General features: G+C 46.6%; 4 protein-coding genes across 12 annotated transcripts; 1 reads left to right on the top strand and 3 right to left on the bottom strand.

Annotated features, from left to right (window-relative positions):
* Positions 1-23,871: 23,871 nt before the first annotated feature.
* On the bottom strand, positions 23,872-37,913 carry FAM177B (family with sequence similarity 177 member B). Its single transcript, XM_055144750.1, has 6 exons — positions 37,024-37,913; positions 32,544-32,787; positions 30,928-30,994; positions 26,745-26,842; positions 26,330-26,481; positions 23,872-24,031 (listed from the first exon to the last, which is right to left on the bottom strand). Exons 2-6 carry the CDS (start codon positions 32,712-32,714, stop codon positions 23,872-23,874), a joined length of 648 nt encoding a protein of 215 aa, XP_055000725.1. The 5' UTR covers positions 32,715-32,787; positions 37,024-37,913.
* Positions 37,914-41,668: 3,755 nt separating this feature from the next.
* Positions 41,669-60,460, bottom strand: BROX (BRO1 domain and CAAX motif containing). Of its 6 annotated transcripts, none has more exons than XM_055144572.1 (14): positions 60,057-60,460; positions 57,631-57,735; positions 57,088-57,204; positions 54,633-54,739; positions 54,090-54,186; positions 50,515-50,610; positions 49,431-49,503; positions 48,424-48,529; positions 47,514-47,603; positions 45,575-45,660; positions 44,491-44,572; positions 44,080-44,230; positions 42,920-43,079; positions 41,669-41,820 (listed from the first exon to the last, which is right to left on the bottom strand). In XM_055144572.1, exons 3-14 carry the CDS (start codon positions 57,186-57,188, stop codon positions 41,734-41,736), a joined length of 1,236 nt encoding a protein of 411 aa, XP_055000547.1. In that variant the 5' UTR covers positions 57,189-57,204; positions 57,631-57,735; positions 60,057-60,460; the 3' UTR covers positions 41,669-41,733. The 6 variants fall into 6 exon arrangements, with proteins under 6 accessions (XP_055000547.1, XP_055000548.1, XP_004613082.2 ...); XM_055144573.1 differs by lacking the exon at positions 60,057-60,460 and adding an exon at positions 59,177-59,350; XM_004613025.2 differs by lacking the exon at positions 57,631-57,735.
* Positions 60,461-60,489: 29 nt separating this feature from the next.
* Positions 60,490-92,820, top strand: AIDA (axin interactor, dorsalization associated). The gene is made up of 10 exons (XM_055144577.1): positions 60,490-60,765; positions 67,597-67,666; positions 74,111-74,164; positions 74,734-74,788; positions 81,656-81,719; positions 81,945-82,051; positions 85,570-85,692; positions 87,891-88,013; positions 90,272-90,389; positions 90,491-92,820. Exons 1-10 carry the CDS (start codon positions 60,656-60,658, stop codon positions 90,585-90,587), a joined length of 921 nt encoding a protein of 306 aa, XP_055000552.1. The 5' UTR covers positions 60,490-60,655; the 3' UTR covers positions 90,588-92,820.
* A 1,332-nt stretch (positions 92,821-94,152) lies between these two features.
* Positions 94,153-136,432, bottom strand: MIA3 (MIA SH3 domain ER export factor 3). 4 transcript variants are annotated; one of them, XM_055144567.1, is made up of 28 exons: positions 136,172-136,432; positions 132,402-132,535; positions 125,052-125,138; positions 119,381-121,946; positions 118,797-118,970; positions 116,696-116,841; positions 110,389-110,514; positions 107,759-107,780; positions 106,363-106,451; positions 106,080-106,157; positions 105,889-105,999; positions 105,181-105,252; positions 104,903-105,007; positions 104,265-104,387; positions 104,043-104,154; positions 102,575-102,630; positions 102,398-102,488; positions 102,087-102,225; positions 100,861-100,962; positions 99,981-100,041; positions 99,493-99,528; positions 99,252-99,319; positions 99,044-99,144; positions 98,775-98,924; positions 97,797-97,873; positions 97,588-97,659; positions 95,723-95,882; positions 94,153-95,195 (listed from the first exon to the last, which is right to left on the bottom strand). In XM_055144567.1, exons 1-28 carry the CDS (start codon positions 136,362-136,364, stop codon positions 94,825-94,827), a joined length of 5,622 nt encoding a protein of 1,873 aa, XP_055000542.1. In that variant the 5' UTR covers positions 136,365-136,432; the 3' UTR covers positions 94,153-94,824. The 4 variants fall into 4 exon arrangements, with proteins under 4 accessions (XP_055000542.1, XP_055000543.1, XP_055000544.1 ...); XM_055144568.1 differs by lacking the exon at positions 97,588-97,659; XM_055144569.1 differs by lacking the exons at positions 116,696-116,841; positions 118,797-118,970; positions 119,381-121,946; ... (1 more) ...; positions 132,402-132,535; positions 136,172-136,432 and adding an exon at positions 110,847-111,109.
* Positions 136,433-142,139: the final 5,707 nt, after the last annotated feature.

Below are 142,139 nucleotides of genomic sequence, written 5' to 3'. Positions count from 1 at the left end.
CAACTAGCTGCTACCAACTCCTACTTTTATTACCTTGCTTTCTAGCTGAGCACCCCTCTCCTGAGTGAATGTCATTCCAAATCAAGGGCATGCTAACCCTCTAATGAGTTCTTATAGATCTTGTAGGAAAACTTTACACAACAGGGGAATGTTCACAAATAGATGGTATTTCAAAACATTGAAAGTTGCAACTCCTATTTTAAATAATTAGAATATAGGACCAAAGAGTATAGAATTTTAACCTGCTTATCATTTGTAAATCAATTTAAATATGATGATCTCTATTCAGAAAAAGATGAGTTCTGGGAAGTGTAATTCAACTGTACTGCTAGATAAACTGAACAAATGTCATGTAATTTGGTACTAATTTCCAGAGAAATTAAAGTACATGCCTGCCTGTATTGTACTGCAAAGAGAATTCTAGGTGATTTATGTAGACTATTTCATGTAAGTATAACAAAATCCCCAAAGGAAAAAAACTTCAGATATAAAGCCTAGGCATTACTCCACGCTTTAGCTTTTAGAGTACTTTTTACTAACTGAACTAATGAACAATAAAAATAGGTGTTATTTATGGAGAATTCTGACTGAGGTTTTTACTAGTCTTCCTAGTAAAGTTCCAGAGAAATCATTGTTATTTTGGATGTGAAGAAATCAAGACACAGAAAAAAAAAAAAAAAAGCTGACAAATAGCCTTCCATGTTCCCTCCAGGACATCTAGCACTTTCTGAATCCCGCCTTTCCTCTTGACCCTCCCCAGCACTTTGGATCTCTTACTGGTCTCTGCAGGTCCACATGAGAGTGGAGAACTAAAGAAACACCCTGAATATTTCCAAATGAAGATAAAATGAAATCATTTTATGCAGTATGTGAGAACATTAAGTGACAGAAATTATTATGATCTCTGGCATCCTAGTGAAATCAAGAAGATTGTTAAAGAGCATTCATTCATAACTTCCCTCAACTACCAGTTGTTGCCCAAATAAAATTCAAAAATGGCAAGAAGCCCCCAGTGAAAATAAGAAAAAATGCCTTTAAAATTTCCTGCTTCAGCAACAGCAATTCAATCACGGAAGCTAAGTTTACTTTCACTTCTTTTGCAAAAATCACTTGACCAGCTCCTTTCTTACTTCTGCCTTTCTAAATCATAAGCAGCACATGAACTGTTTCCGAGGTGGAGAGCAGTAAACCACTGACCAGTACACCATTATCTCAGAAAATTCTAATGTTGTAACCAGTCACTGGGAAGAATAAACAGACCCCTCCTCCTCGCTGCAGGAACTGATTGAAACTGCAGACTTGTGAGATCCTTCCACATTTGCAAGAAGCTTTCTGATTTAGGAACTGTCTTTCTGGTGTGTGCATGATAAACTTTTACCAAGTCCAGCCTCAGTCATTCACATGTTTTACTTCTCTTACTTCCGAATGGTCCACGCAACCTCTCAGTGCTTATATTTAATATGCATGTAACTCTTTAACAAAAAAAAAAAAAAACACCAAACATCTTAACCATCTTTTCTCCAAACATTTGTAGATAGCCAACCCTTTCAGAGAAATTACATCAAGGTGAGTAGATGATAGATGCTGTTAGCTTGATTCTACTCTACATATGTATAGCAAAGTTTTTAATATAAAGGGTTTTCTCTCATAAAACAGCAACAAAATTCTGTTGGAGTAAGCTGGGTCACTTCTTGAGTATTGAGCTAGCATGAATTAAATAGCGTGGCATTTTAAAATAAATGTCTTCTGTGAGTAAAAGTTTTCCTTGAGATAAAACTCAGTGAAAAATAAGCTTTTTGATTTAACATTATGGGAAACGATTGTCTGATTATATTGGATCTCCACTCTGAGGCCTGTAAAAAGTGTCTCTTTGTAAACACTGGCCTTACTAATAAATTTCCTACTTAGAACTTGAATTAACTATGGAAAGGTAATATGCTCCTGCTGAAAAATAATTTCCTAATGAGAGACTAAGTTATACAACCTATTTAACAGAGTTATTATAGTTATTACTAATAAAATTGACCTCCCATTTACATGTAGAGGAGCTGCATCGGTTCCAATACCAATTATACATTATCCCTAAATTACATATTGAAACTTGGGGGAATTATGCCAAGATGTAATCAGAAGAAATCATGAGGTGAGCAATTTTCAGAGCTCAATTTAATTCGACATCTTTTTAACTGTATCTTCCAAGATTATAATTACATTGAGCAATTGGTTTGATTGAAGGGGGGTGGGCGCATCATCAGCTTCATTGACCACCGTTTTACGTTCTTGTTTGAATGGCATTGCACATGAGATGATTTGTAGTAAGTCCAATTATAAGGAGAACAGTAACGGGGTTTTTTTAATACTAGTGGAAATGATGTAAGCCAAAGGGCTTTCTTTCTAGGACTTGATGTCAGGGCAAATATATTTCTCCCACTTTTTTTTTTTTGGTCATTAATGTACTGGTGGATCAAAAGATTATGAGCCATTCGGCAGAACAAAGGACTGAAATACTAAGTTTGTCCCTTCCAATCTGTGGCATTAGTTAAAATTCTTAACTGAAGCTGCTTCTCTACATCCAAAACAAGAATGATGAGCTCTCTTTGGAGAATTATTGGGAGAAGGCAATATACATCATACATGTAGAGAGCAAATGTACCCAGTAGACGTGATTGATATACACTGAAGGGAAACCGTTCCTTGTGGGTCTGTCGCATTTTTACACACCTGTGACAGCTTTTATTCCAGACTATCTTTTACATTTTTTTTTTCTGGAGAGCAGTTTTGAGAAATAGATAGCATTTCCCTCTGGGAGAGGGGGCAGGTCTGTCTCCTGATGAGTACAGGAAAGAGGCCAGCCCCACTCGGGGGCACAGGAAGGCTGGTGTGGCTGGCAGCCCCTGCTCAGCCTGGGATTCACCTGAGCTCCATGTTATTACGACACAAACCATCTGTGTGTGACATCCACCGGGGGCAGCTCAACATCAGCCCTTTCCGTGGAACTGCAGGGCAAGGGGGATGCAAGGGAACGCGATGCTCATTGCCCAACACTCCTCCGGCTGCTTGCTGTGGCAGGAGTAATAAATTCTCTTGTCTCTGACCCTGCAGTCTTGTGCTTTCTGCCCGCCTGATGGGAAGCAGCGGTAGGCCAGCTTGTCAGACTGCAAGAAGAGTCACATTTCAGCCTCTCCATGGTTGTTGACACCTAGCATGCCTGTGGGCTCTTGGTACAGAAAGGCCTTATTCATGCCATTTTTAATTATGTGCTTCTTTAAATACTGTCATGCAAAAAGATATGAAATCTCAATCTAATGTGGAAACTGCATCGCTTCAGGGAAGCATTTTTAAAACAACTGCCAACTGCATATGCCTAACTAAATGCTGCCCAACCTGACTGATTTTTTTCTTTTTTTTTCTTTTTTTTTTAAATTTTGGAGCCACCACCTGCAATTCTCAGGAGTCACTCCCCACTTGAGCCCGCAGAGCTGTCTCCCAGCTCTCACCTCCCACTGTTGCTTCCTCTGTCTTTCCTTTCTTTCATTTCCAAAAATATCGACAGCAGGAAAAATTGTTGAAACCTCCAGTCAATGACTTTAACTAGAAATCTGGGTCATTTCCTATTTACACATGAAAATTCAGGGGTTAAAACACAGTCACCACAAGATCTGAAGGTTAAAAGTAGGTAAAAGGATATTCTTGATAAGCTTTCAGCATCAAAATTGCAAACTACAATGCTCAAAAGGAAGGAGAGAGAAAGACAGAGACAGAGAGACAGAGAGAGAAAAGAAAATCACCTGCCATAGAGGCAGGCAGGAGGTGGGGGTGGGGGTGATGGGAGGGAACCTGGGGACACTGGTGTTGGGAAATGTACACTGATGGAGGGATGGGTGTTGGAATACTGTATGACTGAAATCTAGTAGTGAACAGCTTTGTAAGGGTCTACCTCACAGTGATTCAATAAAAAAAGCAAAATAGTAATAATAAAAATAAAAACTGAAAAAAAAAAGACGTGCAGTCACCGCTCAAGGATAAGCTTGCAAAAATATGCAGGTCTCCCGTTAGTCATGATGGCAGTCACTTTGTCTTTAAAGAGATTCCAGACAGGAACTCCCATGAACAAAAAGTCTGGAAAATAATTGATAAAATAGTTGACCTGGATCTTCCTTTCAGTAATTTATGTGCTTGTGCATAGAACCTTTTATTTCATGATGAAATTATATTGACAAATATTTCCACTGCAACTTCAAAATGAATTCAAAGAAAAGCATACCCCATAAATAATTCCCCACATCATTCTCCTTTTTCTTTGGGGGAGGTCTTTTTCTCTTTTTTATCTAAAAACAACAAATAGCAGACTGCCCCTCTTCTACTCCTCCAGGGGACTGAAGAACCTCTATCTGTTTCACAGCTAGGAGTAGAGAATCACATCAGAGCGCAGTAATTCTTTCATTAAAGTGTAAGCTATGCTCTCCCTCTTCCATTAAGTGATGCCTTTGGCATGAAATAGAGCAGGATTTGGCTCTCTTGGAGCAAGGTATTACAGGAGCAGCAAGTCAGCCCTGCTACTTGTCACTCTCTCCCAGAAATATAAAGCTACCTTTTCAGCACTCTTTCCCAAGAGCACTGTGGAAAGTAATTACAAAGCCAAGCACTGAGCATGAATAAATTGGGGGTCAGGGGGTAATGTTTTGAAATTCAATGAAAAAATACGATCCAAAATATATCCAACAACTGTCCAAAACTTTCACCACATTAAAACTGAGGGTGCTCAAAATTAAATGCTTTTAAAAGTCAGGCACACTACAGAGCTGGAGGGAGGTCCCAGGTACAGTTCCTGCCTTACCTGTGTGAGACTGAGTTGAATTCCGGGGCCCACCTCCCCACCACTACGTCACCTGGCCTCGCTGTGTGATCACCAGTGCGGCATGTGTGTGCCTGATATCATGCACCCCCAACATGATATCAGTGTGCAAGCTCTGACTTCACGACAACACCCCCATAGAAGGAAGCCAAGGGGGAAATTAGAAATAAAGACCGAGTGAACCAGCTTCACAAGTATAGTACCTTCGTTCCTTCTGGCCTCTTGACTAGAGTGTACAAGTCCTCTGTGTGCGTGTTCATTGTAGACTGTGTGACAATCATCTGCCTTGATCTTCCAAAATGGTCTTTGTCTTCATTGGAATGAAGGGTAACTTGGTGAGGAAGAACTTGCAAATTCTAACCCGAAAGGAGGCTGCTCTGGAAAGGAGCAAAGTAAGAGCAAGCAAGACTGACTCCTCAGCACTGCCTTTCCAAATGATTCATCTGAAAGTCCTGGGAATCTTGGTCTTGTTTTTCCTTCTTTCCACTGCTAATGGGTTTGGGAAATGGTATTTTGTCCAATTAAAGTGAGAAGGTATCTTTAAAGGGTCTTCCGGGAATGGATTCCTTGGTCTCAAGTGAGAAAGTAGGTAGATACTGAGAAGGACTCTATTTTTCTGACTGTCCTCAGGTCTGTGTGCTCTGCTGTGCCCAGATAACACATTTAAGATCATAAAGAGCCCATCAAAGAGTAAAATCCACAAATAGAGGACAGGAAAGATGACAAAGAAGAAAAATCTGGGCCCTTCAGGTATTAAATCAACCCAACTGCCTGGCCAACAGACTTTTCCTAACGTGATATATGTTTTGGTTTAACCTAGTTTGAATCTTCCAGCTAAAAGTATCATTGACAATGTGCCACGCAGGACCCTCTTGATGTCCAGTTGTGCAGACTCAGCTGTACTGCAGATTATCAATAGGGTTAGAGAGTAGACTGAGATGGAAGCTGATTAGCTAATTTAGATGTATTATAGGCTAGGCACCCCACAGATGCTTCACAAAGTCAGAATTTTGTCTCAAATACGGAGCCTTTATAAGCTGGCCAGCGACTTCTCCCTCAAACCCAGCCTGGGTGAGAGAGGCAGCCCTGTGGGTAGAGAGTAATCGGTTTTTGTAAAGGCCTAAACCACTTTCTTGGAACTTCACTAAGCACACAAGCAAATTTACAGAAGCCAAAAGGCAGTTAACTAAATAATCCATGGAAGTCAAAACTAGTCAAACAAGAACTAAAATGCAAGATGTTAAACAGAGTGAAGTGGTTGAGTGGTTAATAAAGAGTTTAGTGGTTAAGTAATTAAGCAAAGAGTTAAGTAGTTAGACAAGGAATGTGATAGTTAAACAGCAATAAGATACTCAAACAACAAATTTATTGATGCCAGAAAAAAGGGAAAGAAAATGGTTAGCTATATTCTTTAACATGCTTAGCTATGTTTATTCTTCAACAGTCTTTATTGCTTCACAGTTTCGCCTTTTGTCTTTCTGTTAAGTGAGAAATTCTGGATGCAGAGGCTAGGTCACAAAATGTTGTCCTTAATTCTAAGATTCTCTTTTTACCCTACGCATATTAGTTTAATTGTATGTGTATCATAGTATTCCATGTTAGCAGCATTTATGATTCCCGGTGCTAGAACTAACTATATGAGCTCTGGTGACTTTGCTACTAAGTGTGTGTAAGCTCCACCACTAAAGTGCATGAGCACCAGAGCTAAGCACAACAATCAAGTGTGTGCAACTGTCAATCACAGCAACAACAACCAAAGCATAGAAGGGAAGGGAAATACAAGACAAAAGGAATTCAACCAACTTTCTCAAAATCACATAACTAAATATATGGCAGAGGTAAGAGTTGATCTTTAATTTTTTTGCTTCTAATGATTTTTAAATTTTTTTTTTTTTTTTGGTATCTGGAAATCTGGATCGTGGTGGCGATTGGGTAGTGGAGGTCGGCTGCCAGGCCTGGTCCCTTGGGACGGGGAGGGCTCTCACCTCTCTCCCCTCTGGGGTACCCCTCGTGCAGAGTCGGGTGGCATGGTTATGGGGGCCTCATTTTATGCTCCCTTCCAGGAGAAGCAGCCATGAGTTCCGGAGGGTGACCATTGAGATTATCTGGTGCCAGCCCGAGGTAGCTTATGGGTGTAACCACTGAGTCACCAGAGATTTGGGGAGCTGGCAGAGGATCTCTGCTCCCAGGTCCCATTGAGCCCAGAGTTCAAGATCACAAAGTTCCGTATTATCTGGGTTCCATGGGACTTCACTCATGCGTGAGGCTCGGCTTGAGCTCGACCCAAGGCTTGGCAGCCAACCTCCACTACCCCACTGCTGTCACACTCCAGGCTGCTTTCCGTACACTTGGGCCGAGCCTCACACATGAGTGAACATATTCCTGGACCACGTGTCTGCAAGCGGCTGTGCAACACATCCTCATAAAGGGAAACATATATATATATATATATATATATATATGCCTCTCGGAGAGCCCGGCAAGCTACCCAGAGTATCCCACCTGCATGGGAGAGGCTGGCAAGCTCCCCAAGGCATATCCAATATGCCAAATACAGTAACAATAACAGCGTCATTCCCCTGACCCCGAAAAGAGCCTCCAATTATTGGTAAAGACAAGTAAAGAGAGGGTGCTAACATCTCAGGACTGGGACAAATAGAGATGTTACTGGAGCCCGCTCAAGTAAATTGGTGAGCAATGGGATGACAGTGACAGTGACAGTGACAGTGACCTAGAAATCTAGATGCATCAAGGAGGGGAGTGAAGTAAGTAATAATTATATAGATAAAAGGTGAACCAGTAATTTGTTCTTTTCATAACTGATTTTGCCTCAGTGGTATTTTCTCTTAACCTGAACACTTATTAAAATGGAATGATAATTTATTTCTAATGTTATATCTCAGTTTATACATAAATTTGAAGCAATAGTTAACACTGCATAACAATTCTAAGCAGAAGTGGAAATAATCAAAACTTAGAAAGTTGAGTTAATTATCCTTGTTATTAATGGGATTAAATGAAGATGTGAGTATTTGATTTAATGGTTTTTGTTCTACACTGGGACAGGGAACCTTGTCAACACACAACACACTGGCTCTACCATTTGCTTTCCAACCTGGGGCTACAGCAGCGGAGCAGAAATGCTGACTGATATTGTCCCTGAAATCATGAGGGAAAGACCAAACACCTGCGAGTCATTGTTGCGTTACGGTACTGCCGTTTTGAGAGAAGCGGGGGAGGACCCTTCGAGCAGAGGGATGAGCATAACTGCTTCTGCCTCTCCCAGAGCCCCCATACTCAGCCTACTCCGAGCCCAAAGCACGACATAATGCCAGAGTGGAGAGATGAAGAATGAAAAAATATATAGAAAAAAATGAACAATGGCATTCAGAGCTGAACTTCGTTATTACTATAACACGCCTGAAGTGGTAATAAATCTAAATATTAGTAAATCTGATGAAGCCTTCTCTGAAAGGTATTTTCCATGTATAATAGGATGTGCTAATTTCTCTGTGGAGCTAGAAAGAAAAATGCTAATAATTTTGTAACTCCAAATTACCTGTAGAAAGAGGTATTTTTAATGTGTTGGTGTAGGTTTCAAGTAAACAATAACAATGTATTAGAAATATTTTGTTTAAACTTGAGGAGAATAGAGGGCTGGAGTGATAGTACAGTGGGTAGGGCATTTGCATTTGCACTCAGCTAACCCGGGTTCGATTCCCAGCATCCTATATGGTCCCTGAGCACCGCTAAGAGTAATTCCTGAGTGCAAAACCAGGAGTAAGCCCTGTGCATAGCCGGGTGTGACCCAAAATGCAAAAAAAAGAAAAAAGAAAAAAAAGAAGAAAATATTCTATAGAGCAAAAGAGGACTACATAGGTATTTGCTTTGTCACTGTGAATGCTATTACATGATGTATTTGACACTTCTTTCCTCTTCCATTACTCAAATATCCCTTTTCCATATTACTATTTTTGGTCATAAAATACAAGGGTAGTCAATGGACTATGTCATTTAGGAAGAAAAATTAAAATTTAGAGAGGATCAGGTAGATAACTCAGTGATGGAACATATGCCTAACATTCCTGTGGAAACAAGGTACCACCAAGTTAAAACTAAACCACAGACCCTTCCTACTGGGCCAACTATCCCTGTGAGTGGGCATTTCAATTTCCGAGGACTGCGGGAGTTATCCCTATCGAAACATTAATAAAATCTTAGAATTTTATTAATTCTAATTTTAATTCTAAGCACATTGGAAATTCAGTGCAGCACTCCACTAAATGTTCTGTAGTAGTTAAGTTTAAAGTTAACGCTAAGCTCATTTGTGGAATATAAAATAACAAAATATGAGACTGACACCCAAGGACACAAGGGCCAGGAATATTGCTCCATAGTTGAAGCCTGTCTCATGAGCAGGGGGAGAAGGCAGCTGGGAGAGAGAAGGGATCACTAAGTCAATGATGGTTAGAGGGATCGTTCGGGATGGGAGATGTGTGCTGAAAGTAGATAAAGGACCAAACATGATAGCTTCTCAGTATCTGTACTGTAAAACCATAATGCCCATAAGTAGGGAGTATGGGGTAAATTCTCTGCCATAGAGGGAGTGGGAGGGTTGGGATGGGGGGGCGGGATACTGGGGACATTGGTGGTGGAAAATGTGCACTGGTAGAGGGATGGGTGTTCAATCATTATATGACTGAAACTCAAACATGAAAGCTTTGTAACTGTATCTCACAGTGATTTGATAAATAAATGAATAAATAAATTAAATAAATAAATAAAGTCAATGCTAAGATCACCACCACCTGCCATTCCCTGCAGGCCCACAGACCCACGCCAGGCAGAGTGCTTTACCTCAGTTTCCAGGCTCACATACACACACCCAGTGCCCATGACTCTATTCAGAACTCCTTGAACACGAACCTCATGCTAAGTAACACAGTTCTGTTATCATGTCTCAAACTGCTCATCTTCATACCTCCTGTCAGTGTGGCGCCTGGCAGGAAAGGAAAAGAGCAACACTCACTGCTCTTGTGAGGGGTTTTTAGTTCTAAAAACGTTTCACCCAGATAACACAGCAGACACCCTGAGGAAAGTCTTGGAAAACACCACTAAGCCGGATGAGTGAAGATAATAACCAGCCTGTGTCCTCTTGGATGACTATAGAGACACTATGATGAGGATGTTCAGTGAGCACAAAGAAACAGTAACTGAGCTTACCTGGGGAAGGTGGGAGGAGTGGGAAGGGATTTTAGGATACTAAGGAGAGAAGTGGGACATTGGTGTTGAGAATGGTGTTGGAACAATATATGAATGGAATTATCATTGACAGAATTGTAAATCATGGTGTCCCAATAAAAATGGAAGAGAGAGTAATGTTAATGCTAGGATTAGGGCTGGTACTCAATGGTGTATCCTTTGATTCACCTGTGTGAGGCCCTGGATTCAATTCCCACACCAGCAAATAAATAAGTAAAGGGAATGCTGCCTATATTTCCCAGAATCCCAAGCTACACAACAAGGTAGTTAGGAAAAAAACGAACACAAAGGATTGAATTGGGGGTCTTTGCTCACATTTCCCCTTATAGGAACATTTTTTAAAAATAAATTCTGAAACGCGTGAACAGAAACAAGAATTATCAATCCATCACCCAGCACGATCAGTTTAGTCCCTACTACATTTTTAGCACTGAGTGAAGACTTAATTAATATACTCCTAATTGATTGATTGTTTCTATCTACAAGCATCAATAACTAATTCTTCCTTTGCCCCAGACCAGCCTTGCTTCTTTTCATTTTTTCCTAAGCAGAAAAAAAAATGAATAATATCTGAGGTTAAAAATTGGTAAAATTTAGTACAGGTATAAAAGATAAAGTGCTGATATTTAAATTAGTTTTCATATTTGAGAAATTTTGTCAGAACCAGTGTGAATAAATTACTGCTGAAGTTCATCTTTTAGGCATGCGAAGCTGCTAATTGATGAGGAAAATACTCTGATAGGATGCTTGCTATGTATCTAGCATGCCAAGAGTGCTTTCGAAGGGTAAAGTTCAATTACATTTGAATCTTTGTACCTCCAAAAATAAGTTTATGAATTCAGTTTAGTAAATAAAATAAGTGCTATTAAATGTGAAGTCATTGACGGCTAATTATGGGGATAGTAGGAGAATCTTTTCTTTTTTCATGACAAGGGCAAACTACTGAACTGATCATTTCAAAGAATATTTTAAAATTCACAAACGGGCGTATTTACATGTTAAAAGCTAGTGACACAGCTCTAGCATCTACTGAAAATAGGAAGAGACTGCAGTGTAGAGACTGCAATGTCTTCCGAACACCTGGACTAACAACCTGCAAGAATAATCTCACAGTCCGGGAAATAGGTGCTAAGATTCTCCCTGGGTGGAAAGGCATCCCCCCGTGAGTCTTACTGTCTTCCAAATGCTCTGCTTTGACAGGGTCTCAGAGCAAAGAAGCATTTTTATTAATTTCTAGGCTCCACACTTTCTCTTCCAAAATGGATTTAGGATCTCTTAAAGCACTGTAGCACTGTCGCACTGTCGTCCCATTTTTCATCAATTTGCTGGAGCGGGCACTCATAAAGTCTCCATTGTGAGACCTGTTGTTACTGTTTTTGGCATATCAAATACGCCACATGTAGCTTGCCAGGCTCTGTCATGCGGGCAGGATACTCTCTGTAGCTTGCCAGGCTCTCCGAGAGGGACAGAGGAATCGAACCCGGGTTGGCTGTGTGCAAGGCAAGCACCCTACCCACTGTGCTCTGAGTAACACACACTTAATCTCATGGCCCCTGAAAACTGCCAGATGTGACCCCACAACTAAAGTCTAGAGAAGGCCAATATTTAGAAATCTTTATGTGCTGAGATATGGAGTAAGAAAAGACAAACATTTGCAGGTTAAATAGTGAAAAGTTCAGAATCATACCCACAAAATACTTCCACTTGATAGGTGGACAAAGATACACTGCGTACACCCATGAAAGGGACGCAGTTGGAACATTGTAAGACTGAAACTTAATCGTGAGCAACTTTGAAACTGTGTATCTCATGGTGGTTCAATAAAAAAGATAAAAAGAATCACTGAACTACTATATATATATTTTTATTTAAGGTATCTTTATTCTAGTCCATTGGTTTATATATATACATATATATATCTTAAAAATAAAAATAAATAGGGCCAGGGAGAGAGCTCACGAGGCTGAAGCACCTGTGCCGCTTGTGGGAGTCCTGGGTTCCATCCCTGGCATGAATGTCCTGCTGAGTGTCACCAGAAATGACCCCACCTTGGAGCAGCACCGGTGGGAATAAAGCAATAAGCTATACTAAAGAGAATATAGAAAGGCTGTGGGAATTTCTCCATGTCAGTCCTCATTCCTCTAATTTGGACTGGTGTGGGACAGGGGTCAGGAAGCAGGGTACACGTCACAAATGTGCCCACCTCATTTTCACAGAGATAGCATTTAAATGTCCACTGCATTATTTTCAAAACGTCTTTCTTTTTCTGAATTACATTGCTAAATAAGCAACTAACTTTGACCTGCCCTCACATGGTAATACTGGATTTTCTGAATGGGTGAACATCTGACTCTAATGAGAAAATATTCAGCATGGAGGGGCAGGGGAAGAGTAACATAACTGAATGTAAATCAAATCACGGTTTATAATACTATTCTGTTGGTCTTTCCTTAAAAATTAGAATGCTTTTAGCACAAAGCTACTAGATGCAAAATCTTAGGTCTTACTTTGTTATGATAGCTTTATTTTAAAGATTCAAACACAGGGGCTAGAGCAAGAATACAGTGGATTAGGCATTTTGCCTTGTGTACAGATGACATGAGTTTGGTCCCTGGCACCTCAAATGGTCCCCTGAGCCCTGCCAGGAGTGATTCCTGAGCATCACTGGGTGTAACCAAATAAATAAATAAATAAATAAATAAATAAATAAATAAATAAATATCAAAAAACCTTTTGACAAGTTTCCCCACTGCCCACAAGCTCTCTGTGGCACTATGTATAAGATGTACAATGTAAAGTTTTGTTTAAAGATATACAAAGCTCACATTTGTTGTGTTCAGGCTCTTGTTCTGCTTAGAAAGCACCTGAGGTATAATATAGCCCTTTCTCTACTTTTTAATAAGAACCCCCAAAATTAACTATAGAGCAAGCCAAAACAAAAGGATCATATGAACTTTATACATTTCTGGAAACCATGATATGAGGCACTTAGTGTGCATACATTTGTTGTCCAACATACTTACAATATACAGTGCAATGCCATGTACTTTTTATGAAAAACTGCCACCTCGTGGACATTTTATGCAAAGAGCTTCTTGCTTAACCAGGATGGATGAGATGCTTACAACATGCTTGATCTTTCATTTACCTGAATATTCTAAGGAACTTGCTAGGATAGAAAGAGACTAAGTTATAGAAGAAAAAAAACTTTCAGGCTTAAAATTTTAATATAAAAGCAGTTCAAGCTGTGAGGCCTTGGAAACCTTACCTAACAACTCTCCAAACTTTGGTTTTCTCATCTGTATAGAAGGGTATCATTGTAGCACTGTCGTCCCATTGTTCATCGATTTGCTCAAGCAGGCACCAGTAATGTCTCCATTGTGAGACTTGTTCCTGTTTTTGGCATATTGAATACACCATGGGTAAATAAAAAAAAAATGCACAAATGATAATAAATCAAATGATGCCTACCACCGATCTTGACAGTCACCATGATAAACTCTTGGTAATCACTGATTTCAAAATGATCTAAAGTTGACTTTTCAATGTTATTGATAGAATTTGCTAAACAATGCAGGGAGCAGTGTGAGTCTATATTAACATCATCCTTCTTCCTGGAATCTTAGTTTGTAATTGTGTTCTGTTTTGCCCCTACAATTGCAACACAGGGCCGTGGTTAAAGTGAGCCCAGAATAATTCCCCATAGCAATAATAAGACTATTAATAGCTAACACACAGTGAGTACTTAGAATTATGCCAGAAACTGTTCTGAATGCTTTACAGATTTCATCTCTTTTAATCCTCACAATGACCCTATTAGCAAATAATAATTTTTCATCATCTTGGCAGGACTCTTCTTGCTTCAAGACTACTGACTCAGGGGCTGGAGTGATAGCACAGCGGGTAGGGCGTTTGCCTTGCACGCGGCCGACCCGGGTTCGAATCCCAGCATCCCATATGGTCCCCTGAGCACCGCCAGGGGTGATTCCTGAGTGCATGAGCCAGGAGTGACCCCTGTGCATCGCCGGGTGTGACCCAAAAAAAAAAAAAAAAGCAAAAAAAAAAAAAAGACTACTGACTCATTGGTATGTACACAAGATTGATCTGTTCATCAAAAGGGAAAACCAGATTGGAATGAAATGTAACACAACTTCTGGGAGTATCTGAAAACACTTTGTCCAAAATAAGTAGATAAGAGACTGTGTGTTCCAACAATCGCCATACCTACATAATCTTCAGCCCATATAGTTCATATATTTCAGTACAAAATTGTGGCAGACAGATGCCTAAAGGCAGAAAGATAAAACCAAGCTCCAGCCCTCAAATCAAGAACAGGTTTTAGAACAGTTATTGTCATCTTTCCCTTACACTCCGCTCTAAACATTCCAACCTCTGCTGTTTCTGTTGACTAGATGCTTGACTTCTCTGTAGATCAAACATTGCCCCTAAGTACTGCTAGAGTCAGAAACCAGAACTATTTATTCTACTTCTTGACAAGTGGCTAAGAAAGCAACTTCCACCAGGTCTTCCATCCATCTGTGAGAAAAGATCCAGTGGGTGTTTAACACATCTTGCAGAGAATGGGAAATTTAGACCCTTGTTGCATATAGATGAACAAATCCAAAGATGAGAATATGCACTTGCTTATCTGTTTTTCCATTTGAGGCACATTCCTGGACTATCAAATAATGTTTTTCTTTCATTTTGTTTTTTGTTTTGGGGTCACACCCAGAGATGCTCAGGGATCATCTCTGGCTGGGCAGGGGAACCATCAGATAAGAGTCGGTCTGTGAAAGGCAGGTACTTTACCCACTGTACTATCTCTCTGACACTCATATAGGTTTTTGTTGTTGTTTTAAATACTATCAAGCACCCAAGAATAGTAGAGATAAGTACCAAGAGGAGTACTCCACAGCTTGGAAGCTGACCTCACATGCTAGGTGAAGAAGCAGCTCTGATAGAGAAGTGATCACCAAGCAAAGGGTGCTAGGCGGGCCCACTAGGGATGGGAGATACGGGCTGAAAATAGACTATAGACTGAACATGATACCTACTTAATACCTCTGTAGCAAACCACAACACCCAAAAAGAGAGAGCAAGCAAATGGTAATGCCCTGCCACAGAGGCAGGGTGGGGTAAAGGGGACAGGGTGGGGTTGGTGGGAGGGATGCTGGGACCATTGATGGTGGACAATGGGCACTGATGGAGGGATGGGTACTCGATCATTGTATGACTGAAACGTAAGCATGAAAACCTGTAAGTCTGTAAAATAAATAAATAAATAAATACTATCTAGGCCACACTGGAGCTATAGCACAGTGGGTAGGGCATTTGCCTTGCATGCAGCCTACTGGGTTCAATTCCTCCGTCCCTCTTGGAGAGCCTGGCAAGCTACCAAGAGCCTGGAAAGTTACCCGTGGTGTATCGATATGCCAACAACAGTAACAACGAGTCTCACAATGGAGACATTACTGGTACCCGCTCAAGCAAATCGACGAGAGCAACGAGATGACAGTGCTACAGTGATATCTGCACGTGCTTAACTGCACTGAGCCAGAAGAATACTGATGTAGCAACTGTGGGCTGTGGGTCCTAGAGTAGTGTAGGCAAAATTAGCAAGCCTCCAAATGCTGGAACTGGAGCCATAGCATAGCACGTAGGGCGCTTGGTTCAGGCACGTGCCTTGCCCATGACTGACCCGATACCTGGAGTCTCACAGGGTTCCCCAATCATGGCCAGGAGTGATCCCTGAGTGCAAAGCCAGGAATAACCTAAGAGTATGGCCAGGTGTGGCCCCCAAATAAAATAACCACAATAAAGAAGAAACATCTCCAAATGTTGATGACATCACAATCATTTGTTTCAGAGTTTAAGTTAGTAACTCCAGGTCCCCTGAGATCCTGTGCACCCAGTCCTGGTCTCATCCCTCAACCATTCTGTCCCTTGATGAACTTGTCCCGTAATGGCAGAGTGCCGTGTTGCTGCCCAGTGCTCTGAGGTCTGCTGGTGTGTCATTGGTGCCCTGTGGTCTGTCCCACACTGTTGGCATCTGAGAACACTGTTCTCTGTCCCTTTGGTTTGTTCCCAGTCCTGTGTGTGAAAACAGCTGTTTTTCCTGCTGTCCGTGCACAGGCGAGGAGGAAACTAGAGGCTGCTAAGAGGTGTGGGCGTGAGTGTGGGTGAGCAAGGACATCACCTGACCTGTGCTCCAGGCCCCATCTTAGCCCCTGGCTGTTTCCATTCCCTCCTTTGGCTGGAGCTCCTGCTGGAGACATGTAGAATGAGCATCTGTGTCGGCCAGGTTACCTGGTGCCTCCCCCGCACTCTCGTCCTGCCATTACAGCTTCCCAGAATGCCTGCACTGTGTTTTAACATAGGAATTACAATCTAGAAAAGGACATCCAAAATCATTATTAGGATTACAAATCCACTATTTTATTGATATGAGAGTCGCCGCCCACAAACGGCTCCTGGTTCCTGAACAGCCATGATCCCAGAGGCACACAAACCAATCTCGGAACCCAGAGGCTTTTGGCAGAAATCCCTCCAGAATTATTACTAAAATATCAGAAATATAAAGTGGCCGCACGACACCATATGCTCTTCATAACCAGCAATAGAAAACAAATTATCTAATGATGCCTTTTTAGCAGGTCTGATTGTTGGGTGGAAATTCCAAATGATAATGGTGGGTCTTTTGTCAAAATAATGAATGTGCTCAAAGTGGAGAGAGAAGTGGAAATAATCTGCCATACAGGCAGCGGGAGGGGTAGATGGGGAGTATACTGGGGCTCTTGGTGGTGGAAAATGTGCACTGGTGAAGGGATGGGCGTTTGATTATTGTATGACTGAGACTTAAACTGGAAAGCTTTGTAACCGTTCTCATAATGATTCAATAAAAATTAAATTAAAGGGCTGGAGAGGTAGCGCAGTGCATAGTAGAGTGTTTGCCTTGCATGCGGCCAACCCGGGTTCGATTCCCAGCATCCCATATGGTCCCTCGGTTAACCCTTATGCATCATCGGGTGTAACCCAAAAAAAAGCAAAAAAAAAAATTAAAGTGGCATTTAAAAAGCTATTGATTAGGGTTAAGTAAACTTTCATAAATTCTACATAAATTATCAAAAAGAACTTCTTCTTGTTAAAAAAAAAAAAAGACCACGTAAAGTAGTTGAAAATGATGCCTTTGCTTCCAACACTAGCTACAGATGGTGCCTGACTTGCAAGGAATGACTTGACTTAAAATGTTTCAACTTTCAGTGGCGAGAAGTGATTGGTGCAGCCGCTAGAAAGCATATTTCAAGTTTTGAGTTTTGATCTTTTCCTGAGCTTGCAATCTGTTATCTACACACTTGGGAGGACTGGAAGAGCTGCTTCCCATCAGGCTGACGCAGGGAGGGAAAGCCCCCAGGAAACAGGCTGTTCTTCCCTTCAGAACAGCAGCCAGTCGACTGCAGGAACGCCACCACACTTCATTACAAAATGGGCTTTGTGTGGACCAATTTTGCCAACTGTATGTGAATGCAAAGGAACACACTTACAGGGGGGCAAGGCTAAGCCTCACATTGGGTAGGTTAATGCATCACCCGCATTTTCGACATCCAATATTGTCAACTCAGAACGGTTTGTGGGGGTGTCACCCTCTCTCATCCGCCTCAGAGCTGCTGTACTTTATGTCAATTGCAAAAGAAATTTAGTTGGAGGAGCAGTTCAAATGTGCAGGTAAATCAATTACTGGACTAGGATGTGATTTGAATATTCCTGGCCAGACAATATAAAATTCAGTTTTGAAAAGCAGCTGTGATATCTGAAACAATGACCACAAAGTTGCCTCTTTAAAAGCCAGCTGGAGACAGGTGTACAGTATTGAATTCAAACGGTTTTGTTTGTTCCTTTTCGGACCACCCTGGGCTATGTCCTCAGGAGTTGCTTCTGGTGTTTTGGGGGGAATTACATAAAGTCAGGAATCAAACTTGCAAAACAGGTGCTCAGTCTTTGCGCTATCTCTCCGACCTTAACTCTGTTTGGTTTGGTTCAGTTTGAGCCCCATGTGGCAGTGCTCAGGGCTCACACTTGGCCCTGTGCTCAGGGATCACTCCTGGCGGTGCTTGGAGGCCATTTGGGTGCCTGAGATTGAATAGTTATTGGCAGCATATAAAATAAATGCCTGAATCCCTATACTATCTATATAATATACTATCTATATATTATACTAGCTATCTATTAGTCCCAAACTAATTTTTTGTTCGGGGGACATACCTGGCGATGCATGGAGGCTTACTCCTGGCTCTGCATTCAGGTATTACTCCTGGCAAAGCTCAGGGGACCATCCGGGATGCTGGGGATCAAACCTGTGTGGGCCGCATGCAAAGCAAGCGCCCTACCGTCTGCCCTATGGATATACATTCATTAATCTCAGCAACCTCTTGCTGTCTTGGTTCAGGAATGAGAGAAAAGAGCCGGAAGGATTACGAATCCCAAGTTCAGATGCCTGCTAAAAGCCAGTAATTTAAGAGACAGAAAAAAGTTTGATGCAAGAAAAAAAAAAATGTTTATAAAGGGGCAAGCATCCTGAGAGTGGCGAACTCTTGTTCCCAGAACCAGTCCGATTCTCAGGTTAAAAGAAATTTCAAAGTCAGAAGAACTGTCTCGGGATCACTCCAGCTGGCTTTGGTGGTTAATGGATCTGTGGAGAAACAAACACATCTGTTCCTGGGACATGGTCCCCCTGGTCCCTCTTTCAGGCTCTGCACGATGACCATGAAGAGTCCTTCCAAAGGGGCGGCTGCTGTTTCTTCTCCCAGGTAGGAGAGAACTTGGGAATGATGAGGCTCCGTGTGTTTTGTAAAGAATCTGCCGTTTTCTTTGTTCACTAACCCCGCCCCACCCCTGCCACCACCCATCACTGGGTCTGGTTCAACATCAAGCATGCAGAGCACAAAAACAATTTCTTTTTTTTTCACTTTTTGGTTTTTGAGCCCAACCCAGCAGTGCAGTGCTCAGGGCTTAGTCCTGGTTCTGCCCTCAGGGATCACACCTGATCAGAGGACTATATGCTCAGAGGACTGGCCTTGCATACAACCCATAGCAACTGATGAAAGAGCAGGGCTTTAAATGTGGTGTTCTTAGTCATAAATCAAGTTCTTAGCCACATATGAGACTCACTGGAAGCAATCCCTCTGCCCCCTCTGCCCAGCACTGTAGCACTGTCGCACTGTCGTCCCGTTGTTCATTGAATTGCTCGAGAGGGCATCAGGAATGTCTCCATTGTGAGACTTGTTACTGCTTTTGGCATATCGAATATGCCACGGGGAACTTGCCAGGCTCTGCCGTGGGGGCAGAATACTCTTGGTAGCTTGCCGGTCTCTCCGAGAGGGATGGAGGAATTGAACCCGGATCAGACGCGTGCAAGGCAAACACCCTACCCGCTACACTATCACTCCAATCCCTTCCCAGCAGAGTTGAGAATAGTCCCAAGCTCCACTGAGTGTGGTCTAACAACAAAAATAAGAAGAAAAAAAAGTAGACTTGAGTTTGTCTATTTTAAACTCACCTATTTCAAACTCAAACTATTTCAAAACAGAGGTTTGTCTAGTTCAAGGTACCATCTCCCACTCCTACGGAAAAGCGATCAAGATACCGATGCGCTTGCAATGCTTCTCAGAGAAGAGACCCTAAGTATATTATATGTCTATTGTCAGACAGGCATGTAGGCCCATTTTCTTGTGAGCAGCATTTCATGTGTCTTTACCTAGAAGGTGTTTGAACTGTAGGAACTTGCCACCTTGGTTCTTCCAATTCTGTTCAAAGAACCTCTGATCTGTGCTGCAGGTTACAATCATCCTCAGAATGGTTTTAAATTAATTGCACCTCCCTTTTTCTGCTCACCATTTGCCTATTTCATCTAATTAGCTTAGATATACTTTCCTATAGTGATAAATGGGAAACAACTTGATGAGATCGTATAGAAAATTGACTTTCTAACCCTAAAATCACACTGTAGAAGCAATCTCACCCCCTTCCTAAGATTTCTGTCAATTGCTCTTCTCAAACTTGACATCCATATGGCAGAAAAATGCCTTTTGTTCCCACAGAATAGTAAAAACCTTCGAGGCTCCCCCACAACGGTAAACCATGAATTTACAAAGTTGTAAGCAACGACTATTAGCTTCTTTGAGGCGTCACACACTTTGAGAGTGATAGAACAGGATGAAAGTTCCCGGGGTTCCAAAGAGAGATGGGAAATGGGCAACGGGATGGAGATGACTAGAACAGAAAGGGAAAAGGCAAATGTCACCTGCTGTCCCCTTCTTCCTAAAGCAAGAAAAATACCATTTCTCACTTGTCAGCTGGATACATACGCGAAGTACCATATGTGGTTAAGGGCTTGAATTATGGCCAAGAACACCTGATTGAAAACCCTGCGTTGCCATCAATCAGGTGTGTGAGTTAGGGCCAGCCCCTTCCCATATTTCAGTTCCCTCATCTGGAAATCAGGTGAAAAGCAGCAGCATTTCCTAGGATGATGAGAGCATCAAGATAAATGGTCAGAGCATTTAAAGAAGTGCCCACTCCATACCAAGTGCTCATTAAGATTAATACTATTGCTCTTATTACTTAGCGATGATAATAACTGAGAGATCATTATTGTATTTCTTTGTAAACATGACTAATGAGGGCCAGAATGATAGTGCAGTGGGTAGGGCATTTCTCTGGCATGCGGCCAACCCAGGTTCAGTCCCTTGCATCCCATAATGTCACCCAAGCAACACCAGAAGTAATTCCTGAGTGCAGAACTAGGAGTAACCCCTTAGTATCACCACATGTCAAAAGCCAAAAAAATCAAAAACAAAAACAAAAAATATGAATAATGAATGAAAAGAAAAACAAATAACACTTCTCTAGATATGTCTTTACAGTCTCATGAAATCACACTGTACTGGTATTAATAGGCACAAAATAGAAAGCTTTTGAGAGCTTTGATTAAATATGCATGGCCCTGGCTGCCAAGGTTACATCAACTAGCCTTAGAGGTTATTTGCTGATCAAAAAAAGATGCTAATCTCATCACAGACTGCTCTGGAGGAAAAAAAAAACAAAAACATTGCTCTCCATCACTAGGCATTTAAAAAGTTATTTAGTAGGATTTACAAATATTGACACATGAGTCATTGAAGACTAGAACTTTTTGCTGTTTTTAGATAAGGGTATTTATAATGTTCTTCCATAATTTAGCTAATGTAAATTATGACTCCACAATTCAATTGTGTGCCGCTTGCATCATTCACTCTGACATTATTGAATGTTAAAATATGAAAATGAATTACTTAAAGAATGAATTCAGAATCATTGGATTTGGGAGCTGAAAGAGACCTTTGAAATCAGATCCACTTCAGCCCAGGGAAGCCAAGTGTCTAGGCCTGGCACACCATCACCAAGAAGAAGAAATTGCAACTTCTTTCAAAAAGACGTATAGCACTGTCATCTTATACACACAGCTTTATATATCTACAAGTTTTCATGACATATTTTCCTGCAGTCTCTGGAGACCAAATCCGCCCCGTGGAATTTTCCTCTAGAGGTTAAATAAGGAGGTATGGAAACAGTGCAGAGATGCTCTGTTGCTACACAGTTCTTACCATCTAAGCTACCCTCTTGACCCAGTTATTTCAACTGGACACTGAGATTACATATCACCTTTCACCCTCTCGAGCAGCAATATTTTCCTTCAAAGCACAATGATGAAATGAAAATATTGTTTGCTGTCAGTATTGTGATTGGAGAATTGTTGGCATTGCTCCCCCGGAATGGAAACCTCAGGAGGGTAAGTCGTCATGTGCCAGTTCATTGGATGTCCTGTATGTTGGGTGGAGAAAATCAGGACCATGAGCCCTTCCATGGCCCACATCTCAGCAGAGATATGTGACTGACCTTCAGTGTTCAGTCCTGAAAGCTGAAAGATCAATCCAGAGAGATAGTTTTTCTCTGGTTCTACAACTAAGAGGAGTGATGTAGACAGAGGCTGCCTGCTGCCTGCTGCCTACCCTTTGCCAACAAGAGTGAGAAGAACTTGAGAAATAAGCTAAGGAAGAAAAGTATCTGAGAAGGAAGGGGAGGCTGGTATTGATTACACAATTCTTGGGAATGGAAGGCCAAGCTTTACACGCCCGCACTCTGAGGTTTTCAGCTGGGCTCTAGCAAAACAAACAAGAAAAAACAGATTAAGAAGAGAAAAACAAGCCGATCGTGAGCTATCACTGCCTAAGCACACATGACATAGAAGAAACCTGTGCCCACAGCAACTGCTATTTTGAAACAGCAGCTTAGAAAAAAATAATAATAATAATAATAACCTCAGCAGCTTAGAATGCCATCTTCATCGAAGAGCACGCTTTCTCCAGGAAGCCCCCAGAGGGCGCTCCTGAGGGCTCCCAGGATGTCAAACTCGGCTTTTGGGGGGCGAAGGGGGGGAGTAGCAGAAGTTTGGTTCCTATTTCCTCTGGGGGTAGGGAGTTCTCTGGGCTGACAAGATTATCTCCCCATAAAAGAGAATTTATATCCTGCCTTTAGGCAGGCAGTAAAGAGAGTCTTCTTCCCAGGTTGTCTGCTTCTGAATCACCACCAGCTCAAACTCTTTTTTGTATCAAAGAAGAATTGTTTGGGATGACATAGTCTGGTTTCCTTCACCAGATGCATTCTCAGTTGCAGAAGTCCTAAAACGCCTCCAGCTGCTCGCTTTCTGTTTTTTGGGGTTTTCTGTTTGTTTGTTTGGTTGGTTGGTTGGTTGTTTGTTTTTGGTTGATTGGTTTGGTATTGATTTTTGGTATTTCATTTGCCTTTTGGGCTATACCAGATGGTGTTGAAGCCTTCCTTCTGATGTTTTGCTCAGGGATCACTCCTGGTAGGGCTTGAAAAACCTTGTATGATGCTAGAGATCAAGTCAATGTTCTGCTGCATACAAGGCAAACACCTTGCTACACCTGGCCCTGCTCAGAGGTTACTCCTGGCTCCTTGCTTCTAGCACACTCTGGGGACCATCTGGGATGCTGAGGATCAAAGCCTGTTTGGAATTGCGAGACAAGACCCCTATGCCCAGTACTCTTGCTCTAGCCTCTCAATCTGTGTTATTACTGTGGTATTTTAGCAGATGGAGTTTCAAGAGTTCTCCTGATTGTCTTCAGGTTTGTAATTACAGAGGAACAAAATCAAAAAAGAAGGAACACTTATTAATCACCAGAATGACTCATTTATTACTGAGACACTGTCTGGAAAAATACATTTATTGCAAATGTGTCTGCAAGGCTTGGAGATTTTCGGGCATTAACAAACACTTCTATAATTCACACAAAGAGAATATGCCTTGTGTTGCCAATAATATATTTTGATAAATCAGGCCCTGACTGTATTGAGTTTGGGGGAAAGTGCAGGTTCAACACTGGCCGCTGTAAGAGTGGCACGGGCAGGCTTGGCAGTGATCACCCCACTGACAGGGAGCAACAGCTCAGAAGTTGCCAGCGCCACACAGGGGTGTGTGTTTGAGATTTTTGGCGGGAACTAGGTCTTTCTGATTAAGGATATGAGGATATTAGACAAGAGCAAGAGAATACCTTGTCAGAAATGAAAAGAGTTCAAATAAATTCATAAAACTTGCCTCTAGTGACCCTGGCCAGGCTGGCATCTAATTGATGTGTGTCCTGCACACTTAGATGTCCAGCACGAAAAGGGCTCCCCACTCTTTGTCATGGGAAAAGACATCAGCCTTCGCCACCCACTCTGGCAGAGCCATCAGCTTCCCTGACTACTTCCTGGAGTAGTCGAAATGGAGCAGACCAGGGCTTGCAATCAGATACAGCCCCAAACCTCTGTTCCTGCCACCTGCCTCTTCCTCTTCCTGTTCCCTCCTCCTGGACTGTCCTAAGGAAGAGGGTTAGAAGAGTCCAATTAGAGAAAGAATGGCCCTGAGGAGAGGAACTACTGGAATGTGAAGATAGAATGGCCGGAGGATGGCCCAAGGGTGTGACCGCTAACCTGTACCAGCCAGGAGGTCATCCTCTGGGCATCTCTCTCTCTCTCTGTGTCTCTCTGTGTCTCTCTGTGTCTCTCTGTCTTTCTCTGTCTCTCTGTCTCTGTCTCTCTGTCTCTCTCTGTCTCTCTCTGTCTCTGTCTCTCTCTGTCTCTCTCTCTCTGTCTCTCTCTCTCTCTCCAGACTGTCTGCAGTGAACCCACTGAAAGGAGCTCACCCATGGTTCCCTAATTAAAAAGACAGGAAAGGTGAAGGATGGGTCCCCACACGAGACCCTCCCCTTACCAGGAAGCTTCCCTGCCTCTTGCCCTCTTATCTAGCCCCTTAAATAAATTCTCTTCTAAACTTGGCTGTTTTGTCTCGACTCCCTTGCTTCCGATTTTGGCTGTTGAGGACAAGGACTAGAGTGCCCTGCTAACCTTGACAGTGCTCCCAGGCCCATGCACCCACCCATTGCACAGAACAGTCCATCAACACTGGAGGGAGCCCCGACTCCAACACTCTCAGAGGAGAAAGCTCACGCGGTGACATTCAAGCCCTGTGTGAACTGCTGCCTGCCAGAGTCCCCGGCTAGCCAGGACTGCCCAGTGACTCCTGCTGATGGGAGAGCACCACTACTCACTGATGGCCTCTTACCAAGGCAGTGGAAAGACCACCATGTAGGGGCAGGCTCGGCAGCCGGGCATTTGCAAACACCTGGTCTCTCCAGGGTCAGTCCCTGGAACTGAAATCAAAGGTTTACATCCTTTGCCTAGAGTTCTGGGCTCAAACCAGCACCAAATAGTCCTTTAAGCACTGCCAGGAATTCCAGAAGGCAAGTTCAACAGGCTACTTCAGTATGTCTATAGCTGTAATGAATTTAAAAGTGACATCTAAAAAGTGACTCAGTTTTTCTTTTTTTTTTACATTTATGACTATTATGTAGTAGTAAGTCTTAAGGAACAATATGAAAAAGCAATGCCACTCTGATTTTGCACTCAGCCATCCAGACACCTAAAATCACCAAACTAATAAATGGCAGCAGTGAGATTTGACTTCTAGTCTCATTATTGCAAATCCAATGATTTTCTGTTAGGTCACAGCTTTTTGCCACCTCAAACTCTCTCCCTTGTGATTTCCATGTTTGATCTTTCTTGATATTTTGGCTTTGCTTTCCCAGGCTACACCTGAGAGTGTTCAGACGCGGCTGTAGGCTCCGTGCTCAGGGATGGAGCCGGGATCAAACTGGGGTTGGCCATATGCAAGGCAAGCAGGCACCTTACCTCCTGTACTAGCCCTCTAGCTTTTCCAAGTTTCCTAAACATGCTCGCAGATGAAGGAGGAGGGAATATTGTGATTTTTCTGGAGTTTAGATTATTTTTTTATTAGGGCAAATGAGTGTGATCAATTCTCAAAGACACTGACATATTGGAACAGGACTGTTTGCAGCAAGTGTTTATTGTAAACATACTCTAAGTATGCTTGGAGAGGGACACACTTGGTACCAAGTGCTGACAAGGTCCTGACTTAGACTTTGCAGTGTCCACCCTTCCTCTGGGGACAGAGCTCTTGTCCTGCACCCTGACCACGTGTCAAAGTGTTCCAGCCCCAAATATACACATCTCTCGCCTCTTTCTCTCCGGGGATGAAGGGCGCGGTGTCCGCCATATTATGACGACCACAGATTGGGTTTTCAAGCCTGCAATGATCCAATATCTGGAAGAAATCTCCCTGGACTTAGTTGTTAAAGTACAGAAATTCAGAACTGCGCGGCTGCAGACCTCATTTGTCTTCACAGTAGGTCTGACTCTAGTGGGGTACTCCTAACAACAATAGTGAGGTTTGTGTTGAAATATTGAATGTAACCAAAGTAAACAGAAAGTAAAATGAAACTTATCAGTTACAAGGCAGGGGGTGGGGGGGCGGGATGGGAGGTGTACTGTGTGGTTTGTTTTTTTTTGGTGGTGGTGGTATATGGGCACTGGTGAAGGGATGGTTGTTTCAGCATTGTATAACTGAGACCTAAGCCTGAAAGCATTGTAATCTTCCACATGGTGATTCAATAAAATAAAATTTTTATTTATTCAAAGAAAAAATTAAGATCAGATCTGACTTGCAGGCCGGGGGCAGGGTCTATTGCTGCCAGGAAAATCCATGGCCCAGGAACCAAGATCCTGAGAATTTGGCACTGCTGTCTATTAGGAATCTACCTCTGGGTTCCCCCAAAACAGGAATTCTCACAGGTGGATGCCCTCTGTAATGTTCCATACTCTCGACTTCCAAGCTCCAGATGACTCTCTTCGTTAGCATCTCTGGCAGGCAGGGCCTGACACCTATTCCTTCCACTTTGCTCATCACTTTTCTGAAATGAAGAGAAAAGGGATAAAGTTCTCATGGTGAATATAACGCCAATTGCGCCCCCTCCTCTGCGATAAAGGTCTTCAGAAGGAGTGTTTTTAAGTCAGCTCAGACTTCAAACTTTGACAGCCCTACTGGTTGGAGGATTAGAAAATAAGTCATTCTGACCAGGGGGGAACTCAGAGATATGGTTGCACATGACTGCAAGGTAGGAAAGTATATAGGAGCAGTGGAAATTCTTCTTTCAGGCTGTCTGACACCACATACCTTCTCCTGGGTTTTATGGTACTCATCCAACACAGACTGATATTTGGGTTGATCGAGGCCCAAGAAGACAGCGATTCTTCCACCAAGGAATTCACATGCTGAAAGAAAGAACAAGCACTTTGAGAAATTGAATTCAGAGATATAAGTGCAGATTGCTGAGGGCTGAAGAGTTTAAATCTGTCTGTGAGTGATCATGTATGCCAGTTCAAGGCTCACCTCCCAAAAATTTCAATGAGCCTGAATTCACAATCAGTTCCAGGGCTCAAAAGGGGACTCATTCAATCTGCTGCCCTCTGTCTTTTTGGATTATACCTGAAAGATCCTCAGCAGATGAAGAGATCAGAAAAGGGTTCCACCTGCCCACTGAGAGGCCCAGCCTGGTTGCCGAGCAGGTCAAAGCCAATGCTTTTGCACGTGAGGAGCAGATCTTCAGCTCCAAATCAGACCCCAAATTCCATTCTGTGTTACCATCCGCAGCATGAAGCTGATTCGAATTTCTGAGTCATTGGGTCCTTGAGTACTAGAAGGAAGATTTGCATCCAAACTCCAGATGTTGATGAAGTTTGAGTTGTGGGGACAGAGCCATAGTCCCCACAGCAGGTGGGGTGCTTGCCTTGCATGTGAGTTAGCCAGATTCAATCCTCTAGCATCTCATATGGTCCTCCAAGTCTTGTAGGAGTAGTTCCTGAGGACAGAGCCAGAAGCAACCCCTGAGCACATTGCTGGATGTTGGCTGAAAAATCATTTGTATCACTTATCGTCCCGTTGATCTTCTATTTCCTCAAGCAGGCGCCATTAACGTCTCTATTCGTTCCTGTTACATGCTAGTGTAGCCTAATGGAATCTGCTTGTTCCAGGAACACGAAGACCCTCAAACCATTCATTCAGAGTTTTGATGAAGAAGTCTGACCATCTAGTTGGTGGGCGGCCATGTGGTCTTTTCCTGTGGAATCCAGTCGGTAACAGTCCAGCAGTCATCTCTAAATCGCATTTGTGTCTGGCCCATCTGATTTTCAATGCCTTGGCAAATGAGACAGTGTCCCTGATTCTTGATTGTCAATGGAGGTCAGAACTCCAGATTCCTTCTCTCACTTGAGTGAAACATGATACTCCAAGCATAGCTCTTTCAATTCCTCTTTAAGATATCCGAATAGTGTTCTCATCCTGTTTGCATAGGGCCCAGGTCTCTGAGGTGTATGTTAATGCAGAAAGAATTCTGGAGTTGAAAAGATGTACCCAGAGCCAGAGCTTCTTCATCCTCTTAACCACTTCTTTGACGCTCTTGAAGGCGTTCCACGCTGCTCCCTGCCTCCTGCACAGTTCTGGCACCGAGTCATTCCTCATGTTAAGTTCTCAATCCAGGTATACATAGCTGCTGCATTTGGAGATGTTCATTCCATTGAGAGCAAATGGAACATCAGAGACTAATTCGTTTTTCATGAACATTGTCTTGGTGAGACAATGTTCAGCTGAAGTCTGACCTTTCCACACCCATGGTCAAAGTCAGCCAGCATTTGTGCCGCTTGGCTAATGTTTGGTGTTATTAGAACAATGTCATCAGTGAAGAGGAGGTGGTGTAGTTGCCAACCATCTATCTTCACTCCCATTCCTTCCCATTCCAGTTGCCACATGATGTTCTTGAGGGCGGCACTGAAGAGTTTCAGTGAAATGGTATCACCCTGCCTAACCCCTCTCTTTACATCAGTGATCACTTCCTTGTAGAATGGTGAGATCCTGGTGGTAAATCCACAATACAGATCGTGGAGGATCTTAATGTACTGAGTTTGAATGCCAAACTCAGTACGGCCGAAAAAACAAAAGCAAAAGTGAAGTCTGAATTATTTATGGAGCTGCTTGAAGGCAGTGGTTTGGGATCCCCAGTGTCCTGTGTCCCTGCCACTGTCTCCTCACAGGCTTCTCGTGCCACTGCATGCTCAGGGTCTGTGTTGATCCCTCACTGTTTACATCCAGCTAGGACAGTGCCAGCTGCATCTCATAGCCAGGGCCAGTGGCATTTTGTTCCCTTGATTTCCCTTCGTGACTCTCCAGCCACATGTGTGGATGAAAAGGGCTGTTTCACAAAAGGAGACAGAAAGAAAAAAAAGTGTCTGCCACAGAGCTGGTGGTTGGGGGAGGTTTGCAGTGTTGGGAGATGGTGGGAGGGTAACAGGGGACACTGGCGGTAGGAAATATACACTGGTGGAGGGATGGATGTTGGATCATTGTATAACTGAAATCTGATCATGAATAACTTTGTAGTGATCTATCTCATGAATATTCAATAAAAAAATTAAACACACACACAGAGCTGTTTCCTGCCCTCTGCTCCACATAGGTGAGGAGTCAGAGAGAAACTATCACCCTGGGGCAAGTGTGGGGTCCAAGAAGAGACCCCCACACATACTTTATACCTTACCGTTTCCACCCCAGCAATTTCCAGTATCTGTTGAAATGACTACCTTGAGATTTCAAAAGACCAGTGAAATAACAGATGACGTGCGCCCCTCCATGTCGGAAACTCTCCCCTGCACAACATCCTCCTTACAGGCAGCCTCAGGCCAAGGTCAGAGTCCAGGATGAAGATTCTGTATGAGCACTTTTCCCCCAAGACATCTGCAGAAAGTCCTTTTTTAAATGATGGGGATGTCAGGTGTTGCACTACTTGAGAATTTGTTCCGCAGGTTTTCTGGACTTTTCTGTAGTAACCCCCTGAGGATAATAAATAAGTCAAAGGAAGGGCTTTGCTTTCCATGCTTTCTAAAGCCAGGCAGCTCCTTTGGCTCCTGTGAGGAGTCAGTGGCGTTCTGGTTTATGATAATATGCTCGGGCCGAGGGAACTGGGAAGTGTGTCGTGTAGATGCAGTTTCCAAGTCTTTCAGGTATTCAAGGGAAGGATCAACTCAGGGAGCATCTACCTGATGAAAGAGGAATCCAAGATGTTGGTGTCTGGTTTTAAAAAAATGCCCCGATGGGGCCCGGAGATCACTGAGAGTCTAAAGTATTCAGCACCCAGCACCCAGCACCAAGTTGCTCATAACTCAGAGTCTAAAGCACCAAGGCCACCAGGTTGATCCCTGGTGCCACTGGCAGCACCAAGCAAAATCCTGGCACCTCTGTTCACTGAGATTCCCTGGCCCTACAAATGAATCCAACCAGTGGGCGGATGACACCACTTGAGGCATTGATACAAAAATGTTGTGCAAGCTGAGAGCCAGGGCCAGCTGATGAATCGGTATATGAGCACCACAAAAATTGTGCAGCTGCTGGCGTGTGCCACAGCAAGCATGTACACAAGTGCTGTTGTGCCTGAGTCTCAGATCCCCAGTTGCAGAGAGACCAAATTCACACACAATAATGCAAAAGCAAAGGAAATTTATTACTAGCCCAAGTCAGCGCTAGCTTGAGCTAGGGTCCAAGTCTCATCCATTGCAGTGGAGTCTTGACAAGGACCCCGACTCCAAATCATATGCAGTTTATATAGGGTTCAGAGTTAAGAAGCAATTTATATACTGATCTATTTTTAGCATTGGCCCTATTACAATGGTGGTCAGCAATTAGGCAATGGTTAGCAACAGTTTCTAAGGAGGGTGCAGTGACCCTTCATGACCAGCCAGACCCAACTGCCCAATTCCTCATCTTGGCAAATTACTCAACTGGGAGTTTACCAGCAACTTCAAGTCCTGCTTTGGGAAAACAGAAACTGAGGCCTAGCTGAGACTAAGTGTTAGTTGCAGCTTCTTGTGGCATCAGTTTCAACCTCACAATGCCACAACTAAAGGGTACACCCTGATCTCCCAACCCCACAGGCTCATTTGCAAGTATGACAGATAGCCCAGGTGAACCCAGCGCTTGATACCAAGTGTGCACTTTGCAATCAGACATGTGATTAGTTGCCCCTCCTACCAAGCACGAGTGCGACCCCCAACTTGGAAACAGAGTCAGCAGAGCAAGTGGATGACAACTGGAATAGGTGTGAAACATCCTAAAGGAAGACAGTCGAAGTCTAAGATATATTTGCTAACAAAAGTTGGGGGAAGATGGATCTGTGAAGTTCAACGCCTTCAGTCCGACTAGAGGTCATCATTTCTCTAGAGTCCCTGAAAAGGATGACACCACTGGAAATTCCACTGGAGAGTCTAGAAATAAATCTCCCTTCAGGACAGAAAAGTCTCAGGGTACTTACTAGAAAAGGAGGCGCTTGTCACTCGCCCTGCCCAGAATTGGAGGTAAGGACCCCATGGGAGCTGAGACTGTTAAAAAAAAAAAGAAAGAAAGAAAACGAAATCAACTTAGAGAAATTAATAGCAGTGTGAGCTGCAGTCTCTCTGGTATGTGAAGTGATCTGGCACAAACTCCCTTCAATACCACCCCACCCTGCCCCAGAGCTACCTAGTTTAGTCCCCTTATCTACAAAGCCTGGTGGGCTAGGAGAGTCCCTGCTGGCTCCATAAGCTGTGCCTGGAAGACTCTAGAAGCCCTGCCTAGTGCTACTGCTCAGTTCCTGGAACAAGCTAGACTGCCATCTCACAGAATCGGCTGAGCACAACCGTCTGGGCACCTGCCACTCACAGTCTCTCACCGGATGAGCTCCAACTACTATAGACATTCCATTCACTTCACATAGTATAGACACAATTGTGTCTTATGGCTCAGGACATCATATAGACACCATTTCCCACAATAGGCTGCATGTGTCCTACCCACCCACATCCCAGAATTAACTCATCCTAGAAAGCACAACCTCCCCACCGAAGCAGCCCAGACACAGACAAAAAGCTTTTCCAAAATTGCTGCCTAGACTTTCTCTGGAGGCCTCGCCAGCAGCGGTCCCAAGAGTGGGCTTCTTTCCCTTTAACAAACTCGCTTTGCTCTCGCCTAAGCCACCTTTACTCTCCTGGTAAATTCTTCTACCACCCCATGGCTCAGACCCAGCACGCTTGGCTTGAAGCTCTTTCCCCATCAGTACAGACTTCATGTAGAATATGTTCCCATTTCTTTCTCTCAGATGAGAAAGCTATGATTTTCAAAATTCAGGATTGAGTATGCATGGATCAAGAGAGCCAACCACAGAGAACAAGGAGTCATATCCGAAGTGCTTTCCATCTTTTCTCCTGGATAAAGATATTATGGTATGTCTACACAATGGAATACTACACAGCCACCAGGCAAACCAAAATCATGAAATTCGCGTATAAATGGATGCATGTGCTCAGTGACATGAGTCAGAAGAGGGACAGACATAGAACGAATTGGACTCATTTGTGGGATATAAAAACATAGAATGAGACTAATATTTAAGGACTGTAGAAACAAGGGCCAGAACGGAAAAAGGTCCATGGTTGGAAGCTTGCCACAAGTGGTAGGGGGAGGGGGCAGCTAGGATAGAGAAGAGACCACCGTGACAAAGATAGTCAGAAATGATCACTGTGCACTGAAAGTAGATAAAGCAATAAACATGATAACCTCTCAGAATCTGTATTGCCTAAAGGGGGGGAAGGAGATAAAGAGAGACAGAGACAGAGACAGAGGAAAAGTGCCTATCATAGAGGTAGGCTGCAGGAAGGGGGCCAGAAAGGAATTGGGGACATTGGTGGTGGGAAATGTACACTGGTGAAGGGACAGATGAAGGAACATTGTATGACTGAAACCCAATCATGAACAACCTTTTAAGTGTGTATCTCACAATCATTCATTAAAAATAAACAAACAAAAGCACTGTTCTCTATCAACCTTGTCTGGCTTCCTCTTGCTCCTATCACTCAGCGGCCACGCGCACTAAGGTCCATGTTCTACACTTACTGGGTCTAGTTCTGGCTTCCTTCTCTCTTCCTCTGTTTCATCCTCTTCCTCCTCTGTGCTGTATTCTTCCAGGACGTCTCCATCAGCAAAGTGGATGATTCTTCTGGGAGTCAGCCTTGGGGGAGGTCCCTGCGCTCCTGATTGCAGCTGTTGGAAACTGTCTCCTTCCATAAGGAGCCAAAGGAACTCACAGACTCAGAAGAGCATCTCAGGGCGATGACCCAGTGTGGCTGTCTCGCTCTCCCTGGCGGATGGACAGACAGACAGCGCTACTCACAGTAGGCAGCTCATCCGCTCTCCAAATTCAAGAGAGGACTGTTCATTCCTGGACCCAAATGAGAAAGATTCAATGAGCAATAAAAATGTGAACTTCAAACACAATAGGAAGTGTGAAAATCTGAGTCTTCAAACACAAATGTCAGAGAGGTTCCCTGACCCTTTGATTCTCACCATGCACAGCTGCCCTGGGGAGAGACTATTGTGGTCAGTGGTCGCAATATATATCACAAGGCAACATAGGACTAGCCAAGTAAAGACCTTGGCACAAGGTGCCGGAGCACTGCATACACTGGGTACACTGGGTACACTGGGTACAGTGGGTAGGGCATTTGCCTTGCCTGGCTGACCCAGGATTGATCCCCAGCATCCCACCCATATGGTCCACAGATCACTTCCAGGAACGATTCCTGAGTGCAGAGCCAGGAGTAACCCCTGACCACCTCCTGGTGTGACCCAGAAAGAAAAAAAATTTGGCACAGAAATGAGGTGACATTGGCTAAGAAAAGGACTTATTTTCAGATAATAAAAAGAACATATAATTATAATTTAATAGATAAAAGATAATCAAAAGAAGGGTAATAGGTTTTAATTTTTTTGTTACTATTCTCAAAGATTTAACAATGCCAAATAAACTAAGAGAAAGACATTCATCAGAAAAATGAAAATTGAAGCCATAACCTTTTTTGGGGTTTGTTTTTGTTTGGGAGCCATGCCCAGCAGTGCTCAGAGCTCACTCCCGACTCTGCACTGAGGGATCACTTCCGGCAAGCCTTGGGGGACCGTATATGGCGCTTGGGATCACACCTAGGGCAGCCACTTGCAAGGCCAGGGGTCCCCTTAGTCCCGCCAGGAGTGATCCCTAAGTGCACAACTAGGAGTAAACCACAAGCACTTCTGGGTGTGGCAAAAAACAATAATTAAAAAAATGTTTTCAAATGAATGAAAATAGGCCCTACTTTTTTTTGGGGGGGCAGGAGTGTTGAGTTTTTGTTCTTGTTTTTCTGGGGTTTGTTGTTCTTGTTGTTTGGGGGCCACAGGCAGTGCTCAGGAACTGCTCTTGGCTGTGTTTGGGGGCTGAATGGGACGCGGGGAGGCCGGGTCAGGTGCGTGCAAGGCAAGCGCCCTACCTGCTGTAGTGTCTCTCCCGCCCGTGCCCTACCAGTTTTATTACAGGTAATATACTGCTCTCCAGACCATCTCTCAGCTCCTGCACCTCCAAAGCAAATAAACCCACCCTCCCCTCACCCCTACCTCCTACAGAAGAACAGTATGTCAGTTCTCTGAAGAAAACACTTATTTCTGTACTTCACCACTGTATTGGCCGTTAACCAGACCTGTCTTTTAGTCAGAGGGTCCTAAGGGAAAGGTGTGGACCAGGCAGAGTTCAGAGTCCCTTTAGTGAGTGCTTTCCTGCCACCTCGTGGACAGTTTGGGACATGCTCTGCAAAAAGCATCCTTGTAATCACAGTAGCCATTCCCTGCTCTATGCTGAACAGGGTTACAAAAAAAAACAAACAACTAAGTATGTCCTCCCACTCAGGTTGAAAGGTGCCTGCCGAAAATAGACTATTGACCGAACATTTTGGCCACTCAACACCTCTATTGCAAACTACAACACCCAAAAGAAGAGAGAACAAAAGAGAATGCCCTGCCCGCAGAGGCAGGGTGAGGTGGTGGGGGTTGGAGTGGGGGTGGTGGGAGGGATACTGGGATCATTGGTGGAGGAGAATGGGCACTGGTGGAGGGATGGGTAAATGATCACTGTATGAGTGAAATGCAAACATGAAAGTTCATAAGTTTGTAATTATACCTCACAGTGATTCATAATAAAAAAATATTTTTAAAGCTGGGTGTTGCAACAATGTTGCAGTTTTACTTGACAGTCCGAAGCATTTCACAGGCAGAAGAAATATACATTTTGGGGGAGGACCACATGACTTTCTCCGGAGGTTTTTGTGTTGTGGCCTGCCTAAGAGCAGCCTGGTCAACCCCCTTTTATTAAGAAGGTTGATGTACTAACGAATGCTATTCAGTCACATAGGCAGAATATGCAAATTAACTTAGTCAAAAGAAACAGCAACAAAGTCAGTTACACACCTGCAAGTATAGTCAGTTAAACAGTAACAGTAACAGCAAATGACCTTTACATCCAGGCCTAGCTAGGCCTGAGATTATGGGATGTTGTATACCAACACTGGGAGAAATGATAACTTCATTCCCAAGTACTTCCACGTGACATGCTCTAAATAATCTTTCGGAGTTCTTTTATTTCTTAAAATCCCAAGGCGAAGCTATCAAGAAGGGTCCTCAAGTAAGTATTGCACGGGAGGCCTTATGATCTCCGACCTTCCAACAGAGCGGCCAGATCTCCGGTTCATTTTCCTCCCATGTGATCCCTGTGACCTTAAATACACTCAAGGGAAGATATTTATTTCCTGAAATCTCAAATTCACAGACCCAATTGCAAAATAGATTTCCTTGGATGTAAAATGACATCTCCAGTCTAAAATCTAAATTTTCACCTTTTATTATTTCTAAAAATATATCTATTTTAGACTGGAGCGATAGCACAGCAAGTAAATCGTTTGCCTTGCATGCGGCTGACCCGGGTTCGATTCCTCCATCCCTCTCAGAGAGCCCAGCAAGCTACCAAGAGTATCCCGCCCGCACGGCAGAGCCTGGCAAGCTACCTGTGGCATATTCGATATGCCAAAAATAATAACATCTCATAATGGAGACATTACTGGTGCCCGCTCAAGCAAATCGATGAACAATGGGACAACAGTGCTTTTTGTATCTATTTTAGCTGTGCTTGGGGCTTACTCTTGTCTCTATGGTCAGGACCCACTCTGGGAGGGAGGAGTGGCGTATGAGGTACTGGGGGTCAAACCCAAGTCAGTCGCATGCAAGCGTCTTAAGCCCTGTCCTAACTCCCCATGCACATACCTTCTTTTAAATGTGTTTTGCTCCTTCCCACACACTTCCTCACACTTACATCTTCATTTTCTCAGACACTCTTCCATTTCATTCACTGACAGCTCTAGTTACTCAGATCAAAGATATTGGGGTTGTTCTTGCTGCCTCTTGAAACACAGCTCACATGCAAGCTTAAGGAAATCCCCCTGGGTATTTCTAGAATCCTAAGACCACTACTCACTGCCACCACTAAGCAATCAGTTCTCACCTAATTCTGTAGGAGCTTCTTGATTGGCCCACTAATGTCAAAACTTGCTCGGGGCGGGGGATGGGGAGAGGGGGAACCCAAAGAAGTGTTCAAGCCTGAATCAGATCCTGTTCCTACTCTGCTTTAAACTCTCCCGTGTTTCTTTCTGGGATAGCAGAGGAGACCCCTTGTGTGGAAGGGCTCTTTACCCAGCCTCAGAAGAGAACCACAGAGAGACTCCGCAATGCTGTGCCCTGACCCCAGTGCTGGGCCAGCTGACAGTTTAACCGGTCGAGAGGGAAGGTGAGGATTATAAAGAGACTATACAAGTGTCGAGAGGGCTGAGTTCTCATAGAACAGCAGCCTTGATCTTTATTTCAGGCAGCCTTTTATACATCTCTATCAGGAACTTGGCAGGTAAAATCATTATTCATAGTTATTCATGATTATTACAAAAGGCACATGTTTGATTATAACAAAGGTGAGGAACATAATATCGTGAAAAACAGCTTGTTCCTAAGTCAATAATACGTAGAAAAACAACTAATTATTTCTGTACTTTCCCATAATTGCAGTAGGTATAATTTCCGCAGAATCAAGATGCATCTATTTCTTATTAGCATCCTCGCAGACTATGAATGGTCAACTATTAACTTCTCTACAGGCTCAGTTTGGCGACACAATGGCCACTCCACCTACTAGGGGTGGCGGGACAGAGAGCTGTGCCAAGTATTCTTGGCCCTCCTTTGAGGCAGCTCCCAGGGCGATGTCCACTTAAGGACCCTGCGTCGTAAGGCAACTCCCCACACCCCAGTTCTTTTCTGACCTCAGGGTCCTCCGACCTCGGCTTCCCTGGACCCACAGGCCTCTCTTGCGGTGGACTTCGTGCCCTCTGGCCTCTGGACTCATCAGCCCTCAGACTCCGTCTGTCATCTCCTCTAGACCTTTCACTCGAATGCTGGGCTCCAAACAACTCTCTTGCAAGGGGTGGGGGACACTTCCCGCCCCCCTCCACCACCGCCGCCGCCGGCCCCTTACCTCCTGTGTGACTTTGCTCAGCACATGTCACTGTTCCATGAACACTAAAGTTCCCCGCCTCCACATCCAGCCTCTGGGAAGGGTTTTACTCAAGGGCTCACTGGCCCAACAGTCAACATCTGACACGTAGCTGAAACCCAGTATTTGTTTAATAAATGAGTCAGACCTGATTTTAACGGGTGGGGGAAAGTGTGTGCAGTAGGTTAGAAAACAAGAACAGACGGCTAATTGTCTATTTCCTGTTGTGGAAAGGCCGGTTGGTCTTAAATTAACTCTTTTCTTTGGAGTCTACTTCACTAGTGTTGGCATCTCTATCACAAAAGTGACACACTAGTTCTGCAACCCTCATTGAAGATGATACGACACCAACATTTTCTAGTCGTTTTTCATTCATCTGAGAAATGTTTTCAAATGCCCCCGGCTAACACCAAGTGCAGGATAGGTACTAGTTTCTCACACTGGCTCCGACCTTTCCCCTTTCCAGAAGGAGCCCAAGGCCCAGCTCAGAGCACCATTTGCCCTGACTTCCTCCTGGTCTCTCCAGCTGAGGAAACTGACCCAAAGCTGGTGTGGGGTCCAAGGGAAACAGGAGAGGAAACATCAGATGCTACGGACACCACCACAGATCTCTCCCTGCTCAAGAAACTCCAACAGGGGTCTGGAGTGATAGGACAGCAGGGAGGGTGTTTGCCTTGCATGTGGCCGACCCGGGTTCAATTCCCAGCATCCCATATGGTCCCCCGAGCACTGCCAAGGGTGATTCCTGAGTGCAGAGCCAGGAGTAACCCCTGAGCATCGCCAGGTGTGACCCAAAAAGAAAAAAGAAAAAAAGAACCTCCAACAGAGACCCCTCACCTAGCGGGGTTTGTCCCTATTTTCAGTATTAAAATATATCCGCACACCCTCCCAACCCCCCCACCCCCGCCATCACTGGGGCTTAGTGACCTGACTTTAATCAATATGCCTGTCCTATCCGACTGTTTCCCTACTCTCTCCACTTTGGGCAAACTATTTGAAATTCCGGAACATTTCAGCCTGTAGCTCTGGCCACCTGATCCCCGAAGGCTGGGATTCATAGCTGGTGGCCCGCTGAATCCAAATCAAGACACAGAACAAGCTGACATTTCCTCAGGGGACCATCCCGGATGACCTTCTGAGCTTATACCTACATTGAGCCTGCTACAGGCAATACACCTTATGAGTTTTATCTGACACTTTGAATAAACCAGATGTTTTTGAGTTCAGAGTACTCGTCAGTTCCAGGGGAATGTCTTGGGTCCCTTTAGTTTGCCAATAAAACATTCTTGAAGATAAAAACTAAATTCTAAGCAAATTGCTATAGTCGGTCTTTAGACAGTTACAGTACACCAAAGATTTTATGTTTAGCTTTATGTACATATTTGAAAGCATAAGAGAAGTATTTTCCAAAGCATGAATGATCTGGAAGCGAATGAAGTATTTTTGAAGTTTTTCCTCCAGTACATTTACATTAACACTGAAAATGCCATCTTAAGTTCCAAAGTACAAAGTTCTCTACAGCACAGAACTGATAAACTGACTTTTCTTTCCACTGTACACAACATGGAATCATTCCAAATAGTACTGTGAATAAGAAATAGAATACTGAAATATTTGACATGAAGAGGTGATGGGCACTAGATAAGTCAAGGAGAATGAATTCATCTCATCAAACGACACGACTGGGCCCATAGCTCGGTGGGAACATCTGACACGTGTGAGGCTCAGTCCCGAAACAGCAGTGCACACGCCGCGTGTGATGCTGGCAATGCTGGCATTGGCGATCCCCATCACCACCCAGTGTGTGGGACCCCTGGTTGCAGGTCACTCCATCACCACAAAAAGGGAAGGAGGAAAAAGAAAAACATTCAAAATAAAGTCCAAATATATCTATCATTTTAAAATGTTAGTGTTGGGCTGGAGCAATGCACAGTGGGTAGGGTGTTTGCCTTGGTCCCATATGGTCCCCTGAGCACCGCCAAGGGTAATTCCTGAGTGCAGAGCCAGGAGTAACCCCTGTGCATTGTCAGATGTGACCCAAAAAGCAAAAAAAAAAAAAAAAAAAGTATTAAGAACTCATTCTTGGTAGTAAATTTGTTACTGGTTTAATGTGCAAAAAACATTGCTGAGAAAAATAATTCCAATTGAAGTTTAAGTAAAATTATTTTTATTGTCATAAATAAAAGATCATCTGTTATACAAACATTTAGCAAAACATGTTAGTTATGACTGGCATAAATTAAGCATGAAACGGACACAACAGATAACACAAATAAGCTACAGCTCCCTATAATCTTCATGCAACTTTACGTTAACTTCCCCCAACTTCTAACACCATTCCAAAATATTGTATAGGAAATGGAGTACTTTTGTTACAAAACAAAGTGTCATCTTTGCCAAGTCAACAGTGTATTATCTGCTTGTCCACAATGCCCATGATTGGTTTAAAAGCAAATACTATATATACTGCATTTTACGGGAGCACTGGGAACATTATAAGTTTTCATTTCTGATAAGGTAGTATGATCCATGAAAATGCCATGGGAAAACTTATTAACTAGCTTAAATAGTATTTATGACAATAGGCCCTGTAGGTAGGGAATAATATGCTAGCATCAAGTACTATTTGAAATTTTGTCAGTAAATGGCACAGAGCAAAATGGATTGTGAAATAGCTATTACTCAAAATACAGTGAAATTAGTGTTTTTACCTTCAGGCAACAAAATAACTGTCTATTCAGTTATCACTTCCCTTATTCTGGAAGCTGCACAAATAGTAAATGTTTTCACCACAGAAAGTAATTAGCATTTCCATGTATTTATAAAAACCCTTGCTGAGGGCTGGAGCGATAGCACAGCGGTTAGAGCATTTGCCTTACACTCAGCCAACCCGGGTTCAATCCCAGCATCCCATACGGTCCCCTGAGCACTGCCAGGAGTCATTCCTGAATGCAGACTAACCCCTGTGCATTGCCAGGTGTGACCCAAAAGGCCAAGAAAAAAAAAACCCTTGCTGATTCTATGTAGCTTTTTTAAGAAGTACAAGCTATGATCAGTTAGCACTTTTATTGAACACAATATTGATGTAGAAAGCATCATCTTCATAATATAATGTTTATTCCTATTTCAATCCTCTTACACAGACTTTTACCTATTTCTAAGAGTTGCTAAGTGAATGTAAAGGTTTATGTAAGCACTCAGTACTGTGCTCAGCACCTGGGGATTCAATACAGTCTTATTTCTCCTAGTGAAAGAACCTATCTGTCATTTACAATAGGAAATGAGCTAACCCCCTAGAAGAAAAATCCAAAAATCCTATAGATGTGTGGCCTCAAAAAAGTATTATGCATCCACTGTCCCCGAGTCTGTGTGCATACTATGCACATCACAAACTATTTTTAAGATCATGCTGCGTCTCACGTCTGCTCTGGCCTTTGGCCTGAAGTAATACAGTTCTGACAATAGTTACACTAGAAGACCGTCACAAAGCTCACGCACTGCCATCAGACAGGAGCATTTTGTGTAAGTGCCGAAAGAATCCGAGTCCTGGCACCTTCAGGGCGACAGAGCTCGTTTCTGCTCCCAGGGTTTTCTCCGCAGCATCCAATGCTAATGGCTGCAGCTGCAAAGCCATTTTCATTGGTTTGGATTTTTGTTTTGTTTCGTTTTGTTTTGGGGGAGGGGGGAGGGGACCCACGCCCTGATGTGCTCAGTGCTTACTCCTGCTTCTGTGCTGAGGAGACACTCCTGGCAAAGCAGAGGGGACGACACGGGATGCCAGGGACTGAACCCAGGTCGGCCACATGCAAAGCAAGCACCTGGAGACTCTTTCTGTACTTTCTCCGAGCCCCCATTTTCATTGTTTTTTCTCCTACAGAAGCACTAAGCTGCCACAACGTTCTGTCCTAAGTTTAAAAGAAAAGAAAAATGTTCTTATAAAATATCTTCTTCAGTATTGAACATGAAGTGAAGAGCATACTATCAAAATAAACGCTCTTCCAGTCTCAGTACACCCACACACTGGGACTACCTTGATTCAAGTACACTGTTGGTGCCCACATGTTCACATATGTAAAGACTGTAGAATGCTAGAATGAAGATTTCCTAATTTTTGCCTTCTTAGAAGTGACTTTCTATCAGAAATGACAACTTGGAACATAACAAGCATATGCCACAGTCAACACCACGGTGAAGCCCATGTGTGCTGGGGATCAGGAAAAGGAAACGATCAGTTAAAAACTGAATCCAGTCATTCTTCTGGCACTCAGTAAAGGAAAGAAACCAAATATCACAAAATGTTTCTGTGAACACAGAAGAAGCCTACATAAAACGCATGATCCTGGCCTACTTTAACCTGAAACTTACTTCTATCTAGAGATTTGGTTTTGGTTTCCTGTTGTTGTTGGGGGTGGGGGGTAAAGGGGGAATCCCCCACCCCCCACCCCCCACCCCACACTTTAGAAGCATAGTTCTTTCCCATGTTGTCTTGAATATAAGCAGTCTGGGAAAAAAAAAACCATAAAACATCACCACTATAGTAAAAAATCCACAAATCAAAGGAAGACAGATTCCCTCTGAATCCACTCTAGTACTCTACAGGTTTCAGAGAAATCATTTCAAGAAAGGAGAAGCTTCATGATTTATTTTCTCTACCAGCAGAAACATTCAGCGTGCACAGTGCATCAAAGTATTTTAAGAGACAGAGCACCCAGTGTCCTTTTGAGGTTTGATATCTGGTTCTTTGACAGGTTTCACCATTTCTTCTGGTTTGGGTTTGGCCTAGGAAGAGAGAGAAAGAGAAAGTCTAAGTATGTAAACAGATCTGGGAAACATTAGGTATTTTCCACTTCAGATTATGCAAAAATACTCTATGACATTACTCAATACTGAGTTTAATAGAGCTGTTCCAGATGCTACGGATCAATCTCATTTAGGACCCACTCAGAAAGCAATGGTCTCAGAACTAAAGAAAGCCCAGATAAGCAGGCAGAAATAATTATCCCAGGGAAGATGAAAACCCAGACGGAGAAATCCAGCTAAGGGTACCTTCGCCTTTCTGAGGGAAAAGAGATTAATAAATTATGCGTGTGAAACACTTAAATTTGGATATGCCAACAAAAATAACAAGCTCTCCTCCAGGGTGAAACAAAAGAGGAGACAATGATATTAAAGAACAATGAATGGTTGGTTTTAGTATGGGTTGGAAATTATACAAAAGCAACCCAATTTCAAGGAAGGAAAGAGAACTGCAAAAAATAGTTTGTTCACATTTTTATAAAACCCCTGCTTTCTAGTAATCAAATCTCAAAGTTTTCACTTAATCACTTGATTTAGTACATCAAGATATACTTAGTTATCAAAAAGAGCAGATTTTTGCTCTTGGACTTTAAAGAATGTAGAAACACATTCAAATCTTCCCCAAACCCTGCCTTATGTTGGGACCAGAGCTGTAGAGTGCTTGCCACTCCTGGTGCCGACTCAGTCTGGATCCTGGTGTCCCCATACCCTGAGCACAACAGGAGTGATTCCTGAGCAGAGCCAGGAGTAACCCCTGAGAACCACCAGGTGTGGCCCCAAAAGACAAACAACAAAAACTGCGCTAGATAAAAACAGCAAATTGCTACAATATAGTCAGTCCTTTTAACAATTTTCTCACACATTCTTCTTAAAGGAGACAGACTTAAACGTAAAGAAACGAGTTGCAAACACCAGTCAAGAAGAAAATCAAAGTCAGCTGTGGCCTAGAGGTCATTTCTGATAACTCTACAACAGGTTATACCAGCATGGCAGGTGGTCACTTAACATTCAGGAAGACATCAAATGGTAGTTCTGAATTCTCTTTTTAAAGGCTTGTAAATGAAGGGGGAAACAAACGTACACTGTCGTCCTTGGGCCTTTTGGTGAGATCAAATGCAGCCAGCGCCTCTGGTGTCCAGTGTGCGCTTGTTGGAGGAAATCCAAAAGGCACAGGTTCTACGAGACCATAATCGGCTTTGAGTTCTAGTTGTGGAGCTTCTGTTGGGATTTTTTGAAAGTAGCTGCCAAAACACAATTCAAACAGCAATTCATTTAGTCCTTATTGGAGAGTCTATTACATTCCAAGTCCCATGTCAGGCATTAAAATGGCAACTCAGTGATGAATAAATACAGCAGAAAATTTTCTCAGCTCATGTAGCTGACTGATGAGGTAAACTCGAGAAACCTGTGTTGGCTAGAATGCAAAGTAAGCTCTAACGGGGGCTGTAGGGTGCTAGGAAGTTACAAAAGGAGGGCAAATAAACCTTACTTGATTGCGGGTTCGTTGAGGTTTGATATCTGGTTTGATATGAGGTTTGATAACTACAGGCAGTGATAAAGTTCAGCAGGTTCAAGAAACAAAACAGCTCAGTAAAACCAGATGCAGAATAAAAGGAGAAGAATGTAATGAAATAAAACGGGACAAAACTGAGTCTATCAACCAACGAAAGTGATGATCAACAGTGCAAACAACACTGATTTAATAATGAAAAACAGGACGTGGCAGGACTGAGCGAAAACTAGTATCTCGACTTCTCAGGTGGTAAAGCCTGAGTGAGATATATGTCCAGGGACGTTGATGTGAAATCAAGTGCAGATGGAGGAAGGACCGGCAGGGAAGCAAAGTTGGAAGAACAGAAGAATAGCAAGAGTGGAAATCTGTTCATATTCATTTTAAAATTTGCTTTTACATCATCATGAAAATAAAATTTTACTCCAAGCAGTAAGCTTGATCACCAATGTGGAGAGAAAACACTGAAGTTCAATACCATTCGGGGGCTGGAGTGATAAGATAGCACAGCGGGTAGGGCGTTTGCCTTGCGCGGCCGACCCAGGTTCGATTCCCAGCATCCCATATGGTCCCCCGAGCACCGCCAGGAGTAATTCCTGAGTGCAGAGCCAGGAGTAACCCCTGTGCATCACTGGGTATGACCCTTCCTCCTCCGACAAAAAGTTCAATACAATTTGACCTGCCCCTCATGCCCCCCACCCCCGTCCAAAAGTCTTCAGAACTGCACTCACATGAATCCGTTCTCCCTCTGACACTTCTCGAGAGTATTCTTCACTAGACTGCCCAGTTTCCTGAAGAACAAGTGTCCAGAAGGTTTGACTGTGGGCCCGGGGCCTTTGGTCTCTCCATACTCTTTGCACAATGCTTCTGCCTTCGCATAATCTTCAAGTAAAAGAAGCAAAGTCACGAGGCTGCAACTACTGGCGTGTCTGCACGGGACAGGCTTCAACTCGGAGCTGGCAGCGCCCTGGCTGCTCCCGGGCCAAGGGCAGCACCAGCAGGAGGGGACAGTGGGGACTTGCTACAGACTCTGGGTTTGGAAATTTTTTTTTTTTTTTGCTTCCACACTCCTCCCCACCCATGAAACCAGACAATAACTCCCTTACTCCTCCCGCAGTTCAGATTCTGGCAGAAACACTTACATTTTTCTGCTTCTTGCAGAGACCTGATTGCTTCACCACACTTATCACTGGACAACAGAGTCTGGCCATGGTAACAGTAAGCCTGAATTAAAAAAAAAAAAAGGTACTCATTCTGTCCCCCAAGAAAGCTCCCCACTACCGTTCTGTGTGTGCAGACTTCGCCCAATGAAATTCCTGCTTTTTTTCTTAAAGCTTTCTGCCATCTCAGGTAAATAGGAGAACTATGTCCTTAGGACCAAATTACCTCTCTAACCAAGAGCAGAGAGCAGAAATGATCCTGCTGAAATCTATTTTTAAAGTTAGGGCATAACAGATAAATGAAGGAAATTACAGCCCTGATAAAGAGGGTGAAAAAAGAAGGCTTTGAGATGGAACAACCAGGTTTTGTGAATAGTAACAATATGAAGTAGGATGTATTCGCCCTTTCAATGTTCACACAATGCACGAATTACACACTGCTCTCACCTAAGAAATAAAAATATCTGGGGCAAGAGAGTCAGCATTGTGAGGCGAGTGCTTGCCTTGTACACAGCCAACCCCAGTTTGATCCCCAAAGCCTCATATGTTCCCCCACAAACCACTAGGAGTGATTCCTGGGTGCAGAGCCAGGAATTAGCCCCAAGCACTGTCAGCTGTTGTCCAAAATAAAGATGAGTTAAAAATTTATTGAGACCTGAATAAGGGTTTTGATGATCTATCACATTATATTCAAATTCACAAAACAAATAAGCTTGCTGGGTGGTAAATGACCAACCTAAACGCTTCCCCAGAAGATGCTCATTACAGCACTTCACCGACTCAGGGATCTCTGCCATTCTGTGGCATCAGATCAGAATTACCAACTCTTTTCTCAATATACAGGAAGAAACAAAAAGTAAAAGGCTGTGTGACTCATTAACTACAATCCTCCAAGTTTCAACTCTCCATCATCAATTCCCACCCACTTGGCCTGATACTCAAGTGGCCACACTGGCCAGTGTGAACATTTCCTGAATGCTAGCCACAACACATGACATGCTCACGGGTCTGCTGAGACAACAGGCCTGGCGCAACAGTGACCATCACCGGGGGAGTGAAAACTCACGTAAGCTGTGTAGAAGCACATCTTCAAGTGCAGGTACTTTCTCCATTTAGCTGAGTACACAGGCTCCAAACTGGATAAAGTATGATCTAAAGTTACATTTTAAAAAGTAAAATATAATTTCACCCTGATTCACTAGAAGACTTTCAGTTTATGTGCTCAGATGCTTACAAGCAGAATGTCATTCAAGTTCAAAACGAGCATTTAGACTTCACAATCTTGCTTTATTGAAAGTGATGTCTTTTCCCGTCAAGAAGCTTTAGTACATAATAAGGCTGGTTAAATACCATGGCACCTTTTCAAATACTAGTTTAAAAATGATCTAAGAAATCAGGTTAAGAGGAACGATATATACTATTAACCAGTCTTAAACTTTAGATAAGAACACTAAACACTAAAATCTCGGTACCTAGGTAACCGAGGACCCCTGGGCTGGAGAAGGCTCCATGGCTGGGCGCAGGGTTTGCGTGCAGAAGGCCTCGGGCTGAGGCCTGGCACTGCGGGAGTCCCCAGCACAAAGCCAGGAACAGGCCGTAAGCACCGTGGGAGCACCCCCACACAAAGAAAAGGGAGCTTGGAGGATCTCTACTGCCCCTCACCACTGAAGCCCACACAGACCACATGTGTTCACCTCTGCGTCTTTTCCCCACTTCCTACTTTACTGTCTTCATCCAGGCCATGGAGAATCAACCTCCTTGACTTTAGCCATTTCTGCCCCTGGAAGCACAAGGACCTTCCTTCAATAAAAACCACATCAGACTTACCACAGTGTCTGACGTTTTGCTGGGGATTGGAGACGCTCCAGGGGGTGCGGGGTGGGGGAAGCTGTACCAGGACTCAGACACACCACGTGTGTGCTCTGCCTCCCAAACCCGCTCTCCCAGCCCGAACCAAGGCCATGTGCTTCTCATGGGGCCTCTCCTGCAGTGCTCAGACCCCAGGGCCTCCTGGAGCTATCTGGCCTGCCAAGAAGAGCTGGACGGTCCACTGCTTATGCCCGGTGGTTCTATGGGCCAGCAGGGCCGCCCCAGCCACGCCGGCTGTTGCCTGAGGGCCAAGCAATGCAAGAGAAGGGCACCCAGAGTGGGCAAGCCCTTCTCTGCTTACTGGATCACTCGGTCACTGGATCCCAAACGTCGACTAAATCAAGATCCTCTTTCCTAGGCTCATAAACCTTCCTGTTTACACATGCATGCACTTCCCAACCCTCTTCTTCCATCATCTGTGTTTCAGCTTATAACATGTCTAGAAGGATCCCCGGATGAGCTGACGTCTATCTCTCTCTCTGTGCCAGTCTCCTCTCTCTGTGCTTGAAATTCCCCTGACAAACTGAGAATGTCTATTTATCTCCCCAAATAAGGCTGACACTCCAGTTCCCTCTAGAGGTTCCTACAGAATGCCCAGAGCCTTTGGGTTTATCTCACTGCTATTGCATCTTATTTCATGCCATAATAAGGCTAAGTATGCTTCCTTCCCTAGACTGCAAATTTATTCTAATCTTTGTATACTGAGCAAAAAAAACAGGAACCTCTCGTTACAGAAGCAGAAGGTTCCTAAGTGACTGAAAAGAGCAACCGGACAATTAGATCTAAGTGATGGTCTCACTTGCTAATAGTTACTTCATTAGTTACATTAACTTTCCCTTTAGTCTCTTATCTAAGATAAGTAACCATAGGTAGTCAGACCAAAAAGTTTCCAATGCAAACCCACTGTATTCTTCATTAGAAAGTATGGCTTCATTCTTTCTGCATACATTATGTTCACATCAACATAGCTACAAATCAGTCTAGTTCTCTAAATAAGAATAAAATAAAGCAGATATGCCAATTCTGCAAATGACAAAATAATCAAGATCTTTGATTAGCCTATTCCCTATTAAGACAAAAGTAAATAAATCTGATAATGTAAAGACTAGAAGCATAGCCACAGAATCTAAGCTTACCAGCTTTTTGATAGAAATTGGCTGTTTCATATGCCAGTGCAGCAATTAGTCCAGGAGCATGTTTCAATTCAATTGCTCGGGCAATTGTTACTGTAACAAAAGTGCAATAATGTAAATGTATGGTTAAGCCCATCTTAATTCACCTTGAGGTGAATTACAATAGCAAAACAGTCTGAGAAAACTATTTGGGATTTTAACATGATTTATCAAGTTTTAACAAAAGCTATAAAATATGCAGACATAGCTCTTAACAATGAGTCTGTTGGTTTCTATAGCACTCCTTTAAATAAATCTCTACCCAATCATCAGCTAATCACAAACATATTGCGATATAAAAGTAAACACATATTTTCAGGGCACTGAAGCTTGGGGAGATTTCCACAAGTTTTTCTCTTTTGTTTTTACTTAGTCGTCTTCTGTTTCCCCCTCCAGCAAAGGTGATTTCAAGGTAAGTTAAATAGTAAAAGAGTAAATGAAATGAGCAAAAGAGGGCATTAGAGAGGAGTTATAGAACTAATGGCATAAAATCAAAACCCTCTTTTTAGAAGCCATTAAAGAAACTGAAGATCTTCCTGGTTAAAATGATGGCAAACGCTAAAAATAAAATTATTGCTCACCATAAAATTTTCAAACTCAGAAACTCAGCTAAATCCTGACCTCATACAAATTAATGCTAATATAAATTTTATTTTATTATTATTTTTTTTACTTTTTTTGGGGGGGTCACACCTGGTGATGCACAGGGGTTACTCCTGGCTCTGCACTCAGGAACCACCTCTGGCAGTGCTCAGGGGACCATATGGGATGCTAGGAATCGAACCCAGATCAGCCGCATACAAGGCAAACGCCCTGCCCGCTGTGCTATCGCTCCAGCCCATAAATTTTAAGAATGTTACAATATGTAGGATACCTTCTTGAGCTTCAGCCTGACACTGGATAATGTAAGCGTCTATGAGTCGGCCCTCCAGATCCCGCCCCTTTTCTGCAGGGGTGATAAGTTTGGGGATATGACTTTCCTGGGAGAGAGGAAAAAACCAACAATAACAAAGTAATCAAATTTAATTTCAATCGAATTGTTAGAAATGAAGGTATGAGAAATGATAAGGCACTGAAGGGAGTAATTTATCAAAAATTTAGGGTGTAAGCAAAAACTGAACAACAAAAGTAAAAGGAAGTTCTATTAAATTTACAAAGAACTAAAGTCTAGCCTAATAGTAACATTTTTAAAGCTCTTTTTAGCTTTGGCAAATTTAAGAGCCAAATTTGGGTTATACAATTGCTTGGCTATGCAACCCATACTTTCATCCTCAAAAAGATATTTAAATGAAACAGCCACCAAGGCACCCTACTGTACGCCAGAATTGTCTGTTCATATTAATAACTGTGGCTACAAAGGATTGCAAGTCTACAGTGAAAAATCACAAGTTCTTAAGAACAAAACACAGGGCGTGCAATCCAGGTTGGAAAATATCAGCTCCTGATTGCCATCACTTCTTCAGGCATGTTAATATAGGTCATACGTGCTGCTGACTCCCCTTGAGTTTCCAGAGACAAAGAGCACAAGCTCAGAAGTTGTTCAGAAGCATGACCGCGGCTGGCCGTGCGACAGAGCAGTGAGAAACGGAGAAAGGCAGAGGCTTCCCCTTGTTACTCCGAAGAGACTTCTCATTACCAGCAACTTGAATTTTCCAAGCATAAAAGTCACTGATTTTCCAACACGCAGGTAGTTAGTGTTTTTTCACTGGCTGCACTCATCAAGATAATTAGTCATGCTTTCTCCACAGCCCCAAAATAAAATCTAAGAGTTGATATATCTATTATAAAGTTGAACAACCTATAAATCCAGGAGTTGATAATGAACTCCTAAATACTGCAAACTATAAAATGTTTACATACTTTTTGTTAGTAATATTTTACCTTTAAATGTTTAAAAATTCCAGCTGCAATTTTTAGACTTCGATGGACATCTTTTGCTTCATCTTCTGTTATGCTTAACAAGAATGATACATCAGTCAGAGGAAAAATCACACTTTTCATATTGAAACCAAACACACAGCATCTTACAACCAAATTAGTAACATTCTCCTAACACCAAATTTTTTACTTTAAAATTCTAATTTGACCTTGAAAAGAAACAAATGCACTGAAAAGATACACAGAGAAAAGATATTATAAATGAAAGAAGGAAGTCCCTTCTCGAGATACAAAGAATCCTGTCTGTCTTTCCACATAATCATCTGCATAGAAAAGCATAAAATCGTACACATTTGATGCAAGCACAATCTACATATTCACTATTCTGCTCTTACTTTCATTGTCTAAATACCTTTAGGTAATTTTACATCAGCAGATATGATCTAATTCTGTTTTTAAGTAGCGCCTACTCTCATGCAAAGATGCATTACAGTGAGTATCTGCCATTTTCCACTCTATGTAAGGTGATGTCCACTTTTACTATAAAATGTCCATTTGTCATTTCTTTTCTTTTTTTTTTTTGCTTTTTGGGTCACACCCGGCGATGCACAGGGGTTGCTCCTGGCTCTGCACTCAGGAATTACCCCTGGCGGTGCTCAGGGGACCATATGGGATACTGGGAATCGAACCCGGGGGGTCGGCCGCATGTAAGGCAAACGCCCTACCCGCTGTGCTATTGCTCCAGCCCCATTTGTCATTTCTAATGAAACTGTATTTCCTTGAAGATTTGAAAAAATATAGATTACATAAATAATATAGTTTTTTTTAACCATTTAATTTTCTGGTGTTTTTATTTAGTTTGAACCAATCAGTCATTTAATTTTCTGGTATTTTTAGGTAGTTAAGATTCAATCTTTTCTTTCCTGGGCTTGGGGTCTTACTTAGAATGATCTTCCTTCAAAGCCACTGGGTTCCATAATTCTGGTGAGATGGTGCTTTTTATCATAAGACCTTTTAGAAATGAAATTCTACACAGCTAAAAAAATACACAAACATGTAACACCCCCCTTTCCCGCATTTAACTTACTTTTCTTTTCCAGCCAATCTCGAAGCATATTTGGTATACCATAAAGCTACATTAAATGCCATGGAAATTAACTCAAAGACAGCATCCTGCTGGGCACTGAAATCATAAACATGGTCATGAGATTTGGTGGCTTATTCAGGTATTTCTACAGAAAACCTCTAGTCCATCCCACCCAGAATCATTTACTGTTGTGAACTGGCACCAGAAGACACAGTCCCTGTGCATCATACAAATGGACAGACAGCCACACAATTAACAACAAATGAAAAAGACATGATCATCCAGTGTGTCATTACAATGAACACAAAAAGTCATAGTTCCCCAAATTTCTTATATGTAGAGTAGCTTTCAAAGTACTGGTTTGTGACTTAATCCCAGAGTCAGAAATCTGGGACGAGGCCCAGAATCTCCATTTTTCACAGTACCAGTTGATTTTTTTTTTTTGGGGGGGTCACACCTGGCGATGCACAGGGGTTACTCCTGGCTCTGCACTCAGGAATCATCCCTGGCGGTGCTCTGGGGACCATATGGGATGCTGGGAATCGAACCCGGGTCGGCCGCGTGCAAGGCAAATGCCCTATCCTCTGTGCTATCACTCCAGCCCCAGTACCAGCTGATTTTAAAACCATGATTCTTGAGAGATGACTCCACAGCCCACACCAGGCTGAATTCATTAGGGATGAATGAACTCAGACAGGGGCGGTGAGCCCAGCATCCACCCAACAGAGCCTGGCAGCAGAAAACCTCCAGAACCCAGTTGCTGCCATGCTCATGGCCAATCTCCACAGGCCCGGGACAAGCCCCCCACACATGAGAATGAATCTGCTGAAAAACTCAGATATTGCCAACTCCAGATGGAATCCCGGGGATCGAGAGCTCCCACAAGCCAGGCCCAGGTATGCAGGTTCCAGGACTAAATCTCCATGCCTCATGGTGGGAGAGGTGCCGGGCTGTCCGCCAGGCTGTCCCTCCCCAGGTCCCCGCCTGCCCATCGACCTGGCGGTCACCCGCACAATGTGCCTCCGGGTGCCATCATAGCACACCAACAGCCCTGGTCCGGAGACGCCCAACTGAATCCCAAAATGGATTAGTGCCATACAAAAAATGTCTCTGGAACCCAACCATTTACAGTCTAGTATTTCAGAAGCGCCTGGCCACAGCACCCAAGATATTCTAAATAAACAATGGACAATAAATGATCTAGCATCTGCCCCTGGCAGGCAGGCTTGAATGGTGGTGGGCAAATTCGAGCAAAACATAATGCCCCAAAGTAGAGAGAGGGAGGATTGGGGAAATTGCCTGCCATGGAGGCAGGGTGAGGACTGGGATGGGGAGGGGGGGCATATACTAATAACCATGATCCTGAGACTCACAAATAAATCTCGGAAGAGAGCAACAAGCTGCAGAGATGCCTCCGGACCCCAAAGTCACCATCCAGTTAAAAATTTAACTCCAGCTATACCACACTATTAAAAATCTTAGATTTCCTGGCGCGTGCAGCCGAAATATCTCATTCTCTCAGCACTGACGTGCCAGGAGCAACACACCACATTTGATGGGTATAAAGTAGAAGGCAACCTACCTCAATAAAAAAAATATATATATATATTACCACACAAGGCTCAATCTGTAACAATATGTTAGTAATCTCTCATACAAGGTCCTTAATAGCTCCAAGGTAAGATATAATTTACATATACTTTCTCTACGGAAAGCTTCTTGGATCATTTTTAGCAGATTGTTCATAAGAAGCAACACAAAGTAAATATTCAGGACCTGCCTTTGGGGCAGACTTGGGCGGTGGTGGGCAGGTATGATGGTGGTGGGATTGGTGTTGGAATATGGAATGTAATAAATTATTGTGAACTTTATAAAATCAGAATCAGAAAAAAAATGAAACGTGATTCTTACACCCCATTTTAAGAGGATGAATTCAGAGCTGACATGAGGTGAGAACCATCAGAAACAGACTCACAGGCAAACACCTCATCTGAACTGAGTCTTAAAAAGGCTGAGGCGGTGGGGAGGCAGGAGGACAACCCAGGGATAGGAGAGAAGCACTAGAGCCTACAGGGCCAGGAAGACGGAGCCAAGAGCTGGGACACACGCAGCCTGCAGGACGTCCAGGTTCCAGGAAGGCAAGGAACAGGCACAACATAGCACCCCCGGGTACAGGCCAAACAAACAGAAACATGAAAGAGTTTGGGTGGTCATGATCCAGTTAGCTCAACTGGACTGCTTATAAAAACAAAATCAGGACATAAAGGAGACCAAAAAAATAGAAGAAAGAAAAAACTAAGCTGAAACTGTAGAAATTACTGAATGAATTTCTAAGTCAACCAGCACTGCAAATAGATCTTTAAAAACCTCATTTTAAAAACCTGTTTCTTTTCTTAAGTAAACAGATTCACAGAGAAGTCAGAGACTTTTTTTTTTCTGGTTGTGCTTTTTTCCTTTGCAGTGCTGGGATTGAATCCACGCATCCAAGGCATACACCTCTGCCACTAACTCAACAAGCCACATCACCAATCTGACACTCTGAAAATACCTGACGTCATCGTAGTTATCTCAAACAGTAAAATAGAATACTTCTACTGCACATGTGTACATCTGGGGATAAATAAGCAGCATGACTGTACTTTCTATTTAACTGCTGCCTCAATCTTAAATGGCACAGACATGGTTTTATCGATTAAAATCCTTTCTGGGGCCAGTCAGAGATCCAAGGGCTGGAGAACACACTTTCTGCAAGGAGGAGGCCCGGTGTGGTCCCAACGTCTTAGGGTACCCCGGGTATCGCCCAAGGCAACCTGCGGATGGAGTTGGAGCAGCTCACAGTACCAAGAGGGAAAGCCCAAGTAAATAAAGACCAAACAAAACACTGGACGAAACACAGTAATTAAAAAACAGCAAGGACTACAGATAATACAGTAGGGATGTCATCTGCCTCACACAGAGCCAACCTGGCTTCAATCCCTGGCATCCCCCATGGCCCCCCAAACCCCACCAGGAGTGAAGGCATCTCTGAGCACAGAAGCAGGGGGGAAGACCTAAGCAAAGCTTAGGTGTGGCCTAAAACACATAAAAAACCTAAAAAAGGAATAAATTTGATGATCACAAAAACTATACTGCTTAATGTTATACCAAAACAAGAGTCATAAACAAAACATTTTAGTAAGATCTTCATATTTTATTAATGTTAATTAAAATCAGCATTAATATTTTAATAATAATTTAAATAAGATTGAAATTCTAAAAGGCAGGAGGATGCCCTAAGCACCTTTGGCTGCGGCCCAAAAGAACAAAAAATTTTAAATGTTAAAAATTTAAAAATAGGGGCTGGAGCGATAGCACAGCGGGTAGGCCGTTTGCCTTGCACTCGGCCAACCCGGGTTCGAATCCCAGCATCCCATATGGTCCCCTGAGCACTGCCAGGGGTAATTCCTGAATGCAGAGCCAGGAGTAACCCCTGTGCATCGCCAGGTGTGACCCAAAAAGAAAAAAGAAAAAAAAAATTAAAAATAAAGAAAATGGTTGTGAGGAGGCTTCAGTTTGGTGCTGTGGGCACCACTTACCTTGGAGCCTGTCCTTGTAAAGTATCTGTCCACTTAAAGTTCTGAATATAACGCAGCTTGCTTTCTTGGGTAGACTCATCTAATGAATTGATGAAGCCTACAAAATGGTATAAGACATTCCAGCTTTAGAAGAAATATCAAGTATCCTATAACATTTTTTGAGATGACTTTTGCAGATAAATGTATGCAACTCCCAGTCCCTCCATTCCTTTCTTCAGTTCAGCCCTGTCTAAGAAATAACATATCTAATTTTCAAAATGGTACAAAGACCCCCTGCCACCCGCCAAGTCTCACATTTACAGACCTCGAACATACAAAAGCACCATGAAAACTATTCAGATCTGAAAAATCGAGCACTGTTAAGATGCCACTGAGTCTTTTTTTAAAAATTCAGCTGTTCCTTTTGGAAGCGCGGGGGCCACAGCTGGCAGTACACAGGGGCTCCTCCCGGCTCAGTGCTCGAATCCAGGGTATCACCAAGACAAGGCATAAACTCGATCAACAAGCCCCACGATGAGCCCTCAGGCGCTCCCTGCCACTGACCTTGCAGGAGGGAGAAGTAGGCATCGGCGGCATTCTTCATCATCTCAGGGTTACAGGTCAGGTCAGTGAACAGCTCCAGGAGCCGCGCCCTGGAGGCTCTCAGCTCGCTGGTGAGACACAAAGAGGCAGTTGCGCTAAACAGCTGGGGTGCGGATGCCTGGGACCCACTTCCGAACTGGGAACACCCCACACGAACGAACAGCAACAAACAGCAGAGCCGGGCAGCCAACAACCCAGCTCAGCCCTGGCACTCGACGGCAGCAGGGAGCAGCAGATCCTGCAGGCCCGGGGGGCTGTTCCCAGAGGGCCCGGAGCCTGCCAGGAGCCAGTGGACAGCACCGAGGCAAGCACCTGGACCCTTGACAACTGTCAGAGATCCCCATGACTTCCTCCTCCCTGGGCTCCACCAATGTGCTTTAAAGGCTCACAGAACTCGGAAAAGCATCATATTCTACTGAGAGGTTTTTCCTAAAGAACAAAACTATCTATTATAAAAAGAGTATCAATTCTGAATGGCCAGGTGGAAAAGATGCATTAGGTGAGGCATGGAGAAAGGGCATAGAGCACCCCACTTCGCCCAACCCCAAAGAACACAAAACACAACCCCCCTACTCAAACACCTCTGGAGTTCCCCCACTTGGAGGTCCCCAGAAACTGTCACTCCAGGTGTCCCTGGAGGACATGCACTTATGAATGACTGGCTCACATCCACTTCCTTCCCCCTCTCCAGAATCGAGGGGCTTGACTGCAAGTCTCAGCCCTCTCATCAGGCAACCCGCCCCCAGTCTGAGAGAAGCCCCAAAGCCTTAGCTCTCACTCCTCATGGAGGGTCTTATGGGCTCCATCCCAGCCCCGGGAATAAAGAGCAAGTGTGTGGTTCTTTATTAAATACCACAGTATTGCTGCATTACAGAATGACGGTTGGTCTGCATGAAGCAGCTTCCAAATTTCCATCATAAAACCTTTAAAGTGCCACACAGAAGGGACGGGTGTTTGAGCATTGTATAACTGAGACTTAATCCTGAAAGCTTTGTAACTTTCCACATGGTGAACTAATAAAAGAAAAAAAAAAAATAAAGTGCCACACAAACCTCTAAGACGCTACTAGCTACATAATGAGAACAACAGAAATAAAAGTTCTATTAACAATTAACTCAAAAATTGTACTAAAAATACACTTTGTAACAATCTGAATCTATTCAAAGAAATTCAAACAGTTAAAAAAAAAAAAAAAAAAACATGGGGCCGGAGCGATAGCACAGCGGGTAGGGCGTTTGCCTTGCATGCGGCCGACCCGGGTTCGATCCCCGGCATCCCATATGGTCCCCCAAGCACTGCCAGGAGTAATTCCTGAGTGCAAAGCCAGGAGTAACCCCTGAGCATTGCTGGGTGTGACCCAAAAAGAAAAAAAAAAAAACATAGCAATTAAAAATAAACATAAGCTGGAGCCAGAGCAGAACAGCGAACAGGAGACTTGCCTGGCAAGCCAAGCCAGGTTCAATCCTAGCACCCCCTGTGGTTCCAAGTCCACCGGGAGTGATCCCTGAGAGCACAGCCAGGTGTGGCCGCCAAAAACAAAATAAATAAACATTTAGAATGGAGAGGGAGAGAATTAAGAACGAATTTGGGGCTGGAGCAATAAGACAAGTAGGACACTTGCCTTGCATGCGGCCAACCTGGGTTCAATCCCTAGCATCCCACATAGTCCCCCAATGTGGGAGTAACTCCTGGATGCAGAGCCAGGAGTAACCCTGAGCACCACTGGATATGTGGCCCCCAAACAACAAATTAGAGTCCGGAGCAACAGAGCAGCAGGCCGGACACTTGTCTTGCATGAAGCTGACAAGGGTTAGAGCCCCAGGACCGCATGTTTCCTCCAGCACCCCCAGGAGTGATCCCTGGGCACAGAGCCAAGAGAAAGCCCTGAGCACAGCTGGTGTGGCCCAAAAACCAAACCAATAAACAAGTATCCAATAAGTTCATAAAAAAAAAAAGTAGTAGTACACGAAAGTTGTTAGCATTTGGGCTGGAGCGATAGCACAACAGGTAGGGCGTTTGCCTTGCATGCGGCCGACCCGGGTTCGATTCCCAGCATCTCATATAGTCCCCCAAGCACCGCCAGGAGTTATTCATGAGTGCAGAGCCAGGAGTTAATCCCTGTGCATCGCCGGGTGTGACCCAAAAAGCAAAAAAAAAAAAAAAAAAAAAAAGTAAATTGTTAGCATTCAAAAAAAAAAGATCAGGTGGAGATACTTGAATTCTACAACCTGGTCACTAGTGAAACTGACGGGTCCAGCCAAACTTAAGATATCTGTGAGTGAACTCTTCACATGGCGTTGATAAATTTATCAGGAGTTTAAAATTAGGGGTGATGTATTTAAAAAAAAAAACCTTAAATAAGCACCTGTAGTCAAGAGAAATTTATTCAGTACCTGTCGGGGTCAACTAAACTTACGTGCAAATTTTCGAAGCACTGGGGCCTGTGACGACACCATAGTAATTAAAGGGGACAGGAGCAGTTGCTTTCAGTGGGTTCCGATGGAACCAATGTGTCATTTTCCCCCGGTGTTTTCTAAAAAACAAGAACAACATACAAAGTTAAAAATAAAACATTTAACAGTGTAAATATAAATACTACTGGTCAAGTTTACTACAGAAAATATATTTCACGTAAAATATGTGTAATACGTATGTTTCATTTGGTGTAAGTCGATTTTAATTGTTCATTGTGTTTAAAGTCAGCCTAGGGGCTGGATCGATAACACAGCGGGTAGCGCATTTGCCTTGCACGCGGCCGGCCCAGGTTCGATTCCCAGCATCCCATATGGTCCCCCGAGCACTGCCAGGAGTAATTACTGAGTGCAGATCCAGGAGTAACCCCTGTGCATCGCTGGGTGTGACCCAAAAAGGGAAAAAAAAAAAGCCTAAGCAAGCTGAGTATCTGGAAATTCCTCAAAGTAACTGCAGTATGAACTACAATGGAGCAGTGAAGCTTCACCTGGAGGGCAGGGGGTAGTAGGGAGCCCTGGAGAGTGGTGTTACAATGCCAGTTCCAATTCAACAGTCCAGCCAGGGAAGAGATGGCAGTCTCCAGACAGTACTTCTGAGAAGCAAAGAACAGTAAATCCTCATTCATCATTGAGGGAAGATGCGGGGGCCTTCACCCGTAAGTGAAAGAACACCACACAAGGGCCTCAAAGAGGTTTGAACAGCTGAGTGTGATGGCACAGACCCAGGGGAAGGTGATTTCCCAAAGACAAGTAAAGGTGACCCTTGTTGAGCCCTGCACACTTGGAAGAATGGTTTAGGTTCAGGGCATCTCCCACGTGCTATATCTGATGCTCCACTGATAAATATACTTTGCACAAAGTAGCTAGTAAGAATCAGTTCTCTTGGAGCCGATACCAGCGCAAGCCCTTCGGTTCCAGAGACTGCTTGCAGATACTCTACAAGTCTATCAACTAAGCCAGAGCCCCACGCCTGCTGATGACGGGAAATAACCATCCTTTTCGGTTTTTTTTTCCCTTGTCAGGCAGCGTGGAGATTACTAAAACAGGCGTGAACTCGGTGGCGCGGGGCAAGGGGGAAAAAGAAAAACTATGTAACAAACAGTGGGACTTAATATCTCTATATTCTTAGCAATGGAGAACTATCAAATGCTTCCTTGGCAATAGGACTGCTTTTCTTTTTTGGGGGAAACCCCAACAACAGTAGTGAGTTGTGTGTTGAAACATGGAATGTAATCGAAATAAGGCGTAAACGAAGTGAAACATATCATGTGCAAGGGTTGGGACTGGGGAGGTGGGAGGGGGCGGCAGGTATACTGGGGGGGTTGGTGATGGAAGATGGGCACTGGTGAAGTGAAGGGTGTTTGAGAACTGTATAACCGACATAATCCTGAGAACTATGTAACCCTCCACATGGTGATTCAATAAAATTAAAAAAAAAAAAAAAAAAAGAATCAGTTCTCTTTAAAAGGTAACTATATTTGGTCAGTAACTTCTAAAAATCAAGGCACTTGAAAAACTACTTGAATGAAATGCCAATTCAAAGATACTAAGTTTCAGTGAAACCGTTCAAAGGCATCTGGATGAATCCTCATGGAATAGGTTAAATGAACTTTGAATTTTAATAACCTCTGAAACCAACAACAAAAAAAGCCCTGCATTTTTCAACTCTAATCAGGTCCCTAGGATACGGCTAGATGAGGAAACTGGTGGGGCAATCGCCAGCTAAAAATTAGTAAGGACTGGAAAATGTATACAAAGAAAAGTCGTTCATTTTTACTCAAAATTATTTACTACCAGATATTATGCAAAGAAAATGACCTCTAGGGGCCGCGAGACAAGACGGGTGGAGGGGGAGTAAGGGGCCCAGTGCCATCCCCAGCACCCATCCACCACCAGGGGTGACCCCTGAGCACCGAGGCAGAAGTGGGATCCGTGAAATTCGTACATCGGAAGCCTAAACACTCTTGATTTACAAAAGCTTATGGTGACAAAGTACCGTAGCCATACCAACTAAAAAATAATAACGTTTTAAACCTGGCGTAAACTGTTCTCAGAGCCCAGAGAACTCGGGCGCAGAGAAATCACGTTCCTAAAGGCAGTGGCAGCCAATGCAGCAGACGTGGCTGAAAACAAATGCCGCAGTGCGATTCCGGGAAGGTGCAAACCGAAAACAGACTGAGTAAGCGAACATTTCCACAGAGGCGGCCTCCCGCACCTCCCGGTCGAGCTCGTCCGGTCAGCACCGTCCGCAGGGGACCGAGAGGCCGAGGTCCAGTCCCCGGCACTCCACGGCCCCTGCGGGGGCTCGGCGCTGGCTCTGCAGGAATTCCGAGTGAGGGGCGGCCGCCCAGAGCCGCACACTCAGCCACAGGCCCGGGGGGGGCCTTCAGAGTATGCCGGTGCGAAGCCCGAATCCAGGCTGCCACCTGACCCCACTTGCACCCCAGGGTCCCCGCTCCGCAGGCCGGGGGTCCCGAAGGTTCTCACCCGAGCTCCGCCCCCGAGCGCCGCGTCCGCTTCCTGTTTACTACCAGCCTCTTCCGGCAACGCGAGGCCACGCGGCGAGTGCGCACGCGCCACGATGGGCGCCCGCCCCTTAGAGCCAAGGCGTCTCTGCGGAGCGCCGATACACCCACCCCGCAGCCAGGACCGAGGAGCGCCGAGCTAAACTACTTAGCTTAGAAAGCGGCCCCCCACAGCCGCCACCACCAGCAACAGAAAGTAGAGGCGCGGGCAAGCGATACCCAGAGTCTAATTATAAATGCAACTGGCTCGTGGTGCCAATGTATCTGCTACAATGCATGAACCTGGGGGTTGAGGAGGGGAGCTTCGATCCGGGAGACTTCTGGACCTAAGGCTTAGTATTTCGGGCAAACAACAGGGTAGAAAAGTCACTCCTCGCTGACATACTCACGGGATTGCTCGGAGGCAGTGCCGTGGTCCTGCAGAGGGAAGAGAGGCGGTGTCCGAGTCAGTCAGCAAGAACGGGAGGAAGTCGCAGCTGGAGGAAGTCGCAGCTCCGGATCGCCAGAGCGCGACTACTGGAAGCAGGGTCGGGAGATGATGAGGGTGGCGGGGTGAGAGTCGGAGTCACATGGTCCCGGTGGCCATGACAGATACCGAGGCGGAAGTGAGCGCCGCGCAAGGATAGAGTGTGATCACATCGTCGCAGCACCTCGGACCCTCGACCCCCGGACCATTTGCCACCTTCTCTGTGGTCTTTCGTCTCGAGCCTTGCTCCAGAGACCGGGTGCAGAAGCAACCGCGCCGCATCGTTTTCGTGCAGCCCAATGCCTCGGCAGCGATGGCGGCGGGCGGGGCGGGGCTTCGGGGGCGGGGCCTCGGGCGCTGCAAAGTTTGGCTGTGGCGGCAAATGGGCTTGGGCGGCTCCTGGGCGGGTGGCGGCGGCGGCCGGCGCGGTGCGTCCCGGCTCTGTTGATGTTGGGGCGCGGCCCGGGGCCGATGGCGCCCTAGAGCGCGGCCTGGCTGTGGGGGTCGGGGCGGGCGCCGGCCATGTCGGAGGGGACCCGAAGTCTGCTGCAGCGCTGGGGCGCCAGTTTTCGCAGAGGCGCCGACTTCGACTCCTGGGGCCAGCTGGTGGAGGCGATCGACGAGTATCAGATGTGAGTGGTCGGGGGGCGCAGGAGACCCCGCCGGGGGTGGGGGGGCCGGGCGCTGCAGCCCACGCTGACGGCTCGGGCGCTGCGCTCGCGGGGGCCCCGGAGAGGCGGCCCCGGGCCCCCCCGCGCGCCCTGCCTCCCCGGGGCCGCGTTCATTCAACAGGTGGAGCCGCGCGGGTCCCTGCCCGCCGCCGCGGCGCCCGCTGCGGCTCCAGCTCCCACCCCCGCAGGGTGCCGCCCCCCACCCACCCCGGCGCTGGCCCGGCTCCCCGCGGGGCGCGGGGGTGTCCCCCGCCCACTCCCGGGATGCGGGGGCGGAGCTGGGGGTCGAGCTGCCTTCCCCGCTCTGCGCCCCGAGTCCGTTTCGCTTTCTGAGCCGTTATTTGCGAGACTCGGTCGCGTCCCACCCACCCGCCCCCTCGCCCGCGGCGCCTTTGGGTGGAGTCCGCGCAGGATGTGAATCGCAGGGAGCGAAATGTGAATTACTGGACGGCGTGCGGGAGCGGCCGCCGCCGCCTCTTCCTGTGTGTGGAGTGTGTGGCCACCGGGTACCTGTGGGGACCAGGGCTCCGGCCGCCCCGGGGCCGCTTCTGCCGCGCGAGGGGCTGCTCTCCGCTTCTCTCCTCCTACCGCCCCCACCCCCAAAACCCCAAAATCTTCACGGCTGTTTCTTAAAATGAAAATATGGGATGTGCGTGTCTGTAGCATCTTGCACGTTTTACACGGAGGATGAGAACTGCCTGCTCAGAAAGCTGTTGTTATCATTTGGATTCTTTTTAGCTCATCACGTAAAACCTATTTTTTTTTTCCAGTGTCTGCTGGGAAGAATGAATGATTGGTATTTGGAGGATGGAAATTCTTTACCCTTTGGCTACGATAGTTGTTAGCTTTTATCCAACCGTTAAGATCACTTAGACGTGCAGAGATGGCCCCATCTGCCCCTAAATTCTCTGTAGTTGCAAAAATTACCCCCAGGACCTCCCTGCCCCTGACCATCTTTGCCAGTTCTCCAACTTGTCCACGCTTTGGCAGATTGACTTTTAAGGCCATTTGCTCTTGCGGGAAGGGATTATTATCCACAGGCAGCTGAAACTCAGGTTATAAAGAGCACCTGGAACGAATCCACTTGAAAGCTGAATATTTTTAGGATTTTCAAATCCTGCCTGCCTTGTAGCCTGTGGACGCTTTCTGTGAGATGTGTGATCAGCGGGTTAGACGGTGTGGAGGTTTCCTTCATTATCGAAGACCGTGTTTTTCACCATGTGTGCCTACATGGACTCACTTGCACGATCACTGAACTAGCGTCCCCGAATTATAAAGCTGGCTCACCCTTGGAGTGGGTGGCACTTAGAGCGCTCCTCCTTAGAGCCAACAGCACGATGAGAGCAGAGAACCCCATATCTAATTGACGTTACAAAAGGAAATAAAGGGTGCTGGCTATTCAGTTGGAACTTCTAGAACAGTGTCAGTGGAGAGACAGACACTGCAGGTGGGGTGTTGAAGCTCACGAGTAACCTCTCTGCTAAATGAATGACGCAAGCTTCTATGGGAAAATGGTCGTATTTGAATAGAAATCCATATGGGGTCCGGAGCGATAGCATAGTGGGTAGAGCGTTTGCCTTGCATGTGGCGGACCTGGGTTCGGTTCCCAGCATCCTATATGGTCCCCTGAGCAGCAACAGGAGTAATTCCTGAGTGCAGAGCCAGGAGTAACCCCGGTCGGCCATGTGCAAGGCAAACGCCCTACCTGCTGTGCTGTCGGTTAGCGTGCAGTACTTATACGGCAGCACATGCAAAATTAAAGTACTGTCCAAAATGCATCCAGTCAGCTAAAATGAATTCCGTTTAGCAAGCCACCTCTTCCAACCACACGGGGGATACATGGTTCCTAGATTTTGTTAGAGTGGTACAAAAACTATTGCTCAGAATCAGATATTTCATGGGACCGGTCCTGTGGGATTGCTTTGCTACATGCGTCCTCAGTAAGTATTTGCAGCGGGTAGGTCCTTGCCTGGCACCCGGTGGACAGGGGTTCAATCTCTGCATCCCATATGGGGGTTCCCCAGAGCCCACCAGCAGTGGTTTCTGAGACAGAGCCTTGAGTAAGCCCTCAGAAGACACAGCCAGGTGTGGCCCAAAAACCAAAGAAACAAAACCAAAAAGAATAGACGAGTTTGAAGACTGGCTGATAGCTGTGGCGAGTGTCTTTGCTACGCCTCAGGTGTCAGTGCTACGTGGTGGTCCAAGATGATTCTGATCTGCGAACTTACTGTCTGCCAGAGACTTCTCCAAAGTGAGGTCTAAGCTTTAAGCACCATCAATCAATTTTACATCTTGGCTGTATTTTTTCTTTTGTGTTTAATTAAATGGTCAGCTTGGCACTACAGTAGATTAGGGAGAAGGGGTTTTATAAGTAGTTTGAGAAGCAGTAACTTCTAACATGGATTCCTACCAGTCACTTGTTTATGTGTTTAAAGGATATTTAAAACTCCCCCTGGAGACGAGTCCTTTCTCACTGGTAGGCACCCTTGTAAAGTGGATTGCTCTCTAGAGAATATTTGACAGATTTCTCATCTTTACTCATAAAAAATCCTATCTTATCTGCCTGTGTGATATTCAGAGCGTATGAATTTACCCTCACTGAAAGACGTTATGTCTCACTTCATTTTTAAATGATAATCATTTATGGATTTTAAAAAAGAACGTGATTTGAGGGTTTTTTTTTTTCTTTTTGGGTCACACCCAGCTATGCTCAGGGGTTCCTCCTGGCTCTGCACTCAGGAATTACTCTTGGCTGTAGTTGAAGGACCATATGGGATGCCCGGGATCGAACCCAGGTTGGCCGCATGCAAGGCAAATGCCCTACCCGCTGTTCTATCATTCCGGCCCCGGTTTGAGGGGTTTTGATTTTTTTTTTTTAACCCAGGTTTTTCCAAACTCTGTTTGAGAGAGTCTTATTTGGGCCGGGAGCTAGCCCAGCTGTTCAGGTGCTGCCCTGTGAGTGGCAGGCCTGGGTGGCCTGTGTACCCGGCACGGTCCCCCCAGCACCACAGGGGTGGCCAGAGCAGCACTTGGGGGGGCCTTTTCGGGGCACCACAGGGCCACTTGGCCAGAAACCACAGCGGGGCCTCTCCCACCTCCTGACCACTGCTTCGAAGCCTGCCCCCAAAAGCAACTTGATTGAGCTGATTAAATAAATTGTGTATTTATTTATTTTGGTTTGGGGGCACACCTGACAGTGCTCAGAGTTAACTCCTGGCTCTGTGTCGAAGAGGACTAATTGCTCTGCTCAGGGGACCGTTCGAGCAGGCACCAGTAACGTCTCTCATTGTGAGACTTATTGTTACTGTTTTTGGCATATCGAGTACGCCACGGGTAGCTTGCCAGGCTCTGCCGTGCAGGCGAGATACTCTCGGTAGCTTGCTGGACTCTCTGAGGAATCGAACACTGGTCAGCTGCGTGAAAAGCGAACGCCCAACCGCTGTGCTATCGCTCCAGCCCCGGGGGCCGTATAGGAATCAAATCCAGGTCAACTGCTTGCAAGGCCAGCACCCTCCCTGCTGTACTATCAGTCCACACCTAAAGCTCCAGTTTTTGATAAATGTATCGAACTGTGTGACCGTGACTTCAGACTTTAGAACATTTTCAGCATCCCTCGAACTGCTTTGGGCCCAAATGCCGGCTTTGCCCAGCTCCGCTGTCCATCCGGGCCGCCTCTGGTCTAGGTTCTCTGAGGGTTTGTCTGCTTGGTGGGAACTTTGGAGTGGGCAGCGGCTCACCTCCTTGTCCGTTTGGAGGGGCAGGAAGCTGCATTCCTGAAGCTAAACAGAGCTGTGGCTGCTGGGACCCAAGCTTGCTTTTTCCGGACATTTTGTGTCCGTTGAGACCGTGTCAAGTAGAATCTCACAGGTTGTGAGCGCGGGTGCTTCCTCTCCTGCCACTCCGTCTCCCCAGGGGGTCCCACATGGCCTGTTTCCAGGGCCTGGGAAACACCGCAGCGGCGCTGTTGCTTCTCTTTGACTCTCCGCAGAGTAATACTGCTATGAAGCATCACAAGAAATATTTTTGCATGCGTGTTTTTATTTTTCTTGTAGTTTTTAAAAATTCTATTTTAGGCACAGTGGCTTACAGGGCTATTAATGGTAGGGCCTCGCGCATAACACCTGACAGTACTACACCCTTCACCTGTGTCTGCCTCCCTCCCCTCGTCATTCCTGAGTGTCACCCCACACACACACCCACACCCATCCAGTCTCCACCCCCATCCCCGCCCCCTCCTGTGGTAGGCTTCCTGCAAGGAGTTTGCAGTTTCTGTTGGCTCTGGGCATTTGTTGTACCCTTTTTTTTTTTTTTTTTTGGTTTTGGGGCCACAGCCAGCAACATTCAGGGGTTGCTCCTGGCTGTGCACTCAAGAATTACTCCTGGCAGTGCTTGAGGGGACCATTCGGGGTGGGGGGGTTGAACCCAGGTTGGCAGTGTGCAAGGAAGTGCCCTACTCACTGTACTGTCGCTCCAGCCCCATGTTTCTTTGGGTTGGTTTGGGGGCACAGCTGGCACTGCTCAAGGGTTACTGCTGGCTCTGCACTCTGGAGTTATTACTGGCGATGCTTGGTGGATCATCTCGGATGCTGGGGACTGAGCTTGGGTCAGGCAGGCTGTGTCCTCCCTGCTGTGCTGTCTCCAGCCCCTCCCCCACGTTTCTCTGCATCCTGCTTATGGAGACATCATTCCGTCTGTCTCTCTCCTGACTGCACCCACCATGACCATTTTTGAAGAAACTGCCCCGCCAAGCTCCTGGCCTTGCCTAGGGCCTTTCTGCGAGCACCTTGAGCTCCCGTCTTCCACACGGCGTTTGTTGACATGTACAGAATCCATATAGTCAGGGGACTGGAGCAGTAGCACAAGGGGTAGGCATTTGCCTTGCATGCAGCCGACCCAGGTTCAATTCCAGAATCCCATATAGTCCCCTGAGCACTGCCAGGAGTAATTCCTGAGTGCAGAGCCAGGAGTAACCCCTGAGCATTGCTGGGTGTGACCCAAAAAGACAAAAAAAAAAAAAAAAAAAAGGCGTACAGTCAAAGCACGAGGTGAAAAGATTACAGCTTGCAATGTCAATTTGTCATGTGATATTTATGTCTATTTTTACAAATTTGTAGGGTGAAGAACCCTAAGAAAGCTTAGAGGCGTCGGTTTTTAATTGAAAGGAAACATTTTTCAGCTACTGAAGAATTTGAAGCTGATTTCCAAGCTTAGAACTCAGACTACCGAGCACCAACTGTGAGATTTTCTGCCAAATTAGTTGCAAAAAAAAACAGCTCACCAGCTTGTCAGGGTAGCTGAACCACGTTACTTCATTTATTTATTTATTTATTTATTTATTTATTTCTTCTTTTTGGGTCACACCCAGTGTTGCACAGGGTTACTCCTGGCTCTGCACTCAGGAATTACTCCTGGCGGTGCTCAGAGGACCATATGGGATGCTGGGAATCGAACTCGGGTCAGCTGCATGCAAGGCAAACGCCCTACCCGCTGTGCTATTGCTCCAGCCCCGAAACCACATTGCTTTAAACAACTAATACTAATTCATTTTCTCCCAAAGCTAGAAACCTGAAGTAGTTTTTTTTTTTTTAATTCCTGCTTCCCTCCTTTGAATAGTTCATTGAGTGAATAGACATTTTATCAATTGATGGACATTTTGGATGTTTCCACTTTTTGGTTAGTGTGAACAGTGCTGCTGCTGAGAATATTCAAGTACAGGGGTTTTTCTTTTTTTTTGGGGGGGGTGATAATATGTTTTTATTATATGATAATAATATGTTCTCTAGGGTGATAATATGTTCTCTAGGGTATACAGTTAGGGCTTTGAAATTGGCAGGTTACATGATAGCTCTTACTTTTGGGGGAACTCCCAAATTGTTGTCCACAATAGCTGTGCCATTCTGTATTCCCACCAATAATGTTTGTGGGTTCCCATTTTCCACATCCTTGCTACAGCTGCACTTTCTTTTTCTCTGTCTTTAAACAAATTATGCATACTCATTTTTGTGGGTATGAAAACTGCCGTCTCTGTAGTTTAGATTTACATTTCCCTACTGAGTAATAGTATTGATATTCGTGTGTTCATTGGCCATTTTTTTTTTCACCCTGAAGAAATGTCTGTTTGGAATCTTCTTCCATGGTTAAAAGCCTTGACTTTCCATTGTTTAGTTAGACTCAGTCATTGGTGTTAGCCTCTTCCTGGATGAATCTGGCTCCTCGCTGGTGAGCTTCAGCGAGTGACCTCAAGCCAGCTCAGAGAACTTGCCCAGGCCTCTGCTCCTTTTCACGTTGGGTGATTGTTGGTCAGTGGCGGCTTCTGTTGTGATTGGTGGAGGGTCTTCCAAGAAAAAAGCAGGCTCCGAAGGGTGGTGTGATAGAATACTCTTATTGCTATAATTTGGATACATCTCACGAGCAAATTAGTGATTAGCTGATAAAGTGTGAAATCATGTGAAAAGTACAGTATCTTATTTTCATAGTCGTGTATAGAGTTTGATACTAAAGATAATGCAGATTCAGCCTTTGAATATATAACAAACTTTTTAATTTTGTTTGGGGGGCTGGGAGGGTCACACCCTTCATGTTAGGTGGCTGCTCCCACCATGGTGGGCATCAAACACTGCCCTTGCACAGTGCACAGCAGGCAGTCCCGCCCATCGCCATCTCACTCTAGGCCAGAACAGAGTATTGTTATATCTCACTCCCTTCTTTCGAAGAGCTAAGTTGTAGCCTTATTGCACTTGGCAGTTTACTCCAATGGCTTGAAGTAAAGAATGCTTTTTGTTCTCCTTACAGATTAGCAAGACATCTACAGAAAGAGGCCCAAGCTCAACACAATAATTCGGAATTCACAGAAGAACAAAAGGTATCATAAGTAATCTTGAGATATATATTACAATGAAAAGGGACCTGTCTTTTGCGCCCATTATGGGCAAACGCTTAGGTATAAAGGAGGATACTGACTGGACTGTGCCAGTATCGAATGGCCATCACTTTCAGAGACCGCTTAATGAATTTCTCTCTCGCATGAATCTCTTCATTCGCCCCTTTAGTCTGGTTGGTTAGTGGGGACCATGTCCACGCAGGCTGGGGAGGGGAGACTCCGAAGACTTGTCTGGTTAGAACAGCAGCCCACCTTGAAACCGAACTTGAACCTTTGTCTTTTGTGCGTGTGGACTGTACCTCGTATGGCCTGGGGTTCACCCTCGTCTCTGCTCGGGACTCACTCCTAGTGGTGCTCACACAGTGCCTCGGATCAAGCCAGGGTTGACCCCTGCAAGGCAGGCGCCTCACCCCTGTTCTTTTTCCAGCCCGTCTGGTCTTTCTTGACTCCTTCACATCCTCCCCAATTGGGAGAAGATTCGCTTTGTTGTGATGGGTCTTAACTTCCTGAAGCTGACATTGTAGTTGATAACACTGTTCATTCTTTCATTTATGACACTTCCTCCTAGCCACCTGGCTTTGCTTTTTTATTCTTTTTTCCCAACCTCCACAGACCCACACAACTTACACTCCAAATGGCCCAGGAGGCAGAAAGCACTCGAGGGAGGAGCCTGAGCGGAGGGTTTGGCTCTCTCTGAGGACCTTAATTTCCTTATGTGTGAAATGAGAACCTAGTTAAGCCTTCTTGATCATGACAGGTGCCTAAGCCGTCCAGTGACCCCTGTCTCGGAAGCATTCTGTGCCCCTCCTTTCCCAAGGCTGACCTCAAAGAGGTCTTTACTCTTAACACCTTCGAGAAGACACGTGACTGCCCTTGTGCCCTCAGAGAAAGCATGTGCCCACCTGTTCCTGGCCTTTACTCTTGGAATTGCCCCAGATCACTCTGTATTACATTCTGTCAGTAGGGCAAGTTTGTCTGCATTTGCAGACTTAGTTTCCTTTGAAATATAGGTGAGGTCCAGAGTGATGGTGCAGTGGGGTGGGGGCTTGCCGGCATGCGGCCGGCCCCGATTTCATCCCCTGCATCCCATATATTCCTGAGCCCACTAGGAGTGGTCCCTGAGCACAGAGCCAGGGGTAAGCACTAAACTGCTGGGTGTTTCCAAAAAAAATTGTGTGTATTGGGGGCCAGAGCAATAGCATAGCGGGTAGGGTGTTTGCCTTGCATGCGGCCGACCCGGGTTCGATCTCCGGCATCCCATATGGTCCCCCAAGCACTGCCAGGAGTAATTCCTGAGTGCAAAGCCAGGAGTAACCCCTGAGCATCGCTGGGTGTGACCCAAAAAGCAAAAAAAAAAAAAGTGTGTGTGTGTGTGGTGTGTGGTGTGTAAAACATATTCAACAGGGAAAATACCTCAGGCTGATACTTAAATGTGTCAGAGGTAATCCCTAAACACTGCTGGGTGTTTCCCAAAAAAGTAAGTGTGTTTGTGTGTGTGTGTGTGTGTGTGTAAAACATACTCAAAAGGGAAAATACCTCATGCTGATACTTAAATGTGCCAAAGAAAAAGACGCTGTAAGTTAGTAAGTGACTAGAAAACAAAGATTTCCCGTGTGTCCTATGGCGGCCGTTAGCACTGACGAATTAACGGATGGCTTTGAACAGGAAAAATTGGTGACTTCTCAACGCATTTAATGTGGCAGTGTAGATGTGAAGCTTTTGAGGAGTTTGGGTCTGGGTAACGTTTTAAATTCACTGTTTTTGGAGATCTCTGCTCCATCTCCAGAATGCCTTGCTGGGTCTCTGGTTACTGAAGCACACGTAACGGCAGGTTGGGGTACCCACTGCAGGCGAGAAGGCTGAAGGAGAGTGACCGGGACTGTTATTCTCCAAAGAGGAAAAGGGGGGACATTCCTTATTCTAGTCAAGCAAAATTGGATTCTGTCTTCTATTTTGAATTTATTTCTATTTCTTGATGCTTTTACCTTTTTTAAAATATTTTTCTACAGTGTTCTGAAACTTTTATTGCCTAGCTTCCAGTAAGTTTTAATAATTACTAAATGCTTTTTCATATCTTAGTTATTGATATTTATTGATGCATGACTATTAAATAATTACATGTTTTCACTGTTTATTTTAAAGTTACAGGACAGTGAAGCAGAACTACAGTCTAAAATTTATTAATTTGTCATAGTGGTCTGCCTATGATTTTCTGTTCATAATAACTTCACAGATTTTTGTTGAATGGCAAAATGAAAAAAATCTTATGATTCTTTTTTGAATCTCTCTGGTGTCTAGTCCAACTTAACTTTAGTTTCAGTTTTGTCATTCTAACAACTGTGTGTCAGGAGCCAAAGATGCTGCCAGCATGTTCCTTCCGCTCACTTCTCCACTCCTGCTCTTGACTGTCCCGGGCAAGTTTCCAGACAGAGGAGCACATCCTGGGCCCAGAGTGATGGTCCGGCCCCCTCAGTGGGCCCGGGTTAGGGTGCCCCGAGCCCCGCTGGCAGTCACCCCAGAGTGCAGAGCCAGGAGTAAGCACTGCTGGGTGTGGCTCTCCCAAAAAAGACTAGAACATCCTGTCTCAAGATGCTTAGAAAGTTTTTCAGTTTTGAATCAGATTTGATAGTAGCAAAAGATCCAGCATTATACACTTGCTTTGTCCCTAATTGTTCCTCTTGACCTCATCACTTTTTTGTAGCCTCACCTTTAAATCCCTGTACCTGTAGCTCTAAAGTAGAATGCTGGCTCTTTTCATCTAAAATTTAAGTCTGGATTGGGAGTGTATATACTGCGTGGAAGGCCGGTGCCCTGACCTCTGTGTTCTCTCTCCGGCCCATCCATCTCCTTCTTTGACTCTTGAATTGCCCATTTCACTGGCAGTGTGACCAAGTAAAATAGCCAGTATTCTGGAAATGAGAAGACTGTCCGTTTCTAGCCATTTATGGCTTTAGCAGTTAATTTGAAGTGCAAATAGTTTAAATTTTTCTCAAATTCAGTTCCACTTGGTCACTTGCCCTCAAGACCAAGTCGCGATGGGCCTGGGTCAGGGGTACTTATATTCTGGCACTTTTACTTTGACCTGTGTTTCTGAATCATATTCTTGAAATATTTGTTTCTTTAAAAAACAGACATTTATAGTAGCATGCTCGTGATTTTGACACCAATTAATGCAACATTTTTAAAGTAATTGTTACAGATGAAAATGGTAGTGTTTTGGCTCCCTTCTCAATACTGATGTTGGGTGTGGCTCCTTAAAATAGTCATGAATAATGCCTGTTGGTATTTTGCCATAGTTCAGTAGTTGTTGTATAAAAGCTGTTGCTTCTGCTTAACTTGAAGAAATATTCAGCTTTAAAGTAGGCTGTTTAAAATAGACCCAGAGTGTTAAATTGCATTTACCATAAATATTAAAAGAATCAAATCAAGTGGATTTTATAACAGGAAAGGAAAAGGAGTTTTAAAATAACTAATATTTTAGAAGGTGTATTGATAATATCTCATTTAATACAGACTTTCCCTTAAAGAGTATTATTTAAAAAGCATACAAAATATGTCTGAGTTATGTGTAAGCAAGTGGATGCCTTTGTTGTATGGAAGGCATTGATGAGTCTGGGACAAGACACTTGCTCTCGCCTGTTTTACTTCTAGGAAATGGTTGTATCTAGCTCAGGGTTATGGTCAGAAGTAAATTAATGGGTCTGACTCACTTAAGTCTGCCAGTTAAAATGCTCAAAATTTGTTAACCATTATTACTACTATATTCTACCTCTGTTTCAAAGTATTCGCTAGTTTTGTCTGAGTTGGGTGGTTAGCCAAAAATTGCTTGGTCAGTTCTAGAGAGAAGACTGTAGTGCCTGCGGAACAGCGGTGGAGGGTAACTGACATCGTGAATATCTTGAAACTGTATTTAAATGCAATCTTAAAATACCATTTTTGTATTTATAAAAATCATGGGATAGAATTGTATAACTGAGACTTAAGCCTGAAAGCTTGTAACTTTCCATATGGTGATTCAATTAAAAATAAATAAATAAAATAAATGAATTCCTGTCTGAGAAAAAAAATCACGGGCTAGAACGATACCACAGTGGGTAGGGCGTTTGCTTTCCACACCGCCGACCTGGGTTCGATTCCTCCGCCCCTCTGGGAGAGCCCAGCAAGCTACCGAGAGTATCTCTCCCGCACAGCAGAGCCTGGCAAGCTACCCGTGGCGTATTCGATATGCCAGAAACAGTAACAACAAGCCTCACAATGGAGACGTTACTGGTGCCCAACTGAGCAAATTGATGAGCAACAGGATGACAGTGATACAGTGATAAAAATCACACATTTTCTCACCTTTTATATTGGGATTTAAATACATTTGTAAAGAATGTGGATGAGGCTGGAGAGAGAGTAGAGTGGATAGGGTACTTGCCTTGCACACAACCAACCCAGGTTTCAATTCCTGTCATCCCATATGGTCCCCTGAGCCCCAGGGAGCACAGAGTCTTGAGCACTGCTGGGTGTAGGCCCCACAACTTATTTTTAGAAGATTGTGAAAGTAGTTAACTGTAGGTACCTGTTTTCTGTCCTAAGAGTTGGAGTTTGCTCAGTAATATTTCATTTTGTGAGTCATTAAAGTATTTAAGGGCTGAAAAGACTGTCCTGGGATTGACAGTTGCCTTTATGCAAATAATTGCAAGCATAAAGCTGGGGAAAGCTCCCTCATACAATCAGGTGTGGCCTCCTAAGAAAAAAAACAAAGAAGTCAATAAAATGGCTATTTAATCTTCAGAATTGCATAGACCTCATGAGCTCAGGTCCTGGGGCCAGGCCAGTGTTTTTGGCAAAGGAGAAAAAATAAAACTCACCAACTCCAGCTTGCTAAATGTTTGCAAGTCATCAGAACACGGGAAAACATCTTTTGGGGTTGGAGAGAGAGTGCAGGAGGTCAGGAGCACCTTGACACGCAGCTGGCCCAGGGTTGGTCCCTGAGGGTCACTTCTGAGCACAGGGCCAGAAGCAGCCCCAGAGCACCACCATATGCATGGCGCTTAAAACCTTTAGCCTCCAAAAGCACCTTTTTTCATTGTATAAAATATTGCATAAATCCTCCACGTTGTGGTCTGGATTTTACCTAATGTAAACTTGGGGAATGTCCCTCAGGAAGACGTAAGCCTTCCCCTGATCATCAGCGCCGGCTGCCCACTCAGACGATTGTCTTCTGTGGCCTCCTTTGCTTTTCTACCTTGGCCCCTTTGTGGCCTGGTCACTGGTGACCTGTGCAGTCGAAATCATCGGACTGATCTTACCTTTGGTCTCTTCCATCTTCCCCTTGAGCTGGTGTTCACTGCTTTCGAAAGCCTCCTTCTCGGGCACCTGTGACTGGCATTCTGAGCAAACCTTCGCGCTCTACTGGTCAAGTAAGGAGAGGCCCTCGCCAAGCCCGCCCGCAGTCACCACTCCCACCTCCTCGTGGCGCTTCCCACTTGTGTCCCCTGCTTCTTCTTGGGACTTGAGGCAGCTGAACCACAACAGATTTCAAAACGCTTTATTTTTAGAAATCCTCCCAGTCTTCATTCCTTGGTTTCTGATAGAGCTTCTTGTCCATTTTTCAAGGCACCTAGTAGTTCTCAGTGCTGAAGCCTGCAGGATTGAGTTTCTCTGGGGTTTGTTGTTTGTTTATAGTGATCCTGTATGTGTCCTATCTCTAATCGAGCATGAGTTGAGTAAAGGCAAGGACTGCCCTCTCACTTATATCCATTTTATAGCTCATAATATATCAAACGGCTGGCTGTAAATTTACCATCATTTATCACAAATATTGATTTTGTTTAATATTGCCTATATACTTAACCGAACATATGTCAAGATCAGGCTTAACATCAAACTAAATCATACTAATGTTTTCTCTTCCAGAATTCGTATTTTTCATCTTTCAGCAGATTTTTGACTTATTGGAGAAAAGAAGGCAAAGCCAGGGAAGAACGGAGGCAGGACTCCTTTCCCTTCCTCTTGTTAGCTGTCAGCTAGGGCATGGGGGCAGAGCTGAAAGGGCTGTGAGTCTGGGGAGCCCTGTGTTAATCCCCAAGGCTTCATGACCTCTTAAGCACCACCAGGAGTGATCCCTGGGCACAGCGCCAAGAGTAGCCCCCACAGACAACCAGATGTGGCCTCCAGCACAAGTAAATAAATAAATGTAAATTATGTGTCATCAAAGCAATTTGAAATTGGTTGTAGCCTCCTAGGTCAGGAGAGGCTGTATATCCACCTTCTCTCCATTATCCAGCCCTCTGCCTCCCAATCCTCAAGTCTGCAAGATGCAAAAAAAGAAATGAAGCTTGCTTACTGAAACTTACAGTTCCTTGTCATTAAAAATTAACTTGAGAACTAAGCCGCTATAATATATTTGGTATTTTGGCTTTTTCTTTTTTTCTACAGAAGACCATAGGCAAAATTGCAACATGCTTGGAATTACGAAGTGCAGCTTTGCAGGTAAATAAATTTCTTTTTTATCTTTCTAGAATGTAAAAAGTTGATATGAACCATTCAGGTAAAGCACTAAACATTTACACCCAGAACAGAATTGTCTCAGAGTTTTATGAGAATGGCTATTGAAGTGCTGAATCCATATTAAAAGGTCTAGTCAATGGGGCTGGAGCAGCAGGACAGCGGGGAGGGCGTTTGCCTTGCACGTGGCCCACCCCAGTTCCATCCTCAGCATCCCACATGGTCCCCTGAGCACTATCAGGAATAATTCCTGAGTGCAGAGCCAGGAGTAGTCCCTGAGTGGGTGTGACCCAAAAGGAAAAAAGAGAAGATCTAGTCAATTTTTTATAAACTGTAAAGATGAAATACATAAACTTATTTTTTCTGTTACTATCCTGAGTGTTTCAAATATATCAAACAAAAAGCAATATGTGAGACTTCACTTTCTACTTTGTAAGCAAGAAATTGGGTTCATTTATTTTATCTACTTTCTGAATGTTTAGTTCACTCTAAAGACATAGGGTTCGGTGAAATATTTATAATAAAACCCTGTAACATGAATATTTTGAATTCAGTCCACACAGTCCCAAGAAGAATTTAAGCTGGAGGACCTAAAGAAGCTAGAGCCAAGTAAGTCAGAGTTTATGTTTTTCAGGGAAACTTCTGTCAGAAAAGTCTTGCATAGAAATAAAGATTGTTTAGCATAAATACTGGCTTCAATTTTATCAGCTGGACCAACTTATGTGATTTTTTTAAAAATTCCTATAATTTTTATAGGAATTTTACCATTATAGAATAGAAAAATTATTTGATTCTAGGTTATCAAATAGGCTGCCTAGCAATATTTGCATTCACCTTCATTTTGTTTTAATCACTTTAATTGGATCACAATTATTCTTGTAATCATTTATAATAGAATCAAGAATATCAAGTGAATAATCATTGATGCCTATTTAGGCTGTGTGTCATCAGAAGTTGTCATCCACATGTTAGAGCTGCTCTATGAAATATTTCTTTGTTCCTATTTTTCTTTCCTTGAAAGTTTATTTGAAGTAAATAATTCATGCAAATGTTTCGTGGTTAGAATACTGCCAAGTAAAGCTCTGCTCCCTGGTTTGAATGAATACTCCTTTAGAGATTGAAATGTTAGCAATACAGGCAGAGACACAAGTATCAGCTGTCCCCCCCGGTCAGTGCTCGGACAGTTTTATCAGCCCCAGAAGAAATCCTGCGCTTTCATATCCATATGATACCTGGTCTTTTGCAATTAGCTGCGTATTACTTTTAAAGAGAAGTACATTGATGGCTTAAAAAAGATTATAACTGTAGTTAGGATGTTCCTGTTAGATAATGGTCCTAAATACAATTATAATGTCCACCTTTTTAAAATGATAGACTAATTAGGGGCTTGCAGTTTTCTGTACACTCTTTTTCTTTAGCGTTTCCCCACAACTTGTTTCCAATTCAAATTTAAGAATTGCACATACCATAGACTGTGAGGCTTGTCAACCACTCATCTTACACATATGTAGGCAACAAAGATCGTAGGACACTGACCTTGATATATATCATAGGACACTTACCTTGATATATCCCTGCCTGTAAACACACTTTAATCTTTATTTATTTTTATTTTTTGGGTTTGGGGACCACATCCAGCAATGCTCAGGAATTACTCCTGGCCTTGAACTCAGGAATGATTCCTGGAAGTGCTTGGAGGACTGTATAGGATGTCGGGGACTGAACCTGTGCCAGCCACATGCAAGGCAAGCGCTCTGCCTACTGTACTATTTCTTCAACCCTTTAATTATTTTTTTTCATTGCCTTGTGGAGTACTTCATTGGTAGCAATGATTGCCTTTTCTAAAGTAGCTGTACGATGAATATTCAGATAAATCGTCTCGATCGCGTTTTGCTAGCTGGCCCTTGCACATTACCTTATAATTTACAGATGCAGAACTGCATGTTGACCAGGTGTGTGCCCTCCAGCACACCCGATTTTAGGCACTAAAAGGTGGCAGCATCAGCGTCAATTCTAAGTACCATCAACCTTTAGTATCAGCCCCCACTTCTTACAGTGGAAGCCTAGTTAAATATTTATATTTTTAATTTTCTTTTTTAAAAGGTTTGTGGTGAAAATGGTAAAAATTACAGAATACTTTCATAAATTTGTTATTACAAATTTATAAAGTTGTCATCCACATGTTAGAGCTGCTCTATGAAATATTTCTTTGTTCCTATTTTTCTTTATTTATAAAGTTGTTCATGATACAGTTGTTTTGGGCATGCAGTGTTCCAACACAGTCCCACCACCAGTGTGACCTTCCTGCCACCAATGTCCCAGGTCTCCCTTCCACCCCAGGCCTGCCTACTTAGCAGACACAAACATATCATATTGCTTGTTACAATAAAATGGCAAAGTAATCATCAGAAAATAGATCAGTGAAAGTCAATTTGTGATAGTTTTTATATCTCACAGTGGTGTCATTACAGTCATTTTCTGAGGGTTTCCTGAGCTGATTGGTGCTTGTCGAGCCTTCCATGTTGCCATTTTAGCTCACTGAGTGTGCCAGGCTTCCACACGATAATCATATTTTCTGTACTCTTACTGGGTTGTGTGCACTGTGAAATTTGGAGGATGTGCTAAGTGGCCCCAGCACTCTAGGGTGGAGAAGGTCGGGCCTGGCGGCTGTTGGGCCAAACTTGAAGGGGAGCCTGCCCGCCCCTATTCCTAGGTCACAGAGTTTTTGCCTGGACATGGATGGACCGGAAAGACTTTGGTGGTTTGTTGACATGTTGTGTAATTCTTTGTCTTTGGACTTCTCCCTTCTTGGACTTGCCCTGTTGGACTCTAATACCATACATGTATGTGTCTCACAGCATGTACTTTTACCAGTTATTGCATCAGAAATAACATTTTCTAGAAATCGATATTTGACTATTCCGGTGAACCGGCCCTGTCTCCCAGTCAGTGGCATTCAGCTCTGGAGCACCCCTGGGGGTCTGTCTCCCGCTCAGTGGCATTCAGCACTGGGCACCCCCCTGGACTGCATGTGGCAGAGCCCTCAGCACAGCCTCCAGTAAGAAAGCATTTGGAGAAAAGTGGAAACTGGAGCCTGGAGTAATAATGAAAGATTAACGAATAAAAAATCACTACTGTAATTCTGTAGATATCAGTTAACATCTGTTTGTTTGGGGGCTGTGCCTGGGCGTGCTCTGGGTCTTCTGCCCACTCAGTACTCAGCAGCAGGTGATACTAGGGATTGAAAAGCATGCGCAGGGCTGGAGCGATAGCACAGCAGATAGGGTGTTTACCTTGCAAGAGGCCAACCCAGGTTCAATTCCCAGCATCCCATATGGTCCCCTGAGCACCGCCATGGGTAATTCCTGAGTGCAGAGCCAGGAGTAACCCCTGTGCATTGCCACATGTGACCCAAAAAGAAAAAAAAAAAAAAAAGGCATGCACTCAGTCCATTGGGCTACTTCTTTGGTCCAATGATCATAATCAGTCAAGCTGCTCTCAGCCTCTTTTAAGACTATGAAAGGAGAGACCAGAGTGATAGTATAGCGGTAGGCCATTGGCCTTGCATCCGGTAAACCTGGGTTTGATCACCCGCACCACCAGGAGTAATTCCTGATTGCTGAGCCAGGAGCAACCCCAGAGCATTTCTGGGTGTGACTCAAAAAGCAAAAAATAAAAAAGACTGTAGGAAAGAAAAATTCATCCAACACTCTTACCTTTCAGCGTGATGGAAACAGTTGATGTATTTTGCTAATACATTCTTTTCAAGGTTTAAATAAGATCTTTAGTAGTTACTTAATCTTCTTACGTTAATCCTTAGTTTTCCTCAAATGTATCTCCCTAATTACCCCCAATAAATTATCCCCTATAAAGTTCTTTCACTATTTAAAGCTCCTGTTTCTATTTTTCTCCAAATACTTGGTCTTCTCTCTCTAGCTGTAAGTAAACTCTACCTTTAGTTTACTGTAAGAATCCGATTACTTACCAACATAGCAGTTGGCCGATACTATTCTCTTTCATCTCTGTCTCTTTCCTCAAGGAGCCTGTCAGTGACCTTTGTGTTTGCCCTACAAAATCTGTCAGTGTTTTTCATACAGTATGGCATTGGGAAAAATCTTAAGTTAAATAGACTTGAGTGTCTTTAGTGATCTCTCTTAATTTAAAAAAATAAATAACCTTTTTGAATGGAAAGCACTTGTTCATTTTCCCAGCCCCTCAAATGAAACAAATCAGGCAGAAAAAGCAGAATGCAGTCTGTCGTGTGTGTGAGTGAGAGTGTGTGTGTATGTGATTGTGTGAGAGTCTGTATCTGTGAGTGTGTGTGTGTGTATGTGTGTGTGTGTGTGTGTGTGTGTGCCTGCATGTGCCTGCCTGCCTGCCTCAGAGGGCAGCAGGCCATGCCCCAGCAGAGAACACAAGGGTGCTGCCGTGTGACTAGAGGAGAGCACCCTCAGGTGTCTCCCCAGCAGCAGGAACTAACTGATCCCAATCCATGAGGGACTTTGTGCTCATCATGTCCAGGAAACTGAGCCCAATTTCGTTCTCCAAATTCTCCTGCGGTTTCCTAGTGTGACTGAGAGGAAAATCCTGGGTAATGTTTAAGCGAAGCCTCACTCTGCAAGGGCATCAGAATCTCCGTCTCCATAGTTCCTTCTGAGATGGAAACCTAGCCTGTAATTACGCAAATAAAAAAAGCTGTTCTTACTGCATCAGAATTATTCACATGATGGGGCTGGAGCGATAGCACAGCGGGTAGGGCGTTTGCCTTGCAGGCGGCAGACCCAGGTTCGATTCCCAGCATCCCACATGCCCCCCCACCCCCCCCAACACCGCCAGGAGTTATTCCTGAGTGCAAAGCCAGGGGTTAACCCCTACACATCGCCGGGTGTGACCCAAAAAGAAAAATAAAAAATTACTCACATGAGTTTAAAAACCAGATGCTATCCTTTGAAGTACAGTACCAAACAGGTGTTTTCTTTTCAAGATAGTAATAGCTAAGAAAATAATATAATGTTAAATTTTCTATTAAAATACAAATATGTGGTACTCCTAGTAGCACAGTTTTCTTGTTCATTGATAGTTTTATATGTATACAAATTGCTGATATTTTTCCCTCCTTTAATTGAAATATCACTGGACCAGAGAAATAACTCAATGGGCTGAGTGCATGCTTTTTCTTCCTAGTTCCACCTGGTTCCCCAGGCACCCCTGGGTATGGCCCCCAAACAAAGAGATACTACTTGATGTCTGCATCATTACACTAGTAAATTTTGATCGTTAATATTTCATTATTGCAGGCTCCAGTTCCCGCTCTTCTCCAAATGCTTCCTGCTAGGGTGATGTGCTGAGCGGCCCATACGCCATCATCCACCAGCTCTGCAAAGAGTTGTTAGAAGTAGCCTTTGCAGGGCTCAGGTGTTGAGGCTCCTGCCTGGCCTCGCGGGGCCAGCGCTCTCTCCACGCACTCCTGGGCCCTGGCATCACCGGAATTGTTTTGTGACTCCCTGTGCTGGGTCCGAGTACCTCACTCTCAAGCCCTTGCTGACAGCCACACATCACCAGGAGAGCCCCAGGCACCCCACAAAGACTGCTGGGGATTGCCCCTGTTACAGTAGGATTGCTTAATAAGGTCTGAAGCAGGAGCTAATTATCTGGGCACCTTGGGAAACTCTGGGCAGAATTACTGCATAATGAGGTAGCCTTCTGTATTTTTTAAATTATTATTATTATTTGTTGTTTATCCCATGCAGTTTCATATGCATTATTTAATTGAATTCCCTCAACTGTTGAGAGAATTAGATTTATATTTTAGAATTGTAAAAACTCAGATTGAGAGACATGTAAATCTCAAGTCATTGGCTGTGGGACCAGATTCGGCTTTCTAAGCTTGCAGCTCCTGTCGGCAGCCACTTCCCTGGGGCTTATCAGGTTGAGCCACAGGGCTCTTTCTGTTCCTAAACAAGCCAGACTCGTTCTGTTTCAGTTGCTCTGTCCTGTTCTCTGGGTACTTGGTTTCTACGCGGAAGGTCCCACTAGCCCCAAGCCAGGTGTCTTCTACCAACTTCCTTTTGGAAGTGCACAGTGCCTGCATGCTGACGTTCTCCCTCCGCGCCACTTACACGCTCGGCCTTACACACTCGAAAGCAGCTTCGAGATCTGCTTTCCCTAAGTAGGGCCTGAGGCTGGTGCCTGCAGTGCCTGGAGCATGGCGTGCTTGCTGAGGAAGAGGAGGCATGAGGGAAAGAGCTGGAGGGAGTGAGGGGTGGATGAGAGACAGACCCAGGTCTTAGTCTTTCTCACGGAGGGACTTGGGATTGAAGCAGGTCATATGTGACCAAATGGGCTCCTATTTGTCGCTGAGAGAATTGCAGCCTCTGCACTTGGGAGACACTCGGCTGCGGCCTGCACCGTGGGACCTGGGACTGGAGTCGCTGCGGAAGCGGAGGGCAGCATCGTAGGCGGCTCTGCCGTTGCCTGGGCAGTGCCATCCCTTCACCGTCGGTGACTGCAGAGTCACTGGGATCCTCCACGGCCAGAGAGGCTGTGACAGCGCCTCTCCAGCTGTAGCCGGGATCGTAGAACCTGCCAGAATGCAGTCACAGAAGTAGAGATTGATTGTGAAGTGCAGGAGCTGTGGTTTGAAGACTTTTCTTAAGGATAAACCCTCCTTTTTGTATAAATGTATATAGATAAGGGTCAGAAGGGGCTGGGGGCAGCTCAAACAGGAGAGCGCTGCCTCGCGAGTGTGCGGCTTGAGTTGGGTCCCCCAGGACCGCCGGGCGCAATGTGAGAGCCCCAGAGTGCCGTCAGGAGTGAGAATCGCTGCCCTGGGCTTCTGGACAGAGTGTCTGGCAGCTCTCGCCTTCCTGCTTCAGAGGCTTCGCTCTGTGGCGTTGGAGGGAAGTCTGCTCAGACATCTGCTCGTGCCCCTCTGTTCCATCCGCTTCGTGCTGAGCTTTTCACCGACATGCTCTAAGGGATACTGTCTTTCTCGTGTACCCCCGGTTTCCGCGTATACAGAAAAACTGTTCGGGTTTGTTACCCGTGAAAGTTTGAGGGTCAGACTTAACCTCCTTGAGGATCTGACAGTATTCCAAAATTACATCTACCTGGGGCATATTGTGGGTATTTTCATTTTCTTAAGACCTTCAGTGGGGAAATACATGTGGCCCTGGACCCTGGTAGGATTGGATTTTTTTTTTTTTTAAGTATTCAAATGCTGAGTGAAGCTGGAGAGATAATACGGTGGCTAGGACACTTGCCTTGCATGTGGCTGACTCAGTTCCGTCCCTGTTACTCCATAGAGTTCCCCAAGTCCTGCGAGGAGCCATCCCTGAGCACAGAGCCAGGAGTACGCACTGGCAGGTGTGGCCCCAATATAGATAAAACGCTTAGTGAAACTGATTCAGAGTGAAAACATGCATGGTAAAATTGGGGCATTTGAAGGACTCACGTTTCTTTCTCTTTTTATTCCAGTCCTAAAGAATATTCTTACATATAATAAGGAATTCCCATTTGATGTTCAGCCTGTCCCCTTAAGGTAAAATAAACCAGCACTAATTTGTCTTCGTTTATCATCTTACGCCGGTGCTTCAGACGTTGCTGCATTTGTGTGATCAGCACTCGACTGTCGCCGTTGTGCTCAGCCGTGTCGCTGACACCCATGCAGCCACGGTCATGCTCAGTGTGACACGGGGAAGGAGCAGCTCTGAGACTCCCTGCGTGTTGGCTTGTACTACTCACTCTTCTGTCCTTTTTCCTATAGAAGAATCTTAGCTCCTGGTGAAGAAGAGAATTTGGAATTTGAAGAAGATGAAGAGGAGGGTGGCGCGGGCGCAGGCTCCCCGGATTCCTTTCCCGCTCGAGTGCCCGGTGGGTGTCGGTCAAACCGCGAGGCGGGTGGTGCGCAGTCCTGAGCCCGAGCCTGATGGGCATGAGGCACGAGGCTGGGTCCCCAGAGCCCAGCTAGAGACATCACTAATGCTCTGTTTCACCCAGAGGCCAGAGGCCTTGGAACTTCCTTGGGTTTTTGCTAGTGGGAAATAAAACCTCTCCGAAGCACATGCTCATCTTTTCCTGTGGATTTTTTTTTCTTGTTTGGGGGCCACACCCAGTGGTGCTCAGGACTTATTCCTGGCTCTGTACTCAGGAGTCATTCCTGGTGGACATTAGGGACCACACGGGAAGCCCAGGATCAAACCCAGGTTGGCCGCGTACAAGGCACGCGCCCTGTCTGTTGTGCTGTGCCAATCCTAAACAGATTTTTAAGACTGTTTGACAAGTGTCTTGTGTGTATTGGGTTCCCCCCAAACCACCTGCAGGCACAGTGCCTGCCTCAGAGTCACGTGACTCTGCACACAGCCACCTACAGCTGTGACGTCAGGAAATGAGCAAAGGAGAGAATGGCGTGGGCCAGGCTGCAGGAGGCCAGGCGCAAGCTTCCCGGCTAGTGTTTCCTTCCTCCGGGAGCCACGCGTGGCAGTGCTCGTGGAATATCACTTCCCTGGGAGGCTCGATAGCCATGAAGGGCTGCGGTTACTCGGGAAGTCTAAACAAACGCTCCTGGAAATAGTAGAGCGCTCCTACAAATCCAAAACCCACACTCGGTCACAGAAATTGCTGAGGTGGAGCTTGAGCAGTGATGCAGCAGGGAGGGCGCCTGCCTTGCACACAGCTGACCCGGGCTCGGTCCCCAGCCCCACATATGGTCCTCCAAGAACAGCCGGGAGGGATCTCTGAGCAGAACCAGGAGTTATTCCTGAGCACATCCCCGTGTGGCCTAAAAACAAAATCAAAAGTAAAACCCAAAAATGACTGCAGTTACCGAACAGGCACATCAGGAAAGAAAATCCAGGCACGCACCCTGGGGAGGTTCTCAGTCACATTAGGTTTTGGCGAAATGCACATTAAAATGGCACCGACTTTCCCTCATACCCATGTGGCTGCAAAGAAGAATCTCGTAGTCCCGAGTGCCGTGAAGGAGACGGAGCAGTGGGAATTGCAAGCAGAAGTGGGGAGTACCAATCCACTCTGGAAATTTGCTCTTACATAGTCACCCTGGTTTCATTGTCCCATGTAACTTGGAAATTCCTCTCAGGGGACTGGGAAGAGCGCTACAGCCTGAGCGCGTACTGTGCCTGCAGGAGGCTCTGGTTGCATCTCTGGCATCAGCTGTGCCCCTGAGTGCTGCTAGGAGCAACCTCTGAGCCCTGGGCTGGGAGTGGGACCCTACGAACACTCCGGATGTGGCCCCAAAATCAATAAATTCCTCTGTGTCGAGAATTTTATACATCCAGAAATGTATGTCTGCGTCTTATCAAAGCATGTGTACCGGGAAGATGTCTAGTAGAAATGTTAACAGTATAAGAAAAGTATTAATGATATCCAGAAAAGCACTCGAATGGCCATCAGCAGAAGAAATGGGTACATTAACTGTGGCACGTTTCTAGAGTATAATACTGCACTGTAAACATGAGGAAGCTGCAGGGGCCACAGACAGCCCAGTCAGGGGTCTGAGCGCTGCTTTGCATGCAGGTTGATCCCGGCACCACACAAACCCCAGAACACCTCTGGGAGAGACCCTCGAGTGCTATTTGGGTATGGCCCCCAAACAGAAAGTTATAAATTACAGTCCTTGGTAATAGCTTGCATACAGTGTGGCTGCAGGCAGAATGTTTTTATGCCTGGGTGCATCATAACATTCTTTAAAAGCCGGGATTGTGTGCTGGGATCAACGACACTGGGTGGGGACAGAGGGGCGGTGTTTTAATTTTTTGACCCAAGAAGTTGTTCTCGTGTGTTTGCTTTCAGGTTTTTCTGTTAACTGTTTATTTGCTCTTTTTTTTTTTTATTTTTATTTTTTTTTAATTTTATCACCATGTGGAAAGTTACACAGTTCTCAGGTTTATGTCTCAGTTATACCGTATTCAAACACCATCCCTTCACCAGTGCCCATATTCCACCACCAAAATCCCCGGTATACCCCCCGCCCCCCACCCCAACTGTATAACTGATGAATTTCACTTCATTTTCTCTTCACCTTGATTACGTTCCATATTTCAACACAAAACTCACTATTGTTGTGGGAGTTATATCCCCAAACAAGATAACCCTAATAAGGAGGCATTTGATAATTAGTTTTCCATTAAAAGATTGTATGTTTTCAGGTTTAAGAAAAGGTCGCGCAGCCGCGTTAGCAGCCACGCGGCTCGGATGTGTCCCAGTCCCGAATCCTGGAGCCATGTTAGTTGCTGCTCAGTGTCGCCAGGGCTCCATCTGGAGAAGGTGTGCTGGCGGCACCTCCTCCTTGCGGCCCCCCGGTGTTGCTGACCCTGATTCGGGTCCGGAGCATTGTCCGGGCTGCGTTGCTCACCAGAATGCCCTATTTGCTCTTTTTGCTATATATGTTAAAGAGTTCACAGAGAGCCAGATAGTGAATACAGTAAAAGACCTTTTTAATACAAAAGAAAACTGAGGGGCTGGAGCAACAGTACAGCAGGTAGGGTATTTTGCCTTGCACACAGCCAGCCCAGGTTCGATCCCTAAGGCCACCAGGAGTGATCCTTTAGCACTTACAGGTGTGGTCCAAAAACAGAACCAAAGAAACCCTTGAAGAATATAAACTGATGCATTTTATAAATACAGGCCCTGTAGTTTGTGGTGCTGTCTGTATATTAATGGAGTGAAACTAAATGTTGGTTGCATGAATATTTGAGGTAAATACTTGCTCCATAAATATTTGAAGTAAATAAATTATTAACAGTTGATTTCTTCCCCCCTCCCCCCCTTTATTTGGCAAGGAATGTTGTGTAGATCTGGGTGGATTTTCTTTTTTAAAAAATGTAACCTATGGCATAGATTTAAAGCATACAATTGCTGTGGTGATTTGTATCACTCAGTGTGACTAATTCTGAGGGGATATGCAAAGTAGAATGAAGAAAGAAAAGGATATGAGACTGAAGGTATTAAATATATGAACATAAAAATGTAAAATCTTCCTCCTTCTTTAGTAACTACAGGTGGATTCTAGCATTTAATTTCTCAAACTTTAAGATGCTATATTACATGTCATTCAACATTGAGATATGAATTAAGTGAGTGCATATGAAGACTGCATGCATGCACATAGGATGTATATTTTAGTGACATGGTCATTGGGCTTCGAGGAGCAAGTTGAATTTTGAACAAACTTGAATTAGTCACTTCTGCCTACGTGTTGAATATGAGGTATGGAAGCGCAGGTGTGATGTGTGATGTTCGGTGGTTTGGATGCCCAAATAGTGCCTGCCTGGAGACTGTTAGGAGCATGACTTTGCTTCTCAATGACCTCAAGATGTTTACTGGCGAATCATTAGTGAGGTTCATCTTTTTCGTTGTTTTTCTACTGCCAGGTACTTTATTGCCTCGGTTGCCCTCAGAACCTGGAATGACATTACTCACCATCAGAATCGAGAAGATCGGCCTGAAGGATGCCGGCCAGTGCATCGATCCGTACATCACCGTCAGCGTGAAGGGTAACCTTCCCTCTTCCCCTGCCGAACTCCCTGATGGTTGCTTCTCATTTGGGACATCTCTCTTTTGGTTGGGGGGCTTTTTGCTTTTGTCTTTGCGGGGGCCTCCTGAGAAGTAATCGGGAGGCCCAGGGCCACACGACGGTTTCTGCACCTCCCAGCTCAGCCCCCAGCTGCAGCTGGTGATGGTCCGGGACCGTGAGATGCTGGGAACTAAAGCTGGGCCGGGTGATGACTCCTAAGCCCTTGCCTTGACCACCACCATCCTGTCTCCTGCTGCCTGCAGGGACATCCGGGAAGAAAGAGGCTGGCACTTCTGAGACGGACTGAAAGCATTTCTTTGCAACTGTCTTTTTGTTCTTAAAATTCTGTCACTGGTGCTGACTAGGCATACACGCTGCCTTTAAAAGAAAACATCCTGCAGGACACAGGCACCAGATGTCAGAGCACATGGGCCGCACTCAGGTGGCTGTGGGGGTGCTGCTCAGCCCCATGTGGCTCCCTGGCATCGTGCCCTGGAGAGGCCCCACTACACGGTCAGGATCTGACCCCTCAAAACAAATAGGAATATCCTCCACTGGGGCCAGAGCGATAGGACAGTGGGCAGGGCGCCTACCTTGCATGCAGCAAACTTGGGTTCAATCTCCGGCATCCCAGATGGTCCCCTAAGCACCATCAGGAGTGATCCCTGAGCACAGAGCCTAGAGTAACCTCTGAGCATCTCCAGGTGTGGCCTCACAACCAATAAAAGTAAATAAATATTCCCCACTTTCAGTGGTATTTGGTTTTCTCAGCAAAGCCCGCACCCCAGCACCCCCACAGCAGGACGTTCCTTCGACTTAGAAAAGGCCTGCAGAGGGGGAGGGAGCCAGGACACTGTCCCAGTCCATCTGAGCTCTACGTCGCACCCCTGCCCCTAACTTTGCCTCCGTGTTGGTCAGCGCGATTATTCTGAGGAGTGAATTTTCCTTCCCGCCAATGTGGCAAATTGTTGAAAGCAATTTTTCAGCCTTTTTAAGAGATCACAGTGACTGAAATTTTTTATTGTATGAAATGCCAAGTAACACTTTATATGTAAGTCACTCAGCAGTCTTTTAAAAAGAATTATTGGGTAATTGGGGATGAAGTTTTTACTATTCAGAAATAACTGTACAGTGAATCCAATCTCCAATTAATCGGCAGTTTTAAGCAATTTAAAGAAACACATGAACTGAAATTGGAGGAAATTTTTGTGAGTAATTAAAATAAATATAACCAACACCACCACCCCTTTTGCCTCGGTTCATTGCCAAAAAAGAATGCCAAATAAGAGAAATTAGAATTTAGCCCCAGAGGAGAATTTTAGAGACAGCATGAGCCACAATATTCTCTTGTCAGTCTTTAACTTTTAGTATCAGGATAATCAAAATGAGTCTATTGGGCAGAACTTAAATCTCATTTTTGTTTAGTGGATCATTCAAAAGTGCACATTATATAACCAGTACATGTTAATATTATGGTAGGTACTATTTCCCCTTTGCAACACACTGAACCTCACACGTGTGTGTGTTAGGGGCTGACGGAAATAATCAAAGAACTCAGTCATCTTAAATCCCCCTAAGATAGGCCTGAGGAGTACACGCGAACTCTGAGTAGACACTAAATGACTGTGTGACTTTGATTCAACTGGCAGATTCCTGGCTCCACGAAATCAAAGCCATACACCAACCGTCTGGTGTTGTGTAAGTCGGGTTGTGTTACGGCAGCTGTAACCAGAACTTGGGTCTGATACAGACACGGTGACTTATGCAACACTTCTGTTGGCAGAGGTGGTGTTGGTTCCCTGTCTGAGTACAAGGGCTGTCCATTGCCTTCCCAAGTCCTGGACTTGATCCCGGCTGGGAAAGAGGGCATGTGGTGGCACTCTGTCGTGTATTATTCTCACCCCAATTTTTTCTTTCATACAAAAACATAGTCTTTCCCTCCAGGCACATCGGAAGTCCCTCTCACTTCTTACCAGTCCCTTGTACCCCATCAGGCACCACTTCTTCCTCCTAGCCTGCCCCTCTGCCCTCAGCACCCAGCACCGCCCTAAAGCTCCTCAGGTACCCACCCACACAGATGCCAGCATCCCCTCTTCGCCTGACCCCTCTGCAGGTGGTTGACAGCGTCTGAGTCTCCGAGTATGAACGAACCTAAGCAGAAATGTCTTTTCTCCTTAGATCTCAATGGCATAGATTTAACCCCTGTGCAAGATACGCCTGTGGCTTCAAGAAAAGAAGATACGTATGTGCATTTTAACGTGGACATTGAACTCCAGAAGCATGTAGAAAAGCTAACCAAAGGTTTGTCGCCGCAAGTAGCTGTAGCTCCCACATGCCTGTGGGCAGAAGTGAATGTCACCTGGTGTTCTGGTTTCAGTGAAATGGAGTCGTGTTTAATTGTTGGAATTAGGGTTCAGAGTATCCAGCTGTACTCTAAGGAAGGCAATACAGTGTTCTTAAACTGGAATGGTTCTGCCTTGAACAGGAAACATGGTGACAGTTTTGCTCACATTTGAGAACAGGAGAAGGCGTGAGTTGCTCCTCGGCACTGGTGCTCACGTCTCTGCCGTTGGAAAGATCTGGAAATACCCAGATATCTCGGGGGTTTGTGCTGATGTCACTGGGAGAGATCCCACATGCAGTTGGTTGGCTGGAGGAGCAGGACAAAGTGGGTCTTTGGAAGGAAGGAATTACGTTTCCACATTGAGCCAGCACTTGGGTCGCATCTCTCCAGGCCTGGGCGCGTCTGTGCCGAGTCCCTTTGCTCCCGAGTCCCTTTCTCCCAAGGCAGAGCTTGAGGTTTGCAAGCTTGTGTGAGATAATAACTGGGACCAGGCTGGGGAAATAACCCGTGTAGTTTGCACGTGCCTGACCTGCATAAAGCCCTGAGTCGGATCCCTGGCACCCGTGGCCTGTCCACACAACCTCCAGCACCACATGTGGCCTCTGTTGGGTTTTTTTGTTTTTGTTTTTTTTAAAAGAAGAAGGGCTGGAGGGATAGTACAGTGGGTAGGGTGTTTGCCTTGCACGTGGCTGACCTGGGTTTGATCTCCAACATCCCATATGGTCCCCCCACCCCAACACTGCCAGGAGTGAATTCCAAGTGCACAGCCAGGGGTGACCCCTGAGCATCACCAACTGTGGCGCCCGAACAAACAAAAGATGCAAATACACCTTGTGAAGAGTGTCCCTGCCTCTGGAATTTTTGATGATCTATGGGGAGGGCCCTTGGCAAGGCTCCCAGCAGGAAGGAGCCGCCAGCCCCAGCCAGACCGAGTCAGGCTTCCCGGCCGGACTGAGGGTGACCACCGGGTGATCCTCCTGAGTCTGCCGGAGAGCTACCGGGAGGATGGTGCGAACATCTGCATATACCGTGGCCCGTGTTCATCGTACCCATGCTTGTTCAGCTTTGAAAAACAGGCCAAGTGGGAGCCGGGGGAGCAGGGGGGGTGGGCAGAGATGGGGTGAGCGCCCAGGCCTGACTTTTCTCCTTCATCCTTCTATGTTCATGACGCCCCTAAAGCAAGACCTGTCTTCAAGGTCCACGATCCAGTGCTCACTTTTCACTCATTCTGTGTCACGGCTGCTGTCAAAGGTGTCTGTGTTAATGACACACTTTGGGTGAATCCTCAACTCCACTGGCATCCCACTGTGTTCTTACCTTGGGCCAGGGAGACCTGGGACACCAGAAACGGGAATTTCTCATGAGACAGGTGCAGATAATGGTCTAAGTTCCTCCAAAGACTGTTTCCAAGTTGCATTTTGTTGTTTCCAAATGTGCGTATTTTCACATGGATTCACATCTCAAATTCTATGAGATGGATCCCCTAGCTGAAAAAAGAAATCTGATTTTTATCTTCAAGTTGAGTTTTTTCAATAGTCCAGTCATTCTGTTGTGGGATAGGAATTCATGGGCCCTAACAGTTCTGAGAAAAGGAAAATGAAAGGATTTGAAAACCCAACGAGCACCAGATTTATGCTCTTTGATCTCTAGTAGACCCCACCCCCCACCCCCCGAGTTGGACTCTGGGAGGTTTCAGTTCAGGTGCAGGGAAATGAGTTGATGAACCCTTTAACCCTGCCTCCCTTTGGGCCAGGGGCCAAATCTGATAGCTCAGGCCTGATTCCTGACTCTGTTCTCAATTTAAGGTGCTGGGGTCAGTCCTGGTCGGCCACATACAGAGCAAGTTCCTTACCCCCGGTTCTCTCTCCCCAGTCCTCAACACATTTCTGTGACTAATGTTAATTCTTAATCACTGCCTTCCTTCAGAGGCATTCCATAGTTTACATTCTCCAGAATCCAACTAATCCTCGAATGTATACTTGGAGACAAGTGTAGTCCAGAAGTTTTGCTGTGCCTTATAGAACCGGTGGTTAGGGAGATGTCACTGCATTTAGGGCTGTTTTAGAGTCAGCCTGTCCCTCACAACCAATGCATTCCACATAATGAAAGGACCCACTTCTCGCTTGGTCTGGGCATGGGGCAATCACTTTCTTGTCCCACTAGAAATGTACTCACCGTCCAAGGCTAATGCTAGGTGTTCATTTTCTCACCTCAGGGGCGGCCATCTTTTTTGAATTCAAACACTACAAACCTAAAAAGAGATTTACCAGCACCAAGTGCTTTGCGTTCATGGAGATGGATGAGATTAAACCTGGACCAATCGTAATAGAACTGTAAGTGGCACGCACATGGACTGGGTACTGGAGACTGGCGTTTCTTCTCGGTATGCGGCCTTGCAGTGAGTCAGCTGACAATGGTTTTCTTGTGGTTACAGGTACAAGAAGCCCACTGACTTTAAAAGAAAGAAATTGCAACTATTGACCAAGAAACCACTTTATCTTCATCTACATCAGACTTTACACAAGGAGTGATCCTGACATGAATAGCCTGGAACTTCTGTGAATCGGACCACTTGGTCAAAACCATCACGACAGCCTATTGGTCGCCGGCAGGCAGGAAGCCAGCTGTGCCGTGCCAGGAGCCTGCAGAGTGCACTGGAATTCTGTGCCACAGGATTCAAATCCCAGCACATCGCTGGCGTCTCAGACCCCTTTGGAAACAGGCTGATTGTAGATGGGAAATGTTTTTACTTTTCTATTCATTGTGCAGTTGAGTCTCTTGTCCGATTTGCCACTACTCCCGCCTTGCACCTGGAACAGCTGTGGTGGGTGGTTCGAGCTCATCTTCAGGCTGACGTCAGCAACAGGAATGTGCTAGAGTTTACACATCTCTTCACTCTGCTCTAATACACTCTTTTGGTTTTCTGAGTTCATGTCCAACTTGGGGTTGAAGTGGGTGGCACCTTTTGAAGCAGCTTGAACAGGAGTTGAACCGGTATCGCTGCTCAGAATGTGGGTGTGGAGACGTGAGGCTGTTCCTCGGAGGCGGCCCCTCCACTCCCCCTCCCCTTGCTTAGCATGTGCCTTGGCCAGATGCATAGCCCCTGTGGGCACGTTCCCAGGTGATGGCTGCAATTTTTCCAGATAACCAGATTGATTTTCAGACATCGAGTATATTTTTAGTCATATCAATTTAGCTGTTCTACTTCACATTATTCCTTCATTATAATCCTATTTAAGTTAATGGTGGCACCATCTCAAAATAATTACAAAGTTTTAGGTGGGCTTATAGTGTCTAAATCATGCGATGTAAGACTGATTTGGGTCAGATGCTAACTAGATATTGCAGGGATATGCTGATTTTCTGACAACTGATTGTGAAACCTTAAACCTGCATACCTCTTCTTGGAGTGACAAGTATGCAAAATCCGAAATACTTTATTTTTTTTATATAGTTAGGCTTACCATTTATTTCCTATTTAGATATACTGGCACTCAAACATATGGAAATATGTGAGTCATTAGCTTGTTATGACATTGCTATTTTAATGGGGCATAAATAAAACTTTTATAGTACACATAACAATGGGTATTCGATAACAGAACATGAGCATTTAGGGTGGGCTTTTTGTGGGTTAGGTAGAAAGCCCACATTACTCGTTCTTATTTAAATGAGCAGTGCTAAGCATGGAGTGTATGAGTCCTTGGCCTAGTGTTGAGTGTAGTAAGCAGCTGGACCATTCCCTGTTGCTTTTTCAAATAAGATAGCACATAAAAGAACTCCACGCCCTTTGCCCTTAAGATCTCAGCTTTATTTCCCTTGTTTGGTCATTTGTCTCTAAAAAACTTTGAGCCTCAATTTTGAGCCAAATCTGGTCATCTTAAATTCCAAAATAATCGTCCAAAGTGGCTCACAGGGATGAAGAATTTACCTTCTTTCCTTACTGATTGAGCTCTAAACTGCTAAGTTGTCAGCCCCAGCCCCTGCAGACTCAGTTCAAGAAGCAGGAACAGATTTTTCCCCCTCACAGGCAGTGCCTGGTAGGAAGAACTCGGTACCCTGTGCAATGATCGGCACCTCTGACCATCTCAGTGCTTCTAAGCCTTCCCCGTGTGGCGACACCACCTGGAAAGTTACCCCTGGGAAACATTCACGTGCAGCAAGTGTCTGACATTCTCTTCTCACAAGCCTAAGACATGTCCAAGCAGTTGTTTTAGAAAGTGTCTGCAGTCGCTCCCCTGTGGCTCCTGTGACGGACGCTCCTGCCGTCGGCATGAGAGGCGCAGATGCGGACGTGGAACTGACAAGCCTTCAGAACCAAGCCTCGGAAATGAGTCTTGAAGCAACACAAACTGCTCCTCTCCTGTTTCAGTTTCGCTCTCAGCTGGGCTCTCGAGCAAGTAACCAAAGCTCCGGCAGACACTGTCCAGGAGGAAATGTTGCTGCCTCACCACCACGGGCCCCAGCAGTTGTCCTGTGCCGAGTGGGCCACTGCCCCGCCCACCGTCACCCCTAGTGCTCCTGGCGCCGCGCAGGAAGTGGTGCTGGGCTGGCCCGGGAAGGCGGCACCACGGCAGGCTCGGGACTGCTCAAACCACTGTCGCTGGCATTCCTCTGATAACTGAGTGTAAGCACACAAACGGCTTCCGAGGCTTTAAAAGACCTCAAGAGCTTTGATTTGAAATTTAGGTTTCATTCACCTTTCCCATTATGTTGGTTTTTTAACTATAAATCTATTAAAAGACTATTGGGGCTGACACGGTAGCACAGCAGGTAGAGCGTTTGCCTAGTACGTGGCCGACCCGGGTTCGATTCCCAGAATCCCATATGGTCCTCTGAGCACCGCCAGGAGTAATTCCTCAGTGCATGAGATAGGTGTGACCCCCCCCAAAAAAGGCAAAAAAAAATTAAGAATCAAGGAACCAGGGAGATAGCACTGGGCTCAGCAGCACGTGCTGTGCACACATAACTCAGTTCAGCCCTAGGACCCAGCACCCCCGTGTAGGGATTACTGGGAGTCCCTAGTAGTTCCCCACCACAGGGCCCCTGCACAGACCCTGCAGAAGTCACAATTTCCTTCATCATGTCATTTTGTACTTTGAGGGGGTTGGCGTTTTCAAGTTACGCTCTGATATCTAAATGCTTCTCACCCTTCCCCTGTGTGTGGCCTTCTGGCCTTCGTTCCTTCCTTTAGCCCCAGTCCTACTCCTGGGCCCCTTAAAGGTTTCTTGCCATTGCCCCCAATTTGGTTTTCACCTGTGGCTTCCTTGGGTTACCCTGATGCCCACTGGGCCCCACGTGGTTCCTGGGTGATGAATGAAGCCTGCCAGTCACAAGTGGGGGCAGATCCGTACAGCGCATGTGTGATCCCCGGGGCTCAATCCCTAGGACAATAGTATTTTAAAATATTGCCTTGGCAATAACTGAAGATGTACTGTGATCATGGGTCTAATATTGTGGAAGGTGCCACCCCAAGTTCTTAGGTTTACTATCTTTAAGAGGCAACAGTTTTGTAGGCTCAAACAACAAAAAGAACTGAGTTTAGCACCAGAGTTCTAAGCAATTCAGGTGTTTTTTGTCACTCCCGACCACCACCAGTCACTCGACTGGATATAGCCCAAAGCAGAAACAAAGCTGACAGCCTGTAACTGTGGCCCTCGGGCATGCCACAAGCCTTACAATCCTAGGTCGTCCTTTCTCCTAGTAGGGTTTTTTGTTATTTTTCAATCCTTGAAAAGTCCGAGGCAATAGGGCTTCTCTTGGCTCTTGAACTCAGGTGGGCCACATGCAAGGTTCAGCATGTTACCACTGTGCATCTCTGGTACTTTTATGGCTTAGACACACGGTTTCCGTTTTTTGTTAGCACCCTTCAAGTGAGAATGATAAAAAGCACAGCGGTGCTACTATCAATGTAATCCAGATCATTCTCAACTCGGCGGTGGTGCCACCAGCACCCCTGGCTTCTCTGAAGCAGGCAAAGCCTGCCACAGGTCGAACCTCCTTAGATCCAAACCAGCATTTGGGTTCTGGTAATTCTAGTCACTTGTTTCCAAAATGGGGCAAATCAATCCACAATGAATCAACACACACTCGGGAAACAGTAATAACCAAAAGTTTTATCAACTATTACTACAAAGGATTTCAGCGAGAGGCGAAGAGAGCCTTTAGTGGTCTTTAGTAAACATTTTAGCGTAACAGTCTTTGCGACCAAATATTCTTTCTTTATTTTTTTTTAAAAAAAAAAAAAGCTTATAAACACCATTACTCTGTATTCAGCTGGTGTACACTAAAAAATAGAATGGAAATACATGTTCTTATAGCATTTCCACAGGAAATGTTCATATTTCTCATGACACTCTAAATCATTTAGCAGTTACATATGCTACATTTAACTAAAACACAGGTATTCTTTATTGCACATTTCAGAGTTGTAAGGAGGCTCTAGCATACAAGATAATTTTTATTAAGAGGAGAAATTGTATTTTTGAATTGTTTGGCTCAAAAAATGCATTCTGCCAGAGCAGCTTATTTTGAAAAACTTTTAAATCACCCTGCAGATTTGTTGGGGGGGGCTGGGGGTTGGGGCCTTACCAGGCAGGCTCGGGGGAATCACATAGTTGGCTGCTTTTAAGGCAAACGCCCTACCTGCTGTAGCTCTCTCTTCAGCCCCACCCCTTTAGATGTTCCAGTCAGTGAACTCTTTACGGTCAAACACATAGCGCCCAGTCGGCTTCCTTGTGGACGGACCAGCTGTCAGAAGTCACAGTTTTAAGGGCTCTGTCTCAGAGCCTGGGAGGCGCTTGGGCTGCCACCCTGAGACGCAGGGGGAGCCTCCTCTCGAGAGCCGGAAGGCATTAAGTTTCTAGCCGCCGATGGAGGCGGATAATCCTGGGGCCCGAGAGGTGGAGGCGGATAATCCTGGGGCCCGTGAGGTGGAGGTGGATAGTCCTGGGGCCCGTGGGGTGGAGGTGGTAATCGGGTACCAGGAATAAAGTACTCTCGGGGCCCCGGAGGGCCTAATGGTCTAAACGGTGCATGTCCAGGTATGAATTCCCGAGGGTCATAGGGCCCGTCCCGTTTTCCAGGCGGAATGCCTGGAGCATATTCTTTCAGGCCCAGTGGTGGGCGCAGGCCAGGACCTAGAAGAGAGAAAGTCCCATAAATACACATGACCTGACTAGGCCCAGGTGTTCAGACACATCACCTTTCTCACCGATGGTTCCCAGTGAGGCCTCAGGAGACCCCCAGGTCAGTCAGAGCCCCGGCGGGGTCAGACCCAGCCCCTCCTGTGTTTTAAGTCCATTTTAGCTGCCCTGGGCAGATGTGAAATAACTGACCCGTAGCCAAGTCTGGGGGCTCCATGTGTGCATGCCGTGGGCCCAGGGCTCCCTCCCTCTTCCTCTCCGTGCCCCTCCCATGCAGAGCCATGTCCTCCCCGAGCTTGGGTGGCAAGTTCTCGCCAGAACGGAGCAGCACACAGCCACAGGTGTCTGAGATACTACAGAAGCCATGTTACGGGCCTGTGCACTCTCCTCGAGTGGCTCTTACGAAGCTAGAGGAAAACGAAGCTATTCAGTAAGAGCCCCGCGGCAGTATTAAAATTTCAGTGAGAAACAGGAAAGACGAAAACTCTTCCCCCAACAGTCATCACTATCAGGCGTCATACCGAATGAGGGCATGTTCGGAGGGATCGGCCGAGGTCCAAAAGGTCTAGCGTGCTGAGGCAGCATTCCGTACCGGACGGGCGGTGGTGGAGGGCCGCCCATGGGGCCCCCCAGGAGAGGCATCCCTGGGAACGGTGGGGGGCCCTTCATGGCCATCGTAACCTGCACAGAAGCAACTGAGGTGCTTGAAATACTTTGTTAGGAGAGCAAAAGCACCAACACCAGAAAAAGGTAAAACCCAGAGAAGCCTCCATCAGGAGCCTGATCCTAAGCAGAGCCAGGCAAGAAACTCCACCGTCCAACTGGGTCTAGGCAGCTGGGCGAGGAAGAGCCAGACAGTGCTGGGCTCTGAATGGAGGTGGCCCTGCTCAACCGAGACCAGCCACAATCAGGTGTGGCCCCAGAATTATTTTTTACGAAGTCACGAGAGGGACTAGTTTCAGCATCCTCGTATTAATAGCATGAGTATTGGCAGGCACAGAGGAGCGCTGTCTGACAGTACCTAAGTGAACGGTGACCTGGCCTCACAAACCTCCCACCACAGATCTATATCCCAGGGGAAAACGCAAACACAGCGACTGCCGTGCACGGAGCACACTACTTGTCCATTCTCTCCATCTCAAGGTGGGGTCAACTGAGGAGCTGAGCTGTGCACTCACACCCACGGGAGAGGCCGAGTGAGAATTCTGCACCAGGTCACCTCAGCCTCACCTCTGACAAAGAAATCCTCCCACTACTTCAAATGAGTCTGGGGTCTCCATGCTGTCCTTAAGTGAAACCAGTCATTCCCAAACTGGGTGGTTCTGCCCAGCAAGTGGGGTGGACGGTGGGCAGCCCAGGAAGCTGAGAGCATCGTCCATGCCAGTGTGTAGGGGGGGAAGGGGGCGGGGAGGGGAGGGGCTGTTTGCTTAAAGAGGGGAAATTTCCATGGGGTTCCATCCATTTGGGTTCTTGTTTTTTTCTGGAAAAGAGGATGGCAAGCAAGTAAGTTTGGGGCACTTTGAATAAGACAATCTCTGGAGAGCTGCATCTGTGTCCAGAGGTAAAACATGGAGGTAAGTCCAGGTTGTCTATACCAGTTTGGCAGGTAGTTTGCAGGGAACTGAACTTGCTGCCATGAGTCGCACCGACAGAGCCTGTCCTATGGGGAACTGGGCCAACCATTCTGATGAGGACTGACGAGCTCTGAGGCCAACCAACACAAAAGCATCCACATGGAGAGTGCTTCAGACAACAGGAGACGCAGCAACAGGTAACACACATTCTCACTTTCAACATTCCTCTAACAGCAACCTGCAATTTCTAATTACTCCAAGTAGCACAGCGAGTAGGGCATTTGCCCTGCACACGGCCAACCTGGGTTCAATTCCTTCATCCCTCTCGGAGAGCCCAGGAAGCTACCGAGAGTATCCCACCCACATAGCTACCCTTGGCATATTCAATATGCCAAAAGCAATAACAACAAGTCTCACAATGGAGATGTTACTGGTGCCCGCTCAAGCAAATCGATGAACAACAGGATGACAGTGTGTCAGGGTTGGCCTAGTGTCCAACTCAAGAATCCTTCACACCCGTCAGACAGAGTAAAGAGCAATATGGAATGAGCTGACCCCCGACTTGCAGCAGTCAATACTGAGCACACAGTACTAAGTCAGAGTGAAGACTTTCCACACAGTCTTCACTGGATACTCTAAGCAAAACGGCAAGGAGGGAGAAGAAGGCCCACACACCAGTGGTTAGTCCAGCAATGCCTCTAGTCACAGACCACAGGCTGGTCGGTGCTGCCATGCAAGTGTCATGCCCTTCATGTCCTCAGAAACACAGCATGGAAAAGCCCAGGTCAGCTCTTAAGCCTCTTAGTACTTACTGCTACTGGGTGCTCAGTCAAAGGTGCACTGCGGGGACCCGAAGGACTGCCAGACTCTTGGGGGACAGTTGGCTTTTCAAAAACAAATGAATGAGACAGTGCAGGTACAGTGGAGCACGCAAACAAGAGACAGGGCAGAGAGGATGTTACCAAAGATCTAAACAGTCGGTAAAGGACCTCGCCGCAATTCCGAATGGCAGAGAATTTACCTTGCCCTCATCCAGCGCCCTGCTGGGGGAAGAGCTTCTGGAGCTGTTCATCACAGGGGCGGCTCCAGGTCCAGCATCTGTAGAAGGTCCGAGGCCACTTTAGACTTCCCACTCCGACATGTCTCAGCGTGGAAAGAACCCAGCATCCCCACCTGCTCTGGGACCTGCAGCCCAGGGCACCAAGGGCCCACAGGCTGCGCTTGGACTGGTGAGAAAACCTGGACCCACCCAGTGATTGTCCCCAGAATAAACCACCTGGGGTGCACTGGGGCTCAAGCCCACCTAACATTATCATGTAAGAAGCGGCAGGGCCTGAATGAAAGGCAGTCAGCCCGCATAAGGCATTTCAAGCTTCAGACTCCGTGCAATCAATGGGCTGATTCCTCCCAGTCTTATGTCATCTGACTTCCACATCTCATGTCCTAAGACATTTATGATTAGAAAAACAGCATTTCATACTGTCACGACAAGAAATGAAAGCAATGTTGCATACATTATAAAGATTTATGGTTAACTTTTATAACATCAGAGGGGAATGCCAGAAATATAGATATGTGTCACAGTACGAAGAAGCCAAAAATTAGTATGTATTTTTGAATCTTATAAATAGCTGCTTCCCATTCAAAAGTAGAGTTTTCAGTAGACTATGCATCCAGTTTACAAAATAAGAGACCTGGGGATCAGGAGACAGTAGTTAGGGCCCATCCCAAGCATGTGCTCAGCCTGGGTTCGATCCCACTCCCGCCTGACAGCACTGAAGGCCCTGCGCTCTGCGGGGGGCTCCTGCAGTCACCAGTGACCCAGGAGGCTAAGGACTACCAATGGGGCCTGGGACCTCCTGAGCACTGCCTTGGGAGCCACCCCCAGAAAGGGATAAAATTTCTTCTCTAATTTGGACAGACCCAACTTGTAAAATGGTTTGTGTTTAAAGGAACTAACTCCCAAGAGTTTACTGCAAGGCGCCAAGCAAGCACTCACCAAATTCACTCCTGGGCGGCTCTCTGCGACTGAGTGCAGTGGCCGAGAGGGGCCTGGCAGGTGGCTCTGTCATTGGCGGCATGGGTGGTGGCGAGCATTCTCCACCGCTCACGGGAGAGGGGCCGAAAGAGCCGTTCTGGCTTAAAGGACCTGCGGGCCACACGCAAAGGGACACGTCAGCACCCTGAGCATTCTCCTCTTCAGCAGCCCCCATGACCTCTCAGGCTGCACACGGACACAGCAGAGGCCCACGCAGGGACAGCCTGTACCTCTGCGGGGAGGGTTGTGCATGCCAGGTCTCCCCGGCAGCGGCTTCACAATCACCGGCTCCTCCTGCAGCATCGCCATCTTCTGGGTAACTTCTAACAGTCTAGAATAAATGATGGAATTAAACATCATACAGAAAATTAACTTCTCATTGGATTCTAGTTATGGAACTTGGAAACACCCTGAAGAACAGGTCTCAAAAGCACGTACTTCTGTCTCAAGCTGGCAGCCTCTCTCTTCTCTTCCGCCATGGCTCTCTCTGCAGCTCGAGCTTTGAGCTGTCGGGGGGGAAAGCTGGCTACAGATATCCATATACACCGGGATACGTGCGCGCGCGAACCCACACACACACACACACACACACACACAACACCCCCCCCCCCCCCCCCGTGAATATCCAACTCAGGCTCCGGTGTGCTAAGCTGTGCCCAAGGGGAAGCAAGAACCTTACCCAGTTTTCGTGTGCTTTCTTCTCGTGTGCAGCAATCTGGAAAAAGCACAGCAAGACATGTTCGTGGGGGCCCTGGGGACCGGCACCTGCCGAGCGCAGTGAGGCCCTGAGCCCCAGCACGGCGCCACCCGTCTGCTGTGCAGTACCCCACTGACACACCGGCCTCCAGTTCACAAAGACAGACGTGCCAGCATTGAGCAGCAGGACTGAGCCTGGGGGAAGGGCCACCTTCGGTCAGGGCCAGCATGCACTCTGCGCGGCCACGAGCCACGACCCCATGCAGCGTGGCTCATCCAAGGTCATCCTGGCAAGCGTGCCTGCGCACCTGGCCACCAGGCGTATGAGCCCCTCACAGCCCAGCGACAGCTGGCACCAGCACAGCTCCCGAGTGAACGCAAGCAGCAGTGAGGGGAAGGGGCCCGAGCAGTGAGAGACAGGAGTTTGATTCAAAAGAAGTCTGGGATGCCGTGAGGCAGCTCAGGCGTTACCTGGTTTTTGAAAGAATACTCCGTCTTCGTTAATTCTTCCTCCATTTCTTCGATTCTCCGTCTAAGAATCACATTTACTTTTGTCAGAGCACAGCCAAGTAAAACTTTATACCGTGTCACTCTGACAACTGTTCGCATACCAGACTTCACTCCTCCCGACAACACAAATTTTATGTCAACATACAAATACAATCCCAAGGTTAGGGAGACAGGTCCAGGGCTGCACACAGGTCTCCACCCTGGAGGTCCAGGTTGGATCCCCAGCACGCTGTGGCCTCCCACTGAGCACCACTGGGAGCAACCCCTGAGCACCAAGCCAGGAGCCTCCCCAAATACCACCAGGTATGACCCAAAAACAATTTTAAGAATCCAACATAATCAAAAGCAATGCTAGGTAATTTCTGTATCACTTAATGCCCAGAGATACAGAACTGACTATTTCCCATTCTTCAATATATTCTCCAATAATCTACCATGAATATCTTCCTCCATGAAGCTTTTTCTTGCTTTAATTATTCTCGAGTAAAAAATTTCCCAGAGCAATGAATTCTGGGTTGATTGAATGGCATAAGCGTGTGAAGACTTTTTATGCATCATCTAACAAGCACCTTCCAAAAGTGAATCCCACACACCGACTCGCCATCAGCAAGAACCAAATATCCTTAGAGTTGTGCCAACGTTAGGTGTAAGAAAAGTGTTATTCTTTTGTCTTTCTTTTGCTAACTTAAAATACTTAAACTCTCATGAATTAAATATATTCAATGTCTCTTGACCATTTATGTCTCTGGACCATTTTGTATGACCCAATGTAAAAATGGATCTGAAAAAAGCTACAGTACTTTTATCAGCCACTGACACTCTCTTTAGAAGCTGAACTCACTTGTAAGTTTTTACTTCCTCTGCAGCCAAATCTGCCTTTTCATCTGCTGCTGACAGTCGCTGTTCTCGTTCCTGCCGTTCGTGTTCTTCTTGACTCAGCTTTCTAAGATAAAAATCAGTTGTCATATGAAAACCTCTTATTCCAGCAGTCTGTCTGTTTCTGCTCAAATGTTATTTTCCCACCTTCTCTAAAACACACAGACTGAAATAAAGCCAGAGGAAGAAATCAAACCTGCCAATCTGGGTTAAAAAACCACTCTGGCAAATCACCTGCATTCATTCTCACATACCTCTACTCAAAACAAATGTGAAGGAATACTGTAAGTTTGGGATAAAGTGAGTTTGGTGTGGAACCTGAGTAGAATGTGAAAAGCCAGGTCTGATCAGCAATTAAGCTTATTAGCATGATGCAGGGGATATCACTTTCCATTCCCATGATAATTACTTCCCTTATTCCTATCACAGAAACTGTCTTTCAATCCAAAACTAGTAAGATGATAAAGATAACCAAAGAGTCTGTTAGAACTGATCTTCTGACAGTGAGTCAACCATGGAACACTGCCACTTTTCAGCTACGCAATTCGTAATTTTTCTGTGGAACAGTGATTAAGAGGAAATATCTTAAAATTGACAATGTTCACTGACTAGATAATCAAACTGTTCTATAAACTGGTAATTATTAACTACCAGAAACTCGTTGTAACCTTTAAATATATAAAACCTACCATAACAAATTACAGTGATATCATTTAATTGTTTTAAAGGGATATTTTCTTTCTATCCTTGTCCTTTGATTCAAGTTTTGTTCCTAAACATATCTAGCTTGAAACTTAATTTTCTATGAATCAGAAACAAAGAGAGGGTTTATAGTAAAAGTAAAAAGGTTAATACCAGCAAAAGAAAAAGATTTATGTATTCTTTTAAAACTGCCCATTCAGTATTTCAGCAAGTATTTTGAGTTGCTATCAAATACTGATTTACAGACAAATCACTGTCCCCGCACCAACAATCAGCTGCCCTACTCAGGGAGATGAGGAAGAATAAAGAGGAGAGAGAATCTGCCTCCAGAGTAACGGAGTCGGCAGGAGAACAGTCAGAAGGCTGGCTACCGGAGCCAGGGGGAGCGCCCAAGGCGACGCGTGTGACCCAGGGGCTGAAGGAGTGCGCTTGGGCAGGCAGCTGCAGGAGAGATCCTGCTGCGGCAGTGCAGTGGCCGCCAAGACTTACTTCTGTAACATCATCTCTTTCTCCTGGTAGAGCTCGTTCAGAATCTCCACTTTCTGCTTCAGAGTCTTGCATTCTTCCTCCAGGCCAGACTTGACCGAGAGCAGCGAGCTCCGCTCACTTTCCAGTGTCTTTATTTGATCTAGCAAGAAGAAAGTACCTCGTGAGCTCCGTGTACACACAAGGCGCAGAACAAACGTGCAGGGCAGGTTTTGTTTGTTGAGATGGGGAAGAAATGGGAAAACTGGATGCCATGCTCTGTGCCCCTAAGCAATTCCACTTACTTCCAAATTTTCTGCTAGGAAACAACCCACCTTCCAGATTACACTTGGTGGACATTGATGCTCGCAGTTTAGACTGTAAAAGCTTCAGGTCCTCTTCAACCACTGCCACTGCAGTCTGGGTCTGCAGGTTGCAAAGGAGGGAAGTTTCTTACAATACTGCCCTGAGAACTCAGGAGCACTGATAGTACTCTAGAGAAAAGCGCGTACCCGAGAAACATCCATCATCTGTTTGATTCGATTTTTCAGCTTCTCAGGCGGGTCACCTAAAAAAGGGGGAAAAAGGGGGGGTTTCCATCGATTTATTCTCTCCCTTTTAAGCCTGTTTTTTCCTAACTGATTTTTTTTGTTTTGTTTTTGGGGGGATCACACCGGCAGGCACTGAGGCCTTACTCCTGGCTCTGTGCTGCGAGTTCAATCCTGCAGTACTTGGGGAACCACAGTGGTGCTGGGTACTGAACTAGAGACAGTCACACACAAGGCAAGCACCTTAACCACCTTAATCTTTGTACTCTCTCTCCAGCCCTCTTCCCCCCAGTTTTCTTAACTATATTTTCCTAAAATAAATCAACTATCACAAGCATTCAAAAAGGAAATCAATTTCGCCTACAGAATGGTAAAGATACTTGACTTCAAGACAACTGATTCAAACAGTGAGTTCCAGGGTTGGGGAGACAGTACAGGGGGCAGGGGCTGGTCTTGTGCACAGCTGACCCAGGTTGGATACCCAGTACCACATAACAGTACTATAAGCCTCTCCTGGAGTGATCCCCAAGTGCAACTGGGTGTGGCCTAAAACAAACCAAGTAAGTGAAATCACAGGAGCAACAGAAATAGAACAGGTGTTAAGACTCATACCTTGATGCCAACCAACCCTAGTTAAATCCCTGAGCATCACCGTTCTTACATAAACTCCCAGAATGGCTGAAAATCTTCTAGAAAGAGCCCCTCCCAAAAAAGGAAGTGAATTTCAAACTTGTAAAATATTATCTATGTCATTCTTAAGCATGCAGGGAGACGCATGAGCATTATCTTCTTGGGCTAGTTACAGTACAGTGGGTAGTACAGCCTTACATGTGGCCAAACCACATTCCATCTCCAGCATCCCATGTGGTGCCCCCCCAAGCACCCCCAGGAGGAATTCCTGAGTGCAGAGCCAGAATAAGACCTGAGCACCACCCAGTGTGACCTGAAAACAAAAACCAAAAGCTCTTTTTACTCTCTCTCAAGTGCCTGATTTGGGGACACCCACTCCTCTGCTCTCCCCAACCTGCTACCAGGGTGCTTCATACAATCACGCCCAACTCGGAAAATGCAGCATAACACACTGTCCTCACAGATGGGCACTAGAGCCTTAATCCCCGGCTTCAAACATCTGAGCGCTCTGGATCTGGCTGTTTCCATAAACCAGAGCTAGAGACGAAAACTGAAATCAAAATGCCGTGACCGTGATGGCGAGAAGTTTCCCCTACTGAACAACTTACACAGCCCCAGCCTCAGTGCAACATACAGTCCTCATGGTCCAGAAAAAGTCCACGTGTGCACCGTGCCTTCCGCTTTACCACAGCCCAGCAGCCCCTCCGCCCCACAATGTCTACAATTCAGTCCACTGAAAAGCAGCTCCAGACCAGGGGGAGAGGAAGACAGTGAGAGATGCAGCCTCTCTGAGACCACCTACCTGCCACTTCTCCATTTGCTAACTCATCTGACTCATTTCCTCCTCTGTTTTGACTCTCGAGTTCAGATTCACAATCCAGCCGATTCAATTGTGTAATACAATTGGTCAACGCCTAGTTGGGGGGTTGGGGGGGGAAATATTAGAAACAACTTCCCAGTAGACTTCACAAGAGTTGTTGAGAATTAGCCATGTACTTGAGAAGGAACTTCCATTAATACTTACACCAATATCATCATCCTGGTGGTTGAGAGTTACTTCCAAGTCTTTTTGAGTCTGTGCAAATGATCTGATTTGCTCGCTCATCTCGGAATGTGATTTAGTCATTTCTTTGATTTCTTGCTGTAACTGATAATTTGAAACAACGACCTTCTTCAGAAAACCAGAGTAAATTCAAACAACTCACAAACAAAAGGGGTACAGGGTAAACCTTACTGTCTCTCAAAATCACAAAGCTCACCTTTTGTCAGTGGGTTATAAACTGTTCAAATAACAGATTACAGACACCTTTTACTTGATGTAAGATACTCAATACCTTGATCTGAGAAAACAAATGCTTCCTTGAAACTATTCAAATGAATGACTGAGGATCTGACAACTAAGCTTTGTACAAGAAACTGTATGTACAAAGAGACAAAAATATCAGATCAAAGGAGATCAAAAAAATACACTTAATATGGACAGCATCGTCTGAATTTGTGAACCTAAGAATAGAATCACACATGCAAATTTGAATATTCAAGTTCATAGCATTTGGTTCCCTTGTTCATATACTCAAAGAAATTTATTTTTTTAATTTTCTCTTTTTAGCATTTTAATTGAGGTACCAAGATATACAATACTAGACATTAAGTTTTCTTTACCTGATCCTTCTTCTTCTTCAGTCTAGCATTTTCTTCTTGAACTCGGTGACATTCAGACTTCACCTTTTCTTCACTAAGTTTAGCCTCATTAAGAGCAATCTGAACCTAAAAACAAAAAAATGCCATTCATAAAATTACAAAGAAAAACAAAAGAATGTTAAACTCTTACAATTACTCATACTTCTTGGCTTATGCATTCTTAGCATATATCAAATGTTTGCTCATTAACAAATATTAGTATAATACTAGTATCTTGTAGAAATTATAGACAGCTTTACCTCTGATAATTCAGAAGCGTTCATCGAAATAACATCCTTTAATTTCTTTATAGATTTTTTGTTTTCCAGTATCTACCACATGGAAGAAAAGAGTATTAGAATTCTAGCAGATGATCAATCTTATCGGGACTATATGGGAAAGGCCGCTCTACCATCTTTGGAACTGTTTGGGGAGGGGGGTAAGGAGACAGGGATCACTTCCAGTGCTCAGGGCTTACTCCCATGTGTTCAGGGATGGTGGTCTCCGAGGATCAAGGATTTAAGGTATCGGGAACTGAACCCAGGTCAGTCGCATGCAAGGCAAATGCCTTAGCTACTTCACACTCTCTCCAGCCCCACTGCAACTTTTATTACAATTCTGCATCTATTCTAAAGTTTAAAGTTAATTTTTAAAAAAGAACCAAGCAAAAGAAATCAAGGTACTGGGAGTATTCTATTGGACTACGATTCTTCAGTTGTTCCACTTGTTACAAAGGGCTGAGTTAAACAATAAGAAAATTATCCAGGGCTAAGAAAGACTTCCTAGGCCCATAAAAAGTTTAACTTGTGACATTATCACTTAAAATTCTACAGTAATGGTCATAAGGAGTTTAATTTCTCTCCCAATTTTACCCAAGTTAAAGCACTTTAGAAAACACAGAGTTCAACTCTATCTACCCCAGAGTTCAAAAGCCAAATTACAGTAACATTTAGCAGCAAAACTCTTACCAAGTCTTTATTCTTGGCATTCTGAGCTCGCTCAGATTCTAACATATCTCGCAGAGTTCTAGCTGTGTTACTCAGAGATTCATTACTTTCTTCAAGCTTCTTGATTTTATCCTACACAAAAAATTAAAACAATAATACACTTCTGTTTTACTCTTTTAGAATGAAATACCCATAAAAGGATTTTTTTTTACCTCATATTTTGCAGCTTTATCAGAAAGAAGGACATTCAGTTTCTTGGTTTCTTGAGTAAGCTTCTTGGATTCCTTAACCTGTATAAAAGCATTCAGAAATCACTATGTTGCCTCTCTAAAGAGGTGAACCCTTGGAGCAGAAAGCAGTGCTTTATGTGTAAGATGACTTGTATAGTAGGATATGATAACAAAAAATACGACTTTAAAACCATTAACGAACTGGAAGACAGGAGCATAGGATTCATCTGGAATCGGAGGTAGAGGATCATAAGAATAATCATACCTTCTGTTCATAATTTGACAATTCTTGAGCAAGTTCTGAATTTTCTTTTTTGAGATTCTCCACCTTCTCAGAAATTTGTTGTTCCGTAACTAAAGGTTGGGGGTGAGAGAAAAGGGGGACAAATCCAGGAGATTCATGACTAAATCAAACTGCCTTTCCCCTTGTACAGGCAGGCATGTGTGGCCAAGTATGACATGGAGATGCCGTCTAAGCATGACTATCATGTCTCCAGCACACCACTAGGGATAGATTCTGAGCACCTCACTATAAACAGCTCCCACAGTACTCTCCAAAAATGTAATTTGTACTTAGTACAATAAGGCATAAAAGAATCATAAAAATGAAGTCTCTGAGGGCCGCAGAGATGGTATAGATAGTATAACAGGTAAAGGCACCTGCCTTGCTCACAGCCAAGATTTAATCCCTGGTATCCCACATGGTCCCCTGAGCGCTACAAGCCAGGAGTAGTCCAAAAACAAGAAAGAAATCACAGAAAGAAAAAATTCTTCTGGGCCTATCCAAGCAGAGCTCAGAGGAGCCAGAGGCCACTGCTTGCATGACTCTGTCCAGCTGTGGCGTCCAACAGCTCAGTGCCCAGACAGGTGCTCCTCAGGCCAAGCAGTTCCAAGCCACACGTGGTGGTACTGGGAGGAGGGGAGGCCCCTGGGGCGGCTGCTCGAAACTGCAAAGCAGAAGCTCCAGCCCTCTGACATCCCCCCGTCCAGAAGGACTAACACTTAGGGGCAATTACTTTGATTTCAACCAGATTCCAATTTATTTACTCACTGACTCTTTAGACCCAGTGGTGCTTGGTCCCAACTCTGTGCACGGGGGACAGTCCCAAAGGCGAGAGGGAGACCCGTGCAGTTCACCCTTCCCACACGCAAAGCGTGAAGTCAGTCTGCTGAGGTCTCTCTGGCCCCAGATCCAATTTCTTTTCAAAGACAAGAAGTATAGGCTACTTTAGGCCAGCATCCTTCCATTAGGAAGCATCTTTCTTCTCAGAAAATGAAATCACTTCAAATTGTCAGTTGAAAGAAGAACAAAAGCAAGCATACTGGTTTGTAATTCTATTCCTGTAGCTATTTACTTACACCCTATACTAATTAAACCATTAGGTTAGGCACCTCACTAACATGTGAAATTTATTTGCATTTGTTTAATGTTCATAGCCAGTCTTCCCAAATTAAACTAATCATGATCACCCTATCATGTTCCACCTCATTCCTCTCGATTTTGAAGCATCACCATTTACTCTAAGATTAGTAAACTTTGAAGAGCTGTTTAAGTCAACCCACTGTATTGATGCCACTGTATTGAGTTCTAGCTTATACACAGTTCATACCAAACACCAATATTAAGGGGTTAGCATAAATAGCAAAGTCTAAATATTTACCTTGATACTTTTTATTCTTTACCTAAAATAAAATTGAAAAAAGTGAAAACATTTTAATAAATTATTATAGTACCTAAATAATTGTCAAACTGTAAACTTTTTTGGTTCAGTAAAATTAATCCACGGGATTAATAAAGTTGACATGCACTACATGTGTAATTTTGGTGGTAATAATTCTATAAATTATCTATAAAACTGAACACAAATGTAGTTTTATAATTAATGCTTATAAACCTGCTATATACACATCAGCTTTATTGAGTGCTTAAAAAATTACTTTCATGTTAAATATACTATGCTTCACAGTATATATAACTTATCTTTCATAGTTTTCTAAGAAAACACTTTTTTGACAATCCTCAAGAAACCAAAATAAGGCCTAGAAACACAGATTTTTCCAAAAGAATCTGCAGAAACAAAATTAAAGATAAAATTTTTAAATTAAAATATGCCTCTTTCTCACCAAAAAGCACCTCAGAAATCATACTCAAAGTTGGATGACTTTACAATTCTTACAAGCTAACAGTAGGTCACCAAGTAAATTTGGAGGATCACAAAACGTCCTTTACATGTCTTCAAATCAGTACCTTTGACTTAACTATGTGTGTTTTACTTGATTTAACTATTTTATGTACCTACTATCCAGCCTCTCATCAAAACTTTTTGGGCAAGGAGCCAACAGGTGGGCAAGTTTAAGCTAAGCCACTTGACGTCTGCAAGTTCCTTAATAAATCTGATAAGAACAAGGGGAAAGATAACACCTAAAACAGTCTTTCCTAAAGTGGATGATAACAGCCCTCCACCAGGGGCACTGGAAAAACGGTGTGTGGGGGGGCGAACAATTGCCTTAGCACTACCTGAGCTCACTTGAAGGTAGATAATGGAGGTGGTGGGGAAGAGGGAGTAATTTTTCGGAAAGAGGGGAGATAGGTTAAGGAACTTTGGGAACCTCAGTCCTAAAGAAAGCACTGATAATGAAATTCAAATATCTCAAATAAAAAAGGAAAAGAAAAGAAAGAGGGGCTGGAGCAATAGTACAGCAGGTAGAGCGTTTGCCTTGCATGCAGCTAACCTGGGTTCGATTCCCAGCATCCCATATGGACCCCTGAGCACCACCAGGGGTGATTCCTGAGTGCAGAGCCAGGAGTAACCCCTGTGCATCACCCGGTGTGACCCATAAGCAAAAAAAAAAAAAAAGAAAGAAAGAAAAATACTATCTCTGTAACCCACAACTTTATTGCCCCCTTTCAGAGAAAGGCTGGATTCTCTGATCAGTGCACAAATCTCTCAATTTTACCTCAGAGCTCCAACTTGACCAAAATAAGAAAAGGAAAGGACTCGCTAATGTCACCACCTTCGAACAAAGGAGCAAGACTCCTTTGCCTTCCCTCCATCCAATTCAAGAGCAAGAGAAAGGAAGAAGCACGCCAAGGTGGAGTCCAGAGACCAAGGTTCTCTCTCTCAGCGAATGAGCTGCAGTGAGGTCACAGAGCCTTCAGGACCTCATCAAAACCGACAGCTGTCAGGGGAAAACTAGAGTGGAAAACAGATGATCTCCTCTCTTTCCCTTTTAGTTTCTTCTTTTTTTCTTCTTTTTTTTTTAGCCCACCCCATCCCCCACACAGCTCAGGGGCCTGACAGTTCCCAGTCTCCCCTCTTTCCTTCTGCAAAGAAGAGTCCCCGAAGGTTACAGAAGTTTTCAGAGGAATACAGAAGACTTTGTGATTTGTTTTCTAATCCCTTGACAAAGTACTCAGTTTTATAAAGCTGTGCATCCAATCTACTGGGCAACTTAAAACTATTAGGTTTCAATTCTTTTACACAATTAATCTTAATGCATAATACAAATACATAATATTACAAAATAAAACATGCGGCTCAGTCACAAGTGCATGTAAGTACACATATATACATAAGCACAAAAGACACATTCTGCACAAAACACACATTCTGCACAGAATAAAATGAGGAATAAGACTAACGGTCTGTCTCTGAAAACTATTAATCCAAATCTGAAAATGGCTTATTTTCTAAGCATAATGTATCTGATCCAATCAAGATCCATAAAATGTATATATAAACATGTAAAGAGAAAACACTATAAAATTATCTAATCCATGTTTTCTTTTTCTAGTCTGTTGTTTTTTTCTTGCATTTCTTTTCCTGTGCATAATGAATGTATTTATGTAATGTACAATTTACTTAACACTTTCAGAGACTGGTTTCTTTTAGATCTGTTTTCCCACTTACCAAATTATGAGCATTTTGGTGCCCAATGTCTTTGAGAGTTTAAAAGCTACCCAATAACCCATTAGATTGGTATCAGTTGTGATGGTACCAAGCTGTTGCTATAAATGCATGATTACCCATTCTAGGATAAATTACTACACATGACAGTATAGTATACAAAAGGTTAAAGACTTCACACTCAACTGCCTTCAGGACCGCTTTAAGCATTCCCACCCCTACCACCAGCAAACTTTAGGTTTTGCCTTAAGGGGTGGGTACCGAACCATTTCACAGGTTTAGCTGGGGACCATAAGCATCCCTCTGTCTTCATGCTGGGAACCGAGGAAGAAACAATACGATGTTCTCACTCTGCGAGTCAAGGTACACGTTGGCTGACGTACCTCCAGGAGCATCCTCCAAAAGAGAACGAAGGAAACGACGCCCAGGAAGGCAGTCGCCAGCACAGGCTGCCAGGCCAGGCCGTAGAGCCCTGGACTCTGCCCGTCGTCAGGTAAGGTGGTCATCAGCTGAGGGAGACAGGAGGAATGCGAGGGCTAAGAAACCCACCCTCGCCACCTGCCCGCGCGGGGTCCCGGGCGGCTCTCGGCCCGGCTCTGCTCCCAGTGCTCCGGCGCCCCCGTGCTGAGCCCGGCTCCCTCCCGTGCGGCCCCGCAACAGGGACCCACACTTTGCCGCCCCCCCGGCTGCTCTTCTCTGAGAGTCACGTCGCGCAGAACCGCGGGGGGCGGGGGGGAGCGCCAAGCCCCCCGCCCCCATTCACCGACCCGGGCAGGGACCCCGGGGGGGGGTCGGGAATCAGCCACACGCCGCCCCGCCCGGCCCCGCCCGCGGGCGTCACCTGCAGCAGCTTGGAGGCCAGCGCGGCGTACAGCACCGACAGCGCGCCCAGCACGCCCGCGTCCCCCGGAGGGGCGCTCCCGGGACCCCCGGGCGCCGGCACCGACTCCATGGCCCGGGCGCCGCCGACCGGAAGTCAGCGATCCTCCGGGGCCGGCCCGGCCACCCGCCACTTTCTCCGTCCTCCCCCACGGTCCGCGTCTGGGCCTCAGGCCGCGGGACGCGCGGGACGTGAACTTCGCCTCCTGGCCCCGCTCGCCTCTGGACGCGCTCCGAGCCCCACGTCACAAAACGCCGTTCCGGGGCGGGGCGTCCGCGCGCGGGGGGCGGGGCCGCGGCGGGGCAGCCAATGGGCGCCCGCAGCGAGGGCGCGGGGCCAATAGGCTCGCGCGGAGGAAAACCGGCGTTCGTTAAGGACGCACCCGCCACGCGCGGAGGGCGCGGGCCAAGGAGGGGCGGGGCCGGGGGCGGGAGAGCGGCGCGCGCCCCGCCCCGCCCCGCCCCGCCCCCAGCCCGTCCCGCACCTGCCCGGCGGCCACCTGCACCCAGCCGCGGCCCATCACAGCCACCGTCTCTCCCTCCCGGCCCCGGGCGAGACCCTCCTCCGTGGCCCTTCCAGCCCCCTGCTCACCTCCAGCTCTCCCATTTGGGCTCTGGCAATTCTCATTCTAGGGCGTCTGGGCACTGATTGCTCCATCGATCCGCGCCCGCGGGGCTGCGGTCAGGGTTTCTGGACCAGGGGTGTGGGAGAGGATCGTACGAGGGACGGGTCTGCGAATCGCCGTCCGAAAGCTGGACTTACGGTGGGGGCGTGGGGAGCGGTGTCGAAATGTGCAGATCTTAAAAGGCACAAAGGCATGCCTCTTCCAAGTGATACTGTCAAATTCACCAGAGAGGAGGACCCAACCGTGAACAGCTCTGTTAACTGTCTCTCGCGTGATTCCATAAAAAATAGATAAAAATAAAGGAGAAAGAAGCTGGGAAGCCCTGAGCCAGAAGAGCAGCGGAGGTGGAGTGGGAGGGAAGGTAGAAGCCAAACTGCAATGAAGGAAGTATGACACTGGCCCAAGAATGCCAACAGGCAAAGGAACAAAAGAAAATCTAGAAAAACCTAATTGCGTTGGAAATTTGGGATACAACACAGTCAGCTGGGGGGGGGGCGGACTAATAAATAATGCAGGGATAATGCTACAATGGGAAATGATACATTTTGAAAATAGTTTTCTCATTCATGAATTCCAAGTCGATCAGAAACTTTAATTTAAAAAAATACTAGAAGCTACCTGGGTAGAAATATATGGGTGTATTAAGAGTGAGCAAAATCTTCCTAGTTATATTTCAAAATCCAAGAGGAAAAAAGTTAACTTGATCACAAAAAATATTTCACCCCACAAAAATAAATTTTAAGAGGAGGCTGACAATGACTGCATAAAAAATAATTGTAATGATATTACAAGAATTACAAGAATTGTTCCTAAAATATAAAGAACTGTCCAGACAGTGATAGCACAGCAGGTGGGCAACAGCCTTTCAGCTGATGTTGGTTCAACCCCTGGCATCTGCACGTGATCCCGAGCCTGCAGGAGTGACCCCTTCCTTGAGAGCAGAGCCAGGAGGAAGCTGTGAGCACCACCAGGTACTGCCCCAAAACCAAAAAATATTAAAATTTTTAACTAAAGTGCATAATTAGATGTTTTGATACTTTAATGTGTCAGTGAAAATATTTTGATAATTTAAAGGTGTTTCAGAACATTTTATCTTCTGATCACTGGCTAAAAGTTAATAAAATTTATTTCACTTTAATAACAGCTTTGGGGGGTAGCAAAGAGATAGTACAGCAGATAGGATGCGTGCCTTGCATGTGGTCAACCCACCAACCTGGCTTTGGTCCCCGGCAACCCATATGGTCCCCAGCCACCTCCAAGAGTAATTCTTAAGGGAAGAGCCAGGAGCAACCTGTGAGCATCGCCAGGTGCGGCCCCAAAAGAAAACTAAAGAATGGGGAAAAGGCTTTGGTTCCTAGAGTTTTTAAGTTTTCCCTGTTTCTGTTTCTCTGATTTATGCTCTTCTCTTGATTTCTATCTACTTCTTTGGGATCAATTTCATACTCTTTTTTCCTAATCGCTCATGGTGACATATCCAAGGTGACAATATCACAAGGCTGCACTGGGGGAACTGAGGCCCACCGGCTGGAGCTCATGCTTTGCATATGGGAGGCCCAGGCTCAACCCCTGGCCCTGCATGGGGTCCCCCAAGCACCTCGAGAAAGGACTCCTGAGTAAGGAGTCAGCTGAAGCCTCCAAACCACTGGGTATGGATCCAAAACAAAGTTTATACTAGTATTGATGGCTTTTATACTAGTATAAAATCCCAAGGAATGCTTTAGTCACATCACAGAGAAGTGGGATGTTTCCAATTTCATTCAACTCACAAGACCCATTTTCCTTTTGATTTCTTCAAGCCATTGCTTATTTGTTTTCCAAATACCTGGGGATTTTCAGACTCAGATCCCCAACACCTGGGGATCTTTTGTTTATTTTCATTGTGGTCAAAAGAATATTTGCTGAGTGATTTAAAACCCTTTCGATTAAATGACACTTGTACTACAGCCCAGAATCTATCTGGGTAGATGTTCCCCAATATACATAAAAAGAGGATGTATTTCTGCTTACCCGGAGAGGAGAGAAGCAATCTAAACATGTCAGTCAGGTCAAGTGAGCCGATCACATCATTCATATCTTCTAGATACTTCTATACTCACAGTTACTGAGAGAGGAGGTGCTAAAACGTCCAATTACAATCCTAGACTTTTTCTTATACTTCTATCAACTTTCCTTATAGTTCTACATTTTTTCATTTGGTTTTGGTTTTGGTTTGGGGGCCACGATAGAAGTTGCTAGAATCACTCCTAGCAGTATTCCAGGATGCCAGGAATCAAACCTAGGACTGCTGCAGAAAGGCAACCATCCAACCTGCTGTATTATCACTCCAGTGCCAGTTCTATCAATTTTTGACTCATGTACTTTGAAGGTTGGCTGTTAAGAATACATTATTTCTAAGAAATCTCACTGTCAACCCTGTCTTAGTGTATCTGTATTGGTAAGACCTTTTTTCTCTGGTGGTTTTATAATGGGATGGCGGGCCTCCCAAAAAGTGCCCAGGGGACAAGGATTGGGAAGTAAGGGAATAATACAACTCCCAGCAATGGCCAGGCAGTGACAGCCTGTTGAGTTCAGAGCTTGAACCCCAGGAATGAGGAGTCACAGCCGGTGGTGCTGGGAGGCAGGAGGCCCCCATGATGCCAGGGTCAAATTCAGCCTCACTGCACCCTCTGTTCTTGCCCTTCGTGAGTGGCATATCCCTGCCAGCCCCATGCCTTATACCAGCTCTGTGTCCCACGAGCCCAGGCCTGATCTAGAGCTCAGTGCCTCTCCTCAAACGAAATGAACAAAGACTTCCTCCCAGAACTAAAGACCGTCCAAATCTTGAAGCGATGGGGATTCCTTTGGATAATGCAGTTCTGGGTTCTGACACTGCTTGAGGATATCATCAGAAATATCAGTATTCGAAATTCTTAAGTCACACGTGGCTTCTCACGCGCAGCTGACACCACCAGGACCACGGCAAGAAAACTGGGCAAGTCTGCCTGTCCTCCGTCTGTCTCTCCTGTCCTAGGGCTCAGGAAAGCTCTCTTCCAGGTAAGACCTGCCTACACCCCCCTTTGACCGTGCAGAAGAGGTGGCGTGGAGTTAGCATTGACAGAAAGAAGCACTCAGATATGGTGCGCACCTGTTTCTGACGACTGCAATCCCTGGTCCCTGCAGCTTTTGTTTTGTTGGTTTTTAGCCCAAATCTGGTGGCGCTTAGGGTTTACTCCTGACTCTGTACTCAGGGAATCACTACTGGAGGGCTTTGGGGTGCCAGAGATCAAACCCAAGTCAGCCAGGAGCAAGGCAAGCTCCCTACCCACGGTACAATTACTCCAGTCCCAATGTCTGTTTTGTTTGTTTGGGGCCACACCCAAAAAGGTGATCTGGGTTAATCCTGCCTATGCATTCGGGAATCACTTCTGGCAGTGCTCAGAGAATCACATGGGATGCTGGGGATCAAACCCGAGTTAGCTGTGTGCAAGGAAAGTGCACACCCCCCGCCCCCGCCCCGTACTGTGGTGTCCCAGAATCTGCCGGTTTTTTTTTTTGTCTTGTTTGTGGGCCATACCCAGTAATGGTCAGTGGTTACTCCTTGCTCTGCACTCAGGAATCCTCCTCATGCTCCAGCCCCCAATATCTACATTTTTAAAGAGGAGGAAGCGGAGGCTTAAGGTTTGTCCAAGCTTCAAAATGAGGAATCTGGTACTGGAAACCAAATTGCCAGGGCTCAAACCCCACATTTTTGATAAAACAACTAAAAGAAATAAACAAAAGAAATGAAACAAGGGGCTGGAGTGATAGCACAGCAGGTAGGGTGTTTGCCTTGCACGCGGCCGACCCGGGTTCAAATCCCAGCATCCCATATGGTCCCCAAGCCCTGCCAGGAGTAATTCCTGAGTGCAGAGCCAGGAGTAACCCCTGTGCATCGCCAGGTGTGACCCAAAAACAAACAAAAAAAAAATGAAACAAGATGTATCCTTACATGGGTCTTGAAAGAGCAGAGTCAAGCAGGAAAAACACCTGCTGAGAAAGCCAAGGGCAAGGGGCCTCCAGCACGCAAAGCCCAGTCAGGCCCATCATCTCCCGAGAGAAAGTCTGAGTTCAAACAACCGCCACCAGGGGGAGCTAAGTCCTAAAGTGCCCAGAGGAAAGGTCTGACTTGGAACCTAACTCCCTTTGGAAAGAGAATTCGGTACAAACGTTCTTCCATTAGCAACTTTGGCTCTTTCTAAGAAAGCAATCCGATCTTATTCCTGCCTGCTTCCAACTTTCAAGGCATCCCTGTCCTGACAGTGTCATATCACATTCAGGAAGAAACTTCCTTTAGAGCTGGCCGGATCCCCCTCCGAGAGCCCCTTCCCTCTGGTGCTATTTCCCACAGCGCCCTCCCAGCTCACCCCCATCCTGTCTCTCCCCGCCTCCCTCCTCTCCCCGTAGCACTTTAACTCAACAAGTCACATCAAACTTCCATGTATCCTTCACCTCGACTCGAAACACGTCTATGTTCATTTCTGAACGCCTTCCCCGGCACAGTGCACCCACACTTGTTCCCGCCAAATCCCCTGCACAAACCCTCTCCCGGTGCTGAAAGGAACCGAGACCCCACCAGAGCCATAGGTTTGTTTCCGAGGCACCTTCAGAGAACCACAGGAAGTTTCACAAGGATATTTTAAGTGTTTTACCTCATGCTCCACGACAACTTAAGGGGCCAGAGAGACAATACAGGAGATAAGACGCTTTGTGTACATGCCAGGCTATATCCCTGGCACTGTTTAGGGTCCCCCCCCAGAGCCAAGAAAAGCTCCTTATCCCTCTGGGAAAGGACCCAAACCTCGCTCCATCCCATCTCCCCCACCCACTGTCACTGTCACTGTCATCCCATTTCTCTTTGATTTGTTCGAGCGGGCACCAGTAACGTCTCTCATTGTGAGGCTTATTGTTACTGTTTTTGGCATATCCAATATGCCATGGGTAGCTTGCCAGGCTCTGCCGTGCGGGTTGATACTCTCAGTAGCTTGCCAGGCTCTCCGAGAGGGGCGGAGAAATCGAACACGAGTCGGCCGCATGAAAGGCGAACACCCTACCACTGTGCTATCGCTCCAGCCCCCAACCCAAACACCAAAAAACCAAAAAATAGAAACACACCAGCTTGAACACTCCAAGAACCAACTATAGATCAGAAGAAATGTGTCCAACTTACCATCCGAAGTAAGTAGGCCACGCACGAGTATATCAGATAGGCTGCACCATCCAGGGGTGTGGTTCGCGCTGCGTCCTCGATGTCTGTTTCCAGCTGCTTGCCAGCCCCATCGGCATCAGCAGGTGAGCTCTCGGGGGTGAGCATCCCTGCAATCCAAGGGGACATGGAGTCTTGGGCTTCACACTTCCCAACCAGGGGTCTGTCCTGGTTCTGAGTTAGCCACTGCGTACCCACAACACAGCACTCACAGGGAAACGTGAGTTTGGTTTCTCTTATGGAAAATTAGACACAAAAGGAAAAACCCAGAATTCCCTACTGGCACCCTCAACCCCTCAACTTGGAGACAGATCATTTCCCACCCACACTCCAGGCCCAGGTCCCAGCCCATGAGCTGCTCCGACCACGGGCTCAAGGGTGCGGCTCCCACAAACACACGGACATGGCGGCCACCTCTCTGGAGTGGGCAACTGGAGACCGTTGGCAAGTAAGGAAGGGGGAGACTCTAAGGGGTGCACCTAGGTTTAACCTAGCACCCAGCGCCTGGCAAGCAACCATCACCGCCCACTGTGTGCACATAGGACAAGGCACACACACCAGCATGTGGCCACCACCAGGAGCGACTGTGGGGAAAGTGCATGAAAGGGTCCCATGAGTGGGGAGAAACGGAGGGATTGTCTACACCGGGGGTATGGCCTGGTGCACCATCCACACGAGGAGGAACTGCCCCCAGGGTATGCCCGCAGCCAGTGCCCCCTCACTGTTCGTGCCTGTGCCCACACCCGGGCTCCAAAATGTCAGAGTGTACCTCGGCCCAGCCGAGGTGCCGGAAGACTGGGGAGAAGATGCACCTGGAAAGGCCGCTGTGTGTCCTCCTCTGTCCTTGGGGCACCAAGCACCCCAAAAGGCAGTTACAGGAGTGGCACCCAGCATGGCGGTGCCAGACTCAGAGTGACATGGTCAGCAGGCAGGCATGAGACAGCACACGGCTGGCCCCAAACTTGAGACACGGAAGCCTGTGGACTGTATCCTCGGTGGGCAGCAGAGGCCAGGCCCACGGGCATCACGGGGACAGCTGCCCCTTGACCACATCACGCCACCATGGCACCGTGGTGGGCACGCAAGCCAGTCCCACAGAAACCAGAGTGCTGCCAATACCATCACCGGCCGTGGGCGTGTTAAAATTTTCATCTGGGGGTCAGAACAATAATAGAGCAAGGAGGACACTTGCCTTGCACACAGCCAACCTGGGCTCGATCCCTGGGTACCCCTGAGCCCCGCCAGGAGGGATCTACATGAGGCAAGAGTTAGCGCAGAGCACCTCCGGGGGTAGCTCCAAAAATCAAAATTAATGAACAAATACAACTTTCTGTTTTAAAACCACTTTCTTGACCCGGGAATTTGCCACGGTCCCTCCTGGGTAAAGACCGCACCACCATGTGCAGCCACCTGGGGCACATTCCCTCTGATCTAGTGCACAAAGGTACTGGTGGGACAACCTCCCTCCTGGTTCTCAGAAGCCTCTCCAGGCAGGCAGATACCTGAGGGCAGACAGATCCCTGAGGCGCATGCAGGATTGCAACGTGGAGCTTAGGGACTGGCCCTGGCACCAGGAGGTCCCCCAAGCACTGCTCAAAGCGACTACTGAGCACAGATGCGGGAGCAGCCCCTGGGCACCTGTGACATGGGTAGCCCCCGCCCTCTGCCCTCCGGCGGGTTGGGGGTAGAGGAAGGGTGACAAGACTGGAGGGTTTCTAGTCAGCAGTTTCTCAGTCTTCGGCCTGCAACGGAAATGTGAAGTTCTGGAGAGGCTGTGTGACGCCGGTGGCTGGCTGTCACCCCCCGAGTTTCTGATGACAGAGAGCTACTGTCCTAGGGCAGCGGGCCGCTGGGAGACAGCTTCAACACAAGCTACCAGCAGCCCAGCTCGGCCCTGAGGGTCAAGGGGGACCGTGTCCGTCTGTCCGCAGGTCTGCTCTGCTCCCGGCTCCCTGGGGACCGACCTCTGGACCACACGTACACCTGTTCCTCTCCTTCCTTCCTCACCCCGGACGGGCTTCCTCCTGGCATGGTCCCACCTAGTCGGGGGAAAGCACAGGCATACCTGCATCTGTGTCTTCCTCAGGACTCGGCTCTGGGGACACCTCGGTGGCAACCATGGCACTCTCCCCGGGCGGATCCACGGGGCTGGGCTCTCCAGGAAGCGGCTCGGGCTCGGGCGCCAGCAGCTCCTCCATCTTCTCTTGTGGAACGTCCTCTTCAGTGGGTGGCTGTGGCTCTACAGGAAAGGACGGGGGACCCTCTAGGCTTCCGCGGAGCGCAAAGGCCCGGACCCACTCAGCTCCTCCCAAAGGCTCCCCCCACCATGTCACAGCCCCCTGCAGGCCTCCCGGGGCCGAGCCAGGTGCCAGGGCACTGAGTGTTTCAACTGTCCTGACCCCACTCAGGAGAGGCAGCGGGACAGTGCAGGGGCCACAGCTCTTTCTATAAAGTTCCCTTTTGAAAATGCCGGTCTGGGTAATCCTAAAGCAGAAAAAGGGTCAGGATCGGCATGCAAGAAAGGCAGAAGGAGGGGAACATAAGGATGCCAACCGCAGATAGCGCCTTGCATACTGGCATGAGCCCCTCCCCACCTCTTACTCACACTCCCCCCCTCCTCCCCCTGCAAGGCCACGCCATGGACTTTACCTTCCACGGGTCCCTCCCAGGCGTCCCCGGGAGGCAGCGGCGTGGCCGGGGGCACGGGCAGCTCTGCCGTGGAGTGTTGGTACCGGACGAAGTAGATCAGATCTTGGACGTCGTCGAGCACGGCCGCCTCCTCGAACACATCACTGTCCCTGGCACTCGGGTCCCCGCTGCTGGATGCCCGGGCATCGAGCATCTGCTCGGCCGCGCTGAGGATGTGGGCCTCGGCGGCTCGGAAGACCTTGTCCAGGACCTTCTCGGCGTTGTAGGGCAGGCTCTCCCGCTGGGCGGCCGCCAGCCGCGAGGACAGGTCCCGGAGCAGGGCCTCCAGCTCGGCCACCTCCATGTACTTCTGGAACCGCTGCCACGACCGCAGGTCCTTGAAGAAGCTGCCGATGATGGGCAGATGCTGTGGGGGCCAGGGGGCCAGGCCACCGCCCTGCTCTGGGCCGGGTGTCCACGTGGCCTCCGTGTCCGTGAGCTCTCCGGGGCCGCCAAGGATCTCCTCTGGGTGGTCTCCCTCCCCGGCAGCTGCCTCTGGGGCCTGTGGAGGGGTCTCTGTGTGGGAGGCATCCCGCCCCAGGGCCAGGCTCTGGGCTCCGGGGCCTGCAAGTGCCCTGCCTCCCTCGGGTGCCACGGGGCCCCCTGGCGCCCCACCAGCAGCATCTCCCCCGGGCCCCCCCATTTCGCTTTTTCTCCCACTTTCTTCTCTGGACCCTTCGGTTTCCAGAACACTGCTGGGAGTGCCCGGAGCAGCACCCCTGGGGCCCTGCAGGTCAGTGCCTGGTGGCCCATCCTGCGTCCCGGGGCTCGGCGTGCTGGAGCCTCTGGCCTGCCGGGCACTGAGCGCGTTTTCATCCTCCAGTTGTTCTTCAGGCGTGTATTCATCGGCTTCCGCCTCTGCCTCTGCCTCTGCTTCCCCAGGATGCAAATCCAGGGCCTCTGCACCCCCAGTCTGGCCTGTGGGGTCAGCTTCCAGGGGGCCGGGCACTGCTTCTTCCTCCTGGAAGTCCTGCTCTGCCTCCTGCTCCCGGAGGCTCCCCTCCCGCTCGCCCAGCTGCTCCTTCTCGGCAGTGGCCTGTTCAAGCGGCCCGGGGCCGTCTCTCCCCGGAGCCGGGGCCCCTGCCTCCAGCCCTGCCGGCAGCCGGGACTCGCTCAGGGCCGACGGCTGTGAGTGCGTTGCTGGAGGCCGCTGCTCCTCTGCCGCCTCCTTTGGGGGCTCCCTTATGAGCGCGTCTATTGGTCTGGGGGAGCCCGGGACGCCATCCTTCTCTGCTCCGGGCATGTCCTGCTGCTGAGGTGCTGAGGACAGACTTGGGGATCTGTCGGTCCCGGGGCGCCCTGCTAGGGCGGGCTCTCCCCCGGACTCTTCCTTCGAGACGTGGACAACCGCTTCCCCGGGGTGCCCATCCTCGCGGGCGGTGGCTGATGGGACAGCGTCTCCCCGCTGCCCGGCAGCCGGCCCCGAGTGCCACTGGCTGCCCAGAGCAACGCCGGGCGGGGAGGCCCCACGGCCCGCGGGCTGCGTGCTCTCTGCGTCCGTCTCGCCCAGAACCGGCCCCCTCTCGGCTGTCACTTTACCCAGGCCGTGAACGTCTGCGTCCACTCTGGCGGCTCTGGCTTTACTTGCCTGAAGGACCCCGTGGATCCCGAGAGCACCGGCTGCCCCTGCTGGGCCAGTCAGTTCCGGCACAGACGGTGGCGGGTCCAGCCCGCGGCTCCCTGCAGCTGAGAGACCATCAGCGTCCTCTGAGTTCAAGTGCTCGGCCCGCTGCCCTGGCCCGTCCCTTGGTCTGTGGCCACCGCTGGCGGTGCCGCCCAGGGCCCGGGGGGCCTGCTCCCGGGCGCCCTCGCTGGAATTCTGCTCCCGCCCCGCTGAGCCGCCCTCCACTCCTGTCCTCCGGGGACTAGGGCTGTCGTCCCCATCATCCCCGTCTTCTGCCCCCTCAAACGTGAGCAACGGCAGGTCCTCAACGCCATCCTCCTCCTCCTCCTCTTCCTCCTGCCCCGCCGCGTAATACTCAGCCTCGAGGTCCTCATCGAAATCATCCTCCAACGACGTCACCAGCCTGGTCGTTTCGTCGTCAGACACCAGCGCATCTGCGGTGGAGCCAAACTTGGTTTTCAAGTCCAGGGTCATATCCTGTTTCAGAAGCTTATAGGCGTCTATCTTCTCGGGCTGCTCCCCCGGGCCCTGGGAACTGTTGCTGGTTCTGCTGCTTTCACCTGCAGGCACCTGGAGTGTATCGTGCCGCACGACGGCTTCCAGCTCGGAGGAAGGCGATGTTGCCTGGGCCTGCTCCGTCGGAGCCTCCCCACCGTCCTCCAGTGCCTGGCTGCTGCCTGGGGCCACAGTGTCACTGCCCTCTGAGCTGGAGTCCGTGGGGGACCGAGGGCCACGGTCCCCAGACACTTCAGCGGGGGGCTCCACATGCTGAGAAGTCTTTTCTACAGCTTCCTCCGAATCTCTCGACGCAGGACTGGGCAACTCCAAATAGGCGAGGAGCTCTTCCACGCTGTAGTTAGTGAAATCGTCTCTGCCCCCATTGAAACAGACAAAGTCCGTCTCCTGTAAGATAAAGAGAACACCTGTGCAGAGGGGAGGGTACCTCAAATTCAGTCCTAGTTTTGGCTTTAGTTTTGTAAGGTGAGAATCCCAAAGCAGTGCTCAGGGGAACCAGGGGCCACTTTCAGCAATACTCAGCCGCCTGGGCTGGCAATTCAGTGCTAAGGCCTGAGGATGCAGTGCTGGCTTGGGGGCACACCAGGGCCAGCCCAACAGTGCTCAAGAGCCCCAGGGTCACATCCAGGGGTGCTGCCTGAAAACAAATTCACTGTAGAAGAGCTCTGGCTAGTTGCAGGACAGGTGGCTGCCCGCCCTTTATGTTTTAGCATTTGGGTCTCTGCCCAGTGACGCTCAGGGCTTAACTCCTCACTCTGAGATCAGATCATACAGGGTCTTAGGGATTGAACCCGGGTCAGCGTGTGCAAAGCAAGTGCCCGATCTGCTGTACAGTCTCTCAAGCCCCTGCCACCTCCTTTTCCCAGAGTCCTGTGACCAGGCGGAAGGACCGCGACCTGAGGAACGCTCCTGGGGCTTCCCTCTGCCGAGGGAAGGCCGAGGCTGTGCTCAAGCTGCACCAGCCCAGTTCTTCGCTTTGAACCTGCTGGCAGGAAGACACAGCCTCCGGCCTCCACACTGTCCACGGGACAAGGACGGTCCCCATGAGAAAGCTCACTGGCTAGCTGGCTCTGTCCTCATCTGGGAGTCTTGCTCCAGCAGAAAGGGCACTGCCTTGCATGCAGCCAACTCGGGTTCAGTCCCCAGCACCACATACGGTCCCCCAAGCACTGCCAGGAGTGATCGCAGGGGTAAGGCCTCAGCATCTCCAGATGGCTCAAAATACAACAAATTAAAGTGACCTCGTGGCCTCCTGACTTCTAGCTCTCTCCATCTGTCCTCAGCACGGGCTGTTACAAACCAAGTACCATGCATGGCCGCCCCGCCCCTCCCAGGAGTCAGCCTGAGGTTCTGGGGATTGCCCTGGAGATAAGACTCTGACACGGACAGCTCCAAGTCAGGGTTCTGGCAATCATGGAGGCTTGTTCCCAGGGACCTCTACCAGCTAAGTCTCTCCTTGCCTCTAAGAACAAACGGGCTCGGGGATGATTTTATAATTCTCAGGGGCATCTTGGCTGGAGCAGTGAGAATGGGTAATCTCTTTCCACCACCCGCGTCTATAAACCATTCTCTTGATGCTGTTGAGAGAGCCACATCCACGAGGCCCTGGGGCACACGCAGACCGAGAGACCAGGTCCAGGCACCCACTCATGCAAGACTTGTGACCTGCCAATGCAGCCAGAACTCAGGTTAAGTCATTTCTGCCTCCAGAGCAGAAGGTGCAGGGAGGCTGCAGTGACAAGGCAGACACCAACGAAAGGGGTCAGTGTGTGCCACACTCCAGCTCCCACGATGTCTCCATGAGGCACAAAGCCCAGCTGGAAATGGTCTGAGGCAGGAACAGAAACATGTGAACAGTGTGGGCCCTGTGGCCATCCCTTCTGCTGACGGCAGCTCAGAACAGCCTCTGACCAGCAGAGTGCCTGCATGGCCATGCCAACGCTGTCCAGAGAACTGCGAAAGAAGGTGGGATCAAAATCTCCATAGAAGAGGGGCTGGAACAACAGTACAGTGGGTAGAGCATTTGCCTTGCACTCGGCCGACCCAGGTTTGATTCTAGCATCCCATACGGTCCCCAATGCACCACCAGGAGTAATTCCTGAGTGCAGAGCCAGGAGTAACCCCTGGACATCGCTGGATGTGACCCAAAAAGAGAAAAAAAAAAAAAGAATCAGCTAGAATAAGGATGCCAGAACCCAGAATCCTTTTCTTCCCAAAAAGCACCTGGGCCAAGGCTGGGAAATGTCCAGTCCCAGGGCCACCTAAGGTCCATGAAATAGTGAGTTCTGGCCCTGGTCCATAAGAGGCCAGGCAAAGATGCGACTCAGCAAATCGGCTGCCCCCAGCCCATCAGCCAATAATGCACAGCCTGCAAGAGGTGGTATAAATAGCCAAAAGTGGGAAGGGGGGTGGAAAGGTAGTACAAGGCTTGAGACAGTTGCTTTGCATATGTCCTAACCGGGTTCAATCTCCCACATCACTTATCAACCCCTGAGCACAGTCAGGAGAGAACTCTGAACCAGAGTCAGAAGCAGCCCTGGGTTCTACTAGGCATGACTTAAAATTTTATTTAAGAAAATAAATAATGAAATGGTTCTTGGCAGCAAAAAGGCCCCCAGCCCTGATCCTCGATGAATGTGTCATCACTGTTCCCTTTGCACCTAACAAACTGAGACCTTGCCCTTATCTGAAACTCTCCGGCTCCCCTTGCCAACATAAAGTGACTAGAATCCCCCAAGGCACAGAAGAACCTTACAGGAATAAGAAAATCCTTGTAAACCTGTAGTTCCGGAGTAGCACATCACTTAGGGCTAAATTCATTTACTGTCTCAGTGTACACACATGTCTCACAGCTTACCCAGTAAGGGGCGTAGAAACTACAACAACATTTACTCACAAAAATCATTAAATAGCAGAGTACAAAGATAGCAAATTCTTCATTTTTCACATATAAAGCAACAAAGAGAAAAATTCTTTAAACGTAAGTTGCCTCTGGGACATGAGACACCCTGTAGGAGTCAAGTGGCTTCTTTGCATGCAGTTGACCCTGACTCAATCCCTGACCCAAAGGGCCTCACTGGGAGACTGCCCCCCTCCACACTCCGCCCCCACAAGAGTAGAAAGAAAACTGCTGTTTAAGAACAACTGTTCTAACTGCTCTAATGCGTTATCTCATCATCATATTGTGCCAGAAAGTCTCTTCTAAGTCCTTTCCAATTTTTGTTCCTTTTCCTCTATTTTTAAACATAGCCTGATTAAAATCTTGCTAAATTTTTAAGAAGTAAATTAAAATTAAAGTTTCTTGAATTAAAAGCTGGCTAAAATATGGCTTAAATTAAAACCTAAGTTAAAATCTGGAACACAAATGTAACTTGCTCCTTATTCCTGACCGAAGCACATTAAGACTTTCAAAAATAGCCAACTGAACATAACTGATAAATTCAGAACCCAATTTACAACTGCTAGCAGTTCAACAAAAACCCCACAACTTACATCTGCCGGAACTTGAAGCTCTTCTTTAGTATATTCATGGGCAACACGGATGAAATCCTTTGGAAAGTATCCAAAAGCCTGCCCAACCTATAAGGAAGAACGAAAAGAAGAGACAATATTCACGTAAAATATTTCACAACAAACATAATCAAGAGTCTTAGTGCTGGAGCCATAGCATAGCGGGTAGGGTGTTTGCCTTGCACACGGCCGACCCAGGTTCGATTACCAACGTCCCCTATGGTCCCCCGATCATCACCAGGAGTAATTCCTGAGTGCAGACCCAGGAGTAACCCCTGTGCATTGCCAGGTATGACTCAAAAAGCATAAAACAAAAAGAGTCTTAGCTACTGGCGTTAATACCCGATGTGGGCAGGTGTGGTCACAAGACGTGACTGCTGTCCTGATGACACAGACATAATGCCAGTGGAAACTAATCACAAAACCTCGTGAGGCCAACTTTTCTAAAACCATTAAAGTTCTCTTTTAGCATCCAGGTTCACCCTAAACACGAACATATACAGTAAATCAAAGATCTGTACGAGTGGGCCGGAGAGATAGTACAGTGGGGAGGGCGTGTGCCTTGTCCACAGCTGATCCAGGTTCAATTCCCAGCTCACACATGGTCGGTTGGGCCTGCCAGGAGTGATTCCTGAGTGCAGAGCCAGGAGTAAGCCCTGAGTACCACCAGCTGTGGCCAGGTGTGGTTCCAAAGATCCCACCTACACACCCCCAAAAAAGATCTGTACAGGACAAAATTATTTTTCTATTCTATAATTAACACTCTATAAATCAGGGCTGGTTCAAAACACAATTCCAAATCAACCATAACAAAGACTCAGCCTATACAAACTCAGAATTGCTCATGAGCCAGTATTTCAAAGTCTCGTACAGCAATAAGTAGTGGTAAGAGTTAGGAGGAAGGGCTGGAGCGAGAGTACAGTGGGTAAGATAACACAGTCAGCCTCGCTTTGGGCTGGCTATTTGATTCCTGTTTGATTCCTTTTTAAATTTTTTATTTTAATTTTGACTATTTGATTCCTGACGCCCCATATGGTTCCTTGAGCCCACCAGAAGTGATCCCAGAGCAAGAGTCAGCCCTGAGTACTTCTGGGTGTGGCCCAGAAAAAAAAAATAAGGGGGCAGTAGTGATAATAGAGGGGATAGAGCACTTGCATGCATCCAACCTGGGTTTAATCCCCAGCATTCTATACAGTCCCCCAACCACTGCCACGAGTACAGAGCCACGAGTACAGAGCCAGGAACAGTCCCCGAGCATCACCAGGTATAGCCCCCAAAACATAAATAAATAAATAAATAAATAAATAAATAAATAAAAGTAAGAATTAGGAAGTAAAAAGAACACAAAATTTCTGTAATATGCAAACACTTCCATATAAAAGAAATTAGTATTATTTACAGAACAAGTTTGGACTAGCTTTTTCATGCACAGATTTTCAAATACTTAGAGAGACAACAAATTCATAACAATTGACACCAGGCTTCATTTTTTAGTCTCAATCAAAGTAAGCCTCTATAGAAATTAATCCCACGTATCCCCATGCTAGTAGCTAAGGGATCCAGAATATTTCCCTTTGGGATAGTCCCTTGTCTTTTATTAGCATGAGTCTCAAAGGGAGATCTCTTCCCTGGGCACAGACGGGGAGATAGGGGAGATACTAACACACAAAAAGGGGGAAAGACTATCTTATCACCAACTCCTAAAATAGCCTCATTACAGAGGCTCCTTATAATCTGAAACCACCTAAGAGCTGTGTTAGCAGCAGAATATGGCCCTGGAGATTAGATAAGAAGGGACAATGAAAACAGCCACACTGGCAGGTCAAGTCTGAAACTCTAAGAGACCGAAAGTAAAAGCAACAAAAGCAAAACAAAACAAAACCAGCATGACAAAAACTAGGAAAGAGAAGGACCCGTGCGAGTTATAGTATGGTGCGTATGGCCTAGCCTTGCCTGGGCTGACCTGGGTTGGGTTTGGGGGAGGGAATCACTTCAAGGGGCCAGAGAGGGTACTAAGAGGTCGACTCGGCTCTGCTCATAGGGATCCTGGGTAATGTCACCAGCACTGTAGGAGCAGCGCCTGAGCACTGCTGGGAGGAGCCCCCCAGCCCTGAGTGTGCTGCTCTCCCCAAGGGGGGGGGAAACCTATGAAAAAGAATCACTTTGAGGGGCAGAAGAGATCATTCAACGAGCTGGAGCACATGCTCTGCACGAGCAGGCCCAGGCACGACCCCAGAATGGAATGGGCCCCGGAAACGGAACAGGCTGCCAAACACAGCCAGGAGTGCCCATAAGGACCCCTGGGGTGTGGATCCTTCCCTCTCCCCAAAAATATCACTTTGAGGGGCTGGAGCAATAGCACAGTGGGTAGGGCCTTGCACACAGCCGACCCAGGTTCGATTCCCAGCATCCCATATGGTCCCCCGAGCACCGCCAGGAGTAATTCCTGAGTGCAGAGCCAGGACTAACCCCTGTGCATCGCCAGGTGTGACCAAAAAGGCAAAAAAAAAAAAAATCACTTTGAAAGCTAATATGAGAGAGAGAGAGAGAGAGAGAGGGGGGGGGGGAGAGGAGAGAGAGAGAGAGAGAGAGAGAGAGAGAGAGAGAGAGAGAGAGAGAGAGAAATCATATATCTGAAGGAGAGATGTTTATCTCCATATAGCATTTGCCAAGGCCACCTAAGTTATCTAAAACTCCTTATTTTTGCATGGGTGGTTTCGTGTTTCTTATTTTAAAAAGGCTACAAAATCATGGGCCTTCACACTGGAAATAATCTTTTTGGTGTGGTCTGATTTTTGGGGGGACCACACCCACAAGTGCTTAGGGGCAACTCCTGGCTCTGTGCCGGGGCTGGAACCAGGCCACCTGCATGCAGAGCCTGAGCTCTGCCCTTTGAGCTCTGTTTGTTCCAGAGCTAGAAATTATCATGAGGTTTAATTTTATTTCCATCCTGCAAAGGAACCGTTGCTTGGATTTGAAAACAGAAGCAGCACATTGTTTCAATCCATTCTGTCCAGAGCTAGAAATTATCATTAGGTTTAATTTTGTTTCTTTGTAATTCTTTGTAATTTTGTTTCTGCAAAGGAACTGTTGCTTTGATTTGACAACAGAAGTAGCACATTGTTCCAAGGGAATGAACTCTGATAGTCGTGGGTCAAGAGAGTTCAGTGGGTAGGGCGTTTGCTTTGCACTCAGCCAACTGGGGTTCAATCCCCCAGCATCCCATATGGTCCCCCATGCACTGCTGAGGAGCATTTCCTGAGCACAGAGCCAGGAGTAACTCCTGAGCACCACTGGGTATACCAATAAGAATAATAATAACAACAACATAAAATAAAGGAATGAACTCTGCTATAGGCACAAACAGGGCAAAGAGAAGTACCACGGGTCTGAAAGGAAGACAGGGAAGACAGTGGCCTGCCCTTACAACAGAGCTCTTGGCCTTCTCCACCCCCCTGCCCTCCCCACCCCCCATCCCCTGCTCTCACCTTCTAGGATCTGAAACAAGGCACCCACCACCTGCAGCAGAAAGCAGTGACAGGCAGGCCACAGGATCAGCGACAGGCAGAAGAGGTACAGCAGGCAGGGCACTTGCCCTTGCAAGCGGCTGACCTGGGTTCAATCCCCAGCATCCCATATGTCCCCCAAGCCCACCAGGACTGATCCATGAGTACAGAGCTAGGAGTAAGCCCTGATCATTGCCAGGTGTGGCCCAAAAATAAATGCCCCCAAATAAATAAATAAATAAACCAGAGGGGCCGGCTTTCGAGAGGTGAAGGCAGTTACAGGCACTGGTGATAACAAAAGGGAAACTGAGTCCTGTTTCCTTCCCCAGTTGCTCATACTTACCCACTGTGAGAGAAAGGCAGCCTCAAGGCTAGGGGGAAGGATAACTTCCAAGATGAAAGACCACTGAGAGCTTTTACTAGGCAGGCCAACAAGAAACAATCTATTCTTCAATGTACACGCTAATTTACTGCGCTGCTGCTTACACGTGGGGCATTAGCCTTTGCTACTCCCACCCAGGAACCTGCACTCCACACACAAATCTACCAGCCCAGTGCAGCTTCTCAAGCCTCCTGTTCTACTGTTTGCTCTTTGACTGAGTGGAAGATTCAGCAGTTGGCACTGGGTGTTTCTCTCAGGGTGGACCATCCTCGGGACAACAGGAACTATTAGTGCTTCAAGTAAATACACAGGCCACGCCTCATGGAATCTCTCAATCAGGCCACTCCTGGCAAGTCTTCCATTACAAACATCAAAGCTGATCCATTCGTCCATGTTCAAGACTCATCTCAGGTACCCATGAAAGGAGCCAGACACGGGCAGGGGACCAGGCCAGGGTTCTTGAATGCCTGGCTTGCAATGCAGGGAGGTGAGCTTCCTCCCCGGGGCTGCCCCATGCTCCTAGCACCTAGACGATCCTGGCAACCGTGCCAAGTGTGCCTGGTACCTCTGCTGTTCTGATGCCCAGCCCCAAAGGAGATTTGCAGCCACACAGCAGGTAGGTGCATAAAAGCACCCCAAAGAAGGATGCAGCTCCCCGCAACCCCCATCCCTGTCAGCTCCATAGCTCCACAAGGTACAAACACCATGACCAGGAAGTACGACCCTTGGTGAGCACCATGAGCACCACAACTCACTCTGGGGAGCACCACAGCCCGCCTGTGTGTGAATAGCCCACAATGCGCACCCCAACCGTGAGACCAACAGAGATGGGCATGTGTGCAATCACTGCAAGCAAGGCACAAGGGCGGGGGTGGAGAAACTCTGGCCAGGAACAGAGCTGGGAAGCGAGGAAAGGATCTCCAGGAACAGGTGTCTGAAAAGCGGAGAAAGGATGAACAGAGACTGCAAACACAAGCCAGGAGGAGAGCGAGCAGTAATGTGCAATAAAGTGACAGTGACACTTTCCTCTAGACTGAAAGCAGCACCTACAATTGAGTGGCCAGCCCTAGAGCTGCCAGTTTTTCACCGCTGTTGATAATTTAGAAAACACACACATGAAACTAACTTTCCTCATGAACGCCTGAAGCAGCATCCCGCACATGGTTCACAGGATCCAATCCACGTGCTCATGAATCCTTCTTTCTTCAGACACTGAAGCTGAAGAGTGGGCTAAAACTGGGCCAGAGGGATGATAGAGCAGGTAGAGTGACTGATTGCCTTGCATGCGGCTGACCCAGGTTCAATTCCAGGCAGCATATAAGATCCCCCGAGCCTATCATGGGTGATTCCTGAGTGCAGAGTCGAGAGTAACCCAGGAGGGGTCTGAGAGATAGTACAGCAGGGAGGGCATGTACATTGCATGAGGCTGACCCGGGTTCAATCCCCAGCATTCCATAAGGCCCACTGAGCACTGCCAGGAGTGATTCCCGAGTACAGAGCGAGAAGTAGCTCCTGAGTGTCACAGAGTGTGGCCCACAAAGGTTATCTGAACACAAACACTTTCCCAAAGAAAATGGCAAATGACCACATGAAAAACATGTGTAGCATTACTATGATCAGGGAAATGCAAGTCCAAACCACAATAATTATTTCATGCCTATGAGAATGGCCTGGTTCAGAAAGACCAGAAATAAGTGTGGTGACACTGTGGAGGAAAGGCAAGTCCAGCATGCAGTGAGCAGTGGGAATGTGGACTGGTCCCTCTCCCCCCTCTCTATGGAACACTGTGCATCAGCTCCTCGCAAAGTTAAAACCAGTGACCACTTCCTTTCCAGTCTCTGCCCTGGAGCTGAGGCAGCTCCTGGAGTTTGGAGCCTTCAGACTCTTCAGGACAGTATCTGCTCCAGGCCCTCCCCCTGATCCCTAGACCGGCAACCTTCCCAAACAAGCAGGTGCCAAACGTCTAGACACAGATGCAAGCATGAGGAGTTGACAGCCTGGCCTCCCTTCCGGCAGGTGAACCGGCTGCTGCCATGCGGAAGGACGCTTTTCAGACTGTGGGGAGTCGCCTCAGGCTTGACATGGAACCATTCAGTACTGCTCATCCTTACCAAGGCCTGGGGTCCATGGTGCTGTCTGCCTGTGAGCCGCCTTACACCCTTCCCAAGCACCCCTGGTGGGCTCCCTCCCCACAGGCCCTGTGCCACCCGCCACCACTGTGGTGGCATCGCTCAGCTGCCGAGGGCACAGGCATGCTTTGGGGCCAGGCTGGTGTCCCTCTCCTCCGGCAGCCTGTACCAGCCGACCCTCTAGGCCCCAGATACTCCCTGGCCTGGACCTTTAAGATTTTGTGAAATAAAACAGAGTTCCGAGAGTTCCAAGAATAAGAAAAAAAAAAGAAAAAAATTAAAACCAGGGGCTGGAGAGAGAGGACAGAATGTAACGCACTGGTCTTGCACACAACCGACCCTGGTTCAATCCCAGAACCACAGATGGTCCCAGGAGCATCACCAGGAGGGATTCCTGAGCAGAGAGCTGGAAGTAAGCGCTAGGCATAGCCAGCTGAGGCCCCAACACCCAAAACCTAAAAAGTGAAACTTGATCTACCGTGAGAGCCAGCAAGAACACACCTGAGCATCAATACATAGAATACAAGAGCCCCGCTCCTAGAAGACCCACAACTCCCGGGCTCGCCTCAGTTCCACTCACAATAGAGGTGGCCAGGGAGAGAAGAGTGGATTAAGAAGATGTGGTATATATGGAGTATAACAGCGGAGTATGACTCCACCGTAAGAAATATGCCATTTGACATTTGCAACAACGGGAATCTGGAAAGAATTAAGCTAAGCAAGATCAATCAGAAGGACGGAGATACATAAACGACAGATGATTTCCCTCGAAGTGAGACATAAAGAAACCTAACAAAGGAACAAAAACAAACCAAAATGAACTGCTGAATTCTGGTTGCAGAACTGAGATTACTATGGCGGGGCGGCACGATGGAAGCAAAGGGCAGAGACATCCAGTGAACTGGAGTGCAGGATTATTGATACCACAGTGGAGTGTCTAGTAAAGAAATACACATTTGAGGGCCAGAGTGACAGTACAAGCAGGTAAGGCAGTTGCCTTGTATGCGGTAGACCCAGATTCGATCCTCATCATCCCATATGGTCCCCTGAGCACCACCAAGAGTAATTCCTGAGTGTAGAACCAAGGGTAACCCCCGAGCATCACTGGGTATGACCCAAAAGAAAAGAAAAAGAAATAGACATTTGAAGATATATATGTATGTATACATATATATATACACATATGCAGTGTTTTATATACAGTGTTTCATATATATAATGTTATAAACTAGAGCTACCTTGATTAACATATATATGCAATGTTAATTATGCCAATGAACAGTTAGAAAATGAAATATGTTAAATTTTAACTTACACTTCCGGCCCAAACTTCAGGCAATATCCCAGTCAGTTTATAGTAGACAAATACTGAATCACCTTTTTTGAAATTCACAAAACGACAATCTGGGCCTTTGAAGTCTTCAAGAGCTTCACCCTGGTACATCAACACTACATATTAAAGAGAGAAAAAGAACACCAAATGAGGATCGACTTTCACCACTTACATGGATTTATCAGGCAACATGAGAATCAAAAACGCAACTTTCTCCGGCCCTCTCTGGAATCACGCTTCCCATTCATTCGCTTCTCCAGTGGGCAAAGGTTTGCTGTTCTATCATGTTCTATCATTTGCTGTTCAATCATGAAAGTTGTATGTAAGTGGATGGACATGGAGAGCATCATGCTAAGTGAAATGAGTCAGAAAGAGAGGTACAGACATAGGATGACTGCACTCATTTGTGGAATATGAAGTAACATAATAGGAGACTAACACCCAAAGACATTTGAGACAAGTGCTTGGAGAATGGAACCACGACTTGGAAACTGGCCTTACTTGCTGAAGACAAAGGCAGCTGTGATAGAGAAGGGACCACTAAGTCAATGATGGTTGGAGGGATCATGAGTGATGGGAGATGTGCGCTGAAAGTAGACTATGAACCAAACATGACGGCCTCTTAGTACCTTTATTGCAAACCATACACCCAAAAGGAGAGAGAAAGAGGAAATGTGCCTGCCACAGAGGCAGTGCATGGGAAGGGGTGTGGGTGGTGGGAGGCATACTGGGAACACTGGTGGTGGAGAATGGGCACTAGTAGAGGGATGGGTGCTCAACCATTGTATGACCGAAATGCAATAACGAAAGTTTGTAAGTCTGTAACTGTATCTCATGGTAATTTAATAAAAATAAATAAATAAATTCCTCCTTACAAAAAAAAAAAAAAAAGGTTTGCTGTTCTAAACCATGACATGCTCTCCAGAGAGGACCGTGGAGCGCTACCCTAATTCACTTGCCGGAGAAAGCCAAGAGATAAAAAGTACGTGTCCACCACTCAGAGCTGGCCTCAGTAAAACTCTCGGTTCCCTCCTCAACCTTTTTGTTTCATAATCACCAGAGGTTTTCCTTTTATAGTTAGTGAAATATAAGCACATATGTTACCTGACTTCAGCATGACTACATCTAGAGGGAACAGAGACCCACAACGAGTGCCCAGGAACCCCCATGGGGTCAATTAACTTGAACGAACCACCAAAAGGCGGCATCTGTAAGTGCTGGGAATGACAACCTCACAGCTGTAAACACTGTCAACTTCGTTTGTGGCCAAGTTGTCCTCTCTTTTCCTTATCTGGATACACTACAGTGGATGAGCTCAGCCCTGATGTGGCTCCAACCACATCACAAAGCAATCTTCTGATATCAAATCATCTTGGCTCCTCTATAAACCATCAAAATTAAACATACGAGGCCCAAGACATAGTCTAGTGGGAAAGGGGCTTGCGGGATACACAGCAGGCCCGGGTTTGACCCTTGGCACAGCAGAGGATCCCGTCAGCCCCGCCAGCAGTGATCCCTGAACACAAAGACAAAAAGCAAGCCCTGAGCAGCACTGGGTGAGCCTGCAAACAAAACAAACAAGAATGCACGTAATCAAAACTCTGAGAATTGCTCAGTAGACACCTCTGATCTTAAAACGCAGGATTTAAAAAATCACAGTGAACCTAGAAACTGGTAGAAGTGGTATTTTTCTTTGCATTGGGCAAATACAGTTTTTTCGTTGCTGTTGTTGGTTTGGGGAAGGTTATTTTGGGGTCACACCCAGTGGTGCTCAGGACTTACTCCTGGCTCTGTGCTCAGGAACTTCTGGTAGTGCTCTGGGAGAACCATATGGCATGCCAGGGATGAAACCCAGGTCGGCTGCGTGCAAGGCAAGTACCCAACCTGTTGTACGTTCTCTCTGGCCCTAACAATTTCCGATGTAAGATGAAATAGACCACAAATATAGTTAAAGAGCAGAGAAATGGAGGAAGGGAAAGTAATACTTTTTTTAGAAGACAACCAGCAATAAAGACATCATAACCTATCTTGAATTATGTATGGGAAGAGTAAGTATAAAGCTCTGAAGAGGGTTAATTGAATTCTGAAGCTAAAATCTAATGGTTTCATAATGTTTCATTTTGTTGTTTTGATTTTGGTTTCTGAGCCACACCCATAAGTGCTCAGGGTTTAGGGATCATTCCTGACTGGTTCAGGGGACCATATAAAGTGCCAGGGATCCAATCAGGTCAGCCATGTGCAAGGCACACACCTGACCAGCTGTACTACCTGTCTGGCTCCTAAAATCTAATGACTTTAATACATGTCAATATCTTAATTCAGAAAAAAGCTGGATGGGAAGCCAGGCTGAAGGTGGTGGAGAATTTCAGAATTTCTACTGGAACTGGAAAAGGCAAGGTTTTTCTTGTTTCCCCCATAGAAGAGATCGCTCTGAAATTCATAAATACATATCAAAATGACAATGTAACACACACACACACACACACACACACACACAGAGCCCTTACTAGACACTTTGCACAATCTCACACAGCCCAGAGCATGTGAGCAGCTGCCTGTGTGGTTACATCTGTTTGGACACATGCCACTTCTCAAGTTCTAGGACGTGGTTTTGAGGAACCCATCTGCAGGTGCCTGAAAGCAAAGCATGACCATTTGCAGGATCAGCCCCGGGTCCTAATAACTTGGGACGGCCTCGTGGGAAACAGAGAAAAGAAGCCACCGTGCTGGCTGTTCCACTTCTGTAGCATTTCACTGACATCAGCCTCAGACTTACCTCCTCGAATGGCTTGAACACACAGCACACCCTACTTTCGTTCCTTTCTTTGACAGTGTTGTACAGATATAAACTTCAATGATGGAACCTATGTCTGCGTTAACATCAATGTGAGTTATGAATCTCTAGAGCGTAGGTTGGGTCCCAGCCGTTTCCCAAAGCTGGTCTCGGTACCGGGATGCCGGAAGATGCTCTTGGCCAGACAGACAGATGGGAAAGGATTCCCACAAAACAAGTGACTAAGGCTAAATCTGGCTCGACTTATAAAAAACCTTTGGAGTATTTATTATTTACTTGATCATCTCTGCACGCGAGTTCGCGTCTCCGGCCGCGCACAGCCCACTGCCCGTCGGGAAGGAGGGACCAATTCCACTTCCTGCGCACGGCAGGGGAGCCGCTGGTCCCAAGGGGTCCCTGCAGCTCCTCGGCCTCTTTAAAGAGCTGTGGGTTTGGGCCTTCCACGTTGCCCTGCCTGCCTGGATGCGTTGTGCAAGGAACCCTTCCAAACCCACATGACAGCACCGAAGCAGGGCCCGGGGATGGGAAGGTGGTGGCGGGCTGGAGGGACGTGGGGGGCACTGCGTCCCGGGTCCCAAACCTAAACTCCAATTCCCATTCCAAAGCCCTCCCAACCCCGATGAAAGCGAACGGCCAAGGAGCCCGCCCAGGAGGGGGTGGGGGGTGGGGTCCCGGCCTCCCGGGGAGCCCCCGGCGCCTCTGCCCGGGGCCGCACCCCACGGGGTCGCGCGGCGAGGCGGCGTGGGCAGCCCGCGCGCGCACGCCCGCGGCCCTGGCGCCGGGAGAGCGCACGTTGGGACCGTCCCCCGGGGAGTGGGGGGGCGGGGGGACCCCCAACCTCCCGCAGTCGCCCGCCTCGGCGGACCCGGGAGCCAGAAGACGCTGGCAACAAGTGGGAGCGCCGCGCCCGGGCGCCCCCGCGCCGCCCCCGCGCCCCGCGCCCCCCGCCGCCACTCACGGCTGCACTCGGCGTCGGCGCAGACTTTGTGCTCCGAGAAGCGGCGGCCGCGGCCCGCGGGCTCCGGCGAGTGCGGCGCGGCGGGCGGCGCGAGCAGCGGCAGCAGCAGCAGCAGCGGCGGCAGCGGCGGCAGCGGCGGCAGCGGCGGCAGCGGCGGGAGCGGCGGCAGCAGCAGCCCCGGCGCCGCAGCCATGTTGAGGCCGCGTCGGAGCCGGGACGCGGCGTTCGCGGAGGCCGGCGGGCGGCGGGCGGCGCCGGGGCGGGGCGCGGGGAGGGGCGCGCGACACGTCAGCGGCGGCACGGGGACCCGCGCGCCCCCCGCCGCGCCCGCCGCGCCCGCCGCCCCCGCGGCTCGGGCGCGCGCCCCTCGCGGCCGCGCGGCGCCCCCGTGGCGCGCCGCTCGGACCCCGACCCGCCGGCCCCCGCCCGCGGTGCGCGCTGCCGGGCGCTGCCCGTTCGGGGCCGCCACGTCCCGCCCCCCTCTGGCGGCGTGTCCCTCGGCGTGGCGGGCCCCTGGCCCACGCGGGTGAGGGGCTGGGTGGTGCCGCCCACCGCCCGGGCCAGGGGGTAGCGGTGGGCGCCCGGCAGAATCCCCGGGGTGCGTTCGAATGAGAAAGCGATTTATTGCAAGCCCAGATGCTGAGCATCTGCGTCGCCTGCCGGACCCTGGACCAGGCCCCGGGAGGGACACGTTAGCGAACCAGCTGACGCGGCTCACGGTGTCGTAGATGCCAACCGACAGAGCAACGGGGAACAAACGACTCAAGAATAAATGTTGGTGGGGGTCCAAGAGATAGGACAACGGGGCAGGGCGCTTGTCAGATAAGCAGCGGACCCGGGTTTGATCCCAGTCGCAGCTGAGGGTCCCCTGAGCCCTCCCAGGAGTGAAGCCTGAGCACAGAGCCAAGGAGTAAGCCTCGGGCACAGCTGCCTATGGATTAAAAAAGAAGTAAGAAATGTCAGCGTCAGGGGAAACAAATAAGAGCCAATATTCATTGCGTGTTATTCTAGCCTCGAGTGTATCTGTTCCTTGGTTCTTCAAGGTAGTAGCTTCTGTCATTGTCGCCATTCTAGAGATATGAATGTGGGGTCGTTCTTGCAGTTTGGGGGGTATTGGAGCCGAGATTCAAGTCCAGGTAGAACCCTCCCTTTGTTTTGTATTGGGGCCACGCAGGGAGATGCTCTGGGGGACTTGTTCAGGAGACCCTCCTGGTTATGCTAGGGGACTTGGGGACGTGGGGAGCAAATGGGGAGGACCGAGTGCTTGGGAAGATGGAATGGGAGCCTCCTTCGTGCACAACAAGTACTCAGCCGTCAGAGCTCCTGCCTGCAGCCTCCTCCCTTTACCCAACTCAGTAAAGCCAGATCAAGCAACAAGCAACGTTTGTTCTTTGACGAGAAGGGAGGGGTATTTAAATCACATGACCAAATTGTCAATATACACGATAAGTATTACCCCCATCAAAAGGGGGGCCACAAGCCCACAAGTCAGTCCAGGGAAGATGCCCACAATGTTCTGGCCCTGACACCGTGTTCTGTACTTGTCTGTGACTTTAAGCTTCTTTGCCCTATCTGCCAGTCACCCACCAACCTCCAATGCCAGCTAGCCATTGACTCTTCAGAAGAGAAAGGATATCGGGCAGAGAGGTCGTACTCTGGCTAAAGCACTTGCCACACTACACAGCTGACCCTGGACACCGCAGATGGTTCCCCAGCACCACCAGGGGTCACTTATGCACAGAGCCCAGAGTAATCCCTGAGCACTGCTCAGTGGGGTGCCGAAACACTGCCCTCTCCCCAGTAAACAAACAAAGCAAGAGGGGCTGGGACAGTGGCTCCAAGGGCAGAGCACAGACTTTGCATACTGGAGGCTGACCTCAACTCCCAGCACCTCAGGGGCCCAAAGGGGCCCCAGAGCACCCCGGTGTGGCCCCAAATCTAAAACTACACAAACAGCAATAAAAGCAAAAAGAATTCTGTAACCCATCCATGTACTCTTGATTTTTTTTTTTGAGGGGGAGGGGAACAGGTCACACCCAGCAGTGCTCAGGATGTATTATTCCTGGCTTGGCACTCAGGAATCAGTCCTGGAGGTGCAAGGGGGAACATACAGGATAGCAGGAATTGAACCCAGGTTAGCCGCCTGTAGGCAAAAGCCTCCCCAGTGGAGAATTGCTCCAGTCCTGAACTCTGATGTTGAATAAGGGAGAAACAAAGAGATGTTCCCACAGGCTTGTCTATAGGGTCCCGAGGCAGCTCACTGGTCCAGTGTCGTTAGTTCTGGCTGAGCAGGGCAAAGGCACAGTGGCAGAGGCCCTGAGCCCCTCCCCGCCCACAGAATCCTAGTTGTGTTGAATAGGCCTTGCCAATTCCTGTGCTAATTACCATATGGAGGGAGGGACTTGAAGACAGTTGTAAGTGCTGGGACACATGCTTTGAATACAGCAGGCTTGGAGCTGAGCACCACCAGGTGTGACATCCCCGAAAAACAAACAAAAAAAATAAAGGAAAAGGGAAGATGCTGTTTTCCCTTTCAACACCTGCTCCCGGTTGCCTGGCAACTGAAGCTCCTATCTCCCAGGTGCTCACAGAAAGATCTTATGAACCAGCTTTGTCTCACCCAAACCCAGCCCACTCAACAGTCCTCTGAGCTTTGGTTCAGTAGCTTCATTGTGGGCCAGAGCAATAGCATAGCAGGGAGGGCACTTGCTTTACATGCAGCTGACCCGGATTTTGATCCCTGGCACCCTATATGATCCTCTGAGCACTGAGAGCAGTAATTCCTGAATGCAGAGCCAGGAGTAACTGTAACCCCTAAATATCGCCGAGTGGGGGAAAAACAAACACAAAACACCACTATCTCCATTGAGGCATCGCCCATAGAACAACGTCCCTGTGTGTTTGCCATGTATTCCATCCATGAGAGGCTCACCCCCAGCAGGATATCTTCCAGGGTCACCCAGCATCCCCGTGCTCCTGTCGCCCCTCCCTTCTGCTCCTTCCTAACAGCTTTTGGTGGCAATAGGCTGGCACTGCTTTAGGATTTGCTATCAGTGGAATCTCACAGAATGACTTTAAGTTTCTTTTTTGAACTAACTTCTTTCAGTCAATCTTCGAAATACACCTGGAATAGACCATTTCTCGCCCCGTCCTGTGCTGACACTGCAGGCTCAGCCTCCATCACCTGTCACCTACAGGTCACAGTTGCTCCTTTGCCCTGGCCTCCCTCAAATCCTGCTGCCACGGTAGCTTCTAGCGTGGTTCTGTGCATTCAAACAAGTATACTTCAATGGAGGTGAAAACTAAAAACTCACTGAGATGTAATAACCTAATCGCACTGTGGTCTCAGCCTTCCCCCAGGAATGCAGTCCCAACTGGTTAGGAAATAATTTTCTGGTTAGAAGAAATGGGATCGTCTTTTTAGCAGTCCGAAGGAAAAAATAATCCATCACAAGACCTTTATCCATTTCCCATAAGTAGGTTACCTGAGCCTGCAAGCATTCCCTCTTCCCTTATATTTCCCTCTCCTGGCCTACAAATGTTTAATTTTGAATAGTCGAGAATTAAATCCTGGGTCTTACACATTCTAACCATGTGTGTGAGTCACTTCACCTTAAACAGTATTCTTTAAATTTTTTTTTTAATATCTCTTCAAGCAAATCAATGAACAGCAGGACGACAGTGCTACAGTGCTACAATATCTTTTAGAGAGCCAAGAGACAGTACAGAGGGCTGGGCACTTACCTTTGATGGGGCCAACCCTGGTTTAATCCCTGGCACCCCATATGGTCCCCAATGCCTGCCAGGCGTAAACTCTGGGCACAGCTTGGTATGGTCCAAAACCAAAAACAAATTAAAAACAAAAATATTTCCGGGAAGGAGTGCTTGGCCCATACCCAGTGGTGCTTAAAGTGGTCCCTGGTTTTGTATTATAGGAGTGATAGCCCCCCGCCAGTGCTCAGGGGATCATATGTAGTGCTGATAATTCAAAATAGGGTTTGTGGCCTGAAAGGCAAGTGCCTCCTCCCCTATACTATCTCTCCAGACCCGGCAAACTTTTCATAGCACCTTCCAGCTTGCTAGTATTGTTTACCCAAAGTGAGAATTTTGTATTTCTGTTAGCAATGCATCAGAATTCTAATTTCTCCCCATCCCTTGCCAACACTTGTTATCTGTCCTGTTATTGATTATTATTAATCATATTTATCCTACTGTACATGAAGTCATATGACACTGTTCTTTGGAATTCCATTTTCTTAATAAGTAGTGGGATTCACTATCTTTTAATCCCTTATATATTTTGTGGGAAATAAATGTCATTGCCTATCTCAGAAGAAAATCAACTTAAAAATAACAATATATTGTGACATATGTGTATATATAACAAACATATGAGTAAATTTTATGACCACAAGCAAATCAATATAGGAGAAATGGCAGTGTGTCTCTTGTGTAAACAATCAGAGATGTAATAAAATGTGTCATAAAGATATACCGGAATAAGTAAAAGATGCATTTTACAGACCACGCAGCAAGAACATCAATAAAACCGCAGAGTTATAGCTAGTGAATCAACAAAGGAGATTAACACATTCTTAACCCAAAAGGAAATGTCAAAAGAGGAAAGGGGGGAAAAAAAAACAGATGAGAGGCCAGAGCGATAGTACAGTGGGTAGGGCGCTTGCCTTATACACAGCTGACAAGGGTTCAATCCCCGACATCCCATATGGTCCCCTGAGCCCTGCCAGGCATAATCCCTGAGTACAGAGCCAGGAGGAAGCCCTCAGTACGGCCGGGTGTGCCCCCCAATCTCCTACCCCCAAAGGGTGAAACAGATAAAAAGCAAATAGTAAGACAAGAGATTTAAACCTAATCCCAGTATTTAAATCAGTGATTTTCAGACATTTTACACCCATGAACCAGCTCCGCACACCAGTGGTTTAGAACCACTAGTTTAAGCCATGTCAATAAGCAGGTTGGAAGACAGTACAAAGGTTAAAGTGCTTGTCTAGCATGTGGCTGTGGTTCAGATACCGGCACTGCATGTGGTCCCTCAGCACCATCAAGAGTGATCCCTAAGCACAGAGCCAGGAGTAAGCCCTGAGCACAGCAGTGTCCGGCCAAAAACCAAAGGGGATAGAGGGGAACCCAGGATAGGGCCATGGAGCTAGCAAAAAGGACTGGAGTTCATGAACTGTGTGCCAGGGACCCAGTTTAAGCTACGGAACAGCCAGGTCACCCAAGACTCTGGAAATGACCTATGAACCCTGAGTTGGAAGTAGCCCCTGAATACTGCCAGGCATGTCCACAACCCCACCCCACCAAACGGTATACATCCTTTATTCATTCTTTATTCATCAATGTTTTAAAAAAAAAACAGCTTGTCCACCAACTGAGTATTAGTAATTAAATATTAAGTTTTAGGTTATACTGTGTATCTCACTGTGATTCAATTTTTTAATTAATTGTATCACTGTATCACTGTAATCCTGTTGATCATCGATTTGCTGGAGCGGGCCCAGTAACGTCTCCATTCATCCTAGCCCTGAGATTTTAGCAGCTTCTCTTTACCTGTCCTTCCCATTAGAGTCTCTTTGGGGCCAGGGGAATGAGACCCATCATTGTTACTGTACTTGGCATATGAATACAACACAGAGAGCTTTCCAGCTCTCCTGTGCAGGCAGTAAACTCTGGGTAGCTTGCCAGGTTCTCTAAGAGGGAGAACTAGGCTATCAGATGTTGCGCTGCCGCATTGCGTGGGAGGTTGGTTTTATAGTCTCTGGATGTTGGCTGTTGATGGGGTTACACGGTGCCAGGGGTAGTTTCTGGGTGTGACCACCTAGCTACTGGAAAATGGGGAATCTGGGTGGAAGAGGCCCAGTCCCGACCCGAGCAGCCTTGACGATCTCGGCCCCAGGTCCTGCATATCTGGGTTCTTATGCTGGTTCCTTTATGTGTGAGGCTCGTC

The sequence above is a fragment of the Sorex araneus genome, chromosome 7 (assembly GCF_027595985.1).
Source record: "Sorex araneus isolate mSorAra2 chromosome 7, mSorAra2.pri, whole genome shotgun sequence".
Classification (NCBI taxonomy): domain Eukaryota; kingdom Metazoa; phylum Chordata; class Mammalia; order Eulipotyphla; family Soricidae; genus Sorex; species Sorex araneus.
This window is presented reverse-complemented; position numbering and strand designations above follow the sequence as displayed.

What these genes read in the sequence shown, in the direction of transcription:
- AIDA (XM_055144577.1), top strand. Translation starts at nt 60,656, where the DNA reads ATGTCGGAGGGGACCCGAAGTCTGCTGCAGCGCTGGGGCGCCAGTTTT. An exon ending in CCTAAAGAAGCTAGAGCCAA is followed by an intron (nt 74,789 to 81,655) that starts GTAAGTCAGAGT and finishes TTTTTATTCCAG; the next exon opens with TCCTAAAGAATATTCTTACA. An exon ending in TGTAGAAAAGCTAACCAAAG is followed by an intron (nt 88,014 to 90,271) that starts GTTTGTCGCCGC and finishes TTCTCACCTCAG; the next exon opens with GGGCGGCCATCTTTTTTGAA.
- FAM177B (XM_055144750.1), bottom strand. Translation starts at nt 32,714, where the DNA reads ATGGAAGGAGACAGTTTCCAACAGCTGCAATCAGGAGCGCAGGGACCT. An exon ending in GGAAGCCAGAACTAGACCCA is followed by an intron (nt 30,995 to 32,543) that starts GTAAGTGTAGAA and finishes TTTTTTTAACAG; the next exon opens with TCTCAGCTCCCATGGGGTCC. An exon ending in TGTTTTGGGGGAACCCAGAG is followed by an intron (nt 24,032 to 26,329) that starts GTAGATTCCTAA and finishes CCTCTTCCTTAG; the next exon opens with GACAGTCCAGGAGGAGGGAA.
- MIA3 (XM_055144567.1), bottom strand. Translation starts at nt 136,364, where the DNA reads ATGGCTGCGGCGCCGGGGCTGCTGCTGCCGCCGCTCCCGCCGCTGCCG. An exon ending in AGCTTCAAGTTCCGGCAGAT is followed by an intron (nt 121,947 to 125,051) that starts GTAAGTTGTGGG and finishes TTTATCTTACAG; the next exon opens with GAGACGGACTTTGTCTGTTT. An exon ending in AGATGATGGATGTTTCTCGG is followed by an intron (nt 102,489 to 102,574) that starts GTACGCGCTTTT and finishes TGCAACCTGCAG; the next exon opens with ACCCAGACTGCAGTGGCAGT.
- BROX (XM_055144572.1), bottom strand. Translation starts at nt 57,188, where the DNA reads ATGACACATTGGTTCCATCGGAACCCACTGAAAGCAACTGCTCCTGTC. An exon ending in AGATTGGCTGGAAAAGAAAA is followed by an intron (nt 49,504 to 50,514) that starts GTAAGTTAAATG and finishes ATTCTTGTTAAG; the next exon opens with CATAACAGAAGATGAAGCAA. An exon ending in TGTGCTTCTACACAGCTTAC is followed by an intron (nt 44,573 to 45,574) that starts GTGAGTTTTCAC and finishes TTTTTAATTCAG; the next exon opens with GCTTACTGTTACCATGGCCA.